The sequence below is a fragment of the Coregonus clupeaformis genome, chromosome 15 (genome assembly GCF_020615455.1).
Source record: "Coregonus clupeaformis isolate EN_2021a chromosome 15, ASM2061545v1, whole genome shotgun sequence".
Classification (NCBI taxonomy): Eukaryota; Metazoa; Chordata; class Actinopteri; order Salmoniformes; family Salmonidae; genus Coregonus; species Coregonus clupeaformis.
In genome coordinates this window covers 65,633,212-65,755,107 of record NC_059206.1, presented here as the reverse complement: position 1 = coordinate 65,755,107, position 121,896 = coordinate 65,633,212, and the positions used below count along the sequence as shown (strand labels likewise).

The following is a 121,896-nucleotide window of genomic DNA, read 5'->3' as shown; positions in this document are numbered from 1 at the left end:
TAGCATGAGACGGAGTCTACAATCCACACAAGTGGCTCAGGTAGTGCAGCTCATCCAGGATGGCACATCAATGCGAGCTGTGGCAAGAAGGTTTGCTGTGTCTGTCAGCGTAGTGTCCAGAGCATGGAGGCGCTACCATGAGACAGGCCAGTACATCAGGAGACATGGAGGAGGCCGTAGGAGGGCAACAACCCAGCAGCAGGACTGCTACCTCCGCCTTTGTGCAAGGAGGAGCAGGATGAGCACTGCCAGAGCCCTGCAAAATGACCTCCAGCAGGCCACAAATGTGCATGTGTCTGCTCAAACGGTCAGAAACAGACTCCATGAGGGTGGTATGAGGGCCCGACGTGCACAGGTGGGGGTTGTGCTTACAGCCCAACACCGTGCAGGACGTTTGGCATTTGCCAGAAAACACCAAGATTGGCAAATTCGCCACTGGCGCCCTGTGCTCTTCGCAGATGAAAGGTTCACACTGAGCACATGGGACAGACGTGACAGAGTCTGGAGACGCCGTGGAGAACGTTCTGCTGCCTGCAACATCCTCCAGCATGACCGGTTTGGCGGTGGGTCAGTCATGGTGTAGGGTGGCATTTCTTTGGGGGGCCGCACAGCCCTCCATGTGCTCGCCAGAGGTAGCCTGACTGCCATTAGGTACCGAGATGAGATCCTCAGACCCCTTGTGAGACAATATGCTGGTGCGGTTGGCCCTGGGTTCCTCCTAATGTAAGACAATGCTAGACCTCATGTGGCTGGAGTGTGTCAGCAGTTCCTGCAAGAGGAAGGCATTGATGCTATGGACCGCCCGTTCCCCAGACCTGAATCCAATTGAGCACATCTGGGACATCATGTCTCACTCCATCCACCAACGCCACGTTGCACCACAGACTGTCCAGGAGTTGGCGGATGCTTTAGTCCAGGTCTGGGAGGAGATCCCTCAGGAGACCATCCGCCACCTCATCAGGAGCATGCCCAGGCGTTGTAGGGAGGTCATACAGGCACGTGGAGGCCACACACACTACTGAGCCTCATTTTGACTTGTTTTAAGGATATTACATCAAAGTTGGATCAGCCTGTAGTGTGGTTATTTCATTCATTCAGATCTAGGATGTGTTATTTTAGTGTTCCCTTAATTTTTTTGAGCAGTGTATATACACACACAGATATATATATATATATATATATATATATATATATAAATAATACTTTTTTTGTATGTACAGTGCCTTCAGAAAGTATTAACACCCCTTTACTTATATTTTCTGTGTAACAGCCTGAATTTAAAATTGATTAAATTGAGATTTTGTGTCACTGGCCTACACACAATACCCCATTATGTCAAAGTAGAATTATGTTTTTCAAAGTTTTTACAAATTCATTAAAAATGAAAAGCTGAAATGTCGTGAGTCAATAAGTATTCAACCCCTTTGTTATGGCAAGCCTAAATAAGTTCAGGGTAAAATTTGCTTAACAAGTCACATAATAAGTCAGTGGCATGGACTCACTCTGTGTGCAATAAAAGTGTTTAACATACATTTTTTATGATTATTTGTAAGGTCCTTCAGTCGAGCAGTGAATTTCAAACTCAGATTCAACCACAAAGACCAGGGAGGTTTTCCAATGCCTCGCAAAGAAGGGCACCTATTGGTAGATGTTTGAGTTTTTTGTTTTTTTAGCATACATTGAATAACCCTTTGAGCATGGTGAAGTTATTAATTACACTCTGGATGGTGTATCAATACACCCAGTCACTAGAAAGATACAGGCGTCCTTCCTAACTCAGTTGCCAGAGAGGAAGGAAGCCGCTCAGGGATTTCACCATGAGGCCAATGGTGACTTTAAAAAAGTTACAGAGTTTAATGGCTGTGATAGGAGAACACTGAGGATGGATAAACAACATTGTAGTTATTACTCCACAATACTAACCTAAATGCACTTCGAAATGAATTTTGTAACTTTGTCCCAGAAGCACATACAGTGGGGCGAACAAGTATTTGATACACTGCCAATTTTGTAGGTTTTCCTACTTACAAAGCATGTAGAGGTCTGTAATATTTATCATAGGTACACTTCAACTGTGAGAGACTGAATCTAAAACAAAAATCCAGAAAATCACATTGTATGATTTTTAAGTAATTAATTTGCATTTTATTGCATGACAAGTATTTGATACATCAGAAAAGCAGAACTTAATATTTGGTACAGAAACCTTTGTTTGCAATTACAGAGATCATACGTTTCCTGTAGGTCTTGACCAGGTTTGCACACACTGCAGCAGGGATTTTGGCCCACTCCTCAATATAGACCTTCTCCAGATCCTTCAGGTTTCGGGGCTGTCGCTGGGCAATACGGACTTTCAGCTCCCTCCAAAGATTTTCTATTGTGTTCAGGTCTGGAGACTGGCTAGGCCACTCCAGGACCTTGAGATGCTTCTTACGGAGCCACTCCTTAGTTGCCCTGGCTGTGTGTTTCGGGTCGTTGTCATGCTGGAAGACCCAGCCACGACCCATCTTCAATGCTCTTACTGAGGGAAGAAGGAGGTTGTTGGCCAAGATCTCGCGATACATGGCCCCATCCATCCTCCCCTCAATACGGTGCAGTCGTCCTGTCCACTTTGCAGAAAAGCATCCCCAAAGAATGATGTTTCCACCTCCATGCTTCACGGTTGGGATGGTGTTCTTGGGGTTGTACTCATCCTTCTTCTTCCTCCAAACATGGCGAGTGGAGTTTAGACCAAAAAGCTATATTTTTGTCTCCTCAGACCACATTACCTTCTCCCATTCCTCCTCTGGATCATCCAGATGGTCATTGGCAAACTTCAGACGGGCCTGGACATGCGCTGGCTTGAGCAGGGGGACCTTGCGTGCGCTGCAGCATTTTAATCCATGACGGCGTAGTGTGTTACTAATGGTTTTCTTTGAGACTGTGGTCCCAGCTCTCTTCAGGTCATTGATTAGGTCCTGCCGTGTAGTTCTGGGCTGATCCCTCACCTTCCTCATGATCATTGATGCCCCACGAGGTGAGATCTTGCATGGAGCCCCAGACCGAGGGTGATTGACCGTCATCTTGAACTTCTTCCATTTTCGAATAATTGCGCCAACAGTTGTTGCCTTCTCACCAAGCTGCTTGCCTATTGTCCTGTAGCCCATCCCAGCCTTGTGCAGGTCTACAATTTTATCCCTGATGTCCTTACACAGCTCTCTGGTCTTGGCCATTGTGGAGAGGTTGGAGTCTGTTTGATTGAGTGTGTGGACAGGTGTCTTTTATACAGGTAACGAGTTCAAACAGGTGCAGTTAATACAGGTAATGAGTGGAGAACAGGAGGGCTTCTTAAAGAAAAACTAACAGGTCTGTGAGAGCCGGAATTCTTACTGGTTGGTATGTGATCAAATACTTATGTCATGCAATAAAATGCAAATGAATTACTTAAAAATCATACAATGTGATTTTCTGGTCTCTCACAGTTGAAGTGTACCTATGATAAAAATTACAGACCTCTACATGCTTTGTAAGTAGGAGAACCTGCAAAATCGGCAGTGTATCAAATACTTGTTCTCCCCACTGTAACTGCAGGGCACTCTCACATCATATGAAGGAATGTGTCTACCTGGTTTAGGGGACACAGTGAACAGTTGGGAGTTGGGGCCATTTTCATCCTAAAACTTTTTCTTGGTGTAAAATACAGCCTGTGAACAAACTTAAAATGTATAAGGTTGATGGTTCGGATTACAGGATACCAAGGTCATATTTTTCCATATTCTGTTCCAGTTAAAGGGTTGTTTAGATTTACTTAGATCTGTGGACTTTTTTAATGGCTAGCTAAGCATATGAGCTTTCCTAAAGGTATAAAAAAATATATTATAGTGATCAGTCCTTTCGGGAGCCCATTTAAATTATTTATAAATCCCATCATTGGATGGTTCAGTAGTTGGGTTTCCCAAGGGACGCCATAGGCCAGCATAGCATTACTGACCTAAATTGTAAATATAGGGGGAAAAAAGGAGTTACCTGTTAATGTGTGTCTTTCAAATCTTTTTAATGTTCTCAAACCATTACTGTCCATGATATCAGCAAGGGTACAGATTCCACATTTGGACCATTGGGGGGATGCAAAAGGCTGCCCTCCAGATTGCAAAGCATGTCATTTCGATTCCCAGTTACATAGTTTTTCTATTTTGTGCCAAATATAAATATATTTTGAGACCGCAATATGGATTTTATCCCAGTAGCCAGAAGGGGGGTACAAAGGAAGCATTGAACTACAGAAATTCAGCTGCGCCAATTTATTAATTTTGACAATAAGATATTCTGCCAGTTAAAGCAAGTGGGATATTGGTCTAGGTAAAATACTTCTCACATAGATACCATATTCAGTCAAAACCATTTTGCCTTCAGTTGGAAATGTCATTATTCTACAGCAGGGTTGCACAGCTCAGGCCCTCAAGTCCACAAGGGCTGCACCATGTTCAGTTGCCAAACGTTGTCGAACGTTGCAGATAGAAAAAACATGAATAGAGCCGACATGATTCCTTGTTCTACATGTCAGAGGCATGTCTGTTCTACATAACATATTGATATCTTCCAACATCATGAGTCCTGCTGAACATGCACCTGATTTTAGTTTCTACCTAGTACTTCATTGTATTGTGATTGGCTGGAGAGTGTGTTCACCTGTTTCCAAGGTAGAAATCTGTCCCTATAAAAAGCAACAATGAAAATCTACATGTGGCACTCAAGGAACAGAGCTGTGCACCCTGTAGCCTAGGGCTATACCTACCTTTAGACACCTTTTTACAAATTAAGTGGTTGTAATTAACGAACACTGACATAAAAAAAAAAGCAACTCTACTAGACGACCTCAGTCTCCAGGACAATACAGCGGCTGTACTCCCAGGACAATCACCTTTGTAGATAAAAGAAGACTGTGAAATATCTCCAGTTCAACCATTGTCATGTTTGCACTCCGCGTCAGCTCTCCATCTTTGCTGTTTCATCAACTCAGTCAGCGGCTTCAGACAGACGAGAGAGTGGAGAGGTGAAAGAGGGCGACCGCGAAGGGAGAACGCAAGCGAACATGGGAATGAATTATGGCTCCGCTGAGTGGAGGGAGAGGTTTACAGAAAGTAGGCCTATGATGAACTCGAGGCGCAATAGCAGAGGTCTCAAAGAGCTGGCGAGAGTAGGGGGGAGAAAAGCATGTGTGGACATTTGTTCAATGTTGAAAGGAAATAACATACACCCCTTTAATATGTGAAACATTTTAGTATAACCTTTAGGGTGACTGGGGGAGGTTTAAGCATACTGCAGTTTGGTGGTCATGCAATGGGTTTTGAGGCCCTAAAGTAAATATATACTGAACAAAAATGTTAAAGCAAAATGTAAAGTGTTGGTTTCATGAGCAATGGCAATTTTAATGCACAGAGATACCGTGATGAGATCCTGAGGCCCATTGTCATGCCATTAATCCGCCGCCATCCCCATGTTTCAGCCTGATAATGCACGGCCCCATGTCGCAAGGATCTGTACACAATTCCCGGAAGCGGAAAATGTCCCAGTTCTTCCATGGCCTGCATACTCACCAGACATGTCACCCATTGAGCATGTTTGGGATGCTCTGGATTGACGTGTACGACACCGTGTTCCAGTTCCCGCCGATATCCAGCAACTTCGCACAGCCATTGAAGAGGAGTGGGACAACATTCCACAGGCCACAATCAACAGCCTGATCAACTATATGCAAATGAGATGTCACACTGTATGAGGCAAATGGTTTTCTGATCCACGCCCCTACCTTTTTTTAAGATACAGTATCTGTCACCAACAGATGCATATCTGTATTCCCAGTCATGGAATCCATAGATTAGTGCCTAAAGAATTAATTAAAATTGACTGATTTACTTATTAAACTGTAACTCAGTAAACATTTTGAAATTGTTGCATTTGAACAAAAATATAGTGTAACTTAAGGAAGTGAAATGTAATCACCAAAGCGTGTTTTAACCCACTACACCCTAGATGTTAAGATACTTGTAAATATGTATGCATGTAGGCTATATATTATAGGTACTTAGGTTTAATAGTTTTATTAGTAGTTTAGCAGTAGTTCTTATTCGTTTTAGGCCTATTAGTAGTTGTACAAAACATTTGTATGCTGTTAAGGTACGTTTTTATTATTTGTATTATTATTATTAACCAGTAGTTGCCAGTAGTTGTAGTTATTATTGTTACTAAATATTGTTTGCTTTGTTTTTTTCATTTGGACACTGCAACATTTTAAATAAATAAGCCAAATTCATACCTTTGAATGCTAATATAAAATAGGCTATATGAATTTCTCTATTTTGCGTTTTTGGTCAATATGACAAACCTAAAAGATATAAAATGGAAATATTTGTCAAATTAGTGTATTTTCATCCAAATATCCGTTTTAAATCATAACATTTTTCAATTACCACTCATTTTTACCATTGAAGACAGTGTTGTAGTTAACCCTGCAGCCTGTTAAGTCCTAGAAACGTAGATATGTACGTTGTTGATGTACAAAATATTAATCTAACTTGAATCTTTTCATAATAAACAAAAGCCTAAAAGGGTTACTTTGTTCCCCACCCCGGTCTCCCCTACCTGTGTGTGCCTGCGTGTGTGTGTGCACGCCTGTCCAGTCAAAGATGTTGTTGTGGAAAGGAAATACACCTGTTATCTACCACTGGCTAGGGCTTAACTGTAGCATCTGAAGACGCAGGCAGTTTTCCCAGTGTTTTTTTTAGGGGGTAGATCAGCTTTAATATTGCAGATAGATTGTAGCTTCCATCAATGTAATTGTCTACATTTCCAATCCCCCATACAGTGAGGGAAAAAAGTATTTGATCCCCTGCTGATTCTGTACGTTTGCCCACTGACAAAGACATGATCAGTCTATAATTTTAATGGTAGGTTTATTTGAACAGTGAGAGACAGAATAACAACAAAAAAATCCAGGAAAACGCATGTCAAAAATGTTATAAATTGATTTGCATTTTAATGAGGGAAATAAGTATTTGTCCCCTCTGCAAAACATGACTTAGTACTTGGTGGCAAAACCCTTGTTGGCAATCACAGAGGTCAGACGTTTCTTGTAGTTGGCCACCAGGTTTGCCCACATCTCAGGAGGGATTTAGTTCCACTCCTCTTCGCAGATCTTCTCCAAGTCATTAAGGTTTCGAGGCTGACGTTTGGCAACTCGAACGTTCAGCTCCCTCCACATATTTTCTATGGAATTAAGGTCTGGAGACTGGCTAGGCCACTCCAGGACCTTAATGTGCTTCTTCTTGAGCCACTCCTTTGTTGCCTTGGCCGTGTGTTTTGGGTCATTGTCATGCTGGAATACCCATCCACGACCCATTTTCATTGCCCTGGCTGAGGGAAGGAGGTTCTCACCCAAGATTTGACGGTACATGGCCCCGTCCATCGTCCCTTTGATGCGGTGAAGTTGTCCTGTCCCCTTAGCAGAAAAACACCCCCAAAGCATAATGTTTCCACCTCCATGTTTGACGGTGGGGATGGTGTTCTTGGGGTCAAAGGCAGCATTCCTCCTCCTCCTCCAAACACGGCGAGTTGAGTTGATGCCAAAGAGCTCGATTTTGGTCTCATCTGACCAAAACACTTTCACCCAGTTCTCCTCTGAATCATTCAGATGTTCATTGGCAAACTTCAGATGGCCCCGTATATGTGCTTTCTTGAGCAGGGGGACCTTGCGGGCGCTGCAGGATTTCAGTCCTTCACGGGGTAGTGTGTTACCAATTGTTTTTTGGTAACTATGGTCCCAGCTGCCTTGAGATCATTGACAAGATCCTCCCGTGTGGTTCTGGGCTGATTCCTCACCGTTCTCATGATCATTGCAACTCCACGAGGTGAGATCTTGCATGGAGCCCCAGGCCGAGGGAGATTGACAGTTCTTTTGTGTTTCTTCCATTCGTGAATAATCGCACCAACTGTTGTCACCTTCTCACCAAGCTGCTTGGCGATGGTCTTGTAGCCCATTCCAGCCTTGTGTAGGTCTACAATCTTGTCCCTGACATCCTTGGAGAACTCTTTGGTCTTGGCCATGGTGGAGAGTTTGGAATCTGATTGATTGATTGATTGCTTCTGTGGACAGGTGTCTTTTATACAGGTAACAAGCTGCGATTAGGAGCACTCCCTTTAAGAGTGTGCTCATAATCTCAGCTCGTTACCTGTATAAAAGACACCTGGGAGCCAGAAATCTTTCTGATTGAGAGGGGGTCAAATACTTATTTCCCTCATTAAAATGCAAATCAATTTATAACATTTTTGACATGCGTTTTCCTGGATTTTGTTGTTGTTATTCTGTCTCTCACTGTTCAAATAAACCTACCATTAAAATTATAGACTGATCATTTCTTTGTCAGTGGGCAAACGTACAAAATCAGCAGGGGATCAAATACTTTTTCCCTCACTGTATATATTTTTTGTAAATATATATTTTTTCCCAGTGTTCATTGTGTAAACAGAAATGCACAGCTGCTACCAAGACTCCGCTGACACCGACAGTCAAACTACATGTCAAGCTACCAAGAGAGACTGTGAACCCACAAAAATATTTCTAATCAAAGGTTGTTTTGCAGAGTTTTCTGATGTTCTCATGCATTTGGTATGGAAGACTGTATGGTCTACCTAGCTAGAAATAGCTAAACAACTGTAGACATGGGACAGGGAATGGTTATGCGTGGGGTCACACAGAAGTTGGGTCAATGTGAATGTAATAACATTGATGAGAACTGTGAGAAAGAAATGCCCCTAGGCCACAGCAGGGAGACGTTGTCCAGGATTTTGACAGATTCTGTGACAGTCAGATCTCAAGAGATATTTAGTAGCCTAGGATGACTCATGTTGGTTTTGTTGATCTGTGCAACACTAGATGGGCCTAGGGACCATTGTCTATTTTCATGGGTTTTGTGAACATCCAGACATTCTTAGTATTGAAGTTGCTATACTGATTTATATTATTATAATTTATATATAATAAATCCCTCCAGATTAACTAGTTCATTAAATAAGTATTATTATGAATTCACTGTTACAATGCATTCTAATTTACTGTATTTCTTGATGGTGGAAGAAAAAAAACTCAAGGAAAAGTCGATTTGGACGAGCCAAACATTTAGTAAACACCATTATAAGCGCCATGCACTTTAGTACTCACATGGCCTGTCTTACTAAATGCACTCTTGACCTGCATTCCTTAGCTCTCCTCTCGTTTCAAAACACTTAGATTATGGAATGATTCCAAATAATTTAAAACATATCTTTAAAAAAGCATTACATCTCTATACGTATTTCTATATATTACATATATATGTTGACCACAGAATGAGTGAATAACATTTAATTGAGCAAAGACCATCCATCGGCTCCCGATATGACATTGTGAAGATGTTACATGAGGATTGGTCGGCGAGGGCGTTGCCGAGAAAGGTCTGTCACAGAGTAGAGGGAGGGGGAGAGGGGTGTGTGCCTCACTCATTCCCAGAGTCCTTTGGGGCAAAGAGGGGACACTGCTAGGCGTAGAAGGTCTCCACTTTGACTGCTTGGCAGAACATCGTCATTGAGAAGACCAAACCCAGAATCTAAACAAAGGGAACACATACACAACCAAAACCAATGTGACACAACTACATCATCAATAAAGTGGCCATGTCTGAATACCCATACTTGCGTCCTAAATAGTAGGCCATTTGAGTATGCAAAAATAAATAAATAAAAGGTTTTATAGTATGGGACATTTAGAAAATCTAGCATACTTTAAATGCTCGGATGCCATACTGATTTCGGCTTTGACAACAGCTGATGATCAGATATGGGGATTTGCTACCGAAATTAACCAATAACGGGAAACAACGCAATCACGCAAGACGCACCCTCAGCATGCGAAAATATAACGTTTTCTAGTATGTGATTTTTTTTCAATCTAGTAGGGTTTAAATGCCAGGATGTTGTACTCATTTCAGCTCTTCATCTACTAGAATTCGATGCACACCTTTCCACAAAGCATTGAAAGAGGTGGGGTGCGAGTGATGGGCCCTAGTTCTCTTCAAGTAGCCAAACAACAAAACTAGGCTACTTAATTGGGAAGATGCCGAACAGCGAAGCTTCTGCGGTGGTGTTCAAATGTAGGCTAAGTAGTTTTGTTCTCCTTAAAATGATCACTAAGCTTCTGTGGTGGTGTTCAAATGTAGGCTAAGTAGTTTTGTTCTCCTTAAAATGATCACAAGTATTGCATAGTAGGCAACATCTAAATTAGCCATGGGTGGAGATAGGGATTTGGACTTGTAGTTTTACTTAATTCTCCGTACTGGCAAATGATTATAACGGCGATTCTGATCCAACCATTAATTCATACATTGTTGTGCCCCTAGCCTGAAAGTTCAATATGTAGGTAGATGTAGAAGGCTAATGTTAACTAGCTAACATTACCCATGAATGGAAGTTAGGCTAGCGAGCAAGCATTTTAGCCAGGTAGCTTAGGACAACAACAAATACTGTACTGTATGACAGAGTGATAGACTGTTTCGTCAACATGAAAGAGAGGAGGATGGCATTGGCGTTTCTCTACAAGGAGGGTGAGTCAACATGTTTTTCTACTTGCACGAACGCGCACGTGCACACACTCAGAAATCAGAACCGTGGACAGCCACATCATTTAGCTTACGTTGATTGGACTAAATAGTTTTTGGTATCTTTTAGTTGTCACTATTAGACTAAGCAGAGGTGATGTTGATAGAATGTTGAAGTTGAAATGGTGCTGGAATAGTGGCGGCAGATCCTATTTTCTCTGCGACTTGCGGTAACTCTCTTTGGTTCTAAATCAACAGTTGTTTAGTGGTCCGAAAATGTCAGAAACATGAACTTGCTTGACCATGCTGTAGGTCATATAACTATACATGCAATATGCTTTGTGGACTTCACTGGACAGAGGTTGCTATCTTTTGTGATAAAACAAAGGTGTGGTTAAATTTATACATACTGTATACTTTTTACTACGCTACGTGCTAAATAGTATGCAGTTTAAGTATGTAGTAAGTTAGTATGGGTATTTGGACACGACCAGTGTCTCCATTGAGAATAAAAGGAACAACCTCATAAATTGGAATTGGAATTCACTGTAATAATTAATAGTGGCCTACTTTCAAATCATCTCATTTCTTATCAATTATTAGTGAGATTAGCCTGGTTCCAGATCTGTACAATATGTGCTTTAACCAACTCCTCTGACTTGTGTTGTCATGCCATTCAGTCTGACCCCAATGCAAGCTACAGTAAATGTTCATATGCGCAGATATTTGGAATGGGGTCTGTATGGCAAAGTTGGAAAAGCAGATACCGATCTTCTGGTGCCAAGCTAAGATGTTGTGGTTCCCTGTCAATAGACATCACTATAAAATGCTACCCACTAAAACATAGGCATTCAAAGCACTTTCAATGTGCACTGAACAGTACAATTGTGTCACCAGTGTCTGTACCTGTGTGAGTGCCGTACACAAGGCAAATATCCACAGGGCCACCAGATTCTCTTGTAGCCAATCCTTCACCCGCTCGTAGCATGGCTGCGGAGACACACAGAAATGTAAACAAAAATGTTACAGCACATTATACAAAAAACATCACATTAACCCACATTTATAGCATGAGGTGCCTAAGTGTAGCCTACAGCAGGGTTGGGGTCAATTCCATTTAATTTCAGTCGATAGAACAGCCATAGAAAAAGTTATTTTATTTTAAGATTAGAGAAAACAAAACTAACATGTTTTATGTGTTTCCTCATTCAGTCCATCTGGTGCTAGTCTTGGTAGACTTACAAGAGTATCGGGCCCACAGGCCCTTTTCTACACCACCCAACACAAAGTGACACATCCTCCCATACATGCCTTTTACTCTGCAAATCATCTCCTTGTCATGTTAGCTAAGTGAATGCCTTCAACTATTTCCCCCCTCTGCTCTTTTGAACCAATGTTCCCTGGGATAGCTACCATCCCTATCTAGCACTATGGACGGAAGGATGGGAGTAACTTGCAGATGGTACCATTGCTCTGTGCCGGGACAACATTTAAACAAGCGAGCGGGATAAATTTTTCATTGCCAACATGAACAGGATATACACTTAGGCGACTTCAACCAAAGTTTCTCCAACTCTCCCTTTTCAACATTCAAGAGACATTAAGTGTAACACAGTGTCAATGAAAAGGATGATGTACCACTAGACAAATACACGTCTTTACGTAACAAATTGTGAATAGTTTATATATCCTCAAAGCAGCTGAAGTGGTTGTTGTAATAATGAAAGAAAGTGGCATAGACAATGGTAGACAGCGATGGGACTGGCACAGAGTGCATGAGCCTGGCATGGTATATGGCAGAAATAATTTATGCCTCAGTCTATAGCACTGCTGGTTTTCAGTCTTCCCCTATAATCAGGGATTTAGACCTGGGACACCAGTTGAGTGGATTATAATAATAATATAATATAATATGCCATTTAGCAGACGCTTTTATCCAAAGCGACTTACAGTCATGTGCGCATACATTTTTACGTATGGGTGGTCCCGGGGATCGAACCCACTACCCTGGCGTTACAAGCGCCATGCTCTACCAATTGAGCTACAGAGGACCACCATTATCTCGCCAAACACGGGTATTAATCAAGTAATAATATAATTATATATTAATTAACTACCAGGGGCAAAATAAAGAAAATCAGCAGTGCTGCTGCAGACCTCAAGGCCCAGATTTAAAAACCCCATAGAGACGATTAACATAATTAAAAAATCAACATCAAAATCTTTCTAAACTAGAGATATCTGGTTTTTTTGTATGGGTTGCATCTCAATCCACCGCATACGCCCATGTCGGCCTTCCGCATCTGCGGTGGAAAGTGGCAGCGATACAGCGCTGTTTGTCAGACCAGGAGGCATCCCGAAAATCAGTCTTCTCACGAAAACGTCTAACACTACAGACGTTTCCATGAGAACACCGATTTTTGACCTTAGGGTTAAATACCCCTTATATTTGAATACCTGGGGTATAAGGCATATGAGAACAGCTCATTATCTTCAGCAGAGCAGTTTCCCAAAGCGTGGGTTGGGTTTTAGCAAAAGCTCAGTGGACTGTGGGTGGATTGTCTGAGATTTATGAACAGTATACTGTAATGTTTTGTTTACCTGGTTGGTCACAAGGAAGGCTTTTGGACCAAATAAATTACATTTGGGCACCAAAAACAACAAAATAACATTTGGGAACAACTAGTGTGCATGCGTGTGCATGCGTGTGCATATGTGTGTGTCAGAGAGACAGAGAGAGAGAGAGAGAGAGTGAGTGTGTGTGTGCATGTGTGTTTGTTTGTGTATGTGTGATTCTGTGCATCTTACCGCGGTCCACCAGGTCCCTGGGTTCTCGAGGCCACAGTTGTCGCTGTACTCCAGACAGCAGGAGTCGGGCACGCGGCTGGCGTTATACACCTCAAACCAGTCCGTATGGTTGGTCACGCCACAGCAGCGGAACTACACCAGACAAGGACACTGCACGTCAATGACCGAACTGAGAGGAAAACCAAACATGCTACACACTAAAACCATTCTGTATGATTCATAAACAGAGATCGTTCTTAGGCACTGACATATGTATGTTAAACATATCTCTGTCACATCTTTTATTTTGATAGTTCTCCCTCATCACTCCAAAGTGGTCATTACTGAATTGAAACTAGATTAACTTTGCCTGGGTGCAACTTTTGCAGTGTGGTAATGTATTCAGTGGTGGGTGGAGAGGGTAAACTTGGTCTTATGGAATGAGAACTCTTCTTGCTGCGGTTTTGACATGTGACTCAATCTAGAATTTCATCTTGAACACATGGTCTCTCTCTCTCTCTCACTCAGATGTGCAGTCAGTCACACAACCTCACTAATGCACACTACAAACAATCAAACTGGACTTTATAATGTAAAAAGGGCCCATTCTGTGATCAAACAGCCCAAAGTCTGGTATCTTGTATCTTTTGATGTCTCTCAACAGCTTTCACCAGCAGTGCCTGCGGCATTTTTATCAGCTCCTTTTATTCAATCCTTTCTCTACTATCTTTCCTCACCTTGTGTTTCCTACTTTCCTTTGCCCATGATTTGAGCTGTGAATTTTGGTCATGAATAATACACAGCCAAGCACATCAAAGTGAGTGTGGAAACAAACAGTGTTGTTCTTCGGGGAGTCGTGCAGTCCATTTTGCATTTCTCTTACTGTTTGGCAGCCTATTTAAAGAATCCAAGGCTATTCTTATTGGTTGGAATCAGGTTAGATTGCGTAATCCCTCGTCCCTATGAAGTGGTACATATGATCATGTAATTAGCGTGCAGTACTGTATTTCTCCAAGCTTAGCCTGTTTTAACACTGGTCCCAGATCTGATTGTGCTGTCTTGCTAACTCCTATGGTCATTGTCATGCAGTGGCATAAACAGATCTGGGACCAGGCTAATTTAAGACGACTGTACTGTTCTACTGTTGACCACCAGGGGACAGTCTAAGCAGGTCAAGTTGACTTACATTTTACATTTATATTTTAGTCAATTAGCAGACGCTCTTATCCAGAACGACAGAGGAGCCATTAGGGTTAAGTGCCTTGCTTAAGGACTTACATCCGTTTGTACAATCATCCAGGCGTTGGTCAAGCCCACGTTGCCCTCGGTGCCAAAGAGCTGGAGTCCCCTCTTCAAATCCCTCTGGGCATAGTGATCAATCTGGATACAAGACAAACAAAGACATGAAGGTGAAGACATGAACATCCTTACTCATGCAAAACACACACGACTCCGAAACACACGACTTAACCTTATTTACACATTCAGTCAACAAACAAGACATCAATCTGATTGATCGCCATTGACCCAGAGCCTTTGCTCTCTCAAAAACTGTGCCAGTAGGGTAATGTAGTCTTTTGGCATGTTTGTGTAGAGGGCTACAGGCTGACACCATCAGTGGTCTGTTCAACCCGCTGTCAAAAGGGCTCTCCCACTCGGCTAAATCACATCTGTTTACAGCCGTTTCAACACAGCCGCAATGTAGCATGAATAATAGACTCTATACCTGATATGTTTCTGAGCAAAATAATATACTGGCACAATGTAGAACACAAAGGTAACACAAAGGATAAAATAGCATGAGTAAGGCCTTCATGGGAAGTGTTACTAAAATAAAATGTCATGATTTTAGCTTTGTTCTTGTCTTGAATTCCCTTCTGAAAATAACAGGAGCAAAATTTGCTCTGCTGAAAGCACAACGGGCCTTATTCTTATTCATTGACGTCAATGGGAGACAAATTCGAGTTTAGTGCTATCTCAAGTCAGAATATGGCCCTTAGGAAATAAGTCTCCTAGTATCTTTCCAGCAGATACTGGCTCAGACTTCCAATCATGACTCTGCTGACACTGCTGTAACTTAAAAAAATGCATGATCAAATCTGTCTGGAGAAAGACTAATCGACTCTGATACATTTTTTGACTTTTAGTCAAAGTTTGACTTTTCAAGCGTCGCATCCTTGACTACAGCAGGCAAGGTAAGGAGGGAGGCATCAATTATTTAGGAGAGAGAGAGTAGGTGAAGGGCAGAGAGAGAGAACGAGAGAAGGAGAGAAAGGGGAGCGAGAGCAGGAAATAAATGAATAGCAGAGGAAGCACGAGACAAGGTACACAAAAAATGCGAAAAACAATATGGAAGACCATAATTCACTGCTTATGCAGCTGCGACCTGAAAGTAAACATAAACAAAGTTGGCATTATGTGGGTAGAAAACACATTGTTGTAGGCGGGGGAAATTACATTTCAAAAAATTTTTTAACGCTCAATGGAGACATTCATGGCATCGGATCAACGGAAGGAGAGAACTTGTGGAAAGAAAAAGGATAAAAGAAAGGAAAGAATATATTTTCAGTGAAACCAGCCCTACAGACAGACATTTTCTCTCAAGTCAGGAAGAAACATAGAAAGTGAGAGTGGGCTTTAAATACGGTAGGGGGAGAGACATTAGCATATCCCGTGTTTTGCCTTGGAACACACTGACTCATATATGCCGGGTCACCACAAGACAGCGAAACCTGCCATATTAGATTAGAGATTCAAAGAAGGGTTTTGTATCATTTTTCAGCAACTGGCAACCGCTGCGGCCTCACAGTCTGAAAGTCATTGCTTTGAGTGATTCTAATCAACTTGATGCTGCTTACAGAAGCCACTGTTGTTTTATACACACTGCTATGGATTAGCCTGAATCATGTTGTAATCAAATGGGCGATTTAGAAACAACTGTTTTTCCCTTGCAGTTGAAAACAGTGTGAAGGCTCACCAAACCCTCTCTCTTCCCAAAGCAGCTCATTATACAGCAGTAGAGCTATTAAAATCTTTCTCCAGGCCTCAACGTTTGCTGTTTTTTCATGTTTATTTTCTTCCTGGTCGTTAATTTATGGATTAAGGCTAAACTAGAGTCCACTCACCTGATGTCCCAGGTCGGAATCCATCCCTTGCTCTTTCTCATTGTCTAAAAATCTGTCCTCTCCTCAGTCCTCGCTTCTGCTCCTTCATCTGCACTGATCTGAAAGGACGTACCAGGTGAAAGCTAGGCTGATGTTGAGCTTCCAGCATATTTTTTCCCCCTTTCAAATCTTTTCCAGTCAGTGCAGTGAATGGAGAGGAGAGATCAAAGTTTTATTTCAGACAGTGTTGATACAGTGCATTCGGAAAGTATTCAGACCATTGACTTTTCCACATTTTGTTACGTTACAGCCTTATTCTAAAATTGATTAAATTGTTTTTTTCCCCTCATCAATCTACACACAATACCCCATAATGACAAAGCAAAAATAGGCTGTTAGAAATAAAAAATAAAACACTTAAATATTATATTTACATAAGTATTCAGACCCTTTACTCAGTACTTTGTTGAAGCACCTTTGGCAGCGATTACAGCCTCAAGTCTTCTTGGGTATGACGCTACAAGCTTGGCACACCTGTATTTGGGGAGTTTCTCCCATTCTTCTCTGCAGATCCTCTCAAGCTCTGTCAGGTTGGATGGGGAGCGTCGCTGCACAGCTATTTTCAGGTTTCTCCAGAGATGTTCGATCTGGTTCAAGTCCAGGGTTTTTGCTGGGCCACTCAAGGACATTTAGAGACTTGCCCCAAAGCCACTCCTGTGTTGTCTTGGCTGTGTGCTCGTCCTGTTGGAAGGTGAACCATCGCCCCAGTCTGAGGTCCTGAGCGCTCTGGAGCAGGTTTTCATCAAGGATCTCTCTGTACTTTGCTCCGTTCATCTTTCCCTCGATCCTGACTAGTCTCCCAGTCCCTGCCGCTGAAAAACATCCCCACAGCATGATGCTGCCACCACCATGCTTCACCATAGGGATGGTGCCAGGTTTCCTCCAGACGTGACGCTTGGCATTCAGGCCCAAGAGTTCAATCTTGGTTTCATCAGACGACAGAATCTTGTTTCTCATGGTCTGCAAGTCCTTTAGGAGCCTTTGGCAAACTCCACGCGGGCTGTCATGTGCCTTTTACTGAGAAGTGGCTTCCGTCTGGCCACTCCACTGATTAGTGGAGTGTGCAGAGATAGTTGTCCTTCTGGAAGGTTCTTCCATCTCCACAGAGGAACTCTGGAGCTCTGTCAGAGTGACCATTGGGTTCTTGGTCACCTCCCTGACCAAGGCCCTTCTCTCCCGATTGCTCAGTTTGGCCAGGCAGCCAGCTCTAGGAAGAGTCTTGGTGGTTCCAAACTTCTTCCATTTAAGAATGATGGAGGCCACTGTGTTCTTGGGGACCTTCAATGCTGCAGAAATTTTTTGGTACTCTTCCCCAGATCTGTGCCTTGAAACAATTCTGTCTTGGAGCTCTACGGACAATTCATTCAACCTCATGGCTTGGTTTTTGCTCTGACATGCACTGTCAACTGTGGGACCTTATATAGACAGGTGTGTGCCTTTCCAAATCATGTCCAATCAATTGAATTTACCTTACCACAGGTGGTCTCCAATCAAGTTGTAGAAACATTTCAAGGATGATCAATGGAAACAGGATGTACCTGAGCTCAATTTTGAGTCTCATAGCAAAGGGTCTGAATTAAAGAAAAAGTCCAGTGTATGTGTTTTTTTGCCGATCATAATATTTTCTTTTTATTGGCCAGTCTGAGATATGGCTTTTTCTTTGCAACTCTGCCTAGAAGGTCAGCATCCCGGAGTCGCCGCTTCACTTTTGACGTTGAGACTGGTATTTTGCAGGTACTATTTAATGAAGCTGCCAGTTGAGGACCTGTGAGGCGTCTGTTTCTCAAACTAGACACTCTAATGTATTTGTCCTCTTGCTCAGTTGTGCACCGGGGCCTCCCACTCCTCTTTCTATTCTGGTTAGAGCCAGTTTGCGCTGTTCTGTGAAGGGAGCAATACACAGCGTTCTACGAGATCTTCAGTTTCTTGCCAATTTCTCGCATGGAATAGCCTTCATTTCTCAGAACAAGAATAGACTGACGAGTTTCAGAAGAAAGTTATTTGTTTCTGGCCATTTTGAGCCTGTAATGGAACCCACAATTGCTGATGCTCCAGATACTCAACTAGTCTCAAGAAGGCCAGTTTTATTGCTTCTTTAATCAGCACAACAGTTTTCAGCTGTGCTAACATAATTGCAAAAGGGTTTTCTAATGACCAATTAGCCTTTTAAAATGATCAACTTGGATTAGCAAACACAACGTGCCATTGGAACACAGGATTGATGGTTGCTGATAATGGGCCTCTGTAGTGTATGTAAATAAGGTATTTCTGTTTTTAATTTTTTATAAATTAGCAAACATTTCTAAAAACGTGTTTTCACTTTGTCATTATGGGGTATTGTGGGTAGATTGATTGGGGGGGGGGGAGAGAAACAATGTAATCCATTTTAGAATAAGGCTGTAACGTAACAAAATGTGGAAAAAGTAAAGGGGTCTGAATACTTTCCGAATGCACTGTATTTCAGACATTGTACTGTGTGACATGTTTATTGGACGAGGAATCAGGAAATATGAAGAGAAGGGGAAGGCTCTGTGCATCGTCCCAAAATGGCAAACTGCTTATCTATGCTTGTCTGTGATAGCGCCCATCAAGGGGTGAATAGTGTCAAAATGTGGTTCTATTCTCTCTGGAGTCATTCCGCTTAATGTCGTATGTTTATTCAAATGCATTCATATGTATTCATATTTATTCATAGGAAAACATTGACAGAAGCTGTTCACGTTTTGTTTTCCACAGCCTATTTTCCTCAATGCTGCTTTGCTCCTATCTAGTTCTTGTATTACGGTTTTATCTCAACCTGATTGCAATATTGAATTAGACTGTTACCTAAAATCCCTGCATTCCTAGGAGACGGTTTGTACACGACCCTCATGCTGGCTTATGCTTATGAAGTTTGAATCAACAGATACTTTTACCAGACGTAGGTTCAAATAGGCTAGTATTTGTACTTTGAGCGTTTGGTTGAGCATGCCTGAGTGCCAGAAGTCCAGCTAAAGCGTTTGAAACAAAACACACACTATTTGAACCCGTGTGTTTTTTACTGTCACCACTACAGGATTTCACCAATGGGTTCCTCCTTTTCACACAAAGAGCAGAACATTTTATGTTTTGTAGGTATTCCAATGAATTAGTAATTTCATGTTGCCATTAATTTAATGGGTGAATCACTATTATTAGTAGTGTGTTTTACCAACCAAACATTTCTCTCAGCATGAAATGAAACTTGTCCATGCTCGAAATTCATTCAGGCAGTGGTTACATGACTCAATTTCAAATTGCTACATTGATACTCAGAAGTCCCATGCTGCTGAGGTAAAATGTGCACCTTGTTTATGTAAGAAATATGATTCATTCTATTATATTATATGTGCCAACATCAGTTCTAAAAGAAACAGTGACATTGGAGAAAATGTCACTGTCTTTCATTTGAGTCACATTCTAATGTTGTCATCATTGAAGCTTTTACAAATATTAATTAATTAATGATATTGTAAAAAAGAAAAAAAAGGTATAATGTGTATACCAACTGAAAGTGACTGACACCAGCTCCAGGTGACTTTGACAACTTCCATGGTCATGTGAGTCTGTCCTAATATGGACACCGTACGGATCACCATTTTCCTACAGTAATTGGTTTGACCGACATGGTTTCCTAGTTGGAAAGGAACCCCTGCCTGGCTGCTGTAACTTTTTTAATGACGATATTTGATTAGGTGGTTATGTGACTAGGTAATGAAGAGACTAGGTCAGCGTTTCCCAATCCTAATCTTGGGGACCCCGAGGGGAGCACATTTGAGTTTTTTCCCTAGCACTACACACCTGATTCAAATAATCAAATGCTTGATAATAATAATAATATAATATGCCATTTAGCAGACGCTTTTATCCAAAGCGACTTACAGTCATGCGTGCATACATTTTTGTGTATGGGTGGTCCCGGGGATCGAACCCACTACCTTGGCGTTACAAGCGCCGTGCTCTACCAGCTGAGCTACAGAGGACCACATGATGATGAGTTGATTATTTGACTCAGGTGTGTAGTGCTAGGGAAAAAACAAAAATATGCACCCCTTGTGGTCCCCAGGACCAGGATTGGGAAAAACTGGACTAGGTGGTACTGCCATGCCTGCCTGGAGTTACAGGGATTGAAGTCAGTCAAAGATGGCAAGGTTGGCAGCTGTAGGCTGGCACTAGGGTGGCATTAGGTGGCACTGGCTGATGTGGTAATGAGACAGCTGGGAGTGTTCCAGGCCATCAGTGGAGCAGCGGAGTTGTGGGAATGGCAACAGAATAATAATAATAATAATAATAATAATATGCCATTTAGCAGACGCTTTTATCCAAAGCGACTTACAGTCATGTGCGCATACATGTTTACGTATGGGTGGTCCCAGGGATGGAACCCACTACCCTGGCGTTACAAGCGCCATGCTCTACCAATTGAGCTACAATTGATGAAGGATCAGGGAATCAGCTCTCTGGGCAAATATTCCTCATTATTTCGTACTTTCTCAATCATGTTGAATCAACGTGGCTGGTAGGTTGAATATTTCTGAAAAAGGCAACAACATACTGTACGCCGTTTTTGCAACTCAGATTTGCAGTGGTAACTGATACATTTGGCTATAATGCAAGTTGACATGACCGTTAACGTCATGTACCAACTCATTTGATCACTGAGACCTTGCTGAATCACGTGTGTTAGTACTGGGCTGCCATACCGGAATGGAAAACACTGTTTAAAAAAAAAAAGAACAGCCTTCCCAACAATAACATTAACATATAGCTGTCTTATGTACATGTGGAATGACTCCCTGATGTTCAAGAACATCGTAGAGTCCATTTAAACTAGCCGCTAGAGGACCATTCCCCTTTTGTCTTCCTTCCTAAGAAGTCCTACAGTACATCTACAGTATGCCTGACTTTTACAGTGCCCCGCTCTTTTACTCAGTTTCTCATTGCACTACTTTGAGTAGAACAGTTAAGAAATTAAACTGAATAATTCAGATCCGGAATGGAGGATAGGGAAACGGGAATGTTAGACATAGGGACTAGGGTGGGGACTGAGGAAAGTTAACATTCATAACGGAAGGGATATATTGGCTGAGAGCCCAGGAAGATGCTACAAATCCAGGAACACTTCTAGAATTACACAACGAGTGAGACAATGGATTATAATGGCTGAGGGACGGAGGATTCAGATTTAACAGAGCCTGTATGGGTTTTATTACATAACCACAGATAAAAGGCAAACTTCAGTACGAGAGTGAGAAAAATCTAATACACTCAATGGAAATAAAGAGGGTGGAGAAAAATATCTAAGGGTAGGATAATTATTTACTAAAAGGTACAGACAGAGACTATAGACACCAACGGCCTTGGCCCTGGCCCTCGGGGTAGCGAGGATGCCAAAGGTCATGCATAATGGAGTAGCCGTGGTCAATAGATTGGAGGGTGTCCCATCATTGGAGCAACGCTTGTTTAGATGGTGCCAGTGTACGCGTGCGTGCGTATGTAGGAGCAGGATGTGTGTGTGTGTGCGAATTGTATTATAAATCCCTTCCCAAGTTGGAAATGCTCTGATGTGCAGAGATGTATTTATGTTGAAAAGCCATTGCTCCTCTGCTTTTCAATCCGACTTGTTTATTGTACAGGGAAAAAGAATATTGGATGAGTTTAAATTAATACATGTAATTACATTCTGTGAGAGTTAAAAACTATACCAGAATCAACCACAATAAAATAAATAAATAAGAGCGAGACGTCGCCTTACCTGGTCTTGGTAAACAAAGAAGAGCATGATGGACAGAATCTCCAAGAAGAAGATCAGAAGAAGGAGGATGAAGAACTGTGGAGGGAGAGGAGATAGAGGGAGAAAGCGGGAGAGAGAGAGAGTGCATTAGAAAAAGGGCACCGCATTTTATGAGTTGACCCATCAGGCCCGGGAAACGCTCGCCAGAGACATAATACATGGCTGTGTAGTATGAACTTTAACTTGAGAAATGAAGAGCGGGAAGACGGGAGAGACTAAGTGTCAGGAAGAGTGAGTTTGAGGAGACATGGGAGATCGAACGCCTTTTAGATCATTCCGCCTTATATTTATATTTATGACTGACAGAGAAAGAGAAGGGAAGGAGTGGGACAGTAATACTCAAGAGAGACAGGTTGGGCCGTGATACAGTGAGCTCCAAATAGTTCGTTTTGATATTTCAACCTGCGTGTCCTGATCGCGTCTGGTGTGGGTGGACAAAATCAACATGCGCGCGATGGCGGATGCACGCGCGCGGTCTGGTCAGCATAACATGATATTGGTTGTAATTTGATAGCAGGCAATCCATCAATCAAGTTGATAGTTGATTCATTCACATTCCATAGTTCGAATGAGAACCACATGCTGCTGTGTGAACTAACAAGCAACATTGAGTTTAGCTAATGTCGGGGCAGCAGGTAGCCTAGCGGTTAAGAGCGAAAGGTTGCTGGTTCGAATCCCTGAGCTGGCAAGGTGGAAAAATCTGCTGTTCTGCCCTTGAGCAAGGTGTGGATGACGTGGATGTTGATTAAGGCAGCCACCTGCACTCTCTGATTCAGAGGGGTTCGGTTAAATGCGGAAGACACATTTCGGTTGAATGCATTCAGTTGTGCAACTGACAAGGTATCGCAAAGCCTTTGTCATCCACTTAATGCCTCACTCAATGTACACCACACTCAAGCCGGCGAAAACAACAAACGTGTGTGTGCATATTTGTACGTGGCTGTGAGGGAAGCCCCCACTACAGTAGCCAAACCAGTCCTGTTATTTATGTTATGATTTGTTTCTCCTCTCACCAGCTTTGCTGATATCCCAGTTTAGTGGAGATCAATGCCTTGGCAGGGAGAGTGGAGAACTATAATCAAACTGCTGGTCGGCCATTGATCTCGGGGCGTTTATCTACTCTCTGTGATTCCTATTCAGCATGAAAGCCACCGAGGCTCTTTGTTGATAGAAGGAGGAGGGAGAAACTGAAGGCGTGCCACGGCTGGACGGTGCCTCCCAAATCAATACCTTTAAGAATCCAGCTGCATCGGACCGGTAACTAACTAACTTGGGGTGGTGGGGAGGTTACAACTGTATGATTGTAGGTGCCTCATCTCGATTCTGGTCTTGTGCTAGGTCCCAAATTACTCTCGAATGGCGGCCCCTTTGCTTTGTTGTGTAGCCACTGATCTGAAAGGACTGGCTAGGCAAAAGCAATGCGGTGGTGTTTTTAAAGATTGGGCCGGAATCTGGCCTTGGTGCACTAACTAAAACACAACCCCCCCGCACATCACCTTTGACCTGGGGCCAGTCTTGCACGTCTCATTTCACACCCTGAGGCGTGATTACAATTTGGAATCAATCTATAAACTCCTGGACCGTGACTTAATGTGAGTCTGTGATGGACGTAGAAGCTTCCAGAGAGGCTGTTTTTAGCTCCAGGCAGTGCGACCAATTTGTTTGCATATGCAAAGAAATAATTTCCTGTGCGACCAGGAGTTTTATTTTGGGAGCACTGTGTGACTAGGAAAAAATCTCCCAGATAATAATTGTTGTAATGATAAGGCGAGTGCATATTCGATGGCGTCATGGTTGCACCATTACTACAGCGAAAACGGCTTGCTTATAACACAACCAGGTCAAAAGATCTGACCCATATTACCGGCACAAGATTTGTATGTACTTATAGTGGATCGCAGGGACCACATTTTACATTCATAAGCCATGTCATGGGCCGTTGTAAAACTACTTGCGCGTTGTTAACCATTTGTTTACAATTTGTTCAGTCATGTTACCTCATTGGCTAGCTAGCTAACAACCAGGTAACATTACCAGTATATCCAAACATTTGGGGGCACAGAAAGAAAGGAAAAGGCATAGCTTTTTCAGGAGATCAATGACCATAGCAATGAATAAATGACAGATCTCTTGCATGTCTTCATCACAAACCTGACGTTTTTAAAGAGACAGTGTACACTTTTCAATGTAATGCATCTCAATACGAAGATAGTGCTTTTACACAATGTAGAAACCTAATATTCCACAAACGACTTTGTAATATCAATGACAGGTATTCGTATCAACAGTTTAGCTTTTATAATAAACAAATGTCTTTACAGTGTTATATACAGTGAGGGAAAAAAGTATTTGATCCCCTGCTGATTTTGTACGTTTGCCCACTGACAAAGACATGATCAGTCTATAATTTTAATGGTAGGTTTATTTGAACAGTGAGAGACAGAATAACAACAAAGAAATCCAGAAAAACGCATGTCAAAAATGTTATAAATTGATTTGCATTTTAATGAGGGAAATAAGTATTTGACCCCTCTGCAAAACATGACTTAGTACTTGGTGGCAAAACCCTTGTTGGCAATCACAGAGGTCAGACGTTTCTTGTAGTTGGCCACCAGGTTTGCACACATCTCAGGAGGGATTTTGTCCCACTCCTCTTTGCAGATCTTCTCCAAGTCATTAAGGTTTCGAGGCTGACGTTTGGCAACTCGAACCTTCAGCTCCCTCCACAGATTTTCTATGGGATTAAGGTCTGGAGACTGGCTACTCCAGGACCTTAATGTGCTTCTTCTTGAGCCACTCCTTTGTTGCCTTGGCCGTGTGTTTTGGGTAATTGTCATGCTGGAATACCCATCCACGACCCATTTTCAATGCCCTGGCTGAGGGAAGGAGGTTCTCACCCAAGATTTGACGGTACATGGCCCCGTCCATCGTCCCTTTGATGCGGTGAAGTTTTCCTGTCCCCTTAGCAGAAAAACACCCCCAAAGCATAATGTTTCCACCTCCATGTTTGACAGTGGGGATGGTGTTCTTGGGGTCATAGGCAGCATTCCTCCTCCTCCAAACACGGCTAGTTGAGTTGATGCCAAAGAGCTCGATTTTGGTCTCATCTGACCACAACACTTTCACCCAGTTCTCCTCTGAATCATTCAGATGTTCATTGGCAAACTTCAGACGGGCCTGTATATGTGCTTTCTTGAGCAGGGGGACCTTGCGGGCACTGCAGGATTTCAGTCCTTCACGGCGTAGTGTGTTACCAATTGTTTTCTTGGTGACTATGGTCCCAGCTGCCTTGAGATCATTGACAAGATCCTCCCATGTAGTTCTGGGCTGATTCCTCACCGTTCTCATGATCATTGCAACTCCACGAGGTGAGATCTTGCATGGAGCCCCAGGCCGAGGGAGATTGACAGTTATTTTGTGTTTCTTCCATTTGCGAATAATCGCACCAACTGTTGTCACCTTCTCACCAAGCTGCTTGGCGATGGTCTTGTAGCCCATTCCAGCCTTGTGTAGGTCTACAATCTTGTCCCTGACATCCTTGGAGAGCTCTTTGGTCTTGGCCATGGTGGAGAGTTTGGAATCTGATTGATTGATTGATTGCTTCTGTGGACAGGTGTCTTTTATACAGGTAACAAACTGAGATTAGGAGCACTCCCTTTAAGAGTGTGCTCCTAATCTCAGCTCGTTATCTGTATAAAAGACACCTGGGAGCCAGAAATCTTTCTGATTGAGAGGGGGTCAAATACTTACTTCCCTCATTAAAATGCAAATCAATGTATAACATTTTTGACATGCGTTTTTCTGGATGTTTTGTTGTTATTCTGTCTCTCACTGTTCAAATAAACCTACCATTATAATTATAGACTGATCATTTCTTTGTCAGTGGGCAAACGTACAAAATCAGCAGGGGATCAAATACTTTTTCCCTCACTGTATTACCCACTGGGCACAGACCTCAATTCAACGTCTATTCCACGTTGGTTCAACGTAATTTCATTGAAATTACATGGAAACAATGTTGCTTCAACCAGTGTGCCAATGGATAGTTTTTTATTTCTAGGGCACAACATGTGCTTAAAGTAGCTAGAATTCATATAGGCTGTATCTCAAATCAATAATTTAAAAAAAAACATTTTCTGGTGCTACCAATTAAAAATGTAATTTAGAGCCCTGGCTGCAGGTTAACCATAATGGAATGTTGACCATTTTGCTCGACAACCCAGTTTACAGTGACCTGGTTCAAATTGACTGAAATGTGTTAACGGATCTGAAATTTGTCTCCACAAGACCACTTCAGAGCAGTCAGACTGGAAGGATCCATCCCCAGCGTAAAAGCATGGCAGTCCACCAAGATGGCTGTTAGGCTACATTCCATATTAGTACACTACTTAGAATGTGTGCCCAAGGCTTTGTTCCAATATGCATACTAGCAAACCACTTGAAATGTGTGTACAAGGGCAAGACTACATTCCAATGTCCATAATCACATACTGTACCACTTAGAATGAATGCCCAGTACATTGATTCATTCTAAATTATCTGCTAGTGTGGATATTGGAAAAAATCTTTGTATTCTCCAATTAATCTCATGGAGATAATGGAATAAAACATGAAAATATAACTTCACTAATAAACTTACAAGCCGTTTAGTACACAACTGTTGTAAAATGCAGCCCACAACAAGTTATTTCCATGTTACAAATGACCACTCAACCTTATTACTTTTAAACCCCACACTTCAACAATTAGCACTGTCAAATCTTCATTTATTTCCCCCTCAATGATCAGTTCAGTTATTAAATCTCTAATTGCTTTTCTAATTAAAGCAGAGGGTTAGAGCTGTCTCTTTTGAAATCGATGTCAAGGCTCAAGATGATTCGCCAGTCGCTGCGAAAAAGCCTTTACTGACATCGTCTTCTAATCACATCGACACAGTGGTCCAACCGGCTAGGCGCTCTGGGAGAATGTTAAGGCTGATACTAATGATAGGCTTTAGCTCTACGATACGTTTGATGGTCGGTCCCATGGGGCCAGTAATTGAGCCACCTGCTGCACTGGTGTCATAAACTTTATTTAAAAGCTAGGTTTAAAAGCTAAGTTAACAGACTGTTAGTCGTTCGAAGTAAATCAAACTATATGGTTTGTTATACGACGTGAGACTTGTTTGTTATCAACCAGAGACAATTCTGACTTTTTAAATGGGAAGATCTTCATGGAGCTTGGAGTTATGAATGCTGGTCTAAAGTGTGGTTCCAATGACTCAGTGGGTTGATGCATGGTGCTGGCAACAGTAGGGTTGTGGGTTTGAATCCCGCATGGGCCGCATATACTGAATATACATAATGTGTCACTGTCTGTCGATGTTGACATCTGTATGTCGCTTTGGATAAAAGCATCTGCTAAATTACAATTTTAAAAGTGTGAATATAACATGATGCTTACAGCAGAAATATGAATGTGTATAAATACTAATTATCAAGGGTATTTTTGTCAACAAGAGTGGCAGATACTCTTTGTTGGATACTCACGCTCAGCAACAGCGGACGACTTTCTTTGACAGCTCCGACACAGCCGAGGCAACCAATCACCATGATGATGGTCCCTACCGCAATGAGTAGATTGGCTGCTGAGAGGGATGGGAGGGAAGAGGAGAGTGTGGCAAAGTTGCCCTGGGTCACTGACAGCCATACCCCCACGCCCAGTATTCCACAACCCCCCAACTGTCAGAGAAAGAAGGAGGAGAGAGAAAGACAAAGGAAGAAAGAAAGAAAAAAGAGAGAAAGTGAGTAGCATATAAAAAAAAACACACATCATTTGGTGCACACATATACATTTACACACAACACAACACACACAAATCCCAAGGCGATGACAGGATATGCATTGCCCGGCATGCTCAACCAAGACTGGTAGACTCGATTTGCATGGCTAAATGTGATTATTGTGTTTCTCCCTCACTTCTATTCCCAACTGTAGAACAACGCCAGATCGTTTTTAATCAGCTCTTGAGCTCAAAGTAGGGCAGGTCATGAATAAAACTGCTCTGAAGCATTGTGTGCTGCCGCTCCAATCACTTAGACAGGTTGGTGCAAGTCATCCATCACCATCCACCATGATCAGAATATTAGAACAGCTGGAAATTAGAGGATGATTATACCGCTGTCTCTCCTCATACAAGCCTATCATCATACCCCTGGGAGAGAAGTCAGAAGGGAATCATGGTCAGAGAGAGGGAGAGAGAGAAAGATATAGGAAAGAAGAGAGAGCGGAAAGAGAGAGAAAAGACGGATACATTGATAGACACAGAGACAGACAGACAAGGATACTGCATTAATGTACATGAAATAACAATGACAAGGTAAAACAGATATGATATATGCTCCAAGGCCCTATGTTATCGACACATAGTGCTTTACATACGTAAATACCACATGCTCTGTGCCTCAGTTGGTACAATGTCATACTTAAATATCACATGCTCTGTGCCTCAGTTAGTACAACATCTCCATAACATACTGTTGCTGAGAGGGCCTCAGACTGACAGCAACAGTATGTGGTATGTGGGCTGCCCTCCTCTAACCCTGAACTGTGATGGAGAGACTAGAGAGATGTACAGATCAGACCGCCTGACAGCGCCAGAGGGGTGATGGGAAAATTCTCTCGGGAGCCTTTGAAGAACTCCCGTCTGCCCTCCTTATGAGACTACACTTTCATCTTTTCATGGTTCATGAATCCATGGTGTTCTATGCGAGACTTGGTTTGCGTCCCAAATGGCACCCTATTCCCTATATACAGTGGGGAGAACAAGTATTTGATACACTGCCGATTTTGCAGGTTTTCCTACTTACAAAGCATGTAGAGGTCTGGAATGTTAATCATAGGTACACTTCAACTGTGAGAGACGGAATCTAAAACAAAAATCCAGAAAATCACATTGTATGATATTTAAGAAATTAATTTGCATTTTATTGCATGACATAAGTATTTGATACATCAGAAACCTTTGTTTGCAATTACAGAGATCATACGTTTCCTGTAGGTCTTGACCAGGTTTGCACACACTGCAGCAGGGATTTTGGCCCACTCCTCCATACAGACCTTCTCCAGATCCTTCAGGTTTCGGGGCTGTCGCTGGGCAATACGGACTTTCAGCTCCCTCCAAAGATTTTCTACTGGGTTCAGGTCTGGAGACTGGCTAGGCCACTCCAGGACCTTGAGATGCTTCTTACGGAGCCACTCCTTAGTTGCCCTGGCTGTGTGTTTTGGGTCGTTGTCATGCTGGAAGACCCAGCCACGACCCATCTTCAATGCTCTTACTGATGGAAGGAGGAGGTTGGCCAAGATCTCGCGATACATGGCCCCATCCATCCTCCCCTCAATACGGTGCAGTCGTCCTGTCCCCTATGCAGAAAAGCATCCCCAAAGAATGATGTTTCCACCTCCATGCTTCACGGTTGGGATGGTGTTCTTGGGGTTGTACTCATCCTTCTTCTTCCTCCAAACACGGTGAGTGGAGTTTAGACCAAAAAGCTCTATTTTTGTCTCATCAGACCACATGACCTTCTCCCATTCCTCCTCTGGATCATCCAGATGGTCATTGGCAAACTTCAGACGGGCCTGGACATGCGCTGGCTTGAGCAGGGGAACCTTGCGTGCGCTGCAGGATTTTAATCCATGACGGCGTAGTGTGTTACTAATGGTTTTCTTTGAGACTGTGGTCCCAGCTCTCTTCAGGTCATTGACCAGGTCCTGCCATGTAGTTCTGGGCTGATCCCTCACCTTCCTCATGATCATTGATGCCCCACGGGGTGAGATCTTGCATGGAGCCCCAGATCGAGGGTGATCGACCGTCATCTTGAACTTCTTCCATTTTCTAATAATTGCGCCAACAGTTGTTGCCTTCTCACCAAGCTGCTTGCCTATTGTCCTGTAGCCCATCCCAGCCTTGTGCAGGTCTACAATTTTATCCCTGATGTCCTTACACAGCTCTCTGGTCTTGGCCATTGTGGAGAGGTTGGAGTGTGTTTGATTGAGTGTGTGGACAGGTGTCTTTTATACAGGTAATGAGTTCAAACAGGTGCAGTTAATACAGGTAATGAGTGGAGAACAGGAGGGCTTCTTAAAGAAAAACTAACAGGTCTGTGAGAGCCGGAATTCTTACTGGTTGGTAGGTGATCAAATACTTATGTCATGCAATAAAATGCAAATTAATTACTTAAAAATCATACAATGTGATTTTCTGGATTTTTGTTTTAGATTCCGTCTCTCACAGTTGAAGTGTACCTATGATAAACATTCCAGACCTCTACATGCTTTGTAAGTAGGAAAACCTGCAAAATCGGCAGTGTATCAAATACTTGTTTTCCCCACTGTAGTGCACTACTTTTGACCAGAGCTCTATGTGACCAGATCAAAAGTAGTGCATTACATAGGGAATAGTGTGCCATTTGGGATGCACCCTCTGTGTCGTAATCATTTTAAGAGTTTATTTGCAGAGAAAAAGAAAACTCTCCAAGGCTCTAGTCTATTCATTGTGAGGCCAGACTGCCGTCCCTTTCAATCGATTAGTATTATTCAGTGTGTTGGTTATACTCGAGCACTTACTTTTGTTAAATTGGTCTGCTGATGGTGTTATGCTATGCCGGATGTCCTTGTGGTAAAATGAAAATAACAAAAGCAACAACCAAAAAGTAACTAGCAAAAGTAAACAACGGCAGTTCTATAGCTATTTCCAAACAATGTCAATGTAGCCTACAAACTTTCCTTACAAACCATTCCTCACTTACTCAATAATTTATGATTTACATTTGACATTTTAGTCATTTAGCAGACGCTCTTATCCAGAACGACTTACAGTTAGTGAGTGCATACATTTTTCATACTGATCTGATTAACATAGATTTTGGGGGGAGTAAACCCTCTCGCTTCACCTCTTCCTCTCTGCCCTAACCCTAACCTTAAAGGAGAAATCAGCAGTTGCTACATCCATTTTTTGACTTATAAATTGTGACCCGTTTCAGGAAGCTAGGCGTATGTTGCACGTCACTACTTCACAAGAGAGCCATTTGAACGTAATCGCAGAAAGTAGTCCATCACAACTTTTCCCCACTGACCTTTGTCGATAGCACCTGCTAAATTCTGGGCAGCAATGTTGTTGAGACCTGTAGGAACAATTTTGCAGATCTCCATGGCTAACGTTATATCTTTCAAAAAAGCCGCAGTAGCAAGGATTATCTGCAAATGCTGAGCAGCTCATGATATAGACAGAAGCGTGCTACATGGCAGACCAATCCCAACTAATCTCTCGGCATGTCCAGCCCATCCATTATCTCAGCCAATCATGGCTAGCTGGAAGGTTCCTGTCTTCTTCCGTGGCTAAACCAACTAGGCTCCTAATTTAACCATTTTATTCATATTTACAGATGGCATACAAGTTTGTTATTAAGGCACATGAAAGTTCACGTTCCAGAAGACATTTCTGACAAAAAACTAATTTTGATTAAAAACATTTCTTTTTTAAAACTTTTAAATGCCTCTCCTGTGAAGTAGTGACGTGCGACATACGCCTAGCTTCCTGAAACGGGTCACATTTTGTAGCTCTAAGTCTCTACTTTTATCCAATGTAAAAAACACTATTTAAAAATGTTGCAACATAAGACCGAATAGAGGTTGTCGGTCACAATTAATGATATGTACCCATTGATTTTTGAAGAAAATAACTTATAAACATCTCATGAGCTTAGTTCAACTGTCATACCCCATCATAACCCAACATATAAACTTGTTTTACTCCAATGTTTGTCAACAAAGTAAAAGTAAACAAACACTATATAGCCTCAAAACATGCTTAAAACTATAATTTTGATATCATGGATGGTCAGTCCTTGCAACCATAGCCGTCTATGAATTTGAGAGTGGTTACATTTCTCCAGCCCCATCCCTTACCTTTTTACCAAAACGGGTGGGGAGTTGCTTTGTTATTGTTTCTACTACCGATTTCCGCTTTAACCCTAAAGCCTCGATCATACCAAAAGTGTCATTCCATCAATGATGCAAAATAAATTCTGCAGTCAAACATTTTTACTGGATATGTGTGCAACAAAAATGTTACATTCACAGTTTTTTACCTACTATTTCCATCAAGTCCAACGTATACAGAACACACTGCAACTGCCTCTGCAATGCAATGCTGCAAGGTAAACTCAGGGCTCAATTGGAGATTTTTTTTTATACTGAACAAAAATATAAACGCAACATGTAAAGTGTTGGCCCCATGTTTCATGAGCTGAATTAAAATATCCCAGAATTTTTCCATACGCACAAAAAGCTTATTTCTCTCAAATGTTGTGTACAAATTTGTTTACATCCATGTTAGTGAACATTTCTCCTTGGCCAAGATAATCCATCCACCTGACAGATGTGGCATATCAAGAAGCTGATTAAACAGCATGATCATTACACAGGTGCACCTTGTGCTGGGGACAATAAAAGGCCACTCTAAAATGTGCAGTTTTGTCACACTACACAATGCCACAGATGTCTCAAGTGTTGAGGGAGCGTGCAATTGGCATGCTGACTGCAGGAATGTCCACCAGAGCTGTTACCAGATAATTAAATGTTAATTTCTCTACCATAAGCAGCCTCCAACTTTGTTTTAGAGAATTTGGCAGTATGTCCAACCGGCCTCAAAACCGCAGACCACGTGTAACCACGCCAACCAAGGACCTCCACATCCGGCTTCTTCACCTACAGGGATTGTCTGAGACCAGCCACCCGGACAGCTGGAAAAACTCATTCTGATTGGCTGGGCCTGGCTCCCCATTGGGTGGGCCTATGACCCCCCCAGGCCCACCCATGGCTGCGCCCCTTCCCAGTCATATGAAATCCATAGATTAGGGCCTAATGAATTCATTTCATTTGACTGATTTCTTTATATGAACTGTAACTCAGTAAAATCATTGAAATTGTTGCATGTTGCGTTTATATTTTTGTTCAGTATACTTCTGGTATACCAAAATGTAATGACACTCAGTCTGATCGAGGCGTTACCCTAACCCTTGCCTTAACCATTTTAAATGCCAACTTCAATGTGGTAGGGACGTCCCAAGGATCCCGGATAGCAAGGACAATTTGAAAACTGTTGATATACTTTCATAATTTGCCAGAGTTTTAAAAATATCAGCTCCAACATGTCTCCTTCCTTCCCTCGTGGTGTACTACGTTTCACCTAAAACGTAGGAATCTCGCTCTCTCTATCGGCAATTAACTAGATCATATCCCGTGGGAAATGTATGTAATTAAACGTCCCAATTGGCAAGACAACTTAATTCCATACATTTGCATAAATACGGCACGATTAAAACACTGCCCCACTTTTCTACTCACATTCGCATGACAAAAACGTTTGAGGGGAGAAATACTAGTAATGGGTCGTTTGCGAACGAACGGCTCTTTTTGAATGCCTGTTTTTGGTGAACGTTGGCGCCCTGATTTACATACTGCTACTACTGCTTTTTGAGCTTCAAAACAACGATTATCTGCAAATATACGTTACAAAATCATTATCTAAAAATGGTAAATTCTCACTGCAGAAACCATAAATACTGGGGAGAATACGTCACTCTGGTCCAAGCTTATTTTTGCAGTGTGTAAAAACAAATGAATTTTTTAAAATAATTTGGCTAGGTAAAAATGTACTTGAACGTGCATATCACGATCTGACATAATGGTAGCCTATTTTTTGTGCTATACATGACAGATTTTCAAGCATTTTGAATTAAGAGCCGGTTGGGAGCCAAATGATGCGGTTCTTTGACGTGAACGGAGCCAAATGATGTGGCTCATCGAAAAGACACGGAATGCCCATCACTAAGAAATACAGGTGGATTTTCAGTTCAATTTCAGTAGAGTTCATTGTTTACATGACACCACAGAGGCGTTGTGGCTAGTGAACGAGCTGCATATCAAAAGGGTCTCAGCACTGAAATGTAGCCCTATTTATGTCTAACCAATCTGTATTTTGACAGAGGGGTATTATGCATCATGCGGTGTTATGAATTGGATGATAGCCCGTTTTACAGCACAATGCGAGATGATTTCTAGCAGTGGCAAAAACAGAGCATTTCCCCCCAAAAAAATCACATCAAGGTTTTTATTGACTATTCAATTCAGGACAGGTTGGGTCCCACATCATCAAGTTCAATCTGAACTTGATGAAACGCTGAAGTTGTTGATCACCGGAAGTCGTTTCTTGTAAGCAGCTAAGAACAATTCACCATACTTAAAGACTATAGGCTACATCCCAGCAGTTCTGTAACGTCAAGAGAAACCCAGTGCACTTGTAATCAGATTTAGATGTGTATTAAAACAAATTGTTTATTCAATTTTCAGCATGGAAAATATTGCAAAGGTGTTCCATAATTATGCAGAACTTCTGCATAATTACCGGTGATTAATTGGACTAATTCATAAACTCAGTAAGGGACTCGTGCTTTTGAATCTCTCACCAGCAGCGAGTTTGTTCAACACCAAACTAAGACAAATTATTAGTGAGTCTAAGCAGATTGTTCATTCTTTGTTAAGTGGGTTGGAAGAGGGAGCTGAATCGCCCCTGAGGACTTCTGGTGTCTATAGCTAAAACTTGGGCCAAACAACTGTTTATTTTGCCTGTTCCTAGATCTCTTTGTTTGGTCTTGCCAACTCCTATATGACAATGACTATAGGAGTTGGCAAGACAGATCTGGGACCAGGCTACTGATTTGTATCTTCTTACATATCAGTATTCATAACATAATCTCTATCCTCCAGATGTTGTGTTATAGATTTCTATCCAGGAGTCCCGACAGTAATGCTGTATGTATTATCTGCCAAATGTGGCCCTCCGCTCTGTCACATCTCCCACAATCTGTTTGTATATGTGGGAGTTAGAATAGATAAAGGGAAAATGCTTTCAGTATGCATTTATGGTTTGTTGTGCTAGTGGGTAAATCTGTCATTTAAATCAATGTCTCAGATATTGGAATTTAGACACTCCTATTCTCAAGCAATGTAAGACAGCACTAAAGGAGCATGTGTTTCAGGATGTGAGTTGCTGCTGAGTAATCTACAGTATCTCCCTGTAGAGTAGAGCCAAGGTTCATACATAATAATACTCTTAGCCCAGTTAGGCTAGAGGCAAACTCTCAGTCAGGCATTTTTATCACCCCCCAAAAAATGGAGGTACACAGGAGAGCATCTGATGAATACACAGCCTGAGAACCAGTGGATCTCTTGCATATCTCCAGGTAGTGCTAGCGAGCTTGCTTACATCCCCCTACTACTGGCTTGAAAAGCTAAAGGGCCTTGAATATTAAGATGCTCTCATCCCCAGTACTGTAATGTTTCCCCTTCATGGTGAATAGAGAGCTCTCGGCTAGCAGCTAGCCTCTTCACCACCATGGCCATGTTATCATCCCTAGCTTCCAAATAGACACCATCACTCCTCGCCTCTCCACCGTGATAGCCCACGTGCTGTGAGTATTCTGGTGGGTGCTACACATTGGCGGTGGATGGGGCAATTTACCCTACATACAATGTAAAGCATTCTGAGACCTTGGCTAACATAAAATGCAATTGATCACTCAGGCGGCGGTTCATTCAAGACAGAGGTCACAATTCAATCTAATCTAAACGCTTGTCTTTAACAAGAATGCACTCCAGGAAAAGAAGGATGCATTGCATCTTGAGACCATAGCTTTTTTCAGAGTATAGCCAAGTGGGAGTTTGAAACTGATTCAGATTCAGATTGTTTAATAGTAACAGGGTTGCAGGTGTGATTGCAGTGTACAGTGAAATTCTTAGGCTTCGAGCTCCAACATGCAGGACTAGTGAAATAAAATAATGAAAATGGTAATAAAAAACAATAGCTATAGAGATAGCACTATATACATAATAACAACTGTGGCAGTGATGAATAAATAAATGTCCATTGGGGTGGAGGCAGAGTAAAGACTGTTGAGGGGGTGGGGTGGAATGACCATAGGGGGAGCAGCAGCATAACCATTGAGTGAAATAAAACAAAAAAAGTAATAATATACATATTAACAACTGCAACAGTGATGAATGTCATTAGGGTGGGGGCAGAGTAATGGCCGTTGGGGGGATGCCCATAGGGGGAGTATGGGGAGTAGCAGGTAAGGTAAGTGAGAGTTGAGGGTGTGGGGGGAATGTCCATGTGGGGGAGTAGTGGGGAGAATGTCCATAGGGGGATTGGCAGGGGGGAGGGAAGCAGGTAGCTGAATAGCGGTGGCTATTCAGCAACCTGATGGTCTGAGGGTAGAAACTATTGGCCAGTCTTTCAGTTTTTGCCATGATGCTCCTGTACTGCCTGCGTCTGAGTGATTGAAGCGGGGAGAACAGGTTGTGGCTGGGGTCCCTGATGATTTTCTTGGCCTTCCTGCGACACCTGGTGTTGTTGGTGTCCTGTAGGGCAGGCACTGTGCACCCAATGGTGCGTTCGGCTGCACGTATCACCCTCTGAAGAGCCTTGCGGTCCGCGGCGGTGGAGTTGCCGTACCAGACTGTGATGCAGCCCGACAGTATGCTCTCGATGGTGCTCCTGTAGAACACTGTAAGGGACCTCAGGGACAGGCCGAATTTCTTCAGCATCCTGAGGTTGAAGAGCTGCTGTCGTGCCTTCTTCACTATGGTGTCCGTGTGGTTAGACCATTTCAGCTTCTCTGAACACAAGTATACTGTGGTGGTGCATAATACAATGTGTCAAGCCTCTGGTGCATTTTGAAATTCCACTGAGTGCTACAGCTGCTTGCGTTGATGCAGTGCTTGGCTGTAGGCCTATTCGAGAAGAAAGCTCATCTCCTTACACTGATGCTGTGATCTCGGCACATGAGAAGAGCTCCAGCAAGCATGGTTTACAGAAGGCGGGTACGATTGACTCTCTGGAGCACAGCACCAAACAAAATAACACAGCCCCTGCAAAGCCCTATAAATAAACTGTGGCAGTTAGAAAGAGGGAGAGAGAAAGAAAGAGAGAATGAGAGGACGAAAGATGGAGAGAGAGATAGGAAGAGAAGGAAAGAGAGCGAGGGAGGGAAAGAAGGAAAGAGAGAGGGGAGGGAGAGAAAGAGAGCAGCATGCAAATGTCTCCTGAGTGGTGCAGTGGTCTAAGGCACTGCATCGCAGTGCTAACTGTGCCACTAGAGATCCTGGTTCGAATCCAGGCTCTGTCGCAGCCGGCCGCGACCGGGAGACTCATGGGCGGCGCACAATTGGCCCAGCGTCGTCCAGGGTAGGGGAGGGAATGGCCGGCAGGGATATAGCTCAGTTGATAGAGCATGGCGTTTGCAACGCCAGGGTTGTGGATTCGATTCCCACGGGGGGCCAGTATAAAAAAATATATATATGTATTCACTAACTGTAAGTCGCTCTGGATAAGAGCGTCTGCTAAATGACTAAAATGTAAATGTAAATGTAAATGGTAATCAATAATGCTCTCATCTCTAGGGGATTCTCCCTAATTCCTCCTCCTCTTCCTACTCCCCTGTTCCAATAGCATGTACCATACACAAACACACATTGCTCACACACACACACACACACACACACACACACACACACACACACACAATAGCATGTACTGTACACACAGCAAGCACACACACACACGGCTCACACACAGCTACCCCAGGGTCTAGGCTCATTATATCGACTCTACTTGGAGAGAACAGTGATAGTGATTGCGGTAGCTGCCCAGTTTGTCAGACCTTGTCACACTTCCCCGTGACACCAATCATCTCTGTCCACAGCCATGTCACTCAGAAAGGGCCCGGGTCTCCGGCATTAATATGCTAGGTTTATTTAGCTAACATTGTGTTTAAGCTAGCTCGTAAACCATTTGAAGTACACTGAACAAGAATATAAACGCAAAATGCAACAATTTCAAAGATTTTACTGAGTTACAGCTCATATAAGGATATCAGTCAAATCAATTAGGCCCTAATTCATTAGGCCCTAATCACGACTGGGAATACAGATATGCGTCTGTTGGTCACAGATACCAACAACAACAAAAAGGCGTGGATCAGAAAACCAGTGAGTATTTGGTGTGACCACCATTTGCCTCATGCAGCGCGACACATTTCCTTCGCATAGAGTTGATCAGGCTGTTGATTGTGGCCTGTGGAATGTTGTTCCACTCCTCTTCAATGGCTGTGCGAAGTTGCTGGATATTGGCAGGAATTGGAACACGCTGTCGTACACGTCGATCCAGAGCATCCCAAACATGCTCAATGTCTGGTGAGTATGTAGGCCATGGAAGAACTGGAACATTTTCAGCTTCCAGGAATTGTGTACAGATCCTTGCGATATGGGGCCGTGCATTATCATGCTGAAACATGAGGTGGTGCATAGTCACTTTACCTCTTTCTACATGTACATATTACCTCAATTACCTCGACTAACCTGTGCCCCCGCACATTGACTCTGTACCGGTACCCCCTGTATATAGCCTCGCTACTGTTATTTTACTGCTGCTCTTTAATTATTGAATTCATTATTTTTCTTATTTTATTTTTACTTAAGACTTATTTTTCTTAACTGCATTGTTGGTTAAGGCCTTGTAAGTAAGCATTTCACCTGTTGTATTCGGCACATGTGACAAATAACATTTGATTTGATTTGTATGAAAAATGTATGCACTCACTAACTGTAAGTCGCTCTGGATAAGAGCGTCTGCTAAATGACTAAAATGTAAATGTAAATTTGGCGGCGGATGAATGGCACGACAATGAGCCTCAGGATCTCGTCACGGTATCTCTGTGCATTCAAATTGCCATCAATAAATTGCAATTGTGTTCATTGTCCGTAGCTTATGCCTGCCCATACCATAACCCCACCGCCACCATGGGGCACTCTGTTCACAACGTTGACATCAGCAAACTGCTCGCCCACATGACGTCATACACACTGTCTGCCATCTGCCCGGTACAGTTGAAACCGGGATTCATCCGTGATGAGCACACTTCTCCAATGTGCCAGTAGCCATCGAAGGTGAGCATTTGCCCACTGAAGTCGGTTTACGACGCCGAACTGCAGTCAGGTCAAGACCCTGGTGAGGACGACGAGCACGCAGGTGAGCTTCCCTGAGACAGTTTCTGACAGTTTGTGCAGAAATTCTTCGGTTGTGCAAACCCACAGTTTCATCAGCTGTTCAGGTGTCTGGTCGTATAGACGATCCCGCAGGTGAAGAAGCCGGATGTGGAGGTCCTGGGCTGGCGTGGCTTCACATGGTCTGCGGTTGTGAGGCCGGTTGGACGTACTGTCAAATTCTCTAAAATGACGTTGAATGGTAGAGAAATTAACATTCAATTCTCTGGCAACAGCTCTGGTGGACATTCCTGCAGTTCAGCATGCCAATTGCATGCTCCCTCAAAACTTGAGACATCAGTGGCATTGTGTTGTGTGACAAAACTGCACATTTTCGAGTGGCCTTTTATTGTCCACAGAACAAGGTGCACCCGTGTAATGATCATGCTGTTTAATCAGCTTCTTGATATGCCACACCTGTCAGGTGGATGGATTATCTTGGCAAAGGAGAAATGCTCACTAACAGTGAAGTAAACAAATGTGTGCACAACATTTGTGAGAAATAAGCTTATTGTGCGTATGGAATATTTGTTGGGCCTTTTATTTCAGCTCATGAAACATGGGACCAACACTTTACATGTTTCGTTCATATTGTTGTTCAGTATATACGCGCTACATATACACAACTCAGCAGCCGTAAGTAACCAACGGTGCTATGTCGAACATGTTATGAAACAACTTGTCGCAGAGCTGTTATTTCATGTTTGAGTGGTGCTTAGGTATGTATCATGAATGCCTGGGAAACCGTTGATGTATAGCGTCTTGGTTCATTTTACAGTAGTCTGCAATGTCAAGGTTTTTAGACGTTTTGTTTTATCTTTTCCCACCAAGAATGTCCGAATGTCTACAATAGTCTACCACACAACCTTAAAAAAACCATACAAAAAAAACAGTAACACTGAATAAAGCCTGAAACAAAAGTAACATCAGAAGCTATTTACTGTACTTGCCAATCACATTTCTAACACAAATGACCTTGTGACACTCTTCCTTTCCATATTTCTTTATCTTCTTCGATAATGGCCTTCCTCACTCAGCCTTTCTGTGCATTCAGGCAGCACTAATAGCATTGCAGAGTATCCTTCCACAATAGTACAGCTAAAGGACTACATTAAATGAAGATGGATAGGAGATGATTGTGGTGGCCTCCACAGCTGGTTCCATATAGCCCAGACTCAGATTTGAGAGATAAAGGCATCATGGATGACACACATCAGTGACATGACGAGGGATGAGATTTTCTGAGGGTTGAGCCGACAATGAGAGTATGAGATCAAACAGCACGAGAAGAGAGAGAGGGGGGAGAGGAAGAAGGAGGCAGGAAAGAGAGGAGGAGGGAAGGGGGGAAAGAGAGGGAGAGGGGTTGAGAGGGGAAAGAGAAAGAGAGGGGGGGGAGAGAGAGAAGGAGGGAAGGAAGGGGAAAGAAAGAAAAAGGAAATTTTCTCATCGATGAAACATTTTGATCTCAATACAGTTTTCTGTTTCCAAAACTAGAATCTGTTACGAACTGAGTGGATACATTTTTGACAATGTTTCAAAACATTGCATTGTTTAGAAGGAGTGCAAGGGTAAATTGTACATGCGCAACTTCACAGAGTAGGCGTTCCCTAACGGAAATATGCAAATTCATGCTAGAATGCGCCAATAGGCTCTCGCTAGTGTCAGAGTGTTGCGTGTGGATGTAGTGAAGGGAATCAAGCGCAGGGACAAGGATGTTCTTCAACAGACTTTTAGTACTTTCCAAAACAGGAATGAGTCGCCAACCCAACCGGGCGGCACGAACAATTACGCACAACACACAGTGCGGAAAACAAGAAAAAGCGCACGCAGTGCGAACTCTCGAAATAACAACAAACGAGAGAGAAAACTCCTCGGAGGCAAGCTGACAATAACAATCACACATAACACCTGACCCGAATAAACGAAACTAAATAGGGAACACAATCCAACACAAACAAGGGACAGGTGTTACAAACAGACAAAACCAAACGAACATGAAACATAGAACGGTGGCAGCTAGTACTCCGGAGACGACGACCGCCGAAGCCTGCCCGAACAAGGAGGAGGAGCAGCCTCGGCCGAAACCGTGACAGTACCCCCCCCCCTTGACGCGCGGCTCCAGCCGTGCGCCGACCCAGGGCTCGGGGACGACCCGGACGACGCGGAGCAGGGCGCGCAGGATGACCCCGATGGAACTCGGTCAGCAGGGACTGGTCCAATTTGTCCCTCCTTGGCACCCAGCACCGCTCCTCCGGGCCGTACTCCCTCCCACTCCACGAGATATTGAAGACCCCCCATCCGGCGTCTCGAATCAAGGATGGACCTCACAGTGTACGCCGGAGCCCCCTCGATGTCCAACGGGGGCGGAGGAGTCTCCTCTATCTCATACTCCTGGAGTGGACCAGCTACCACCGGCCTGAGGAGAGACACATGGAACGAGGGGTTAATATTCCTATAGTCAATAGGCAGTTCTAACCTGTAACACACCTCGTTCAACCTCCTCAGGACTTTGAATGGCCCCACAAACCGCCGACCCAGCTTCCGGCAGGGCAGGCGGAGGGGCAGGTTTCTGGTCGAGAGCCAGACTCGATCTCCAGGTGCGTACACAGGCCCCTCACTGCGGTGGAGATCGGCGCTCGTTTTCTGCCGACGGATGGCCCACTGCAGATGTACGTGGGCAGCGTTCCATGTTTCCTCCGAGCGCCGTACCCATTCATCCACCGCAGGGGCCTCGATCTGGCTCTCGTGCCAAGGTGCCAGAACCGGCTGGTACCCTAACACACACTGGAAAGGGGTTAGTTGGGTGGAGGAGTGGCGGAGAGAGTTCTGTGCCATTTCGGCCCACGGAACGTATCTCGCCCACTCCTCCGGCCGGCCCTGGCAATAAGACCTCAGAAACCTACCCACCTCCTGGTTAACACGTTCAACCTGCCCATTACTCTCCGGGTGGTAACCCGAGGTAAGGCTTACCGAAACCCCCAACCGTTCCATAAACGCTCTCCACACTCTGGAGGTGAACTGGGGGCCTCGGTCAGACACTATATCCTCGGGTACCCGTAATGCCGGAAGACATGGGTAAACAGAGCCTCAGCGGTCTGTAGGGCAGTGGGTAGACCCGGCATGGGAAGGAGACGACAGGCCTTCGAGAACCGATCCACAACGACCAGGATGGTAGTATTCCCCTGTGAGGGGGAAGGTCGGTAACAAAATCCACCGAGAGGTGGGACCAGGGTCGTTGTGGAATAGGCAGGGGTTGTAGCTTACCCCTGGGCAAATGTCTGGGCGCCTTACACTGGGCACACACCGAACAGGAGGAGACATAAATCCTCACATCCCTAGCTAACGTTGGCCACCAGTACTTCGTGCTAAGGCAGTGCACTGTCCGGCCGATACCCGGATGGCCAGAGGAGGGGGACGTATGAGCCCAACAAATGAGGCGATCGCGTACCTCGAGCGGGAACGTACGTCCGACCCACTGGACACTGTGGAGGACTTGGGTCGGTGCGTAACGCCCGCTCGATCTCGGCATCAACCTCCCACACCACCGGTGCAACCAGACAAGACTCTGGTAGTATGGGCGTGGGCTCAACGGACCTCTCCTCCGCGTCATACCGCCGAGACAGAGCATCTGCCTTCCCGTTCTGGGACCCAGGGATGTAAGTGATTTTAAACACAAACCGGGCTAGAAACATAGTCCAGCGGGCCTGGCGAGGATTCAGTCTCCTAGCTGCCCGGATGTATTCCAGGTTATGATGGTCAGTTAGAATGAGGAAAGGGTGTTGAGCCCCTCGAGCCAATGCCGCCACACCTTTAGGGCCTGTACCACGGCTAACAGCTCCCTGTCTCCTACGTCATAATTCCGCTCCGCCGGACTGAGCTTTTAGAATAAAACGCACAGGGACGGAGTTTAGGTGGTGCGCCAGAACGTTGGGAAAGAACGGCCCCTATACCGGCCTCTGACGCGTCCACCTCTACCTGGAAAGGTAAAGAGGGATCCGGATGCGCCAACACCGGCGCCGAGGTAAACAGGTCCTTCAGTTTCCCAAAAGCCCTGTCCGCCTCAGCTGACCACCGCAAGCGCACCGGACCCCCCTTCAACAGAGACGTTATGGGAGCTGCCACCTGTCCAAAACCCCCCGGATAAACCTCCGGTAATAATTTGCAAAACCCAAGAACTGTTGCACCTCCTTCACAGTGGTTGGGGTCTGCCAATTACGCACAGCTGACACCCGGTCTACCTCCATCTTCACCCCCTGACGCAGACAACTGATAACCCAGAAAGGAGACCGACTTCTGAAAAAACAGACATTTCTCTGCCTTGACATATAGGTCATGCTCCAACAGCCTCCTCAATACTCGGCGCACCAGGGCTACATGCTCTGCTCGGGTAGGACTGTACACCAGAATATCGTCGATGTACACGACTACTCCCTGTCCCTGCATGTCCCGGAAAATCTCATCGACGAAGGATTGGAAGACTGAGGGAGCATTCATTAACCCATATGGCATGACTAGATACTCGTAGTGTCCGGAAGTCGTGCTAAACGCTGTCTTCCATTCATCGCCCTCTCTAATGCGCACCAAGTTATATGCGCTCCTGAGATCCAATTTTGTAAAGAACTGCGCACCGTGCAATGACTCCGTCATAGTCGCAATCAGAGGAAGTGGATAGCTGTACTTCACCGTAATCTGATTGAGACCGCGGTAATCAATACACGGGCGCAGACCTCCATCCTTTTTCTTCACAAAAAAGAAACTCAAGGAAGCGGGTGAAGTGGAGGCCCGTATGTATCCCTGTCTCAGAGACTCAGCGATGTACGTCTCCATTGCCTTCCTCTCCTCTTGAGACAAGGGATACACATGGCTCGCGGGGAGAGCTGCTCCTGACTGGAGATCTATCGCACAATCCCCCCGTCTATGAGGCGGCAGCTGCGCCGCCCTAGTTTTACTAAACACCAGTTTCAAATCCTCATACTCGGGGGAATATGCAGTGCTGGCATTAGATTCAGACTTTCCACCGAGGTCGCCCCTATGGAAACACCCCAGACACCGCCCTCACACTGGGCAGACCACCCTTTAAGAGCTTTCTCTCGCCACATAATAGTAGGGTCATGGGTCATCAACCAGGGAAGGCCCAGCACTACCGGATACGCAGGAGAGTCAATCAGATAGAGCTGAATCGTCTCCTCATGACCCTCCTGCGCCATCATTTTAAGGGGTGCTGTGACCTCCCCTAATCAACCCAGACCCTAACGGACGGCTATCTAGGGCATGAACAGGGAAAGGCTTATCAACTGGACGGAGGGGAATCCCTAACTCTATACAAAACTGGCGATCTACAAAATTCCCAGCTGCGCCTGAATCTACCAGCGCCTTATGCTGGGAACGAGGTGCAACCTGTGGAAAACAAACAGGCAAGGTTAGGTGAACGACAGAAAGCTCTGGGTAAGTAGGGCGCCTACTCACCTGGGGGGACCCCCCAATGCCTGACCTGCCTTCTCCTCCACCGGGGACCCTCCCCAACACCTAGCCGCGGTGTGCCCTCCACGGCCACAGTTAGTGCAGGGAACGGCCCCCCTCGGGTTCCTACTCCTCCGTTCTCTAGCGCCAGCACCCCCGAGCTCCATAGGGCTCGGCTCGGAGGTGCTGGAGAGTGGAATGGGCGAACCCCACCCGGGACGTCCACGGGTGGCGAGCAGGGTATCCAGCCGAATGGCCATGTCGACAAGTTGGTCAAACGTCAACGAGGTGTCCCTGCACGCCAACTCTCGCTGGACGTCCTCCCGGAGGCTGCAACGGAAGTGGTCTATAAGGGCCCGCTCATTCCACCCTGCATCGGCCGCTAGAGTCCGGAATTCCAAGGCAAAGTCCTGGGCGCTCCTCATCCCCTGTCGGAGGTAGAACAGACGCTCCCCCGCCGCCTTCCCTTCCGGTGGATGGTCAAACACAGCACGGAAGCGGCGGGAGAACTCCGCATAGGTAGTGGTAGCGGCGTCCATTCTCCTCCATTTGGCGTTGGCCCACTCCAACGCCTTGCCGGTGAGACAGGAGATGAGGGCTGAGACGCTCTCGTGTCCCGAGGGCGCCGGGTGTACGGTGGCGAGGTAGAGCTCCACTTGCAGCAGGAACCCTTGACACCCGGCAGCGGAGCCGTCGTACGCCCTCGGGAGCGAGAGCCGAATCCCACTGGGTTCCGGAGATGGGACAGGAAGACTGACCGATGGGGATGGTTCGGCAGGTGGGGTCGTGGGTACCCCGCTGGTTTCCCATCGGTGGAGAGTGTTCATCACCCCCTCCAGGGCATGACAGACCTGGTGAATCCGGTCCTCCTGTCCACGAAGACGTTCCTCCAGGCTTGCTGTTGGCGCGGTCGCTCCTGCTGATTCCATGGAGGATGTGTGATTCTGTCAGAGTGTTGCGTGTGGATGTAGTGAAGGGAATCAAGCGCAGGGACAAGGATGTTCTTCAACAGACTTTTAGTACTTTCCAAAACAGGAATGAGTCGCCAACCCAACCGGGCGGCACGAACAATTACGCACAACACACAGTGCGGAAAACAAGAAAAAGCGCACGCAGTGCGAACTCTCGAAATAACAACAAACGAGAGAGAAAACTCCTCGGAGGCAAGCTGACAATAACAATCACACATAACACCTGACCCGAATAAACGAAACTAAATAGGGAACACAATCCAACACAAACAAGGGACAGGTGTTACAAACAGACAAAACCAAACGAACATGAAACATAGAACGGTGGCAGCTAGTACTCCGGAGACGACGACCGCCAAAGCCTGCCCGAACAAGGAGGAGGAGCAGCCTCGGCCGAAACCGTGACAGCTAGCTCGTGCTTTGCTCTGCCCACTTCCTTGCTTGTTCTGCCCACTATGATTAATTTGCTCCCATTGGAAATGACAGGCTGTGGTCTATCTTGGATTAGTTATAACAAATATTTGGTAACAGTGACCAAAGAGCAGTAGCGGTTCGTGGGTAAAATCACTGGGAAAGCCAGGGAAAAAAGCCATATTCCAACCTTTGTGTTGTGATAATTGCGTTGTTTGCCCTATAACCTGTTAGTTGATATGCCTTGCCATCGTGATATATACTGTAGGCAGGGGTGAAAGTAAGGCGGTCCAGTACAGCGTCCCGGCAAAAGAAAACATGAGCCTATCACGATAATTAAAACAAAATGTCAATTAAACTGTAGGCTATTACACCACTTTTTATCATTACCGCATGTCAGAGGCATGAAAAATTAGAGAATGGACTTCAAAACAGGTGGTATAGCCTACGCTCCAAAATGTGATGTGGTTAGACGAGAACACAGAAAAAGGCAGAGATGAGTGGCTGACACCGAGACGCGCGCGGACAGCAGTTGACGCATACATTCTGGCCTAATGACTACACTTCTTGGTGTTTTGTGTAACGGATGTCTCTTTCCTTTCACCACTGTTTGGAGGCTGGAAATATGTTGTGAGTAGATGAACGTGCAGCCTAGTAAAGGATCCCTTTGAAGTGATTGTTTGACAATCAGATGAAAATATCATGACTGTTTGTGTTTATGACACAATAAAAGGTAATACATTTAAAAAGTTGAATGACAAATCTTTACGACTAGGCCCACAGAGATCCTATTGAATTAATAGGGATTCTATATGTAATTCTATGATTGGCCCATAAACATTTTGTGGAGGTCCTGCACCGGGAATAAATGTTTTCTTCTTTCACCCCTGTATATAGGCCTAAGGCCGAGACTATAAGAAGACAGTGGCAGAATAAATTCAACCACACCTTTGCTTCATAACAAAACCGGAGAGCAACATCTGTCCGGTGAAGTCCACGAAGCATATTGCATGTAACAAACAGTTGCATGACCTACAGCATGGTCAAGCAAGTTAATGTTTCCAACATTTTCAGACTACTAAACAACTATTGATTTAGAACCACGAAGAGTTAGGCTACCGCATGTCGCAAAGAAAACAGGAGCTGCCTCCACTCTTCCAGCACCATTTCAACATCAACATCATCAAATTACATATGCTTAGTCTAATACAGTGACAACTAAAAGATACCAAAAATAAAGCCTGGCTTCCCTTGGCATCGATGAATACACGCCACTGCCAATGAGAAGTGTACAGCAGAATGGCAGTAGCATAACAAATGAATAATGGAGGGAGGAAGAAGAGAGTGAGAGAGAGCAAAGAGACATAGAAGCAAACCGTGACCCATGAGAACTATACAACAGACATAACAAATCTGTGAGAGGAAGGGAAAGAGGCAGGAAGAAGATTAAGAGAGAGCAGGTGCAACACAGAATGAACTGGGGAAGAAAAATAGGTTATAATAGAGGAAGCTAGAGAGCGAGGTAAGATAGGAGGAAAAATGGACTCAGTGAATCTGAAGAGCACACATTGAGTTTCATTAGGCTGGTGACTATCCTGAAACGGGTAAAGTTCCCTACATTTACAGTTAACGGATGCACTCCCCCAAGGGCCTCTTCCATAAAATCCTATATCAAAATGTGTTCCAAATCATAAGCTAGCAATCAAACACCCCCACCACGATGCTTCACTGTGTGTGTGTGTCTGTTTCTGTGCGTGCAAACAGCTCATATTCCCTTGTTCAATCTCGGTGTGTGTGTGTGTGTGTTTTAACGCTCAATTTGAGTGAGACCGGCCATAATTCCCTTGTCCCTCCTTCCTTCCTCCTACTGTTCCGCTCTCTCTCTTTCTCTCCATTCCTCCCTCTCTCTCCGCCTCTCTTTCCCTCCCTCCCTCTCTCTTTCCCTCCCTCCCTCCCTCCCTTCCTTCCTTTCTCTCTTCCAACCTGTGGTAGTCCATCTTTCCCACACACATATTTTTCCAAATGGCAAATCTGCCCTGGGTGAATAGCTTATAAAGTAGCAGGGCCAGCTCATCCAGCCAATGCTGCTCTGAAGAGAGTGGCATGGGAAGAGTACAATTGAGGATTACTATAGAATGGGTTTCAGGCTAGCCCCATCACAGTCAGTGTAGTTATGAGAGAATCTCTGGTTGCATCCCAAATGACACCCTACTCCCAATATAGTGCACTACTTTGAGAGCCCAATGTGCCCTGTAGTACACTATATAAGGAATAGGGTGCCATTAAAAGTAGTACACTATATAGGGAATAGGGTGCCATTAAAAGTAGTACACTATATTGGGAATAGGGTGCCATTACGGAAGGCCTAGTCTCTCTTGCCACTCGGACAGGCAGATGGAGGTTAGTTGGTTAGTGTTGAATATTTCAATAGGGTTCAGCATCAAACGGAATGAGGTGTGAGCAAAATGGCAAGGGAGGCGTTGTATTCCACTGTATCAAAGAACTTTGTATCTGCTAGGGAACAAAACTAGTGCATGGAAATATGTGACTTGGTCAAACCCACTCCACTCCTCTCTGTCAGTGATCATACACACAAGCGGTATATGGGTCTTGGCGGAACTGAGTAAGACACTGCAGGTATAGCGTGTGCTGCGACCCCACTGTATTAAGTGTTTATTTGATGTGGCGTCATCTAGGCCTAGGTTGAACTGTAATGACTGAATTTCTTAATAGTCCTGTATTCATTTAAAATATAACTTTTTATCAATAGACATTATAAAATAACACTTCACTTATAGCCACCGTCAGAAGAGCTATACTAGCGCCATCATAATATAGCTAATACTTAGTCATTATTAAAGCGGAATGGCAGGTGGTTGGCTTAGCTAGCATAATTTATGAGCTGAAACAAGCACGAAACAATCAACATTGTCATGGTCACAGCTTAAGGATGTCATAATGACACATCATTGGCTACCCCTTGGATGAGTAGAGACTGCATAGGGGACGTGCACTGCTAGAGTGTGGTCCTCTGTAGCTCAGCTGGTAGAGCACGGCGCTTGTAACGCCAAGGTAGTGGGTTCGATCCCCGGGACCACCCATACACAAAAAAATAAAATAAATGTATGCACGCATGACTGTAAGTCGCTTTGGATAAAAGCGTCTGCTAAATGGCATATTATTATTATAGAGTCTGACTTACAATCACTTCATGCCATGCATGGCCTGCTTACTTTGCTAAGCATTTAGAAAAGCCATACATAATTAACAGTCCTATTGCCAGCTGCTGCATCAACTAGCTAGCTAGCCGCGAGGAAGCCCGGTTCATTTGACTGGCAGTCCAAGTTGAGGGAATATACTTAGCAGTATCCTCTCTGCTATTGTATGTCAGCGACTCGCTAACCAAACAACATTAGCCATTAGTCATTGCTAGCAAATATTTTGAAGAGAGAAAGGGAAGCCACTAGTGAGTAATTTACATTGGTAGATGGTGTGGCCTTTCAAGATTGAATTATCTTCAATTTATTCTCTATTTAAAAACACACATAAACAAGGCTAGGAGGTAGCTAGGCTAGAGGTTAGACATATGAACCAGAGTAGGAGGGTTGCCAGTTGAATCTCAGGCCTGGCAACAGTGGGAATGAGACATGAACTGGCAAGCTGAGGGTTGCTGATACCATGTGGTCCTCTGTAGCTCAGCTGGTAGAGCACGGCGCTTGTAACGCCAAGGTAGTGGGTTCGATCCCCGGGACCACCCATACACAAAAAAAAAAGAATGTATGCATGCATGACTGTAAGTCGCTTTGGATAAAAGCGTCTGCTAAATGGCATGTTATATTATTATATTATGTACATCGGTTGCCCTTAGGCAAGGCACTTAACACCTAAAATGCTTATGGGGTGCTGCACTGTTGCTGACCCTGTGATTCCAACCAATACATGGGTGTCTTTCTAGCCCGGACTGGGGTTGGGAAAAAGCAAAAGACTACAAATATCAGAATCAGAATCGTAGAAAGCGTACTGTCTACTGCCATGTTGCCATTAGGCACTTAACACCTAAATGACTTAGGCTAACACCTACATTGCTCCAAAGCTGCTGCACTGTGGCTGACCCTGTAATTAACTCTCTCTGGTCCAGACTCTTGGAAAATGGGCAGTAGTATTCTTCTTTATGTTCCTCAACAAAAAGATTCCTTTGGAAAAGAGGCTATACTTGACTGTTTAATTGTGATTACCACAAAATAGGTGTATTTTGAGTTATGTGATTAAAGCATGCTGAAAACATTATAGGACCTCAAAATAATGTGTTATGATTAAATCGACCAGTCTCCATGAAAAAACAGTTTCTTTATCTCCAGCATAGAAGCACATTATTGCAAGGCCAGACAGAGTCCAGTCCATGTAAGGAGAATCAGACAGTAGAAGGATACAGCACATACCTCAGGAGGGGACCCTTAAATATTAGAAACCTTCCCTATCTGGCAGCCAACAAGGTCATGTTAAGTGTTTACCGCATGCTGTTATGTGTGTAACCCAAAAAATGTATAATTGTATCAATATATCAATAGGTTTTAATAAATAATAAATCAGACCAAAACGCTTGTTTATCTATTATTTCATACACACTAATGCGCTACTATATATACTGATCAATAGATGCATCAGCTGATTATATAACACAGCCCTTCGGCTATTAGGATGGGCTAGTGCGAACTCTGTATCCATATTGAGTCTGCTTCCATTTATTACAGCATGGAGCTAATTTTGAATAAACAACCTCGTTCCGGTCCTTACATGATCATCAAGGTGGTTTATGAATCAGTTGGCCTGGCCCTTTCCATAATTTTCCACTCCCCCTATGCCTCCTGCTGTTGCTCCACCTGTTCCACTGATATTCATCCCTGCATCCTTCTCTCATCCCTCTCTCCTCCCTCTTCTTTCCCTTCTTCCCCAAGCAGCCGGCCCTGTATTTCGCTTACAGGTCCCGCAATGTTTTACAGATTAGCTCTTTCTATATCGATGCCATTAGGACTCCCTGCTGCGCCTAATGCATTATCATTATATAGCTAGGGTCGTCTAAATTCCTTTATGCCACTGTGTGCTTAGTGTTTGTCTTTCTAATACGAGTCACCTTTCTCCCCCGGGCTGGCCTGTTCATCTCAGTGTTCACTGCTCAGGCAGTAAGGTAAGGCAGCTTTCTGTGGACTTCTGCACTGCAGAACCAAGCTGGCTCAATTATTGAACAAGAGCATTAGGGACGAGGGCAGGAGAATCATAGAGCTGAAAGCCCACTCCACGCCGAGCCACTTCCCAACTACTTCCCTGATCCCCTTCTCTTTCTTTATAATTTTCCACCTGCTTGAGTTAATACTTTAATGCCAACTTGCTTCCCCTCTCCCTCCACTCCAGCTTCTTCTCTCTTTCTGTTTTGCCCTCTCCCTCCCCCTCTTATTTCTGACCAGCAACACTCTCAATCTGGGCGAGCCATCCCACCTTCCTCCATTTCCCTTGTCGATAAGAAGATGGAACTTTTTTTGTGTTAATAAACCCTATCTTTTTATAGCCTGGCAGGGGAGTAGGGGCCATGTCTTCTGCCAGTGTGTTTGTGTGAATGTGTGCGTGTGTGGGAAAGACTGTGAATGAGAAAGCGAGAGACAAAAAAAAAGCAAGAGGGGATACACAATCATCTATGTCACAAAACTCACCAGTCGATCCTACTCCATGTTTGATTAGAAGCCTGATTCTTCACTATGCTCTGACAACTCTAAGCTGCTCAAATATATCCTACAACCAAACCACTTACTGTACCTCTAGCGGTCTTTGCCTCATGCCCAACATATGTCATCACCCAGTAAGGTAATCAAACGTGTTCGAGAGGATATGCCTGAGCAAGGCACTTGGCAGACTAGCTGATCTACAAACCACATTGCATTCTAAACGACTACCCATTAAGTTAGGGGTTCCCAAACTTTTCCACTCAGGCCCCCCTTCCAGTATTGGGGAACATCCCGCACCCCCCTTGCACGCGAACGCCGCGTCTATTTATATGGGCACAAGCACTGTTCATGACACAAACCGTTCACACCCCTCTTGTTGGTGGAGAGAGAATTTTTGCAGGTTTCCTGCAATTCTACACATTTTGTCATGGGGTGCAGAGAAAATGTTGCAGTTTTAAAGCTAATTTTCTTGCAATTCTATACATTTTGCCAGGTCTAATGTGTATTCATGTGATATTTGAGTGACTCAAACATTACAACAAAATCTATGGGCTAAAAAATAGCTCTCTAGGGTCTGCAATGACTGACGTGACAAGAGGAAAACTGATGATGCACTACCCAATTTCTACTATTACAACTTTCAAGAGTAAGTTGAAAGCTGGACTGAGTTCCTTTAAAAAATAATCATTCTTGCTGGGTAATCATTACATAAAAAATGTTCTCTCCATAGGGCCTTAAACAGTACAATGTAAAGCACTGCATCCCAGTTCAATCACTTTCAGGAGTACTTTTTGCCTATACACTACATTATTTACATTTTTTGTCATTTAGCAGACACTCTTATCCAGAGAGACTTACAGTTAGTGAGTGCATACATAATTTTTTTATTTTTTCATACTGGCCCCCCGTGGGAATCGAACCCACAACCCTGGCGTTGCAAACGACATGCTCTACCAACATCCCTGCTGGCCATTCCCTCCCCTACCCTGGACAACTTGTGCGCTGCCCCTTGGGTCTCCCGGTCGCGGCCGGCTACGACAGAGCCTGGATTTGAACCAGGATCTCTAGTGGCACAGCTAGCACTGCGATGCAGTGCCTTAGACCACTGCGCCACTCGGGAGGTTATGACTCCAAAGCACTGCGATTCTGGAGCGATACAAGAATAGCTCAACTGTGGCAGGTGCTGGATGGATGTAATCATGAGGTGAATGTCGTTAGCATAATTCAATTAAGGTTGACGTATGTTCTTGACAACGGTGAAGGTTTGTCAGAAACCGCCGGTGACAAAGAACCTTTCTCAGGTTGTAAATGTGTGATTTAGCATTAGCAAATCAAACCATAATACTTATTCAGCAGAGTGGAACGTTATAGAAAGTTCAGATAGAGATGTATTGTATAGACCAGCCATGATTCTCTGTTGTGTAGAATGGAGATCTGTATCCACTCTTTCCATTTACCTTTCTATGTGAAACATTGAAACCTTCTAAATGTTTCAGTCCCACTGAATAAGCCCTAAACCACAACTTCCACAGTCCAGATGTATTTAGAATGGGAGACTGACCAAGAGTGGTAGGTCTGTGCATGGTGGGTCTGTGCATGTACTATGAATATACCGTATTATTGATGATTATGTGTTGGACATGCGCTGACAATCCAATTCTTATTTTTCAAATTATGTTTATTCTGCCTTATGCTTGAACATATAATAAAACAATAGATCCCCCCAAAAAAGGAATGGGAGACTCAATTTCTCTACAGCAGTAATGGCAACCGGAAAGGGGCGAGAAATGTGTGTGTTGGAACAGTCGCCCCATTTATCAAAGAGAATCCATTTATCTTCAAATTGACATTACTTTCACTCCATGGCTTGTTCGTTTGGACATCCAGAGATTTGAACGGTGCAGTACAATCAGTCTCCCTTCCCATATACATCTCTCTCTTTTTACTCTCACGTTTGCTCTTGCTCTTGTTTAATATACTGTGTGCTATATTCAAATCCTCTTGTGACACGACTTGCACAAAAATTAGAACTGTTTCTTTTGAATTGTTCCTGAAAAACAACAGTGCTTTCCCATGGTGCCTCTGTAACTGTTTTGCCCAGCCCTGAGAGCCTACCTCTACACTAATTAACATTGATTATTTTCTTATTTGCTGGAAGAAACCAGGAACTTCCACAGGCTTTGATTCCCTCCAGAGTGTATGTCATGGTGCACCAGGAGATCCACTCAGCTTGGATCAATGTCACTCGCCGGCTTCTTCATTCCGAGTGGGACTCCATTGCTCCCTAAACTCGGTTCCTTTGGCGACAAGGTGCTGTCAATTAGGTAGTATCGAGCTCTTTTTCATCAGAGAGAGAGAGAGAGAGAGAGAGAGAGAGAGAGAGAGAGAGAGAGAGAGAGAGAGAGAGAGAGAGAGAGAGAGAGAGAGAGAGAGAGAGAGAGAGAGAGAGAGAGAGAGAGAGAGAGAGAGAGAGAGAGAGAGAGAGAGAGAGAGAGAGAGAGAGAGAGAATTATGGGGACCAGTACCTTTCCCACTGGCTCCCAGTAACCGTGGTATAGCTTTACTTTGTGTAATCCAAGGCCACAGACACCTGACACATCTCATTGTTTAATGTGGAGAGATGCTTGTGTCTCTGCCCTAACAATGACATTCGTTGTCGACAGAGCAGAACTGCGGGCTGTCAAGCTCCCGCCTATTCCTCTCTTTTGGATTGGTGGATACATCTCGTTATTTGAATACTTTTTTGAATATTTGATGAGGGGTGTTGACGTCAAACGCCTGTATTCAATAGAGAGTGAGATGCTATGCTAGCCTCAAGAATATGCATACACTCTTAGAAAAAAGGGTACTTCGGCTGTCCCCATTGGAGAACCCTTTTTGGTTCCAGGTAAAACACTTTTTGGTTCCAGGTCGAACCCTCTGTGGAAAGGGTTTTACATGGAACCCAAAACGGTTCTACTTGGAACCAAAAGGGTTCTACCTGGAACCAGAAAGGGTTTTTCAAAGGGTTCTCCTATGGGGACAGCCGAAGAACCCTTTTAGGTTATAGATAACACCTTTTTTTCTAAGAGTGTAGACAGTCCCGAATTTCAACAGCGACAACTCCGATATAAAATTGTATTTCTCAAATTTGCCGGAATGTCACATGCATCACACTTACACTGAGTATACAAAACATTAACAACACCTGCTCTTTCCATGACATAGACTGACCAGGTGAAAGCTATGATCCCTTATTGATGTCACTTGTTAAATCAACTTCAATCAGTGTAGATTTTTTAAAAGCCTTGAGACAATTGTGTGTGTGTGTACCATTCAGAGGGTTAATGGGCAAGACAAAAAATGTCTGTGCATGTACTATGAATACACCGCATTATTGATTATGATGTGATCATGTGTTGGACGTTCGCTGACAATCCAATTGATATTTGTCCAATGATGTTTATTCTGCCTATTGCTTGAACATATAATAAAACAATTGATCTAAAAAAAAAAGGAATGGGAGACAATTTCTCTACAGCAGTAATGGCAAGCGGCAAGGGGGGGAGAAATGTCAATATAAAACAAGTCTGCCTTTACGCGTCCAAAGATGAACGAGTGTGCTGGAACAGCTGCCTCATTTCTCTTCAAATTGTCTTAACCTTTACTCCATGGCTTGTTCGTTTGGACATCCAGAGATTTGTACGGTGCAGTACAATCAGTCCCCTTCAATGGTTTGATGATGAGTTGATTAGTGGGATCAGGTGTGTAATGCTAGGGGGGAAACAAAAATGTACATCCTTTTGGGTACCCAGGACCAGGATTAAGACACACTGTTCTAAGACAACAGGAGGAAACTTGAGGTTTGACATAATGTTGCATGACATAACATCCTGACAAATTTAGGCAATCAATCCTAAGGACTAGTTTTCTGATGAGAAGCGTATACATATTCCATCTGATTCAGATCTATACTGAACAAAAATATAAATGCAACATGTAAAGTGTTGGTCCCATGTTTCATGAACTGAAATAAAAGATCCCAGACATTTTCCATACGCACAAAAAGCTTATTTCTCTCAAATGTTGTGCACAAATGTGTTTACATCCCTGTTAGTGAGCATTTCTCCTTTGCCAAGATAATCCATCCACCTGACAGGTGTGGCATATCAAGAAGCTGATTAAACAGCATGATCAATACACAGGTGCACCTTGTGCTGGGGACAATAAAAGGCCACTCTAAAATGTGCAGTTTTGTCAAACAACACAATGCCACTGATGTCTCAAATTTTGAGGGAGCATGCAATTGGTATGCTGACTGCAGGCATGTCCACCAGAGCTGTTGCCAGAATGATAATTTATCTACCATAAGCCGCCTCCAACGTCATTTTAGAGAATTTGCAGTACGTCCAACCGGCCTCACAACCGCAGACTATGTGTAACCACACCAGCCCAGGACCTCCACATCCGGCTTCTTCACCTGCGGGATCGTCTATACGACCAGCCACCTGGACAGCTGATGAAACTGTGGGTGTCAGAAACCGTCTCAGGGAAGCTCATCTGCGTGCTCGTCGTCAACACCAAGGTCTTGACCTGACTGCAGTTCGGCGTCGTTAACCGACTTCAGTATAGGCAAATGCTCACCTTCGATGGCCACTGGCAAGCTGGAGAAGTGTGCTCTTCACAGATTAATCCCGGTTTCAACTGTACCGGGCAGATGGCAGACAGTGTATGGCGTTGTGTGGGCGAGCAGTTTGCTGATGTCAACGTTGTGAACAGAGTGCCCTATGGTGGCGGTGGGGTTATGGTATGGGCAGGCATACGCTACGGACAACGAACACAATTGCATTTAATCAATGGCAATTTTAATGCACAGAGATACCGTGACGAGATCCTGATGCCCGTTGTCGTGCCATTTATCCACCACCATCACCTCATGTTTCAGCATGATAATGTACGGCCCCATGTCACAAGGATATGTACACAATTCCTGGAAGTTGAAAATGTCCCAGTTATTCCATGGCCTGCATACTCACTAGACATGTCACCCATTGAGCATGTTTGGGATGCTCTGGATTGACGTTGTACGACAGTGTGTTCCAGTTCCCACCAATATCCAGCAACTTCGCACAGCCATTGAAAAGGAGTGGGACAACATTCCACAGGCCACAATCAACAGCCTGATCAACTCTATGCGAAGGAGATGTGTCGTGCTGCATGAGGCAAATGGTGGTCACACCAGATACTGACTGGATACTGACGTCCCTACTTTTATTTTAAGGTATCTGTGACCAACAGATGCATATCTGTATTCCCAGTCATGTGAAATCCATAGATTAGGGCCTAATTTATTTATTTTAATTGACTGATTTCCTTTATATGAACTGTAATTCAGTAAAATTGTAGAAATTGTTGCATGCTGCGTTAATTATTTTTCTGTGTAGTAACATTTGGTACTCTGATCTGTGCAAAAACCAGATGAATCCTGGTCCAAATTAATTCTGGTACCTGCCAGAGTGGTCAAGTAGTAATCCAGTATCCAAGACCATAGTATCACCTGTATTGTGATGCGGCAGCATGAGTCACAAAGACATTATTGCATGCTGTAAACAACATAGCATTTAATGTCATGTAGAATGTGCATATACAGTGGGGGAAAAAAGTATTTAGTCAGCCACCAATTGTGCAAGTTCTCCCACTTAAAAAGATGAGAGAGGCCTGTAATTTTCATCATAGGTACACGTCAACTATGACAGACAAATTGAGAAAACAAAATCCAAAAAATCACATTGTAGGATTTTTTATGAATTTATTTGCAAATTATGGTGGAAAATAAGTATTTGGTCACCTACAAACAAGCAAGATTTCTGGCTCTCACAGACCTGTAACTTCTTCTTTAAGAGGCTCCTCTGTCCTCCACTCGTTACCTGTATTAATGGCACCTGTTTGAACTTGTTATCAGTATAAAAGACACCTGTCCACAACCTCAAACAGTCACACTCCAAACTCCACTATGGCCAAGACCAAAGAGCTGTCAAAGGACACCAGAAACAAAATTGTAGACCTGCACCAGGCTGGGAAGACTGAATCTGCAATAGGTAAGCAGCTTGGTTTGAAGAAATCAACTGTGGGAGCAATTATTAGGAAATGGAAGACATACAAGACCACTGATAATCTCCCTCGATCTGGGGCTCCACGCAAGATCTCACCCCGTGGGGTCAAAATGATCACAAGAACGGTGAGCAAAAATCCCAGAACCACACGGGGGGACCTAGTGAATGACCTGCAGAGAGCTGGGACCAAAGTAACAAAGCCTACCATCAGTAACACACTACGCCGCCAGGGACTCAAATCCTGCAGTGCCAGACGTGTCCCCCCTGCTTAAGCCAGTACATGTCCAGGCCCGTCTGAAGTTTGCTAGAGTGCATTTGGATGATCCAGAAGAGGATTGGGAGAATGTCATATGGTCAGATGAAACCAAAATAGAACTTTTTGGTAAAAACTCAACTCGTCGTGTTTGGAGGACAAAGAATGCTGAGTTGCATCCAAAGAACACCATACCTACTGTGAAGCATGGGGGTAGAAACATCATGCTTTGGGGCTGTTTTTCTGCAAAGGGACCAGGACGACTGATCCGTGTAAAGGAAAGAATGAATGGGGCCATGTATCGTGAGATTTTGAGTGAAAACCTCCTTCCATCAGCAAGGGCATTGAAGATGAAACGTGGCTGGGTCTTTCAGCATGACAATGATCCCAAACACACCGCCCAGGCAACGAAGGAGTGGCTTCGTAAGAAGCATTTCAAGGTCCTGGAGTGGCCTAGCCAGTCTCCAGATCACAACCCCATAGAAAATCTTTGGAGGGAGTTGAAAGTCTGTGTTGCCCAGCGACAGCCCCAAAACATCACTGCTATAGAGGAGATCTGCATGGAGGAATGGGCCAAAATACCAGCAACAGTGTGTGAAAACCTTGTGAAGACTTACAAAAAAACGTTTGACCTGTGTCATTGCCAACAAAGGGTATATAACAAAGTATTGAGAAACTTTTGTTATTGACCAAATACTTATTTTCCACCATAATTTGCAAATAAATTCATTAAAAATCCTACAATGTGTTTTTCTGGATTTTTTTTTCTCATTTTGTCTGTCATAGTTGACGTGTACCTATGATGAAAATTACAGGCCTCTCTCATCTTTTTAAGTGGGAGAACTTGCACAATTGGTGGCTGACTAAATACTTTTTTTCCCCACTGTACCCTGTTATTTACAGTTCTCATACACCAGGGAACCATACCTGGTATCCCATGGTAGTGTGCATGTTAAATCATTTATAAGTAGACTAGGGACAGGAATAGACCAGGTATGCCAATTAGCTGTAGCATAAGTGATACATGAAAATGTAAAATCAGTCACAGCTGCAACATGCACTCAATGGGGGGGTCATTGACACCACAACGCAGCAACAATCCTCTCTACACGTTTTTGAAATTTCCACTTTAGAAATGCAACCCAGTAGATGTCTTGTCTTACTTCTCATGTGATTGGCTTAAGACGCATGCAGATGCAGATGCATACAGCAAACATACCAACCTCCACCAAAGCAGCAAACTGCGGTCTATAAGCCTGAATTACAATGCAAAGTGTTCCTACTGAATATCTTTGATGGTCTGGAGGGGGCGAGGGGAAACTCATATCACAAGGCAGGCAAATTCCAATTGATCTGGCTAAATCAAGAAAGACAGAAAGGAGCCAAGAACTATCAAAACTCCAGGAATTGGGAGCATATGGATCCTGTAGACTGCTGGGTTCTGACCTACATAACACAGGCAAAAAAACATTTGAGGACTAGGAACTTAATCCCTCTCTCTTCCTTTCTCCTGTTCCCTCTCTTTCTCTCTCTCCCTTCTTCTCCATTTCTCTTTCTGTCTTTCTCTCCGTGTGGGTCTCACCCGTGGGTCCCCACAGTGTGAGTACGCCAAGTCAGCACTAATGAAATTAATTACATAGTGACGGTAATTAAGTGACTTATTGGGGACTTTGCTGCTAGTGTACTGTGTGTGTGTGGAGCCCTTTGCGGCTCAAGTGCGCTGAGGCTGCCAAAAGCTATATGAGTAGCGCCTTGCATCCTGGCGTATTTTGGGAGGCCCACTGTTATTGTAATTCTTCTGTGAAGTCATTTTGGCAACATTTAGGGGCTTGTCGCTGTATGCCCTGGGAGAAGGGATCCTTTTTTTCTGTAATTTCTGTATTTTCTACAGCTTGTCTGAGAAGGACTGATATACCACTTGCGCCTCGCTGCCGTTCAGCAGACACTAATACTCCAGGGTAGAGGGAGAATGTATTAAGCTTATTTCACTCAGGTAATGGAGAAAATTAACAGAAGGATAACTGAATTTTGCCCCGGAGTAATTGAATGCTTATTGGATTTCAATTTGAATGAAGTGAGTGTCTTAGTGCCAGAAAGGCCACACACACTCCCTCTTTGACACACACCTTACACAACATGCTTTCAACATCAAAAGGACTAAACGCTTTGCTGTAACCAAGGTTATTATAGTAAAGTAAAACTGAAACTAAAAACGAATCATGAAAAAACAATTTAGTACACTGAAATAAAATAATTAACAATACTGTTTGAAGAACTAAAACGATACTGAAACTATTATCTTTGACTCCAAAAATAAATAAAAACCATCATGAATTATGTTCAGTTTTAGTTTTTGGGGGGGACAAATATCTAATTGGGTTTAGTGGGATCTTCAAGCTTCTGAATCTAGTGGGTCACATTGAGCTTGGGCGCGTTCAAGCGGATCACTTTTGTCAAGTTGGTGACCGCCTTTCAAAGTGTGTTGCATCATGGGGATAAAAATTGTCCGACTTCCACCTCATGTCGACTGCATGAACAAAACTCATGTGATCAAAGGTCATGAAGTTTTGACTCGATCTCCGTCGAGAGAGGAGCAGATTTTTTGTATATGATAGTAAAACATTCTTATGATGACTATAACATTTGTTGGCACCTTCAATTCTTGCAAATCTTCTCATAAAAAGTATATGGCGCAGTGGTCTAAGGCACTGCATCGCAGTGCTAGCTGTGCCACTAGAGATCCTGGTTCGAATCCAGGCTCTGTCGTAGCCGGCCGTGACCGGGAGACCCATGGGGCGGCGTGCAATTGGCCCAGCGTTGTCCAGGGTAGGGGAGGGAATGGCCGGCAGGGATGTAGCTCAGTTGATAGAGCATGGCATTTGCAACGCCAGGGTTGTGGGTTTGATTCCCACAGGGGGTATGAAAAAATAAAAATAATGTATGCACTAACTGTAAGTCGCTCTGGATAAGAGCATCTGCTAAATGACTAAAATGTATATTTCAGCACTCTGTCTGCTCAGGCAAATGTGCAGAACTGCTAAACTAGGAACCAATCAGAACTCCTGTACATATCCCTCATGATGAAGGCAGCCAATGGCCTGCTTCTATCTAAGATGTAAACACAGCCTCACGTGAAAACTCGAGCTGTTATCTGTGTGTTATGAAGACTGAAATAAGATAAATATCTGTTTTTGAGTGCACTTGAAAAATGCAGGATGCAATGTGAATTGTCTTGATTGTATGCAGAGGTAACTCTGACCACTTAACCAATTTATTGAAAGCTAGCCAATGTTACAGTTTGTCTATCCTAGCCAGCTACTGTAAATGTAAATTAGCCTGCTAAGGAAGCTAGTGTTTCATTAACTAGCTCTCTGTCAATGAATTAAATTGTTTTATCATGTTTTGGCATGGTAATACAGTGCCTTCACACCCCTTGACTTTTTCCACATTTTGTTGTGTTACAGCCTGAATTTAAAATTGATTACATTTAGATTTTTTGTCGCTGGCCTACACACAATACCCCATAATGTCAAAGTGGAATTATGTTTATAAAAATGTTTACAAATTAATAAAAAATGGAAGCGGAAATCGCTTGAGTCAATAAGTATTCAACCCCTTTGTTATGGCAAGCCTAAATAAGTTCAGGAGTAAAAATTTGCTTAACAACTCACATAATAAGTTGCATGGACTCACTTTGTGTGCAATAATAGTGTATAACTACCTCATCTCTGTACCCCACACATACAATTATCTGTAAGGTCCATCAGTCGAGCAGTGAATTTCAAGTACAGATTCAACCACAAAGACCAGGGAGGCACTAAAGTAATACTGCAACAAATGTGGCAAAGCAATTCACTTTTTGTCCTGAATACAAAGTGTTATGTTTGGGGCAAATCCAATACAACACATTAAGGAGTATCACTCTCCATATTTTCAAGCATAGTAGTGGCTGCATCATGTTATGGGTATGCTTGTAATCATTAAGAACTGGGGAGTTTTTCAGGATAAAAAAGAAACGGCAAACTCCTAGAGGAAAACCTGGTTCAGTCTGCTTTCCACCAGACACTGGGAGATTAATTCACCTTTCAGCAGAACAATAAGCTAAAACACAAGGCCAAATCTAACTTTGAAAAGAATAAAGGGCAAATGTTGCAATCCAGGTGTGGAAAACTCATAGAAAGACTCACAGCTGTAATTGCTATCCACACAGATTGGTGAAGTAATTTATTGGCTAAATGAAAAAAATATATATGTTATTTCACAGGTTAAAAAAGGAACAGAAAGGAACGATATAAACTGGTACTTTTCTTTGGTTTGACCTGGTTCCAAACTTTATTTTGAAAAAATGGTGGTTCTGTTCAGAACGAAACGATTGGGTTACAACCCCTACTACTATGACTGAGTGAGGCATGTTTTCCATAATGTATGTTTCATGCATATACATTAGAACAAAGAACAACATCACATTTAGTGTTTCAACATTTATTGAGTATGGAGACATAGCAAAGGTGCCTCAGGCAGTATTTGAAGTATCTAAATATAGTGTAACCTACCAATCAATGTAGAGAGAGAGAAGTGCCGTGGGGGGCACAATCTTACAATGTTGCAGTGCAGAAATGAGAGATTTACCATCTATGACAAAAGGCTGAGCCTCTGATGGAGACAGAACTGTCATCAGTATCCCCCTTCACTCTAGGAGCAATCATGTGCCAAGGCCCTATACAGTGGGGGGAAAAAGTATTTAGTCAGCCACCAATTGTGCAAGTTCTCCCACTTAAAAAGATGAGAGAGGCCTGTAATTTTCATCATAGGTACACGTCAACTATGACAGACAAAATGAGAGAGAAAAAATCCAGAAAAACACATTGTAGGATTTTTTATGAATTTATTTGCAAATTATGGTGGAAAATAAGTATTTGGTCAATAACAAAAGTTTCAATACTGTTATATACCCTTTGTTGGCAATGACACAGGTCAAACGTTTTTTTGTAAGTCTTCACAAGGTTTTCACACACTGTTGCTGGTATTTTGGCCCATTCCTCCATGCAGATCTCCTCTAGAGCAGTGATGTTTTGGGGCTGTCGCTGGGCAACACGGACTTTCAACTCCCTCCAAAGATTTTCTATGGGGTTGAGATCTGGAGACTGGCTAGGCCACTCCAGGACCTTGAAATGCTTCTTACGAAGCCACTCCTTCGTTGCCCGGGCGTGTGTTTGGGATCATTGTCATGCTGAAAGACCCAGCCACGTTTCATCTTCAATGCCCTTGCTGATGGAAGGAGGTTTTCACTCAAAATCTCACGATACATGGCCCCATTCATTCTTTCCTTTACACGGATCAGTCGTCCTGGTCCCTTTGCAGAAAAACAGCCCCAAAGCATGATGTTTCCACCACAATGCTTCACAGTAGGTATGGTGTTCTTTGGATGCAACTCAGCATTCGTTGTCCTCCAAACACGACGAGTTGAGTTTTTACCAAAAGGTTCTATTTTGGTTTTATCTGACCATATGACATTCTCCCAATCCTCTTCTGGATCATCCAAATGCACTCTAGCAAACTTCAGACGGGCCTGGACATGTACTGGCTTAAGCAGGGGGACACGTCTGGCACTGCAGGATTTGAGTCCCTGGCGGCGTAGTGTGTTACTGATGGTAGGCTTTGTTACTTTGGTCCCAGCTCTCTGCAGGTCATTCACTAGGTCCCCCCGTGTGGTTCTGGGATTTTTGCTCACCGTTCTTGTGATCATTTTGACCCCACGGGGTGAGATCTTGCGTGGAGCCCCAGATCGAGGGAGATTATCAGTGGTCTTGTATGTCTTCCATTTCCTAATAATTGCTCCCACAGTTGATTTTATTTTTACCAAGCTGCTTACCTATTGCAGATTCAGTCTTCCCAGCCTGGTGCAGGTCTACAATTTTGTTTCTGGTGTCCTTTGACAGCTCTTTGGTCTTGGCCATAGTGGAGTTTGGAGTGTGACTGTCTGAGGTTGTGGACAGGTGTCTTTTTATACTGATAACAAGTTCAAACAGGTGCCATTAATACAGGTAACGAGTGGAGGACAGAGGAGCCTCTTAAAGACGAAGTTACAGGTCTGTGAGAGACAGAAATCTTGCTTGTTTGTAGGTGACCAAATACTTATTTTCCACCATAATTTGCAAATAAATTCATTAAAAATCCTACAATGTGATTTTCTGGAAAAAAAATTCTCAATTTGTCTGTCATAGTTGACGTGTACCTATGATGAAAATTACAGGCCTCTCTAATCTTTTTAAGTGGGAGAACTTGCACAATTGGTGGCTGACTAAATACTTTTTTTCCCCACTGTAGGTGTATCGAAAGGATCCCACCCTGGTCACCGTGGCTCATTGCGAGCTCACAGAAGAGGGCTCCGGGCAGCCGAGCGGAAATGGAGGAAAACTAGATTCCCTGCGGACCTGTCATCTTTTCACTCCCTCCTCTCTACATTCTCTTCCTCTATTTCCGCTGCTAAAGCCACTTTCTACCACTAAATTTCAAGCCTCTGCCTCTAACCCTAGGAAGCTCTTTGCCACCTTCTCCCTGCTAAATCCCCCTCCCTCATCCCGCTCTGTGGATGACTTCGTCAACCATTTTGAAAAGAAGGTTGACGACATCTGATTCTCATTTATTAAGTTAAATGACACCGCTGGTGCTGCTCACACTGCTCTACCCTATGCTTTGACTTCTTTCTCCCCTCTCTCTCCAGATGAAATCTTGCGACTTGTGACGGCCGGCCGCCCAACAACCTGCCCGCTTGACCCTATCCCCTCCTCTCTTCTCCAGACCATTTCCGGAGACCTTCTCCCTTACCTCACCTCGCTCATCAACTCATCCTTGACCACTGGCCATGTCCCTTCCGTCTTCAAGAGAGCGAGAGTTGCACCCCTCCTCAAAAAACCTACACTCGATCCCTCCGATGTCAACAACTACAGACCAGTATCCCTTCTTTCTTTTCTCTCCAAAACTCTTGAGCGTGCCGTCTCTAGCCAACTCTCCTGCTATCTCTCTCAGAATGACCTTCTTGATCCAAACCAGTCAGGTTTCAAGACTGGTCATTCAACTGAGACTGCTCTTCTCTGTGTCACGGAGGCTCTCCACACTGCTAAAGCTAACTCTCTCTCTTCTGCTCTTATCCTTTTAGACCTATTCGCTGCCTTTGATACTGTGAACCATCAGATCCTCCTCTCCACCCACTCCGAGTTGGGCATCTCCGGCGCTGCTCACTCTTTGATTGCGTCCTACCTGACAGGTTGCTCCTACCAGGTGGCATGGCGAGAATCTGTCTCTGCACCACGTGCTCTCACCACTGGTGTCCCCCAGGGCTCAGTTCTAGGCCCTCTCCTATTCTCTCTATACACCAAGTCACTTGGTTCTGTCATATCCTCACATGGTCTCTCCTATCATTGCTACGCAGACGACACACAATTAATTTTCTCCTTTCCCCCTTCTGATAACCAGGTGGCAAATCGCATCTCTGCATGTCTGGCGACATATCAGTGTGGATGTCGGATCACCACCTCAAGCTGAACCTCGGCAAGACGGAGCTGCTCTTCCTCCCGGGGAAGGACTGCCCGCTCCATGATCTCGCCATCACGGTTGACAACTCCATTGTGTCCTCCTCCCAGAGTGCAAAGAACCTTGGCGTGACCCTGGACAATACCCTGTCGTTCTCCGCTAACATCAAAGCGGTGACCCGATCCTGCAGGTTTATGCTCTACAACATTCGCAGAGTACAACCCTACCTTACACAGAAAGCGGCACAGGTCCTAATCCAGGCACTTGTCATCTCCCGTCTGGATTACTGCAACTCGCTGTTGGCTGGGCTCCCTGCCTGTGCCATTAAACCCCTTCAATTTATCCAGAACGCTGCAGCCCGTCTGGTGTTCAAACTTCCCAAGTTCTCTCATGTCACCCTGCTCCTCCGCACACTCCACTGGCTTCCAGCTGAGGCTCGCATCTACTACAAGACCATGGTGCTTGCCTACGGAGCTGTGAGGGTAACGGCACCTCCTTACCTTCAGGCTCTGATCAGACCCTACACCCAAACGAGGGCATTACGTTCATCCACCTCTGGCCTGCTAGCTCCCCTACGGAAGTACAGTTCCCGCTCAGCCCAGTCAAAGCTATTCGCTGCTCTGGCACCCCAATGGTGGAACAAGCTCCCCCATGACACCAGGACAGCGGAGTCACTGATCACCTTCCGGAGACACTTGAAACCCTACCTCTTTAAGGAATACCTGGAATTGTATAAAGTAATCCTTCTTCCCCCACCCCCATAAAAAAAGGTGGTTGTCCCACTAGCTATCATAAGTTGATTGCACCAATTTGTAAGTCGCTCTGGATAAGAGCGTCTGCTAAATGATGTAAATGTAAATGTAGCCAACCGATGTAGAGAGAAGTGCCTTAGCCGAATGCAATCTTAAGATCGTGTAGTCCCAAAGACGAGAACTCTACCATCTACGGCAAAAGTATGGGCTCCTGACGGGGTAAATATAATTTTCATCACTGCATGTTACAATAGTAAAACAACGTAAAACTGATTCTATATTGAATTTTATTCTTCGAGATGCTCTAACAAGCATGTGCATCTGTAGTTGGTGCTCCTCAACTCTAAAATGCACTAGAATGTGTGGACTGTGTAAGACAAAACCCACAAAGAAATGATGGGGTCTCAATGTCTAATAGTAACGGCAGGGCTAGTTCAAACTGCAGTAGGATGGTTCTCCTCACAGGTGAGGGAATCAGCTGACCCATGCTTGGTGAATAGAACTTGGTTGATCTCTGGGAGCAGGACACAGGAGAGGAGAGGAAAGCTAAATAGATCGTGGTTAGACAAAAGTGAGGGACAAGAATGAATCAAAGAAATCATCACAGCAAAGGATTGTAGTTTATGAGCTAGAAATTTCAACAACTAGGATAAGGATAGAGGCAGGGTGCTCTAGGCCTATTGACAGTGATAATGTGGCATTTCTTATTTGTCAGCATGAATTCAATTAGTGAGTCCAGCCATAATGACTGTATTAGCTTTACAATACTCTTAAATTATTGCCTGGAATAATGATAGCTAAAGCTCCCTGTCCCGGAATAACATGCTGTATGGTGTCCACCCACCAAATTTTTTTTTGTATATTTAAAAAATAAACATATTTAGCATTCATTTAGCAGTAGCTCTTATCCAGAGTGACTTACAGGAGCAATTAGGGTTAAGTGCCTTGCTCAAGGGCACATCGACAGATTTCTCGTAACAAATGTTGTTGTCGTCGTCTTCAAAGTTGTTTTCAAGAGTCGCAAAAAGCTAAATTAGCATAACAAAAGCTGAATTAAATGTAAAAGGCTTTGAAAATAAAAGGCTTTGAAAATAAAAAGCATGATATAAGCTCAGTGCTCCGTTGACATTTCACAGAGATACGCTTGTTTTTGTGAGAAATCTTCAAAAAATAACAGGAATTTCGAATTAATATGAAAAGTGTATACTAAAATATATAACAAATACTACATGACATGTCTCAAAATCGATATCCATCTTACCTCTATATTTTTTTATGAGAACAGTCTTCACAGCAAAATGCTATCTGGCTGGGGGATACTCCTTTCTCATATATCAAGTCTCACCTTTTGACCAATTCCACACATCTGCTGTTTGTTATGTAGAATAGGAGTGGGTATCGTGCTATAAAAGATCTTTGTATTCTTTGTATGTGAGAGTTCTCGGCCCAACACTCAAGAGTGTTGGGTGGACAAGCCTCATTATTGGAATAATGAATCTATATTAAATAAAGATGATTGTTTGAAGAAATGACAAAGTCTCTCTCACTTGATTAGAGTTTCCACCACACCCCCACAGCATCAGTGTGTCTAGCCACCTGTAACCAAAACCACTCTATTTTACTGTCTTCTTTGTTGATCCATTCTAGAGTGTGGATCACTCTCCACTGTTGGTCAGCCTTTTCAGGATCTCCTTTGAATAGAGGGAAGAAGGAGAGAGCATCTAGATGTGGCTTGATGCTACTGAGCACAATGCTCGGGGAGAGAGACTTGAGTACCTCCAGTTGTTTGATGTTATCTGGAAGTCTCTTCTCTCCCTTGTCAGAACTACCATTTTCATGTCCTGTGCTATATTCCTCTGTCTTCAGAGAGGGCTAGGGGGAACTGAACCCCGAAGTCCACAACCTCGAGTGGCAGGAGATGCTAATCTGTCAAGTCGAATTCCATGACTTCGCTCCAGGTGTGGAATTCTTCATCTTTCCCTCGATCCTGACTAGTCTCCCAGTCCCTGCCACTGAAAAACATCCCCACAGCATGATGCTGCCACCACCATGCTTCACCGTAGAGATGGTGCCAGGTTTCCTCCAGATGTGACGCTTGGCATTCAGGCCAAAGAGTTCAGTCTTGGTTTCATCAGATCAAAGAATCTTGTTTCTCATGGTCTGAGAGTCTTTAGGTGCCTTTTGGCAAACTCCAAGCAGGCTGTCATGTGCCTTTTACTGAGGAGTGGCATTCCGTCAGGCCACTGTCATAAAGGCCAGATTGGTGGAGTGCTGCAGAGATTGTTGTCCTTCTGGAAGTTTCTCCCATCTCCACAGAGGAACTCTGGAGCTCTGTCAGATTGACCATCGGGTTCTTGGTCACCTCCCTGACGAAGGCCCTTCTCCCCCGATTGCTCAGTTTGGCCGGGCGGCCAGCTCTAGGAAGTCTTGGTGGTTCCAAACTTCTTCCATTTAAGAATGATGGAGGCCACTGTGTTGTTGGGGACCTTCAATGCTGCAGACATTTTTTGGTACTCTTCCCCAGATCTGTGCCTCGACACAATCCTGTCTTGGACCTCTACGGACATTTCCTTCGACCTCATTGCTTGGTTTTTGCTCTGACATGCACTGTCAACTGTGGGACCTTATATAGACAGGTGCGTGCTTTTCCAAATCATGTCCAATCAATAGAATTTACCACAGGTGGACTCCAATCAAGTTGTAGAAACATCTTAAGGATGTATGGAAAAAGGATGCACCTGAGCTCAATTTCGAGTCTCATAGCAAACAGTCTGAATAATTATGTAAATAAGGTATTTCGGTTTTATATTTTTTATGCATTTGCAAAAATTTATAAAAACCTGTTTTCGCTTTGTCATTGTCGGGTATTGTGTGTAGATTGATGATACATTTTTTCTATTTAATCCATTATAGAATAAGGCTGTAACGTAACAAAATGTGGAAAAAGTCAAGGGGTCTGAATACTTTCTGAATGCACTGTAACTGCATCATCTTCAACAACACATCCCAGGTGATCTTCAGTTGCAAAGTTGGTTATTCCCTCTTGCAAATGTAGTGCCTGTGTCAAACAATGCTCTTGCATTAGAAAATGGAGCAGCATTTCTCTTGTGCTTCTCCATTTGTGCATGAGAAATAAGATGGGTGTGGTGGGCTCACATTTCTGATTTGCAATTCCTAGAGTAAGCTATTCTGTCATCTCCAGGGATGGTCTGAATCCATTCCATTATACCCCATTCTCTTTCACAGTCTTTGCATTATTTTCGCCCATATTTTGCCCATTTACCTGGCATTCTGACAGTAGAATCGTGTCTAGCCAGTAAGCTAGTGTATCAAATCAGTTCCTCTGTCCTCACCTCTGAATTTAAACAATATCTGTTGATGACTTTCCAAATGCTATATAATCCATCATTGATGATATATGATTGATAAAGTATGGTTACATTTAATTTGCTCTGTAGAACCTACCCTTAGAAATGACTTCGATAGCAACAGTGAACCTATTAAATTGAGATTTCTCAACAATAATTCTCACGATAGCACATTGGTTATAGTTATAATATCAAGGCTAAGCAGGGCTGGGCTTGGTTAAAACCCTTGATGGGAGACCGAAGGAGTCACCAACCTTTTCTGAGTCAAGATCACTTTCTGAGTCAAAATGCAAGCAGAGCTTTACCGTTCAGACTTCCCGGTGCTAGGGCTGCTGAATCAAGTGCACCTACCGCGAACAGTGCGAAATGAATAAAGAAAATTGGTACGCAGTGCTTTACCGTTGTTGTTTTTTACAGAAATGTTTGGTGACCGACTAGGAATGCCTTGGAGATCGACCGGTTGGTGACCAATGCTGTAGATAGTTCAACTCTCCAGTAGGAGGTGCTGCCCTGCCTATTGTTTTTGTCTTATAGTGCATATTACGTTGAAGATCTGACATTGTTTCAAAGGTACAAATCCAACATATTTTATACAAGATTTGTCTATGTCCAAAAATTGGTTACCATGATGAAATAATCCTGTGGTTGAAATGTAACCCTCAAAACTACGTTGATAACTTTTTTTTTTTATCCAATGTATTTTCCACATAGATTCCATGTCACAATACATTGACAAATTACATTGAAACAATGTTGATTTAACCAGTTTGTGCCCAGTCGGTTTGATTTCACACAGTGTATCTGCACATGTGCACGGAAGCGCTTCATGCTGCTACAACGTGGTAGCTATGGGACCAAAACAGCTAAGTAGTTTAGAGTCGCGCTTTAATGCTCCTGGTTGTTGCGGAAATTGAACCACTACTACTGTTTACTTTGTACATCTACATCACCTCACTGAGTCTACCTTTAAACCTAACCTATGACCTGACCCATCACCTTATGCATTTCTTCCCCACAGTGGCAAGAAGTGACATCCCAAAAGCCTCCCAGGCATAGGTTACTTTCTGTCCCTAACACTAAAACCAAAACTGAAACTAAATAATATAACATCGAAATACACATCTGCAGGACAGAATTAGACCAATAGCCACTAATAATAAAAACTCAAAAAATAGCAATTAATTATCTAAAATACAGTGACCCCCTCTCATATCATTCCCAAGCCCTGCAATGTCAAGAGCTGAGCAAAGAAAAGAGTCCCCTCATCCAGCTGGTCCTGGGGCTGAGTTCACAAACCTGTTCTACTAACACTGAAGCCTCAGGACCAGACCAGAACACACAGACACAGACAGACAGAGATTTTTGTTTCTGAAAACAGCAAAGTCGTGCATTAAAGGGGAAGTTCACCCCAAAACTCTTCTGGGCCCTTTATAACACTTGCCTTGCTGTTTGTCAGTACCCCCAGACAGTTTCTAGGTCCATTGGTTGAGTCTTTAGATATCTGTATTTTTATATCAAAATGCTGAATTTCTGAAATTCCTTAAAATGCATAAAAAATGATGTGTATTTAATGTTACATAAACTACGTTTGATGTCTTGGCATTGAATTGCCAGATAAAGAGACGAGAGAGGACGCAAGGAGTATGCAATTGAGATCTTCCTACAGAATCCAGATTAATCGAATCCCCTCATCATTGAATAGAACGGGTGATCCCATTCAAGACAATGAAGGCCATTGCAAGTGTACCCATAGGAGCAATGCAGGAAGTAAAAGCAGGAAGTGTACCCATCAATCTGTGATTTGTTTAATTAACTCAACTGACATTACAAAAAATACATTCCATTGCATGAGCCACATCTGTAGCATCATTTGAATGAACATTCCACATTACCATGGAAATTATTGCATCACGCACGGCAAGCCGTACTGATGCACCAAGTCTGGAACCAACAGGACCCTGAACAGCTTCTACCCCCAAGCCATAAGACTGCTAAATAGTTAACAAAATAGCTACCCGGACTATCTGCACTGACCCTTTTTACACCAATTTTTTTTGACTCATACGCTGCTGTTACTGTTTATTATCTATCACTTTATTCCTAGTTATATGTACATATCTACCTCAAATACCTCGTACCCTTGCACATCGACTCGGTACTGGTACCCCTTGTATATAGCCAAGTTATCATTACTCATTGTGTATTTATTATTACGTGTTACTACTTTCCTATTATTTCTCTATTTTCTCTGCATTGTTGGGAAGGGCCTGTAAGTAAGCATTTCACTGTTAGTCTCCACCTGTTGTTCACAAAGCATTTGACAAATCAAATTTGATTTGATGACAACACCAGGCAGCCATTGCAAGTGTACACTTGAGTTCATCAAAAAGAAAGGAGGACCGAGGCACACTTCATATAATGAATTAAAATGCCTTTATTTGTATGGCATGTTCAACGGAAACAAAGTTTGAAAAAAAACCTATGACGCGTTTCGGCTGCATGGCCTTCGTCAGGGAGTACAAAAATATGATAATACAATGTCCTCTTTTGAACAGATTTTTCCAATCAACCCTGACTAGAAGAGGGAGTGGTTACAGAATTCATTGGACAACACCTAGTAAGCATGAGTTGACCAGTCAAATTGCCAGAGTTAGAGGTTCCAAGCCTGTTTTATTAATTCTGATTTCTATGCCTATGAGTTTACCAGAATGAATACACCCGTGAGGTAGAGAATGGGGCTGTTCCAGATGGTCTACATAGCAGTCACACGGCACGCAGCCACCAATGATTGCATGACATGTTACTGATGGCGTTCCGTAACATCACACTGCCATCATTAGGCTAGCTAAAGTTAGTAGCAAAGTTCGGCTGAAAAGTTTTGCCACCAGCTCCTCCTTGGTTGGTTTTTCAACCGGGGCGATGTTGGGAGGTAGGTCTGGTGTGTCAACTTTGAAGTCTGGGTCTTTGTATATGATCTGTTTATCTTTCCGCCGCTTGACAGCCTGCTGGATCAATCGTTTTTCTAAAGTTGCATTTTTTCTGTTCAGACACTCTTCTCTACCCAGTCCTTGGCGTTATGTTATCCTGTCCTACTGCCTATCCTGTCAATCTGCCTATGGTGGCAATTTTCTGAGCTAAACTGACCAAGACTCACCTCCAACAACACATTATCCCTCACATAATTTTGCCCAAGAACAATGACAGTTTCTCTCAACCAGTGGCAAATTGACTTTTTAGGTGAGCGTTGATGCTGCCATGTGATAGGCAGTGCCCACTTTGTCAAAGGCAGGGGTGCAAAATATTTTGCTTGTCCATTCCCAGTGCGCCTCTCCAGGGTGTTGTTGGAGAGATGCATCGCTGCGGCGCTCCACCAACGTTCCGTAAAAAAAGTATCTATAATAAATAATGTCGCAGAAAGAGTATGTGGCCTTTTCTGTAGCCTACAGGCTGGAGATAAAATGTATGACAATGTAATGAGACGGACATTTTACAAATCACAAACACATTGACTCCTTTCTGGCGGCAGGTTAAAGCTGATACAAAAAGGGTCTGGAGGTCACTGGCTCCCAGGAGGGAGTGGGCCTTGGCAGTGATTGATTTCCAATGTACAAGGCCTCATTTTATTACCAAAGAGGACAGGCGTGTTCAATTAGTCAAAGGGGACCATCGAATCAGGATGCTGTAGAGACCCAAATTCCCAGAGCATGCAGAGGAAAGGATTAAGGAAGGTCATGAAGGGCGAGTATAGAGAGAATGCTAAAGAAGAGATAGACATCTGTGAATTTGAAGCATTGCAGTCACATTTGACAGCCGTGCAGGCGTCAAAGTAGTGAGGGGACAGATGCTATCGCCGTGAGACTGACACGATCAAACAGACACACACAGTCAAGAGCCCCCAAGTGTAAAAATATAGAATTGTGTAGTAGACGGACCGAATTGACAGCAGCCACTTTTGCAAAAGAGTAAGATAGATGTGATAATGAATTAGAGTGTGACTATGTCAATAGTGATACCCGTGATACAAACAGGTTTCTGCATGCATAGGCTGAACACAAACAGGCAGAAATACACCCACATAGAAATACAGAAACTAAACTTAATGAAGCACACCCACACAATCACTCATATAACACCTATACAGTCAGACAGACACACACACACACACACACACACACTGGACTCACCAAGACTTGCCATATCTCAAACACCCCCACCACACACACCCCAAATACCAAAAAGCTGGACTCACCCAGAAGAGGAGGTTGAAGAAGACCATGCCGTAGCGCAGGCCCCTCATGCAGCCCTCAGCCATCCTGCAGCGCCGCAGCTCTAGGAGGAAGATGAAGGAGAGGTCCAGGTAAAACACCACATACTTCTTCCCCTGCGAGGTGGTGTAGCGGCCTTTAGCCGCCTGCGGCCTCGGCGCCGTGTGGAAGCCGAACGCGAAGGGCGGCCGTTTATACTCATACTCGCCACTGTAGCTGTGGAAGCCCGAGGTGAAGGGCGGCGTCTCGGGCTTGCTGTCCAGTGAGGGACTGCGCCGGTACGGCGTCTCTTCCGTGCTCGAGCGCCTCATGGACCAACCGGAGGTGAGACGCTAGCAACAGCCTAAGTTTTATTCCAACCCCCTCTTTCAAGAGCTTCAAGAGGTCTTTGAGAGCCCACACAAAAGTCACTTAAGACCTGAACAGAAACACAAAGTCCAAATAACGTGGCTTCAAGGCCAAATGTGCATAGTTGTGGTGCCTGTAACGTGGAATAGCAACTGTTCCCAATAGTTTCTAAGCTAACCAGCCTACAGTGTTTTCACCACAGAAACTGAAGTGGGATCAGGCATGTAGTCCAACTGTGCCCCTGCAGTGATAGACCAGCTAAGATTAAAACACATCACCTCAAATTTGTCTCTGGACGACGTCTTGTCATCAGTGGTTTTCCAGAGTGCCTTCATTCGTAATCCTACATCTGTATATTCCCGTTTTAACGTTACTTAATCCTACAACACCTGTATATTCCAGTTTCCCTTTGCTTAATCCTACAACACCTGTTCGTTATATGTTCCTTTCCTGAATCCCACAACTACACCTGTCTATCACTTGAAAAAATAAGCACATAATCGCAGGAGCGCTTGGCACTTCCCGAACTGCTCTAATCTGGTCGGTCGGCTGAGTGATATGTCACACCTGCTGTCATTAGAAATTCCGGCGCAGGTGCGCTCTGGCAGAGAAAACAGCCACTGTTGAAAACGACAACAGTGTTTTAGCCAATCAGTCTCTTTTACACAAGAACCACTTCTCCATTAAGTGCGCACGCTAGGACTACATTCAGTTGGAATTGATTCTGAATGTTCACCAATGCCCATTGTCTTGGCCCCCCTTTCGCTCACATGCAGAAAAGTTAAAAGGAGAGAAGATGTGCAGACGAAGAGACAACACTGAGTTGACTGTGTGGGGATGAGTGAAAGGAAAAGATGTGTGAGAAAAGGATAGGTAACTGAAATGAGGAGAGCATTCTTTGGTTTCCTTTAGGTGAGCACTCTACCACTTTCCTTGCCTTGTTTTCCTGTTCGTCCTGGTTCGTTCTTTCTTTCTCCTCCTCTCTAACTCCCCCTCTCTGCTTTTCGTCTGTTCCCCTTCCCGCAGCTGCTGTTTCACAGGTCTGCCTGCTACTTGCCTCACTCCCACTCTCCTGTCTATCAGTTCTGCTGTAGACACATTTCCTTAATTTCCACAGTCCAGCCAGTAGAGCATTGCATTCAGGCAAGGTTCCCTCTTCTCCTCTTCCTCTCTAGGTGGGTAACGAAAGTAAAGTATCCGCCAGGGTCATGGCCAGAAGAAGAAGGAGAGGGAGAGAGAGACACCTTCCTTGGAGGAAAAAAAAAGAAGACTGCAGTGTTTTAGCAACCGTCCAGCCTGACTGCCTAGAGCTCCCTCTCGCTCTCCCGCCCACCCTCCCTCTCTCTCTTTCTCTCGCTTACTGTCTCTCGTTCACTCACACTATTTCAGCACTCCCCCCCTACTCCTTGATAACTGTCCCCAAATCCTGACAGTGAGATGGGTTGGAGCAGTCATTCACAGCCTCTAGCCACACCCTACTACAGAGCTGAGCCAATCCGCTTCCTGTATCCCATCCTCCCTCGCACACACTGTTCCTCCCTCTCCCTCGCTCTCTATCTCTCTCTCTCTCTGACACACACAAACATGTGAGCATCAACCCCACACAAAAGAGGACCTGCTCCTTGGTTAACATACCAGCAAGATGCTAGTGCTCTCTCTCTCTTCCTCTCTCTCTCTCCATGCGCTCTCTCCATCTCATTCCACATTCTAAGGTCGTTCTCTCACTCAAACCTGTGCTCTATACATGCTTGACTACAGTCATGTTTTCTACAACTATCCCCCCGACAGAAACAAACAGCTAGAATCCCATGCTGCAAGCAACTCTCCCTAGATATGCATATGCATTAATATAGAGGGAAACGCACTGCCTCCCACTGCTGCACCTAACAGACGATCAGACAAAACAACAACACGCTCCACAACTCTGTGACCATCTGGGTCAAAACAATTAATTGTGATGAAGGCTTCAAAGCCAAAATGTCATTTGTTTTTAATAACAAAAATATCATTTATGATTGAACTTGTATTTTTCTTGCCAAGATGCCAGTAGCAGAATATTGAACTTTCAGTTTGTTCTTAGATGCATCCACATATTAGACTGCAAGGCAGCGAGTTACCTATAAGCCTATAATTGTTTATTGCTTGCTATTGATGTTTGGTAATTGTGTGGATCATCTAAAAACAGTGTTTGTGTTTATATAAAGCTAAATCCTATACTGTATAATATACCTTTTCAAAATTATTTTCCATAACCCTCACATATTGCTGAACATACAAAATAAGGAAGGTATGAACGTCCTAGAATGTAGCACAGTTCCCTGTAGATATGTGTATCATTCCATCAGGTTTACAGCATAATCTCTCTTCTACAGGCTTAGAGAACCATGTCTGGTAGCCCCATCTTCAAGATAAAACCAAGCAATAATAAACTACATTATGACAATTTAATGCTAAATTAAAATAGCAGTAGAGGCTGGTCCAGGTGGGAAGGGGAAAACGGACCTCTTGTAAATTTGGGAAAAATACATAACATATTCAGACAACAATATGGATCATTTCATGTAAATACTATTACACATACAGACACATTAATGTCCTACCTCCCATAAAGATAAATAATTAACGGTCTCTATAACCTTGTTATTGTTCTTGTAGGCTTGCTTTTATTTCAGACCCACAGAGAATGAATGAGTACCAGCCTATTATACATGTGGCTTAGTCGGTCAGTTGGCACGTTTACAGTTTACAGAGAAACCCTGCGGTGACAGAGACAAACCTTCAGCTCAGCAGGTGGTGAAAAAAATTTAATAATAAGCCATTTAACAGACGCTTTTATCCAAAGTGACTTACAGTCATGTGTGCATACATTTTTACGTATGGGTGGTCCCGGGGATCGAACCCACTACCCTGGCGTTACAAGCGCCATGCTCTACCAATTGAGCTACAGAGGACCACATTGAGCTACAGAGGACCACTATATGTTAGAAGCCACCCTCAATAAACAGACAAAATTACCAGGAAATACAATAGTGTTAAAGTAGGGGAGAAGACTGTGAGGCTACATTCTAATGTAGTCATCATAGGCTAACAGAACCCCTACGTCCTAGACAAGGACCATTAATAGAGGAGGAGTAGTCTATACCACTGGGACGTGACACGAATATTCTGTGAAGTGAACTAATGATAATGGTTGTGGAGTGACATCAATACTTTCATAATGAGGCCAAGTCAATGGCATGCTAGATCAATGTCAATGATCATCAACGCTTCAATATTGAGAGCAGGACTGTCTCAACAGGATGTAGATCAGTGGTTCCCAAACTGTGGGTCGGGGACCCAGTAGTGGATCATGACTGGAGTACAGGTTGGAGGATAACAAAAAATAAATATATGACTATGTAGTTCATTCCTTCATATTGGCCAAAAGATGTCCTTAAATGTCAACATTTTCAAGCAAAGACTCATTTATTTTACTACATTTTATATTTCCTTTGCCTGGTTTTTTCAGCTGCACAAACAAATATGGTGAGTCCCATGTAGTGGGAGATCCAAGGGTTTTCCTTTGGAAGGAGGCAGGGGCAAATTTGGACTATCCACACAGCGGGTTTCAGAACAATTACCAGATACCAAACACTGTGCAAACCCAGAGTGCCCCTCTGAAGAGCAACGGTAGATTACCTCTCCTAGTGTGAAACGACAGAGGAAATTAAACTTTAATAATTAATCAAACTCACACTGCAGGAAAACCCTGCACTGCCCTAAATGGATTTTACAAACGTGGATCCAGCACCCAAGTTTTAATTTGTAAGTGAGCACATTGTCTATTATCTCACCTTCATTACAGCTATAGTGATACAAACATCAAAACAGAACATTGGTCTCGGCCCTAAATAAACTAAAGTGATTTGTGAGAGGGCACATGCCATCCATCCATTACACTTCTCAGCCCGAGGACAGTGTAAAGAGATGCCAGCCTGATGCTGATCTCGTCACACATTCTAACGGCCCCTGTGAAAACTTGTTCCAAATCAAATCAAATTGTATTTCTTACCATGAAATGCTTACTTACAAGCCCTTAACCAACAATGCAGTTTTTAAGAAAAATAAGAGTTAAGGAAAAGATTTACTCAATAAACTAAAGTAAAAAATGAAAGAGCAACAATAAAATAACAATAACGAGGCTATATACTTGGGCTCCTGAGTGGCGCAGTGGTCTAAGGCACTGCATCTCAGTGCTTGAGGTGTCACTACAGACCCCCGGTTCGATTCCAGGCTGTATCACAACCGGCCGTGATTGGGAGTCCCATAGGGCGGCGCACAATTGGCCCAGCGTCGTCCGGGTTTGGCCGGTGTAGGCCATCATTGTAAATAAGAATTTGTTCTTAACTGACTTGCCTGGTAAAATAAATATACAGGGTGTTGATGTGAGCCATGACCAGCCTTCCAAAGCATTTCATGGCTACAGACGTGAGTGCTATGGGTCAGTAGTCATTTAGGCAGTTTACCTTGGTGTTTTTGGGCACAGGGACTATGGTGGTCTACTTGAAACGTAGGTATTAGACTCCGCCAGGGACAGGTTGAAAATGTCAGTGATTACATTTGCCAGTTGGTCAGCGCATGCTCAGAGTACACGTCCTGGTAGTCCGTCTGGCTCTGCGGCCTTATGAATGTTGACCTGTTTAAAGATCTTACTCACATCAGCTACGGCGAGCATGATCACTTTTCACCCGCCATAATCATGATGTATGCATATCTGTCAGATCTCTCAGTGATGTTATGAGCCTAATCCATCTTCACTAACATATCAGATTTATTCTCCTGTTATAGGATAATAATCTTCTCCACTCGATTTCTATGCAGTCGAGGAATGCTTTCTTTATGCATCAGTACATGCAGATTACGAACATGATTGAGAATGAGTGTGTTTGTAATGAATGGGTGTTGAGAGACTGACACTGAGACACAAAGCTGGGGTTAGGGGAGGTGTTGGCTCATCGCAAGTCTAATCCCGCAGCCATTGTCTCCCGAAGAATTAGAGGAGATTAGGGGAGGAAATCTGCTTTGAGGACAGGGTGTAAGGATTGCAGGACATCTACACACACTCATAGATCCCTCCCTGCCCACACACACACACATGCACACAGACAGACACCTGACACACTTATACTGCTTTCACATAGGATTTCCGGTATTTTGGCAAAAAAAAATTATGGGGCAATGTTTATATGACCCCCTTAAAAACAGGCCCATTTTTACCACATTCTTGCCTGCATATGCCTTTTATACCTCCCGTGCGCATGCCTGTAACAAGTGGTAGTAGTGGTGTGCGGATGTTGGTGTATGGTTCTGTATTTATTTTCTTAGTCAACCTTGTGTTCTTGAACGTAGCCCTGTTTCTTTGTGTTCTTGAACGTAGCCCTGTCTTTCATTTTTGTTCATTGATTTCACCTGTGTTAGTTACTCACCTGGTCTCATCAGCTCCTTATTTAGTTCAGTTCTTTCTGTTTGTGCCTTGTGAGGTATTGCTCGTTTTGACTCTACTAAGCCTTTTCCTAGATCGTTTGTGAGACCCAGTTATAGCCTTCAGTCCTAGTTTTTGATTCTCCTGCCTGTTTGCCTACCTGTGTATGACCATTGCCTGCCTGTAACCATGATTCCTGCCTTCTGCGAAGGCAAAATAAACACCTGCCGCGCTCTGCGTGTGAATCTACACCTTTTCTCCCTGAGTATTCATTACAGTTGGTGGGCGTTTATTTTAATAAATCCATTGAATATACACCATCAAAAATAAATCCATTATTAAGTTGTTTAGGCAGGTCCTAAGAAACATTATAAGACTAATAAAATGAATTCTTAAAACAATAGAATGGTATATTTTGAGTTTAGTTATGTTATGTACAAATGAATGAAATCAATAGTTAATTATTTTGTTCATTAAACAGACCAGACACACCTACCCCAATCACAGTCAACACACATATTTTGTATTAAGAACATAATGTAACATAACAGAATAAAATACTAATAATATTTTCCCCACACAACTTGTGTCATGGGAAGGTATGGAACTGTCATATAAAAAAGTGATATTTTGAAAGAGAGCCCAAGCCAATGCTTTTTTTTTATCCATGTTTCATCTCTTTCCTATCCTCACTCCACTTTGTTAGGGAGCAGGCGTAGGGTCTTGCATTGAGAGTATCTTCATCATGATACTGATAGAAAATAATAGCAATCCTATTTTCAAAAGCATGTGAATCTCCTGTTCATATTTCACAACCTCCGCGGGCTTTTGTAGTTGCCTATATGCGATCGAGCAAAATAATAGGCCTACACTTGATTTGGGCTACATTATTGCATACTAAATGTTTCCGATCAGGTGATAGATGAGCAAACGAATAGATGTGTCACGACTTCCTCCGAGGCTGCCTCCTCTCCTTGTTCGGGCAGTCTTCGGCGTTCGTCGTCACCGGCCTTCTAGCCACTGCCGCTCCTCATCTTATCATTCCATTTGTTTTGTCTTGTTTATTACATATCCCCCTCATCAGTACCTGTATAAGTGTTCCCTCTGCCCCCTTGTCTTTGTGTGTGATTGTTTATTGTGGAGGAGAGAGAAGCTCAGTGGAGCTCCGTGTATTTTGTATCGCCGGGAATATTCCCCGTGTGCCTTGTATTTTCCAGTGCCCCTGTTTTGTGCACTGGAGTGTTTTTACGCATTACTGCGTAACTCTGTGGTTCATAATAAATCCTGTTATTCTGTGATTTACCCTCCTGCGCCTGACTCCTTCAAAATCACCTCATCACAAGATGAGCTATACCACCTCCCCTTATTTACCCAGTCAGAAAACCAATTAACCAAATAGCCTATACAGACAGCGATTCAGTGAAACAAAAATCACATTGATTGAGACAAGTCAGTGAAGTCACAGGCTTTTGGTCAGGAGTAGGCCTAGGCTACTGCGAGTGAAGAGAAAAAGAATCCACTTGTTAAACTACATAACATGCTGGCAAAATGTTCTAATAAATTTTGCCAACTAGACAAGATGATCATGAGCAGCACTCACCTCAATTTAGCTAACATTTCCCCAGCATAATTGTTGCCTAAGCAATATGAAACAGAGATTCAGTGAAAACAATAATCTGACATTGATTTATCATGACGAGTCCCCATGCTTGTCTCAAAGCAGCGCGATGGCGCTGTCCCAATCAAAACGGTGCTGAAATTATCATCTAGTTGACCACACGCGGGTATTGCTTCAAATGTATTACAATGATTGGATGACTTCGGGAGTTTCAGTAAGCAACAATTTGATACATACCTTCAATTGCAATAGCCTACTTCATTCCAATATTTCCATCATTCAGTGATATTTATTCCCACAGTAATTCTTTATGGATCCATCCAGTTGTGGTTAAGAAAACAGTGCATGCTTTGTGGTGGGGTATGCGAAAAAGAGAAGACATGTCTTGCAAAGTTTAGAACTGGCAGGAGGATGGTTAACTGGTGCTGCCTAGCAACCATCAAGAGTTTAAGAGCGTAGTGCATGCCAATGCCACCTCAGCATTAAGGCTACGTTTCATACTAAAGGCGTCAGCATGCTTCGGTTCGGCTGGCGCCAAGCCTAACGAGTGTGCTTGCATACTCCCTTAAAATACCTTTGCTTGAAAAACGAGAAAAAGCAGCAATAGTTCTGTTTGTCTATCTTGAGACGCCGTAGCCAGAATAGTCAGAATTAATCTAAAATAACTCTAGAATAATTTTGAGTTTTTTGTCGTGGAGATCTTAGTCGCACAATTTTTACATCTAACTAAGATGTTTGGTGAATAACCCCTACTGTTGACCAATCACCGACGATTGGGCATAGACTTGGGCTACCGACTTCAGCTTTCCTCGAAAAACGTGCGTGTGCACGAACAGCCGGAAAACCCTTGCCAAAGACCAAAACGAATGAAAACGTCACAAAATGTCGTCATAATATATGCACAAACTGTTCCGAACTATTTCGGATGGGAAGTATGCGGACGCCTTAAGACTTAGGCAGAAGTTTACTGAAATCATTACTAGGTCGTTAAGTGGAAATAAACGTTTCGGCATTGATACCGGTAATACCTTTCAGATATAAGGAAAAGGCGGAAGAAAGTTGGCGGTATGGTAAAGTTGGTGGAAAGAACGTCTTAATATGAAGGGGATATTACACACAAGCCAATTCACAACACAACTAAGCATGCACACAGCCTCTCACGCACACAAACACATGCACACACACACACCTACACAAGCCACTGGGCTGATTTACTGTACATCATGGCGTTAACACAGTATAGCGGGTGGATAACAATCGCTGTATGAGTAATCTCGTCACTAGATTTCTCAGACAGGTGGCTGTGCATTGGTGACCGCCAGGGAACTTAATTAAGAGGGAAAGCAAGGAAAGTGGGAAAGTAACAAAGCGGTAAAAGAGAGTGGTAAATGCGGATAAAGACGGAGCTTACTGGGGGCACGTGTCGGGTCAGGTCAGCGGGCAGGTGTGTGTGTGTGCATATCAGTCAAAAGGGTTCTACCTGGAACCAAAAAGGGTTCTTCAAAGGGTTCTTCTATGGGGACAGCTGAAGAACCCTTTTAGGTTGTAGATAGACCCTTTTTTTCTAAGAGTGTAGAATTCAGTCAAACTCTCGCTGCAGGTGAAGCTCAACTGTGGTAAAGCTGGCCTCATCATAGTCAGTGCAAGCTTAGAGACATTGCACATACACAGTTAAAACTGTTAAGTGAGAAATGCAGAGTTCCTCTGAGGTTCTCACCATATAGAATTAATAATCATAGAAATATAGTTAATAATTCAATTTATATGGTTCACACCCCTGCAGTGGGAACATAACAGAGTTCTGGTGCCATAACCTGGGTGATCGTGTTTACTAGTTGAAACACACCGGCTGGTAAGTAATTAATGTTTGAAAATAAATAAATTATGTGATAGTCCTCTGCATATGCTCCCCCACACTTCCTAACAGACTGACTGGTCGAAACACTCATGTTTGTTTCGCAACAGGGGTCTGATAGAATCCAGCCCTAATTATGTTCACTTCAGTTCGCGAGTGTTTGCAATTTAGCTCGCTTCTAAAAAATATAACAAAATAGACTCATTCAAAGGAGACTGAAAAAGTTACTCACAGAAGACAATCAAATACACTTCCCACTGGGCAAAAACTGGTTGAATCAAAGTTGTTTCCAAAAAATAAAAAAATATATCTATGAGATGATGTTGAATCAATGTGGAAAACTGATTGGATTTGAAAAAAGTAATCAACGTAAGGACATTTTCGTTTTGTAAATCAAAACTAGACATTGAACTGACGTCCTTGCCAAGTGGGTTGAATGTTTATTTAATGTACTAAAATGTTAATTGAACCAACACCGAAGTTGTTTGCTAAGTAGCAAAGAAATTGAGACTGGTTAACAGTGGCAGTATATTCTTAGGAATTCTTTCAAGTACAAAAGCTTGTGAACACAATTATCCAAATCATAATGACTGTTAGTGGAGTTAGTGGAGGACTGTTTGCATGGAGAGAGGGGATGCTAATTAGTAGACTCACACAGAACCGTAGGATAACTACTAAAATAACAACAACAATAATAATAATAATAATAATAATAATAGGATAACAGTAAAATAGAGAGAACAGTAAAATAGAGAAATAAGCACTCCAACAGATTGTGGGCCACTTCTCTACACATCTTTTCCAATAAACTTATATTACCATTTCAGTCATGTTGTCTTTACCCGAAGAAAAAAAATGTATGCACACATGACTGTAAGTCGCTTTGGATAAAAGCGTCTGCTAAATGGCATATATTATATAAAAGAGTACGATTCAGTTTGAAATAATACAAAAAAGTGGTGAGTCGAACATTGATCTTACCTCTTTGCATGGCAGGTCTATAGCTTGTGGGATAACTAATATCTTTACAACCTGAGTTGCAAACATGACTCCAAACCAAAGATGTTAAACAGTAGGCCGACACAACAGTGGTGGCTGGGAGAGGTGGGGAGGATGGACACCTTATTTAAAATCGGCAGAATGTTGATTGTCTTAATACGTAAGATTGATGAGAAACTAAAAGACAGGGCATTTTTACTGTATGCTGGATTTAGGTTTCCCAATTGGCTTATTTGACTCAGGTCGGTCCATTTTTTCTATTTTCTGCATATTTATCTGACTTATGCTAATGTTCTGGTGACTAGTGAACAGAAATAGCAGGAAAGAAAACTGGAGCACATCTGGAAATGAGAGTAGGTGAGAAAAGCAGGGGAGTGTAGAGTAGAACACCTATTTATGTTTGGGGAATGAGATAGACAGAGGGTAATTGGGGGACGAGGGAACCAACTCTAGTAGTTGATGTACTGATAAAAGGGTAAAACACTAAATAACTACCAAAACACACACAATCCCTCAGTCTAGTCCATTCACACACACTACCACAATGTTTCTTGCCAATATTTAGATGAGATGAGACACACTTTTGTTTGACTATCTTTCCCACTGGTGGTCAATTTAAACACTGCACGTTCACAGAAATGTTACACTATATCCCAACAGTGTCAAACCTGCTGATGCAGTAAGTCCTTTGGGGCCTCAATCAGCTTTTAAATCAAAATAGTCATAACACCACTGTCACCCAGGAAGTAAAAAACGCCAGCGTGAGCACAAAATATGTGTCTGTTTCATAAATAACATCCCCTGCCTCCCTCTCACAGCATAGGAACGCTTCACAGCCGGCATGTCATTATCCCTAATTGCATCTTCACTCTCTCCAAAGACACCAGGAAGTGAAATTCAACTGCACAAAAACAATGAATCAGTCAACTACTGCAGGTTAACAATATTGAATCAGGCTAAGGTATTAAATATTTGGAAAACAATTGGGAACACATACTGTATAACACATAGCAGAGAGAGAGAGAGAGAGAGAGAGAGACAGGTAGAGAGAGACAGGTAGAGAGAGACAGGTAGAGAGAGACAGTTAGAGAGAGACAGTTAGAGAGAGACAGTTAGAGAGAGACAAGTAGAGAGAGAGAGAGGTGGACAGAGAGAGATAGACAGAGAGAGTCAGAGTAGGAGAGAGAGAGAGAGAGAGAACAGGGAGGAATGAGAGACTGTGCCCTGGGACTTCACTTCAGCTTTGATCAGGCTCACTGTTTAAAAACAAACAGAGGGAATACTTGATCTAGGAAAATCTATGACTCTGTGAACCGTGTCGCAAACTTTTCCCAGAATGTATTTTTGAAAGAAAGCAGAGATAGGGGAGGCTTCAGCATTGGACAACACATTCTTCCCCATTTCCGACCGATTTGTTGCCATGGCAACTAAACCCCGGGCTGAGCAAGAAAAACAGTACCTTCTGAACTTCTCAATGAGAGAGCGAGTCACTGTGGACTGTAGCGTGGCGGACCATGCATGCTAATTACAGTTGGAAGTCTGAAGTTTACATACACTTAGGTTGGAGTCATTAAAACTCGTTTTTCAACCACTCCACAAATGTCTTGTTAACAAACTATAGTTTTGGCAAGTCGGTTAGGACATCTACATTGTGCATGACACAAGTAATTTTTCCAACAATTGTTTACAGACAGATTATTTCACTTATCATTCACTGTATCACAATTCCAGTGGGTCAGAAGTTTACATACACTAAGTTGACTGTGCCTTTAAACAGCTTGGAAAATTCCAGAAAATGATGTCATGGCTTTAGAAGCTTCTGATAGGCTAATTGACATCATTTGAGTCTATTGGAGGTGTACCTGTGGATGTATTTCAAGGCCTACCTTCAAACTCAGTGCCTCTTTGCTTGACATCATGGGAAAATCAAAAGAAATCAGCCAAGACCTCAGAAAAAAATTGTAGACCTCCACAAGTCTGGTTCATCCTTGGGAGCAATTTCCAAACGCCTGAAGGTACCACGTTTATATGTACAAACAATAGTACGCAAGTATAAACACCATGGGACCACGCAGCCGTCATACTGCTCAGGAAGGAGACGCGTTCTGTCTCCTAGAGATGAACGTACTTTTGTGCGAAAAGTGCAAATCAATCCCAGAACAACAGCAAAGGACCTTGTGAAGATGCTGGAGGAAACAGGTACAAAAGTATCTATATCCACAGTAAAATGAGTCCTATATTGACATAACCTGAAAGGCCGCTCAGCAAGGAAGAAACCACTGCTCCAAAACCGCCATAAAAAAGCCAGACTACGGTTTGCAACTGCACATGGGGACAAAGATCGTACTTTTGGAGAAATGTCCTCTGGTCTGATGAAACAAAAATATAACTGTTTGGCCATAATGACCATCGTTATGTTTGGAGGAAAAAGGGGGTAACTTGCAAGCCAAAGAACACCATCCCAACCGTGAAGCACGGGGGTGGCAGCATCATGCTGTGGGGGTGCTTTGCTGCAGGAGGGACTGGTGCACTTCACAAAATAGATGGCATCGTGAGGAAGGAAAATTATGTGGATATATTGAAGCAACATCTCAAGACATCAGTCAGGAAGTTAAAGCTTGGTCGCAAAAGGGTCTTCCAAATGGACAATGACCACAAGCATACTTCCAAAGTTGTGGCAAAATGGCTTAAGGACAACAAAGTCAAGGTATTGGAGTGGCCATCACAAAGCCCTGACCTCAATCCTATAGAAGATTTGTGGGCAGAACTGAAAAGGCGTGTGCGAGCAAGGAGGCCTACAAACCTGACTAATTTACACCAGCTCTGTCAGGAGGAATGGGCCAAAATTCACCCAACTTATTGTGGGAAGCTTGTGGAAGGCTACCCGAAACATTTGACCCAAGTTAAACAATTTAAAGGCAATGCTACCAAATACTAATTTAGTGTATGTAAATGTCTGACCCACTGGGAATGTGATGAAATAAATAAAAACTGAAATAATTCATTCTCTCTACTATTATTCTGACATTTCACATTCTTAAAATAAAGTGGTGATCCTAACTGACCTAAGACAGGGAATTTTTACTAGGATTATATGTCAGGAATTGTGAAAAACTGAGTTTAAATGTATTTGGCTAAGGTGTATGTAATCTTCCGACTTCAACTGTATATAATGGAGGACCTTGTTAGGGGAGAAACTAATAGAAGCAAATACATTTACATAAGTTTCCATTTGGTTGATTGACTTGTGTTAGTGTGCTTATTTGTTCAACCATGGATCTCTATTTACCTCTCTGAAGACAGCAAATCATCATCTAGCAACTTCGCAAGATGAAACACCAATCCATGACGGGTGATCTGCATGTAGCCTACATGGGGCCCTGTGTGGCTCAGTTGGAAAAGCACAGCACTTGCTGAGTTATGATTGTGGGTTTGATTCCCACTGGGGCCACCCATATGAAAGTAGACACACACTACTATAAGTCACTTTGGTCACTTTGGATAAAAGTGTCTGGTAACTGTCATATTCTACATTTCATTCTCAATAAATTTACAAAAATGTCTAAAAACATGTTTTCACTTTGTCATTATGGGATTTTGTGTGTAGGTAGAAGAGAAAAAAATATATTTAATCAATTTTGAATTCAGGCTGTAACACAACAAAATGTGGAATAGGTCAAGGGGTATGAATACTTTCTGAAGGTACTGTATACCTCACATGCGACCCATGATAAGACTATGTAATGTGTATGTTAACAAAGTTTATTAAACTGAAATGTAGCTGACTCCATTTAACATTCTAGAAAAACCATGTGCAATCAAGTATTATGTGTTTAGCTGACTAAGATCAAGGAATGGTCATGAGAAACGAATATCAAAGCAAGTATTATTTAATAACTTTGTCAAATGAATGGATTCACATACAAGGCATAAAGCTTAAACTACAAGGCAATACTGACATTAACAAAACATAATTCTAGGCATATAGATCCTAAGGCTAACTTAGAAGACAAAACATGAACAAAGAGATGCCTACTAGGCCAGAGGCCTAGAAGCCTAGGAAATGAGAATTGATCATACAACCTTCCTCCATGGACTAGATACAGTATAAGAGACAGAACAAAGGTATTTCATTCCATTTCTAACATCTGAAGGTATACATTTTTTAAAACCAAAACCAACCACCATTGACCAATCAAACGATACCAAATGTACAGTAACCTGATCACCCAGGCCCAATCTCCACAGGATGTCACAGCATCTAAAGGCTTGTGTGGGGGATGACACCAATATACACTGAGGGAAAAAAGTATTTGATCCCCTGCTGATTTTGTACGTTTGCCCACTGACAAAGACATGATCAGTCTATCATTTTAAAGGTAGGTTTATTTGAACAGTGAGAGACAGAATAACAACAAAACAATCCAGAAAAACGCATGTCAAAAATGTTATAAATTGATTTGCATTTTAATGAGGGAAATAAGTATTTGACCACTCTGCAAAACATGACATAGTACTTGGTGGCAAAACCCTTGTTGGCAATCACAGAGGTCAGACGTTTCTTGTAGTTGGCCACCAGGTTTGCACACATCTCAGGAGGGATTTTGTCCCACTCCTCTTTGCAGATCTTCTCCAAGTCATTAAGGTTTCGAGCCTGACGTTTGGCAACTCGAACCTTCAGCTCCCTCCACAGATTTTCCATGGGATTAAGGTCTGGAGACTGGCTAGGCCACTCCAGGACCTTAATGTTCTTCTTCTTGAGCCACTCCTTTGTTGCCTTGGCCGTGTGTTTTGGGTCATTGTCATGCTGGAATACCCATCCACGACCCATTTTCAATGCCCTGGCTGAGGGAAGGAGGTTCTCACCCAAGATTTGACGGTACATGGCCCCGTCCATCGTCCCTTTGATGCGGTAAAGTTGTCCTGTCCCCTTAGCAGAAAAACACCCCCCAAAGCATAATGTTTCCACCTCCATGTTTGACGGTGGGGATGGTGTTCTTGGGGTCATAGGCAGCATTCCTCCTCCTCCAAACACGGCGAGTTGAGTTGATGCCAAAGAGCTCGATTTTGGTCTCATCTGACTACAACACTTTCACCCAGTTCTCCTCTGAATCATTCAGATGTTTATTGGCAAACTTCAGACGGCCCTGTATATGTGCTTTCTTGAGCAGGGGGACCTTGCGGGCACTGCAGGATTTCAGTCCTTCACGGCCTAGTGTGTTACCAATTGTTTTCTTGGTGACTATGGTCCCAGCTGCCTTGAGATCATTGACAAGATCCTCCCGTGTAGTTCTGGGCTGATTCCTCACCGTTCTCATGATCATTGCAACTCCACGAGGTGAGATCTTGCATGGAGCCCCAGGCCGAGGGAGATTGACAGTTCTTTTGTGTTTCTTCCATTTGCGAATAATCGCACCAACTGTTGTCACCTTCTCACCAAGCTGCTTGGCGATGGTCTTGTAGCCCATTCCAGCCTTGTGTAGGTCTACAATATTGTCCCTGACATCCTTGGAGAGCTCTTTGGTCTTGGCCATGGTGGAGAGTTTGGAATCTGATTGATTGATTGCTTCTGTGGACAGGTGTCTTTTATACAGGTAACAAACTGAGATTAGGAGCACTCCCTTTAAGAGTGTGCTCCTAATCTCAGCTCGTTATCTGTATAAAAGACACCTGGGAGCCAGAAATCTTTGTGATTGAGAGGGGGTCAAATACTTATTTCCCTCATTAAAATGCAAATCAATTTATAACATTTTTGACATGCGTTTTTCTGGATTTTTTTGTTGTTATTCTGTCTCTCACTGTTCAAATAAACCTACCATTAAAATTATAGACTGATCATTTCTTTGTCAGTGGGCAAACGTACAAAATCAGCAGGGGATCAAATACTTTTTTCCCCTCACTGTAAATAAGACAGAATTCATGAGAAGACAATAAAATCCCTTTGTATAGAGTAATTTAGAGTTCCACCTGTACAGATACAAGTTACCATAGAGATCATACATCCACATAGATGGCATAAAAGTTATCCTCAGAGGACAAGTTATAGATAGAATAATCCTACAGCAGCCATGTCTGGTATCTATCACACATTCCAGTAATCGGTCCTCTGGATACTCTAGAGAGAGCGATACATTTTGGTAAAGGCTGACTGATCCTTGGGCATTGTCCGTTGTCTTCCTTGTGTGCCTGGGCCATTTGCCATTCAGCCCCAGAAGACAGACAGCACATACTGTATCTCATTTACATAAGTATTCACACCCCTTTGCTATTACACTCCAAATTGAGCTCAGGTGCATCGAATTTCCTTTGATCCTCCTTGAGATGTCACTACAACTTCATAGGAGTCCACCTGTGGCCAATTCAATTGTTTGAACATGATTTAGAAAGAAACTCACCTTTCTATATAAGGTCCCACAGTTGACAGTGCATGTCAGAGTTGTGATTATGCATATATCTGGGGAAGGTTATAAAACAATTTCTAGAGTGTTGAAAGTTTCCAAGAGCACAGTGGTCTCCATGATTGGGAAATGGAAAAAGTATGGAACTACCCAGACTCTGACTAGAGCTGGCCGTCCTAGCAAACTGAGCAACCAGGCAAGAAGGACCTTGGTCAGGGAGGTGACCAAGAACCCAATGACCACTCTGACAGAACTACAGAGTTCCTTGGCTGAGATGGGAAAACCTGCCAGAAGGACAACAGTCTCTACAGCACTTCACAAATCTGGGCTTTATGGGAGAGTGGCCATACGGAAGTCACTCCTGAGAAAAAGGCACCTGACAGCACGCCTGGAGTTTGCAAAAAAGGCACGTGAAATCCTCTGAGAGCATAAGGCAAAAGACTGTGGTCTGATGAGACAAAAATTTAACTCTTTGGCCTGAATGCAAAGCGCTATGTCTGGAGACTCATCACCCATCTAACACCAGCCCTACCGTGAAGCATGGTGGCAGCATCATACTATGGGGATGCTTTTCAGCAGCAGGGACTGTGAGACTGGTAAGGATAGAGGGAACAATGAATGGCGCCAAATACAGACAAATCGTTAATAAGAACCTGCTTCAGAGTGCAAACGACCTTAGCAAAGATTTGCGTTCCAACAGAATAATGACCCCAAGCATACAGCCAAAGCAATGCTGGAATGGCTACAGAACAAGAATGTGAAATCCCTTGAGTGGCCCAGCCAAAACCCAGACTTGAATCCTATTGAAAATCTGTGGAAAGACTTGAAGATTGCTGTTCACCCCCCCCACCTAATTTAACAGAGTTTAAGAAAATCTGCAAGGAAGAATGGGAAAAAATCCCCAAATCCAGATGTGCAAAGCTGATACAGACATACCCAAAATTACTCAAAGCAGTAATCGACCTAAATGGTGCTTCTACAAAGTACTGACTCAGGGGTGTGAATACTTATGTAAATGAGATATTTTTGTTTTTTATTTTCAATAAATTAGCAAAAATTTCTAAAAACATGTTTTAACATTATTGTGTATTGTGTGTAGATGTGTGAGAGGAAAAAAACATATATTTAATCAATTTTGAATTCAGGCTCTAACACAACAAAATGTGGAATAAATCAAGGGGTATGAATAGGCATATACTGACCAAAAATGTAAACGCAACATGTAAAGTGTTGGTCCAATGTTTCATGAGCTGAAATAAAAGATCCCAGAAATGTTCATACGCACAAAAAGCTTATTTCTCTCAAATGTTGTGCACAAATTTGTTTACATCCATGTTAGTGAGCATTTCTCATTTTTCAAGATAATCCATCCACCAGACAGGTGTGGCATATCAAGAAGCTGATTAAACAACATGATCATTACACAGGTGCACCTTGTACTGGGGACAATAAAAGGCCACTCTAAAATGTGAGGAGTACATCTGTCTGTAATAAAGTCATTTTATGAGGGAAAACTAATTCTGATTGGCTGGGCCTGGCTCCCATGTGGCTGGGCCTATGCCCTCCCAGGAGCCCCCATGGCTGCACCCCTGCCCAGTCATGTGTAATCTATAGATTAGGGCCTAATGAATTTATTTCAATTGACTGATTTTCTTCTATGAACTGTAACTCAGTAAAATCTTTGAAATTGTTGCATGTTGCGTTTATATTTTGGTTCAGTATAATATGCTTGTATGATAAATATTACCACACTACATGTGTATGGGTACGTGCATGCATCCGTGTGTGTGTGTGTGTGTGTGCACGCTCGTGTGCTTCTGCACGTGCAAATGTATGTGTTTAGAGGTTGGACGGGGCGGGGCAGATATCGATTAGCATTGATCAAAGCGCTAGACTAGGGTTAATTATAGAGCGGGGAGTATTCCAGCTAACGAGGGCTAACGACGTGTGACATCAGAAACTGGGAGCTAACTGAGGATATCATTACATAAAACACCCTGAACTGGCATGGATATTTGTTCAATGAGGAAGTGTCATATTAGCTGCACTGTGACATTTCCGCAGTATTTAGAAGATTTGGGAAATGGAGGAAAGCAGCAGGGAGGATGAGGTGAAAAGGGGAGTGGAAATGAGTCTTTAAAAATGAATTATTTTCATTAAATAGATAGATAATGCAGCAACCATGTTGCTAAATACAGCACTCTGCGGCCTGCTGACTATCAAGAGCAGGCTCTTCATTAAAGTGGTTGTGGATTGTGCTGACATGCATGAGGTCCCTGGTTCAAGTCCAGCTCCTGGCTATATCCCCAAAATTTACAACAGCATGTTAGGCTTTTTCAGTGTTATAATACTTCATGTCATATAATAAAGAGCTTTTTGCGCACTAAAGGCGCTATACAATATAGCATAACAGCATTATCACAGGCATACACAATAACACCATATCAAACCGATCAGATATACAAGAAAGCTCCTCAGTCAGCTAGTTAGACGTTCATGTGTGACAATTTTACCATAGGAGCATTGAGTTGTGGACTGAATGAAGCCGCCATCTTTACAAGCACTCAATCGCACTACTATGCCAAATTACAGGGTATCAAGATTACAGCTCTTGATACCCTGTCACTCTCCAGAGGTCTAAATAGCCCCATTTTAACCATCAAAATATTCATGGGCCTTCTATTGCATAGTGTACTTATCTTTAGGGAACTCCACACAGAATGATTGGCAATCAACTATTCATTCATGACATTCTGGATAACAGTGTTTGAAACGCAGGGAAGAGTAAATCAAAATAAATATAAATGGGGGTAGAAAAATTGAAAACTAGAGAGAGACACAGAGAGAAAGAGAGAGAGAGCGTGAAAGAAGAGAGACTGAACAAGAGACAGATGTTTATGTTTTGTTGCCCAAATGTTTATTGTTGTGTAAAGGGTGAGTGGTGAGACAGAGGGAGGAAGAGTGTGTGGTTGAGGCATTTGGTTTTTCACTCCATTCACTTAACGTCAGCACTCTCCAACACAATAGGAAACAAACTAAATACACTTCAAAATAGGTCCAACATGGCCTTGATCACATCTGCATCTGATCTCACAACCAACCTGACAAGATGCACAATGGTACATTTTGTGAAGTGTGTACAGTACAGTACAGTGCCTGTCTAGTGCTAGTTGTACATTTCCTTCTCTCTCTCCCTCTCCCTTTATATTTTCCCTTTAGAAGGCAATACCTGTATGTACAAATCTTTCCTTCCACTTGTGCCTAAAAGGGCTTCTCTGTGCATTGTCCAGGAATACGCACACACTCACGACACATGCTTTTACCACACACCCACACACACACACATGCACGCACACAGCTAAACACTCTACAATCTTTAGCCTAGTGGTTAAGAGCGTTGGGCCAGTATCCGAAAGGTTGCTAGTTCGAATCCCCAAGGTGAAACATCTGTCGTTCTACCCTTGAGCAAGGCAGTTAACCCCCCACAACAACAGCTCCTCGGGTGCCCAATGTGGAAGCCCCCCGCACCTCTCCAATTCAGAGGGGTTGGGTTAAAAGCGGAAGTCAAGTTTCGACTGGACCTTGTGTGCAATTGCCGATAAAAATACATGTATTATTTATTATGACCTTCTATTTCTCTTTTGCCCTCTCTTTTACACACACACACACTCCTACTATACAGAGCTGGGTTGGCATGTCCACTCTCAATGGAGCCAGTGTTTGTGATAATTATCCCGATCCGATTGTTGCCACACCTAGAGGGAGCCACAAGTCACCCACAAAACTCTCCGGGGAAAAAACACCAGCTGCAGGAGTAAAAAGAAAACACTCCCTCTGCTTTCTCCATCCCCCATTTTTTATCGTTCCTGTTTAAACTGATTTTCAAATACTTTTTAAAACCTTGGCCTTGTTAGTGAACACAACAGTAAAACATGGCCAAATATCAAAGCTCAAACTTGGGGTATGCCTGTTCCATTTGCTCTCGGCTTGTGCAAGTCAATGTAAACAGTGGGCTACTGCCAATTGAGAAGTCAGAGTTCATCAGTTCCTCCACGTTGGCCTGTTGAAGAGTGGGAGCACATATGGAGGAGGCTATATCTGTGCTCTCACTATGTTTACTAAGCTCTGCATTGGCATAACACCAACACGTTCATGTACAGTAAGCATATTGTTGCAATATACAACATCAACAACAATAATTATATCGATTTGAATGATAAGTCACTTTGATAGGTAACTTTGATGGGCCTCAGTTGGTTGGTCATGACATAGAGATTGAAGTTAACACATTTGTAATAGAAAACATCCTAAGTTCCTATACCAGCCTATTAGACCACATAAAGTATTCTTGTCTTATGATGAAATTGTACTGTAGGGCTGATCAGCCTGCCTCTATCTGTGGGTATGAGTTGGGCAGTCAGTGGGGCTCAATGTTCCTCTTCCAAAAGAACGAAAGCCAATACAAGGGAGGGAACAGCTCCAGGAATGCTTGGAATTCTGAAATGTTATTCTCTAGGGAACGTTTATTTCTGTCTTTTATCAGTAACCAGGGGAAAGTTTCTCTCCAACACTGTTCTCGTTCTTCACTCCACAGGCCAATCAGGACACTGTATTTTCTATGTCTCCTCCCTCTTTACCCTCTATTATCATAACACAGGAGATAACATGAGGAGATCCATTTGAATCATCATGTGCTTGCTATGGGATTGCATAAATATTGACGTAGCAAGTTAGTAGCCCTAAGCAGCCTATATGAAGGAAAGATACCACTATAATGCTAACTCTCCTAAGGGAGGTTGGTGGATTTTTGAAGATGTTGTCATGATAAGAAAATAAGAAATTGCTTGTTTCCATGACCATATATCCAAAACTCTTCCCAAAATCTATTAAAGTTACAGTCATAATAAATAATTATGTGTGTGTACGTGTGTGTCAGAAAATAGTTTGGAAAATATAACATTTAAATAGTTTGCCCAGCATATTAGCATCAATTAGTATGTTAGCTAGATCTATAAATTGGCTGAAAATAGCAATATTGCCAGGGGAAATGTAGGCTTACCTCTATTTCTCTTTTTTCGTCAATAATGGTCCTCCCCGTAGGATACTCGGTGAGTAGGCTAACTTTGAAAGTTCAGTCTCTCTATGTCTCTCTCTCTCTATTTGTCTCTCTCTTGCGTGAGGGTCCCGTCGTAAAACTGGAAAAGCTTTCAAATATATCAGAACTGTAGAAATAGTAGTTTACACATTTGAATTCCCGTCGGGCGAACACTTTTATGGAGCTCCGCAATGGTGACGATAGGCTACATTTCAATCAGTTTACATGCGCTCCTTCTCCAGTACAGAAGGCGGCGGTAACACCATTTCTGTTTCCTTGTTTTACTCTGTGGTTCCACGCAGTTCCAAGAACTGTTGATTAGCGTCTTGGCAGCAACTAGCTGGATCCTATCAACATGAATACTTCCGGATGTCGGATTTTGCCTTCAAAATAAAAGTCAGCGGTAAACGCTTTGTGTATGATTTAACGCTCTGAACACACATACTGAGTTATTGCGTTTTGGTACAAGCTGTACGTTCTGTGTGGTGCATACTGTATGCTAGACGGCTTGACAGAAATTGTAGCAGAAGGTGAATGTTGAACTTTTGTTGCACACATATCCAGATGATGCTGCGTACCATTTTGCGTAAAGTCAAGCACCCCCCCCCGTCAAGCACCTCTGTCCAGTGAAGTCCACAATAAATAAAAATTGATAAAAAAAGAAAAATGTTTATTTTTTCGGGAAGCCTGGCTTCCCTTGGCATCCATGAATACAAGCCACTGTCTATTGGACAAATTCAGGTATGTTTATCCCCATTTCGTTCCGTTTGCTTCCGTTTAAGAAACGTTTTTCAACAGAATCGGTGGAATGAATACACCTCTGATCACACACAAACACAGTTCACTTTCATAACAGCCACATAAAACAGCATGATCACTTTGCTCGTTGTATATATAATTCCTTCTCGCAACTATCTACGTGCTCTCCTCCTCTCACCTTTAAACTTCACTTGTGGACTTCAGTGCACAACACATCAGCTGTCTCTGACCAGGCAAAAAAAAACTTTAAAAGCCAAACCTTCATATCATGACTGTTAACCACTAGACACAGCCTACATCATTGTCACTTCATAGTCAACATAGCTAGCTACTAGAACTAATGCGTTAGTAAACCCGCTACAACCATGTAGTACAGTGTACAGTCAGAAAGCATCTTAGCAGTTACACCGGCGGGCCCCGGTGGCAATAAATTAATAAAACAAAAGCTTACCTTCGACTTGGAAGAGTTCCAGTGTTGGATAGCCATAGCCAGTTAGCTAACATAGCATCCCTCTCTGTTTGAGCCAAGTGTTTGAGTAGGCTAAACTAGCTAGCTGCATTCGCTAGCTAAGTGAAAGTGAAAAAATACAACCAAATATCTCTCTCTCATTCTCTCTCTCGCGCTTCTCCTTCATTTAGGAAGAAATTAATTTGTTCAAAACTTTTGAAGTATCGTCTTTCTCCCTCTTTGAGTCAACTACTCACCACATGTTATGCACTGCAGTGCTAGCTTGCTTTAGCTTATGCTTTCAGTACTATATGTATTCTCTGATCCTTTAATTGGGTGGACATCAGTTCTGAGCTCTGATAGGTTGGAAGACGTCCTCCGGAAATTGTCATAATTACTGTGTAAGTATATGGAAGGGGTGAGAACCATGAGCCTCCTACGTTTGTATTGAATTCAATCTACCAAGAGGAGGACAGAAGCTAGCTGTCCTCCGGCTACACCATGGTACTACCCTACAGAGTGCTGCTGAGGCTACTGTAGACCTTCATTGCAAAACAGTGTGTTTTAATAAATTATTTAATGATATGTGAATATATTTAGTATAGTTTATATCTAAAAAGGCTAACTTTTTTAATGTTACACAATTTTTATTGGTATGAAATTCACTGAGGAGGATGGTCCTCCCCTTCCTCCTCTGAGGAGCCTCCACTGATTGGCTTATATATGGTGTGATATCATGGACACACAATCTATCGTTTTTCCTGTACAGTACTATATTTGTACCGTATAGTGTCCAGGCACTCCATTTTAAGCTGTTTGACCACAGTAAAAGTCCAGCAACACTCTGCATTATTCAGAGCCCCATGAAATAACACCATATATAGATTCTACATACCCTACTGAGTACTCCCCACCCCACTTTTACATCGGCACAAAGAATCTTATGTAATGCATATACAGTGATTTGCATTGTGGCCAATGAAATGGGTGGAGTAAAAGGCCAACAACACTCCGTATAATTCAGAGCCCCATGAAATGGCACCATATATACATTCTACAGAACCTACTGAGTATTCCCTACAACACTTTTACTGCGGCACCCAGAATAGTTTTTGCTCTATTAGCCAATATGTATTCCATATACAGTGATTCACATTGGGGGCATTTATTTGACCTTGGAACATGTTTTAAAACCCACATTTAATCCAAATGTCACTTAAATATGAACAAATATCAATCATTATTAATGTTTACGGAATACTTTTTTTTTTTTTTCATGAATCAATACAGGTTCTTGATACTTTTCTACTATTCCGTGACCCGGAAATACTTTTTAATTGTTGCTGATGACACGCTGATGAAGTGTTGCATGAACTGAATCACAAAGGCAGAACAAGTAGAAGGACATTTCAACCAAAATGTCAAAATTACAGCTGTTGCAAGCGTTTCTCTCCGACCGATTAACAACAGTGGCTGTAGAGATATCCGTGGTAGTGGGAAAAGCGTTTGCGGAGTACCAGGATGAGATCTCTCGTTCAAAGGAGGAGAATCAACGCCTGCAGAGGCTGCTGGATTCTGTTTTTAATCCCGATCTAAAATTACATAAAGCAGGTAGGCGAGTTTATATGTTTACATTACATTTTTAAATGTGTCATTTAACAGACGCTCTTGTCCAGAGCATTCAATTGAGATAACCACATTGTACTACTAGTGGCTAAAATGTTCCCAATACAATTTCCTTCCGAGTCATTTAGGCACAGAGTGGTGGAAGTTAGAGTTGCCAGGTCTAGCAAAAGGAATGTGGCCAATCACACTAAAAACTCGCACAAAAGGCCTGAAAACTACACCATTTTTTCCAACAGCAAGAGAGGAGTTGCCACATATATACAATAAACCATTTCCCCATAATGTTATCGAGACAATTAAAGAATATCGACGTAACTTGGAACTACGTTAGAAGCAAAATTCGGTTTGTCAAAATAATAATTATTGCAAACTATGACATGACTTAATAAACTAATTTGAATATGTTGCAAGAGAAAATATAATTTGCCCTTATTAAAACTCGCCAGATCATTTTCCATCAATGGATGTCGATTTAACTCGTTTGACTGCTATGATTAAGCAATAAAGCATGAGGGGGTATGGTATATGGCCAATATACCATGGCTTAGGCCTGTTCTTATGTATGACGCAATGCGGAGTGCCTGGATACAGCAGTTAGCTGTGGTATATTGGCCATATACCACAAACCCCCAAGGTGCCTTATTGCTATTGTAAACTGGTTACCAACGTAAAAGTAATTTTGTGTTATACCCATGGTATACGGTCTGATATACCATGGCTTTCAGCCAATCAGCATTCAGGTCTCGAACCCCATTTATAATTGTAAATAAATCCCTTTTGGCATGTGCATAATTATAGATAAATCCGACAGGAGAGTTTGAGTGATGAAAGTTGGACAGAGGATCTCGAAATCTCTGAGCAAGAAACACTTGGACGAACTTAAAAAAACAAATGTTAGGCTATTTTATGGCAATTGTGCCGTTATTATGTGCCAGATGTTAAGACTACAAACAGTTATAAATGTCCCATTTGCGAGATGGACTTGTCATGTCAATAGGCATAGGCTACAGACACAAATCTGGGTTTATGATTGTAATTCAACTTTGCCATGGTTTCTTAGCTAGATGCAGGTAGCCTATAGCCCCTGATAGGCCTACATCTAATTTCAGATAGCCTAGGCGAAATGTAGGCAAGATTGGACATCTACTTTGTGCATGACACAAGTAATTTTTCCAACAATTGTTTACAGACAGATTATTTCACTTATAATTCACTGTATCACAATTCCAGTGGGTCAGAAATTTACATACACTAAGTTGACTGTGCCTTTAAACAGCTTGGTAAATTCCAGAAAATGATGTCATGGCTTTAGAAGCTTCTGATAGGCTAATTGACATAATTTGAGTCAATTGGAGGTGTACTTGTGGATGTATTTCAAGGCTGTGGGTGTGCTTTGCTGCAGGAGAGACTGGTGCACTTCACAAAATAGATGGCATCATGAGGAAGGAAAATTATGTGGATATATTGAAGCAACATCTCAAGACATCAGTCAGTAAGTTAAAGCTTGGTCGCAAATGGGTTTTCCAATTGGACAATGACCCCAAGCATACTTCCAAAGTTGTGGCAAAATGGCTTAAGGACAACAAAGTCAAGGTATTGGAATGGCCATCACAAAGCCCTGACCTCAATCCTACAGAAAATGTGTGGGCAGAACTGAAAAAGCGTGTGCTAGCAAGGAGGCCTACAAACCTGACTCAGTTACACCAGCTCTGTCAGGAGGAATGGGCCAAAATTCACCCAACTTATTGTGGGAAGCTTGTGGAAGGCTACCTGAAACGTTTGACCCAAGTTAAACCATTTAAAGGCAATGCTACCAAATACTAATTGAGTGTGTGTACACTTCTGACCCATTGGGAATGTGATGAAAGAAATAAAAGCTGAAATAAATCATTCTCTCTACTATTATTCTGACATTTCACATTCATAAAATAAAGTGGTGATCCTAACTGACCTAAAATAGGGAATTTTTAGTACGATTAAATGTCAGGAATTGTGGAAAAACTGAGTTTAAATGTATTTGGCTAACGTGTATGTAAACTTCTGACTCCAACTGTATATGAACTGAATATGCTTGTCAACAACAGCCAGTGTTTATTTTTATTTTTTTACCTGTAGCCTATTCTGACTGACTAATGACTACCGTCATTCTAATACGTTCTAACAACTGATCGGCAATTGATAACTTCCAATTTAATTAACTAAACATGGCCATTTATAATTGAATAATAACACAAGGCTACAACAACAATACACTGAAGTTATAGGCTATTTATTAAATCAATTTATTTGCCAAATCCAGGTAGGCTACACAAGTGGCACAAATTGATTTGCAATGATATTTATTGTATCAAATGGTAGCCTACAATGGCATATAAAGTAATAGGCTACTGGATAGAAAACAGCAAACATGGCAACCCTGGTGGAAGTTAGCACAAGAATGTACTCTTAAGGAGTGTAAGTTTTATATTGTATATTCGGTGGATATTCGGTTCTCTCATCCAATACCTATTGAACCAAGTATGCCATGACTATGAAGATGGTGTATTCTGAATCAGAGTTGATGGAGAACAATCCACACCTTACTACTACTGACCCAAATTTGTTTGATTTTAGTCTGGAGTGTATTTTAGATATCCATTTAGAATTAATAGATTATTTATTATTATCATTTAAATTGTATAACGACATTTTCTGGAGGGGGTTTGTCCATCCTCCTTCGATTCAGAATATATCATTCTCATTGTCATGGCACACTTTGTGTAAGAGCTATTGAAGATTGAAAGCCGGGAAAATGTTTACATTCTAATGGCGTGTTCAGGCTGTCTTACGGACGTGACGTCACACATTGATACTGACCCAAATATGTTTGATTTTAGAGTCTGGATTGTGTTTTAGATATCCATTTAGAATTAATTGATGTATTTTTTTTTATTATTTCATTTAAATGATAAACTATTGAAGAAGGAAAGCCAAAAAAAGCCATGGATTTTTGTCCATCCTCCCCCGATTCAGAATGTATCATTTTTCATAGTCTTTGTGTAAGAGCTATTGAAGACTGAAAGAAAAAAAGAATAAACCAAAATAATGCAGTGGGTTGTTCTCCATCCACCCCTGATTCAGAATATCCCACTTTCATTGTCATGGCATGCTTGGTTCAATAGCTATTGACAAGAGAACCAAATATCCAATTTAAAATAAAATAAAATTCAGGTCTCTCCAGAGATGTTCGGGCTGAGCCACTCACGGACATTCAGAGGCTTGTCCCGAAGCCATGCCTGCGTTGTCTTGGCTGTGTGCTTAGGGTCGTTGTCCTGTTGGAAGGTGAACCTTCGCCCCAGTCTGAGATCCTGAGCGCTCTGGAACAGGTTTTCATCAAGGATCTCTCTGTACTTTGCTCCGTTCATCTTTCCCTCGATCCTGACAAGTCTCCCAGTCCTTCCGCTGGAAAGCATCCCAACAGGATGATGCTGCCACCACCATGCTTCACCGTAGGATGGTGCCAGGTTTCCTCCAGACGTGGCGCTTGGCATTCAGGCCAAAAAGTTCAATCTTGGTTTCATCAGACCAGAGAATCTTGTTTCTCATGGTCTGAGATTCCTTTAGGTGCCTTTTGGAGTGCTGCAGAGGTCCCTGACCAAGGCCCTTCTCCTCGATTGCTCAGTTTGGCCGGGCGGCCAGCTCTAGGAAGAGTCTTGGTGGTTCCAAACTTCTTCCATTTAAGAATGATTGAGGCCACTGTGTTCTTGGGGACCTTCAATGCTTGGGTACCCTTCCCCAGATCTGTGCCTTGACACAATCCTGTCTCGGAACTCTACAACAATTCCTTCGACCTCATGGCTTGGTTTTTGCTCTGACAAGCACTGTCAACTGTGAGACCTTATATAGACAGGTGTGTGCCTTTCCAAATCATGTCCAATCAATTGAATTAACCACATGTGGACTCCAATCAAGTTGTAGAAACATCTCAAGGATGATCAATGGAAACAGGATGCACCTGAGCTCAATTTCGAGTCTCATAGCAAAGGGCCTGAATACTTATGTAAATAAGGTATTTCTGTTTTTTATTATTAATACATTTGCAAACATTTCTAAACCTGTTTTCGCTTTGTCATTATGGGGTATTGTGTGTATATTGATGAGGAAAAAAAAAAAATTTCAATTTTAGAATAAGGCTGTAATGTAACAAAATGTGTAAAAAGGGAAGGGGTCTGAATACTTTCTGAATGCACTGTATATTATTTTCAGAGGTAGACTGGCTCTGGCAGCCAAAATAGCCAAATACCTAATTCTAAATGTGAATCGATTCTCAATTGCGATACGGTTCTAGAAACATAAAGCCCTTTACTATCATATCACATTAAAATAATTTCACAAATGCTAAATATACACTTACATTGTTTTAACCAGCTTTATCACAGCTGCAGCTGAACCAGTAGCTGTGCTTGAGGAGACGAGATTTCCTCTGACGCCCAGGATCCTTCAATTCAAAGTCCTCACTGTATTTATTCCTCATGGCAGTATTTCTATTTTATTTCTATTTTATCTCATCTTTAACTCTGCATTGTTGGAAATGCACCCGTAAGCATTGTTAGTCTACACCTGTTGTCTACGAAGCATGTGACAAATACAATTTGATTTGAAAAATGTGATTTGATGGCATGGACGCATGGTCAAAAGACTGTGGCTGCCATTCCAGTCACTCCCAATAGGCCTTGGAACCTATTGGCCTTTTAACGGTGTTCCCCTTCAGCCTGTAGAGGGGGTACTCACACTTCACAGAAGATTAGTGGCAATCACACATACAACAGAAATTCATTATGAATTTGAAACATACAATTATTGAATAAACTATTTGGCTCCTACAACAGCAGTTATATCTACACTATGTGAGTGATGCTAATAAATCATGTTGTTAAGAGTCAAGTCACAGAGGTAGATTATTTATTGAAATGTGTAGATCTTTCTTGAAAGTTATTTCCTATCTTTCCTTCCAGACCCCCTGCAGCTCACACTCACTGTCTCTGAAGACGAGGTTCCCTCTGACCAGCAGCACTCTGAGCAGGTTTGGAGTGATCAAGAGGACACAGAGATCTTCATTCCCTGTGTGGAAAGTGACAGTGATCAGAGCTCACACCTTTACCAAACTGGGAAGAACAGCAAGAGGGACTCCCTATCCACAATTGCAGCAGAACAGATCCAAACAAAACCTGATGGAGAGGATGACAGAATATCAGAATCAACCAGTTACGCTCCCCTCACACAGTTAAAGCCTCTCAAAATTAAGAGAACACGGTTAAAGAAAGGACAAAGCTCTTACATCTGTGCTGAGGTCAAGACAACCAGTGAGCTGATAGAGCCATTGAGGGCTCACACAAGGAAGAGGTCCTACAGTTGTACTGAGTGCACAGCAACCTATGACAGACCATGTCATTTGAAAACACACAAGAGAACTCACACAGGTGAGAAACCATTTGAGTGCAAAGACTGTGGTAAATGCTTTAACCGCAAGTATTGCCTGCACGTGCATATGTTAACTCACACACAGGAGAAACCATACTGCTGCCAGTATTGTGGCAAATGCTTTGCTCTAAACACAAGACTAATAGATCACCTGAGGATACACACAGGGGAGAAACCATACAAGTGCCCTTTCTGTGCCAGATGCTTTACATTTCTATCTCACTTAAGTCGTCACAAGAAGCTCCATACAGGAGAGAGGCCATTTCAATGCAATGTATGTGGGAAATGCTACACACGGAAGGAGCACCTGACAGACCATATGAGATCCCACACTGGAACAAAACCATACAGCTGTAAGCAATGTGGCAAATGCTACAAACTGCAGGGAAACCTGAGATCGCATATGGCGAGTCACACAGGGGGGAAACCATGCAAGTGCCCTGTGTGTGGACTAGGTGTTATAAATCTTAATCGCCATATGCAGGTTCATGCAGGAGAAAAACCTCATCAGTGCCAAGATTGTGGGAAGTGCTTTAACCGAAAGGAAAAACTGACAGAGCACTTAAGGATTCACACAGGAGAGAAACCGTATCGATGTCATGATTGTGGCGAATGCTTTAGGCTCAATCTAACCCTGAAGAAACACATGATGACGCACACAGCTGCGGCAAGTACTTCTCCATGAAAGAAGATATGAGAACTCAAGAGGACACACACAGGGACAAATCTGCTTAGTGCATTGCATGTTCCAGCAATATTGTTTAGATTGTTCAAATTCAATGTTTCAGTCAGAAGGGTACAAAAGCAGAAAAACATACGCACATCCAGTCAGGAGGGTACCTTGAACTGTGACATGCTGTTTTAAACAGGACAGAAACCATATAGATGCAATGATTCTGGTCAATGCCCTAATGAAAAGGCATCCTTGATTTTTATTTTTATTTTTTTACATTTACTGTGAATTTCTTTATATTTACCTTTTTGGGGCATATGAAGAACACAACACCACAGTATGTGCAAAAACATCCATCTTGAAAGAGGTCTATGAGGTGCAAATGAACAGTATCCGTCGGAATAAAGATTTGACCTTGTAGCTATTATGATTTGAATGATTTATACTGACAAAAATATAAACGCAACATGTTTCATGAGCTGAAATAAAAGAGGCCAGAATCTTTCCATACACACATAAAGCTTATTTCTCTCAAATGTTGTGCACAAATTTGTTTACATCCCTGTTAGTGAGCATTTCTCCTTTGCCAAGATAATCCCTCCACCTGATAGGTGTGGTGTATCAAGAAGCTGATTAAACAGCATGATCCAAAAAACAAAACAAAAACAGCATGCTCATTACACAGGTGCACCTTGTGCTGGGGACAATAAAAGGCCACTTTAAAATGTGCAGTTTTGTCACACAACACAATGCCACAGATGTCTCAAGTTTTGAGGGAGTGTGCAATTGACATGCTGACTGCAGGAATGTCCACCAGAGTTGTTGCCAGAGAATTGAATGTTCATTTCTCTACCATAAGCCGCCTCCAACGTCGTTCTAGAGAATTTGGCAGTACATCCAACCGGCCTCATAACAGCAGACCACATGTAACCACGCCAGCCTAGGACCTCCACATCCGGACAGCTGATGAAACTGAGGAGTATTTTGGTCTGTAATAAAGCCCTTTTGTGGGGAAAAACTCATTCTGATTGGCTGCACCCATGGCTGCACCCCTGCCCATTCATGTGAAATGTATAGATTAGTGCCTAATGAATTTATTTCAATTGACTGGTTTCCTTATATGAACTGTAACTCAGTAAAATCGTTGAAATTGTTGCATGTTGCGTTTATATGTTTGTTCAGTATATTATTTCATAATTTCTTGTTAGCAATATTTTGTGGCCAATAGTTTTTTTTCCTCTTCATCTCAAACTTAGATCTTCACCACCAATTGTACTGTAAATGCTTATGCAAACACTGTCACGTTGCCTTCCCTAGTTTTTCCCCCATTTGGAGACCAGCCCTTTTTTAAATGTAATATGTATTTTGAGTTTGCAGTGACCTTTATTTAATATATTTTGTGTGCCTCATTCTAATTTAGCATGATTTCTATGGCAGTGACCTTTATTTAATATATTTTGTGTTCCTTAATTTAAAATTTCGTACAAAAGCTGAAGAAAATACACACATCAGGTACTTTTTTTTGCAGGTGCTGGAGTTCAAGGTGGACTCATGAAATATAAAAAGGAAAGCACCGCACACTGCTGTTCATGCTCTCAGATTATTTTATTTTTACAATATTTCGACCGTTAGGTCATGGATGCCTGATGTAAACCTAAGGGTCGAAACGTTGTCACATCAAAATCACCTGGGAGCATGAACAGCAGTGTGTGGCGTTTTGCTTTTATTTTTCATCTCATTCTAATTGTACATGATCTATGGCTTGCTGTGTTTCTCCCTTGTGTTTTCTAATTGATTCATTGCAGACTCCTCCCCCTTGGCTGAGCTCCTTGGAGATGGGAGTTGTTCCAGGCAACTGCTCGGCCTCCAACCGCAAGGCACTACAGAGGGTAATGCGTACGGCCCAGTACATCACTGTGGTCAAGCTTCCTGCCATCCAGGACCTCTATACCAGGCGGTGACAGAGGAAGGCCTTAAAAATTGCCAAAGACTCCAGCCACCCTAGTCATAGGCTGTTCTCTCTGCTACCGCACGGCAAGCGGTACCGGAGCGCCAAGTCTAGGTCCAAAAGGCTTCTTAACAGCTTGTATCCCCAAGCCATAAGACTCCTGAACAGCTAATCAAATGGCTACCCGGACTATTTGCATTGTCTCACCCACCACCCCCTCTTTTTACGCTGCTGCTACTCTGTTTATTATCTATGCATAGTCACTTTACCTCTACCCACATGTACCTCAATTACCTCGACTAACCTGTGCCCCCACACATTGACTCTACCGGTACCCCCTGTATATAGCCTCGCTACTGTTATTTTACTGCTGCTCTTTAATTATTTTATTTTTACTTATCTATTTTTTACTTAACACTTATTTTTCTTAAAACTGCGTTGTTGGTTAAGGGCTTGTAAGTAAGCATTTCACTCTGTCTACACCTGTTGTATTCGGGGCATGTGACAAATACAATTTGATTTTGATTTGGTGGCCATCTTGAGGACCTCCATCAGCATGGTCTGAATCTCTGTATTTGCAGGTTCTATCAAGTTGAATTTTAGACTTTTTAAGACCTTTTTAATGCCACTTGAAATGTAATACCAATTTTGAGGTCTTCCAATAATCATCTTCTAATGGCACTTACAGTGAGGGAAAAAAGTATTTGATCCCCTGCTGAGTTTGTACGTTTGCCCACTGACAAAGAAATGATCAGTCTATAATTTTAATGGTAGGTTTATTTGAACAGTGAGAGACAGAATAACAACAAAAAAATCAAGAAAAACGCATGTCAAAAATGTTATAAATTGATTTGCATTTTAATGAGGGAAATAAGTATTTGACCCCCTCTCAATCAGAAAGATTTCTGGCTCCCAGGTGTCTTTTATACAGGTAACGAGCTGAGATTAGGAGCACACTCTTAAAGGGAGTGCTCCTAATCTCAGCTTGTTACCTGTATATCAGACACCTGTCCACAGAAGAAATCAATCAATCAGATTCCAAACTCTCCACCATGGCCAAGACCAAAGAGCTCTCCAAGGATGTCAGGGTCAAGATTGTAGACCTACACAAGGCTGGAATGTGCTACAAGACCTTCACCAAGCAGCTTGGTGAGAAGTTGACAACAGTTGGTGCGATTATTCGCAAATGGAAGAAACACAAAAGAACTGTCAATCTCCCTCGGCCTGGGGCTCCATGCAAGATCTCACCTTGTGGAGTTGCAATGATCATGAGAACGTTGAGGAATCAGCCCAGAACTACACGGGAGGATCTTGTCAATGATCTCAAGGCAGCTGGGACCATAGTCACCAAGAAAACAATTGGTAACACACTACTCTGTGAAGGACTGAAATCCTGCAGCGCCCGCAATGTCCCCCTGCTGAAGAAAGCACATATACATGCCCATCTGAAGTTTACCAATGAACATCTGAATGATTCAGAGGAGAACTGGGTGAAAGTGTTGTGGTCAGATGAGACCAAAATGGAGCTCTTTGGCATCAATTCAACTCGCCGTGTTTGGAGGATGAGGAATGCTGCCTATGACCCCAAGAACACCATCCCCACCGTCAAACATGGAGGTGGAAACATTATGCTTTGGGGGTGTTTTTCTGCTAAGGGGACAGGACAACTTCACCGCATCAAAGGGACGATGGATGGGGCCATGTACCGTCAAATCTTGGGTGAGAACCTCCTTCCCTCAGCCAGGGCATTGAAAATGGGTTGTGGATGTGTATTCCAGCATGACAATAACCCAAAACACACGGCCAAGTCAACAAAGGAGTGGCTCAAGAAGAAGCACATTAAGGTCCTGGAGTGGCCTAGCCAGTCTCCAGACCTTAATCCCATAGAAAATCTGTGGAGGGAGCTGAAGGTTTGAGTTGCCAAACGTCAGCCTCGAAACCTTAATGACTTGGAGAAGATCTGCAAAGAGGAGTGGGACAAAATCCCTCCTGAGATGTGTGCAAACCTGGTGGACAACTACAAGAAACGTCTGACCTCTGTGATTGCCAACAAGGGTTTTGCCACCAAGTGTGGTCCTCTGTAGCTCAGCTGGTAGAGCACGGCGCTTGTAACGCCAAGGTAGTGGGTTCGATCCCCGGGACCACCCATACACAAAAATGTATGCACGCATGACTGTAAGTCGCTTTGGATAAAAGCGTCTGCTAAATGGCATATTATTATTATTATTATTATTAAGTACTAAGTCATGTTTTGCAGAGGGGTCAAATACTTATTTCCCTCATTAAAATGCAAATCAATTTATAACATTTTTGACATGCGTTTTTCTGGATTGTTTTGTTGTTATTCTGTCTCTCACTGTTCAAATAAACCTACCATTAAAATTATAGACTGATCATTTCTTTGCCAGTGGGCAAACGTACAAAATCAGCAGGGGATCAAATACTTTTTTCCCTCACTGTATATAAACTTAAATTGGGTGCTGGATCCTCGTGTGTATAATCCAAAGAACAAAAATAGGACAGCACTCTGGTAAATAAACTTAAATTGACATTTTTATTGCCGCATGAACTTTCGGTATGAGCCCATAAAAATATTTGCATAATTGGGCACAACTGGGAATCCCATAGCAGTTCCTTGAACCTGAAGATACATTTGAAGACTGTTATTATCTTCAGGTTCAAGGAACTGCTATGGGATCGCCTGTTGCGTCCAATTATGCAAATGAATTTATGGGGAGATTTGAGTTGGACTTTGTATACGATGATAATCTCCATTCTAAGTTTATCAAAGTGTTTATGAGATCGATGACATATTTTTTCATTTGGTCAGGTAATGATCTTGAATTGCAGGAATTCTTTACACACATGAATTCCAGGATGCCATCCATTAAATGTACGTTAGTATCCGATAAAGAACATGTTTCCTTTTTGGATGTTTTGGTTTAGAAAGATTACAATGGCTTGCACACTGAGGTGTATAGAAAAGAAACGGATAGAAATACCTTTCTTCATTTCAACAGTTATCAGACAACTTCATTAAAAAAAGAAATGTTTACCATATAGCCAACTCCTTCGCATTAGGCACATTTGTGACTGAGTTATCATTCGATGTACAGTCGTGGTCAAAAGTTTTGAGAATGACACAAATACAAATTTTCACAAAGTCTGCTGCCTCAGTTTTGATGATGGCAATTTACATATACTCCAGAATGTCATGAAGAGTGATCAGATGAATTGCAATTAATTGCAAAGTCCCTCTTTGCCATGAAAATGAACTTAATCCCAAAAAAACATTTCCACTGCATTTCAGCCCTGCCACAAATGGACCAGCTGCCATCATGTCAGTGACACGTTAACTCTCTCGTTAACACAGGTGAGAGTGTTGACGAGGACAAGGCTGGAGATCACTCTGTCATGCTGATTGAGTTAGAATAACAGACTGGAAGCTTTAAAAGGAGGGTGGTGCTTGAAATCATTGTTCTTCCTCTGTTAACCATGGTTACCTGCAAGGAAACACGTGCTGTCATCATTGCTTTGCACAAAAAGGGCTTCTCAGGCAAGGATATTGCTGCTAATAAGATTGCACCTAAATCAACCATTTATCGGATCATCAAGAACTTCAAGGAGAGAGGTTCAATTGTTGTGAAGAAGGCTTCAGGGCGCCCAAGAAAGTCCAGCAAGCGCCAGGACCGTCTCCTAAAGTTGATTCAGCTGCGGGATCGGGGCACCACCAGTGCAGAGCTTGCTCAGGAATGGCAGCAGGCAGGTGTGAGTGCATCTGCACGCACAGTGAGGCGAAGACTTTTGGAGGATGCCTGGTGTCAAGAAGGGCAGCAAAGAAGCCACTTCTCTCCAGGAAATACATCAGGGACAGACTGATATTCTGCAAAAGGTACAGGGATTGGACTGCTGAGGACTGGGGTAAAGTCATTTTCTCTGATGAATCCCCTTTCCGATTGTTTGGGTCATCCGGAAAACACCTTGTCCGGAGAAGACAAGGTGAGCGCTACCATCAGTCCTGTGTCATGCCAACAGTAAAGCATCCTAATACCATTCATGTGTGGGGTTGCTTCTCAGCCAAGGGAGTGGGCTCACTCACAATTTTGCCTAAGAACACAGCTATGAATAAAGAATGGTACCAACACATCCTCCGAGAGCAACTTCTCCCAACCATCCAAGAACAGTTTGATGACTACCAATGCCTTTTCCAGCATGATGGAGCACCTTGCCATAAGGCAAAAGTGATAACTAAGTGGCTCGGGGATCAAAACAACGAAATTTTGGGTCCATGGCCAGGAAACTCCCCAGACCTTAATCCCATTGAGAACTTGTGGTCGATCCTCAAGAGGCGGGTGGACAAACAAACAACCCACAAATTCTGACAAACTCCAAGCATTGATTATGCAAGAATGGGCTGCCATCAGTCAGGATGTGGCCCAGAAGTTAATTGACAGCATGCCAGGGCGGATTGCAGAGGTCTTGAAAAAGAAGGGTCAACACTGTAAATATTGACTCTTTGCATAAAGTTAATGTAATTGTCAATAAAAGCCTTTGACACTTATGGAATGCTTGTAATTATACTTCAGTATACCATAGTAACATTTGACAAAAATGTCTCATAACACTGAAGCAGCGAACTTTGTGAAGACCAATACTTGTGTAATTCTCAAAACTTTTGACCATGACTGTACGTGCCAAAGATTTATGTGAACGATTCAAAACAAGAGGGTATAAAGTGGAATTATTGGACAATTGCCTTAAGAGAGTAAGACAAACTGCGCGGAATGCAAACACGTCAAAGGAATCCCTCTCCTCTCTGCATCTTTGGTGTCCATCTACAGTCCTATTTCAAGTTCGACCAAGGATGTGGTTAATAGACATTGGCACATATTACACAGTGACCCCAACTTTGGTAAAGCGTTTGAATCCCCTCTGAGGTTTTGCTATAAGAGACCCTCAAATTTACGGGGTTGTTTAGTAAACTCATATTTGCCTAAGAAAAAAGCATCACATTTTGTCTATCATTCCTGATCGCAATTTCCCTTGTCACAACTGTGTCCACTGTTATGCCATGATCAGATAACTCTCTTATCCATCCCTTCGGGTGAGAGGATAAAGGTTTGTGGTAGAATAACATGTAATAAGAAATATGTTGTATATCTCCTTAAGTGTTCCTGTAACTTTTATTATGTGGGTAAGACCAAATGTGAAGTCAAGACAATGATATGTGAGCATAAGAGCTCCATTCGCAACCATGATCAAAAATCACCTGTTGCCAGGCATTTCAATAGCCATAATCATGAACTAAGTGCCTTACTTTATATGGGTATTGAATTGGTGAAGGCGCCATATAGGGGAGGAGATGGGGATAAATTACTTCTCCAGAGATATATATTGGATAGACTGCTTGGGCACTCTTGCCCCAGCAGGCCTTAATGAGGAATGTTAATTTTATTGGTTTTAGTAGTAGGTTTTTTGTAGTAGGTTATAAATAGGCCAAACTTTTAGGTAATGACATCATGTATTTTTATTGTGTGTCTATCGTTTCCCCCACAACTCCCTCTGCTGGGTCTCTTGATTGGGCCAATACTCACTGTGAATTTGTAATTATGCCCACCTGTGTGGTATTATTGTTGTGACAGCATTGCACGCTGAAGAAGGGCTCATACCAGAAACGTTCGTGCCGCAATAAAAATGTAAGTTTATTTACCTGAGTGTTGTCCTATTATCATAGACTAATATTTGTTGCTAATTCACCAGTTGGATAAGTGGAAACTCAAAACACATTAGCTAGATCACTACCTCTAAATATAATTGTCACTTGCTGTAGCAATGTTTTAATCTAACAGTAAAGTAATTACTAATGTCCTAAAATAACGTTGCTGTCATAGCCTAATACCCAATGTGGCCGTTGTGCTCAGGCGGCGGATGCACTCGCAATGGCCAATGCTTATTTCGCGCTCTCCATATCTCAAATCCATATCAATATCTCGGTTGTAAAATAGACAGCTGAGAAAATAAATACCTGCACAAAGGTGAGAACATACTCTCTTCAACTGTGACAAGTATTACTCAGGATAGCTGTGTTTTCTTATAGCTAGGATCAGGACACTTTTTTTTCTACAGGAGCGCAGTGGGAAAGGCCGTAAAAAGTGGCTCGCTCATTATCACTGCAGCAGGCCCAAGAGAAACAGGCACATGGGCAGGGCAGACACTTTCATTAAGAGGAATTATGAAGATGATGCGCTTTACTGTTTGACCAAATCATTGAATAGCTAAATAGTTGACTAGCTAGCTAACGAGTGAGCTAACCAGCCAAGGTACAAGCATTGTTTCGAATTGGCTATCTATTTTGTAGCCTACCTTACTGGCTGTGCTCGCTCATCTGTCAACAACCGACTTGCTGTGGCACACACAGAGTGGAGCGCTCTAGCATCTTGAAAATGCGCCTCGGTAGGAGTATGCTATAATTTGATGTAAAAACATTTTGTACAGATTTTGCCGTGGTGGCAACAATTAAGCAGCTGCACAACATAGCGGAAAAACTGTAGTCATCTCCAGTCGCATTTTTTAAGACTAAGGACCTGCGGACACCCTGTGGACTGAGCGTATGGTTGGTGTAAATGTGTGTGTGAATGGTGTGAACCCAAGATGATTGTAAAATAAAACTTAAAACCGTTAACCGTTATAGCATTGTCTGTGTGGTGGCCTGGGATCTCAGAACCTTATATATATATTTTTTAACTGTTTGGTGTTTTCGGAAAATACAACCTAATTAAACAAATAAAACGGTGTTTAAAGTGTTGACATGCATCTACTAGCCTAGATCTCTGGAGAGCACATAATAATCCATTGTGTGAAATGTGTCATTCAAAAGATGGAGGCGTATTCTAACACCTGTAAGAGAACATGCCCCCAAGTTATGACTGAACATGTAGAAAACCCAAATTGTGACAACTAGTTGAGGATTTGGGAGTAGGCAGGGAATTGTTGGTGCTTTGGTGTCAACCAAAAAATGTAAACATGAAAACCCATATTGCTGTATCTCGGCTATATAGCACAAAGCAAGTCAATACATTTCTAGCTCCCTTAGGGCTCTATTAAATCAGTATGCTGAAGCGTTACAGATTGCGTGATAGAAATGTAATGGTAATTTCTGATTGAGCCGACATGCAGCGTTTAGCGTGAACGCAGTCTCTGCTAACACGGGGATATTGCCTTTAAATTTCAATCACACTAACGCTGCACTTCTGCGATATGGACTGAATAGAGCCCTGAGGTCCTATGATGGAATGTCACTCAAGCCATCTGACCACAGTCTTTATCAACACTCATTTTTTTGTTATGATTTACTGTCTGTCAATTTGGGAGCAGAGGGGGAGTTTCTCCACCTTTGTGGACCGCTTTTCTATCTGCACTCATAGGATATTTGTTGCAGGGCTCATTATTAATTGTATGGTTCCCTCGGCTCTCAGCTGCGCGACATAAGTCATCGATTTGTTCACCTTTGTGTCTGTATATCCTCTCCCGAGGAGTGCACATTGCACTGTTAGGCTGTTACAACTGTTAGTGTCAATAATTGTCGAATAAAAAGCGAATCAGTCTGGCACTTCAGTTTAGCAAGCAAATTACTGTCCATCCGTAATTATTGGGACAGCAGTGGCGATTTTAGCATGTCATTCTTGGTGGGGCAAACTCTACATATCTTTTTTTAGATGCATGCCAGCAAAGCCACTACACAACATTAAACAATACATTAATTGCACTATAACAGTGACAAACAGTTCCCACAAACTGTTAGGGCCTACATAAAGCTGTCCTAACAGCAGAGCTTTCTTTTCAGCATCATGGAGTGAATTCTTACCACTGCTACACCTGGCTATCAGCGGAGCCTTGTCTGGCGGTGAAACAGTTAATTCAGCCTAATTTACTGCCTTTTTAAAAAGCATAGCTGATATGGCCGACTTGCTTAAACAAATGTGGTTTCTACCTACTATTGAGATGTACAAACTATGGCATAAGGCAATCCATAATTTCGATAAAGACATTAATGAACGAGCTAGGACTGACGTAGTCAATATAACTATTTGTTCAGCACTTTTGAAATGTACAGCAAAATAATTCAGAACATGGGCCCTTCTTACAGTATTCTCCCTGTACACCAAGTCAGAACCGTAGGATGAATAAAGGGGGCATATAAGCAGACAATGAAAGCTCTTACAATATTCGATGATGACGATTCTCTAAAACAGGCTAAAGGCTACATGTGCACCACCAAGTCAGAACAGTAGGCTAAGTTATGAGGGGCAAATGGACCACATTATTAGGGTGAGGCACATGGGCTACTAACAGCTTACTACACAACATACACTTAGTATTACTTTCTTAGCTACAGTATACATATCTCCCTGGCATATTACAACATCTATGCAGCAGCATACAATACATTTTTGGACTCACCTTGTTGTGCTGTGCTCACTTGAACAGGAAGGTCCTGCTTGTGGGCAAAATTTCTCATGAAACTGTCATTAAAGTCTGGCATTCTCTGGATTTATGGTGCTTTCAAGACAACTGGGAACTTCAGTTCGGAGCTCTAGAAAGAGGCCAGAGTTCCCGACTTGGAATTCCGAGTTGGATGACCGTTCGAAACGTATTTTCCCAGTCGGAGCTAGTTTTTATCAGAATTCCCAGTTCTTGAACTCACTGAAGTCTGAGATTTCCCAGTTCTGAGTTTCCAGTTGTTTTGAACGGGGAAGAAGTCACGCTGGATTGACAGCATGGCCAATGTATTCAACCTTTTCTGACACATGGTGTTGCGCGTGACTTCAGAAAAGAAACCCGGACATGGACCACGCACCCTCTACACCGAATAGTAGGCAGGGGAAGCAAAATAGTTTGCTTTGCAATGCTTGCAGTTAGCCACTGATTCCTTCGAAACCACTCATTTTTGAATTTGTGATTTCCAACTTGTTGTGTAATGTTTACAGTACCAGCCAAAAGTTTGGACACACCTACTCATTAAAGGGTTTTTCTTTATTTGACCTATTTTCTACATTGTAGAATAATAGTGAAGACATCAAAACTATGAAATAACACATATGTAATCATGTAGTAACCAAAAAAGTGTTAAACAAATCAAAATATATTTGAGATTTGAGATTCTTTAAAGTAGCCACCCTTTGCCTTGATGACAGCTTTGCACACTCTTGGCATTCTCACAACCAGCTTCATGAGGTAGTCACCTGGAATGCATTTCAGTTAACAGGTGTGCCTTTTTAAAAGTTAATTTGTGGAATTTCTTTCCTTAATGCGTTTGAGCCAATCAGTTGTGTTGTGACAAGGTAGGGGGGTATACAGAAGATAGCCCTATTTGGTAAAAGACCACAAACATATTATGGCAAGAACAGGACGGACAGCTGACTCTGGAGCAGTGGAAACTCTTTCTCTGGAGTGATGAATCACGTTTCACCATCTGGCAGTCCGACGGACAAATCTGGGTTTGGCAGATGCCAGGAGAACGCTACCTGCCCCAATGCATAGTGCCTAGTGTAAAGTTTGGTGGAGGAGGAATAATGGTCTGGGGCTGTTTTTCATGGTTCGGGCTAGGCCCCTTAGTTCCAGTGAAAGGAAATCTTAACACTACAGCATACAATGACATTCTAGACTATTCTGTGCTTCCAACCTGTTTCAGCATGACAATGCCCTCGTGCACAATGCGAGGTCCATACAGAAATGGTTTGTCGAGATCGGTGTGGAAGACCTTGACTGGCCTGCACAGAGCCCTGACTTCAACCCCATCGAACACCTTTGGGATGAACAGGAACGCCGACTGCGAGCCAGGCCTAATTTTTATTTTGGAATGAGATGTTCGACAAGCAGGTGTTCACATACTTTCTCTTTCTCAGAAAACTTGGGGGGCCAATTTGGCACGCGGGCCGCCAGTTAAAGAGCCCTGCTGTATACCGTATACAGGTGTGGATTGCAATTCCTACAGATCAGGATAGATACAGAATCTTCTACTTGCCGCTACATTTAGGCTATTGTTTATACAGTGGGGAGAACAAGTATTTGACACACTGCTGATTTTGCTACTTACAAAGCATGTAGAGGTCTGTAATTTTTATCATAGGTACACTTCAACTGTGAGAGACGGAATCTAAAACAAAAATCCAGAAAATCACATTTGTATGATTTTTAAGTAATTAATTTGCATTTTATTGCATGACATAAGTATTTGATCACCAACCAACCAGTAAGAATTCCGGCTCTCACAGACCTGTTAGTTTTTCTTTAAGAAGCCCTCCTGTTCTCCACTCATTACCTGTATTAACTGCACCTGTTTGAACTCGTTACCTGTATAAAAGACACCTGTCCACACACTCAATCAAACAGACTCCAAACTCTCCACAATGGCCAATACCAGAGAGCTGTGTAAGGACATCAGGGATAAAATTGTAGACCTGCACAAGGCTGGGATGGGCTACAGGACAATAGGCAAGCAGCTTGGTGAGAAGGCAACAACTGTTGGCGCAATTATTAGAAAATGGAAGAAGTTCAAGATGACGGTCAATCACCCTCGGTCTGGGGCTCCATGCAAGATCTCACCTCGTGGGGCATCAATGATCATGAGGAAGGTGAGGGATCAGCCCAGAACTACACGGCAGGACCTGGTCAATGACCTGAAGAGAGCTGGGACCACAGTCTCAAAGAAAACCATTAGTAACACACTACGCCGTCATGGATTAAAATCCTGCAGCGCACGCAAGGTCCCCCTGCTCAAGCCAGCGCATGTCCAGGCCCGTCTGAAGTTTGCCAATGACCATCTGGATGATCCAGAGGAGGAATAGGAGAAGGTCATGTGGTCTGATGAGACAAAAATATAGCTTTTTGGTCTAAACTCCAATCGCCGTGTTTGGAGGAAGAAGAAGGATGAGTACAACCCCAAGAACACCATCCCAACCGTGAAGCATGGAGGTGGAAACATCATTCTTTGGGGATGCTTTTCTGCAAAAGGGACAGGACGACTGCACCGTATTGAGGGGAGGATGGATGGGGCCATGTATCGCGAGATCTTGGCCAACAACCTCCTTCCCTCAGTAAGAGCATTGAAGATGGGTCTTCCAGCATGACAACGACCCGAAACACACAGCCAGGGCAACTAAGGAGTGGCTCCGTAAGAAGCATCTCAAGGTCCTGGAGTGGCCTAGCCAGTCTCCAGACCTGAACCCAATAGAAAATCTTTGGAGGGAGCTGAAAGTCCGTATTGCCCAGCGACAGCCCCGAAACCTGAAGGATCTGGAGAAGGTCTGTATGGAGGAGTGGGCCAAAATCTCTGCTGCAGTGTGTGCAAACCTGGTCAAGACCTACAGGAAACGTATGATCTCTGTAATTGCAAACAAAGGTTTCTGTACCAAATATTAAGTTCTGCTTTTCTGATGTATCAAATACTTATGTCATGCAATAAAAAGCAAATTAATTACTTAAAAATCATACAATGTGATTTTCTGGATTTTTGTTTTAGATTCCATCTCTCACAGTTGAAGTGTACCTATGATAAAAAATTACAGACCTCTACATGCTTTGTAAGTAGGAAAACCTGAAAAATCGGCAGTGTATCAAATACTTGTTCTCCCCACTGTATGTGTATTTCACACTATGATTATAACGCTTGTATGGATGTCGTCCGCAAGGATAGCAGCACTACAAGCTTATCCAAACGGGAATTAGCATTTAGCAAACCCTTTTTGGAATGGGCGCCAATGACAGCGTCGTCGTCGTCCCCCCCCACACCACGGTTGGCCATTGATCTCTTACTGTATGTATCCAAGACTTTCAAGTAGGAACAAGATAAATGGACACAGTTCAGACAGCAGAGATTGCAGACTAATGGTCCGTTCACATACTGCTTGCGGGGAAAAAATGACAGAAAGATATGAAAGTAGCCTTTTCATTGGTGTTAAGACCAATTAAATGGTGTCCTTTTCAGTGTCGGTTTTTTCTGTGAGCAGTGTGAACTGACGCTTAAGACTGCCTAAAAGGAAAATGGAAAAAAAAGAAGTATAATCTGGCAACTACTAAAACATAGAACACACAGTTACAGTATATAGTTATTTATAGTCAATATTGTACAGGTGTTGAAATGTAGGAAAATTGCAGGAGAAATCACAAAATGAAAGGAGGTAAAGGGAAAACTCAGGAAAAGGCATTAGTATTATGATTTGTAGGCGTCCACACACAATGACTTATGAAACGGATGCTCTTACCATATGTTTCACTCAAATGTTAGAATACACATCTGCTGTTACGTTTTGCATGTCTCCAGTCATATAGTATATATATTTTTTTAAGTTTGCATATTGTGACTGTAAGTTTGTTGTACTTTACAAGGGTAGAGATGCAGGATATGTGTGTGTGTGTGTTTGACTGTGTCTGTGATGTTATAAATTATATCAATTTTGTGAAAAATATGTTCACAAAAAACAAGGGTAGAGATGGTACAAGGGTAGAATTGTTCTGCAAGCATACAGTTGAAGTCGGAAGTTTACATACACTGTTTTTCAACTCACTCACACACATTTCTTGTTAACAAACTATCGTTTTGGCAAGTCGGTTAGGACATCTACTTTGTGCATGACACAAGTAATTTTTCCAACAATTGTTTACAGACAGATTATTTCACTTATAATTCACTGTATCACAATTCCAGTGGGTCAGAAGTTTACATACACTAAGTTGACTGTGCCTTTAAACAGCTTAGAAGCTTCTGATAGGCTAATTGACATCATTTGAGTCAAATGTAATTGGGGGTGTACCTGTGGATGTATTTCAAGGCCTACCTTCAAACACAGTGCCTCTTTGCTTGACATCATGGGAAAATCAAAAGAAATCAGCCAAGACCTCAGAATTTGTTTTTGTAGACCTCCATAAGTCTGATTCATCCTTGGGAGCAATTTCCAAATGCCTGAAAGTACCACGTTCATCTGTACAAACAATAGTACGCAAGTATAAACACCATGGGACCACGCAGCCGTCATACCGCTCAGGAAGGAGACACATTCTGTCTCCTAGAAATGAACGTACTTTGGTGCGAAAAGTGCAAATCAATCCCAGAACAACAGCAGAGGACCTTGTGAAGATGCTGGAGAAAACAGGTACAAAATATCTATATCCACAGTAAAATGAGTCCTATATCGTCATAACCTGAAAGGCCTCTCAGCAAGGATGAAGCCACTGCTCCAAAACCGCCATAAAAAAGCCAGACTACGGTTTGCAACTGCACATGGGGACAAAGATCGTACTTTTTGGAGAAATGTCCTCTGGTCTGATGAAACAAAAATAGAACTGTTTGGCCATAATGACCATCGTTATCTTTGGAGGAAAAAGGGGAAGGCTTGCAAGCCGAAGAACACCATCCCAACCATGAAGTACGGGGGTGGCAGCATCATGCTGTGGGGGTGCTTTGCTGCTGACCCCAAGCATACTTCCAAAGTTGTGGCAAAATGGCTTAAGGACAACAAAGTCAAGGTATTGGAGTGGCCTTCACAAAGCCCTGACCTCAATCCTATAGAACATTTGTGGGCAGAACTGAAAAAGCGTGTGCGAGCAAGGCCTACAAACTTACAGTTAGTGAATGCATACGTTTTTTTTTTGTTGGTTTTTTTCATACTGGCCCCCCGTGGGAAACGAAACCACATCCCTGCCGGCCAAACCCTCCCCTACTTTGGACGACACTGGACCAATTGTGCGCCGCCCATGGGTCTTCCGGTTGCGGCTGGCTGTGACAGAGCCTGGACTCTAACCAGGATCTCTAGTGGCACAGCTAGCACTGCGATGCAGTGCCTTAGTCCACTGTGCCACTCGGGAGTCAATGGCCCTTCACATACATTTACGTAATTTAGCAGACACTCTTATCCAGAGCGACTTACAAATTGGTGCATTCACCTTATAGCCAGTGGGATAACTACTTTACAATATGTATTTTTTTCTTTCTTTGGGTTGGGGTAAGGGGGGGTAGAAGGATTACTACTACATACTATATGGGGGGGAACTAACCATGAAGGTATCACAACCTAAAAGTATAAAGATGCATGGTACATTCAAAACTCACCTTCATACCATTCAAAACATACAGTGGCTTGCGAAAGTATTCACCCCCCTTGGCATTTTTCCTATTCTGTTGCCTTATACGCTGGAATTAAAAGTAATTTTTGGGGGGGGTTGTATCATTTGATTTACACAACATGCCTACCACTTTGAAGATGCAAAATATTTTTTCTTGTGAAACAAACAAGAAATAAGACACACAAAAAAAACTTGAGCGTGCATAACTATTCACCCCCCCCAAAGTCAATACTTTGTAGAGCCAGCTTTTGCAGCAATTACAGCTGCAAGGCTCTTGGGGTATGTCTCTATAAGCTTCGCATATCTAGCCACTGGGATTTTTGCCCATTCTTCAAGGCAAAACTGCTCCTTCAAGTTGGATGGGTTCCGCTGGTGTACAGCAATCTTTAAGTCATACCACAGATTCTCAATCAGATTGAGGTCTGGGCTTTGACTAGGCCATTCCAAGACATTTCAATGTTTCCCCTTAAACCACTCAAGTGTTGCTTTAGCAGTATGCTTAGGGTCATTGTCCTGCTGGAAGGTGAACCTCCATCCCAGTCTCAAATCTCTAGAAGACTGAAACAGGTTTCCCTGCATTTAGCGCCATTCATCATTTCTTCAATTCTAACCAGCTTCCCAGTCCCTGCCGATGAAAAATATCCCCACAGCATGATGCTGCCACCACCATGCTTCACTGTGGGGATGGTGTTCTTGGGGTGATGAGAGGTGTTGGGTTTGCGCCAGACATAGCGTTTTCCTTGATGGCCAAAA

General features: G+C 42.9%; 2 protein-coding genes across 3 annotated transcripts; one reads left to right on the top strand and one right to left on the bottom strand.

The window, feature by feature from the left end:
• Positions 1-9,132: 9,132 nt before the first annotated feature.
• On the bottom strand, positions 9,133-96,397 carry LOC121573289 (tetraspanin-4-like). 2 transcript variants are annotated; one of them, XM_041885144.2, is made up of 8 exons: positions 96,073-96,397; positions 74,319-74,398; positions 27,899-28,090; positions 22,332-22,406; positions 14,673-14,774; positions 13,416-13,547; positions 11,514-11,597; positions 9,133-9,620 (listed from the first exon to the last, which is right to left on the bottom strand). In XM_041885144.2, exons 2-8 carry the CDS (start codon positions 74,379-74,381, stop codon positions 9,552-9,554), a joined length of 717 nt encoding a protein of 238 aa, XP_041741078.1. In that variant the 5' UTR covers positions 74,382-74,398; positions 96,073-96,397; the 3' UTR covers positions 9,133-9,551. The 2 variants fall into 2 exon arrangements, with proteins under 2 accessions (XP_041741078.1, XP_041741077.1); XM_041885143.2 differs by lacking the exon at positions 96,073-96,397 and having other exon boundaries at positions 74,319-75,989.
• Positions 96,398-98,673: 2,276 nt separating this feature from the next.
• On the top strand, positions 98,674-105,666 carry LOC121574265 (zinc finger protein 501). The gene is made up of 2 exons (XM_041886885.2): positions 98,674-98,926; positions 103,936-105,666. The coding sequence occupies exons 1-2, from the start codon at positions 98,734-98,736 to the stop codon at positions 105,084-105,086; spliced, it is 1,344 nt and encodes a 447-aa protein (XP_041742819.2). The 5' UTR covers positions 98,674-98,733; the 3' UTR covers positions 105,087-105,666.
• The last annotated feature ends 16,230 nt before the right edge of the window (positions 105,667-121,896 follow it).

What these genes read in the sequence shown, in the direction of transcription:
- LOC121573289 (XM_041885143.2), bottom strand. Translation starts at nt 74,645, where the DNA reads ATGAGGCGCTCGAGCACGGAAGAGACGCCGTACCGGCGCAGTCCCTCA. An exon ending in GTCGTCCGCTGTTGCTGAGC is followed by an intron (nt 22,407 to 27,898) that starts GTGAGTATCCAA and finishes CTCCCTCCACAG; the next exon opens with TTCTTCATCCTCCTTCTTCT. An exon ending in GGATGATTGTACAAACGGAT is followed by an intron (nt 13,548 to 14,672) that starts GTAAGTCCTTAA and finishes TGTCTGGTGTAG; the next exon opens with TTCCGCTGCTGTGGCGTGAC.
- LOC121574265 (XM_041886885.2), top strand. Translation starts at nt 98,734, where the DNA reads ATGTCAAAATTACAGCTGTTGCAAGCGTTTCTCTCCGACCGATTAACA. An exon ending in TCTAAAATTACATAAAGCAG is followed by an intron (nt 98,927 to 103,935) that starts GTAGGCGAGTTT and finishes CTTTCCTTCCAG; the next exon opens with ACCCCCTGCAGCTCACACTC.